Source organism: Coenobita brevimanus, chromosome 104, assembly GCF_032717465.1.
Source record: "Coenobita brevimanus isolate Jiangsu-jjx chromosome 104, ASM3271746v2, whole genome shotgun sequence".
Lineage (NCBI taxonomy): Eukaryota > Metazoa > Arthropoda > Malacostraca > Decapoda > Coenobitidae > Coenobita > Coenobita brevimanus.
The window spans coordinates 44,585,853-44,730,031 of record NC_137057.1 but is presented as its reverse complement, the minus strand read 5'-3'; the positions used below and the strand labels follow the sequence as shown (position 1 = coordinate 44,730,031).

The following is a 144,179-nucleotide window of genomic DNA, read 5'->3' as shown; positions in this document are numbered from 1 at the left end:
CATGTGATATCGGGCTTATATCCCCCTCTGGCTTCCTGTTAAAGTGTGTGGGCGTACGTGTGCGTACGTATGCTCGTGTGTGTGTGTGTGTGTGTGTGTGTGTGTGTGTGTGTGTGTGTGTGTGTGTGTGTGTAAGTCATGTTTCCTGCACCTGATCAGAGGTGTTTGGCATTCATGAGTAGTCTAGGCAAGGGGATGTGTAGTTGTCTCTTCCTGGAGAACTTTAGACATAACTGCCTGTCTTACATATTGTTACCTATGGCTATATAGTTACATACCCTAGTTACATATAATATTGTCATGCTATGCCTACATCGACAATAAATATTGTCATAACATATTTATGCATATCATATACACATTACAGTCAACTTGTAAGCTACTTAAGCGAAATACATAATATTGCAAAAGTAACATAAATGAAGGAATATTGTATCATAACTGCAGTTATATCGTGTTAATGCAATTGTAGTTACATCGTGTTAATGCAACTGTTACACAATTGTGGTTGCAATACAATTGTAGTTACATCATCTTAATGCAACTGTTATATAATTGTGGTTGCAAAAAAATTGTAATTACATAGTGTTCATGCAACTGTCGCAAAATGTGATTGTAACATTTTCTCTCTCTCTCTCTCTCTTCCAACTTGGTAGTCGAGTGAATGGTTCTGTCCTAAAGGGTTTTGTGTTGTACATCAAAGGAGAGAGTATGCAATGTGTCAGTGGTTTTGCCCGTGTGGTGGGGTTATAATTCCGAATATCTGAATGACGAGTCAGTAACTGTGTGGCACATTTTACTGGTGTTGTGTTGATGGCTCTGCTTTACTGTTTCAGTTCTTCAGTACTGGATCCCATCCATCCACTAATTTGTCTAGGTAACAGAGTAAGTAGGCCATGTAACATTATGTGTATGCACACACACACACACACACACACACACACACACACACACACACACACACACACACACACACACACACACACACACACACACACACACACACACACATCTATGCATCTATAATATATATGTGTGTAAATAAATATTTTATATCTATCTATCTATCTATGTATCTATCCATGCAAATATATGTATATATAAAGTGTGTGTGTGTGTGTGTGTGTGTGTGTGTGTGTGTGTGTGTGTGTGTGTGTGTACTATATGTATGGTGAATTTGTCAAGATTCTTAATCTAATTATAATGGTGTCAAAATACTGCAGATAAAACGGTATAGTTTCTGTGAAGTGAGTTGTAACCAGAAGTGGTGATGGAGGGAAGTGATTGTGTTGGGGTTCGTGTCCCTCACTGGCCCCTGACTCACTGGATTATTATATATAGTGTACGTCCCACAATGGACAGACCTGCTGCAAGAAATAACATATACTCGCAGTAATGATGATTTATATAGCAACAGAGCCTATGTAAACTGTATCAGGGAATTTACACATGGCCAAGTGCGTGACTGCACAAGTAGGTATTGCAATATTGGAATTATATATGAGCAGAAGAATGCAAAACACATGATTCTTTTACATGGCATTTAAGCGCTTGAGTGACTATATTATTGTTATTATTATTATTATTATTATTATTATTATTATTACTTTATTATTATTATTATTGCTATTCTTCTTTTTACTACTACTACTACTGCTACTATTACTACTACTACTACTTCTACTATTACTTCTTGAATTATTATTATTATTATTTTTATTATTATTATTATTATTATTATTTGCCTTGATAAACCTTCTCACTGTTACGGATATGCAGAAGAGAGACGCCTTCACGTGGTGGCACTGATGTAACCTGTATACTCAGCTGCCTGGCTACATAAACGTCCCTCAACCACTTCCCTATTCCCTGAGAGGAGGATGGTGGACTGAACGAGAAGGGCAGCGTAAGCCTGCAGTCCACTGGGTTCACGTTTCAGATGAGCCTCGGTTTGCTATTACTGCTGTTTTTTATACTAGATCCTTCACACATTAAGTAAAATTTTCTTCCTAAGTTGAATAGAATCGTCTAAGTTGAATGAAATAGTCTTGGGTTCAATAAAATCGTCTTAAGCTGAATGAAATCGTCTTAAGTTGAATGAAATCGTTTAAATGAAATCGTTTCAAGTTGAATGAAATCGTCTTAAGTTGAATAAAATCGTCTTAAGTTGAATAAAATCGTCTTAAGTTGAATGAAATCGTCTTAAGTTGAATGAAATCGTCATAAATTGAATTAAATCGTCTTAAGTTGAATGAAATCGTCTTAAGTTGACTAAAATCTTCTAAAGTTGAATGAAATCGTCTTAAGCAATATAATCGTCTTAGGTTGAGTAAAATAATCTTAAGCTGAATAAAATCGTTTTAAGTTGAATAAAATCGTCTTAGGCTTAGTAAAATAATCTTAAACTGAGTAAAATCGTCTTAAATTGTATAAAATCGTCTCCTTAAGTTGAATAAAATCGTCTTCCTAAGTTGAGTAAAATCGCCTTCAAGCTGAATATAATATTAAGTTGAATATAATTGTAAGTTGAATATAATCGTCTTAAGTTGAATATAGTCGTCCTAAGTTGAATATAATCGTCTTAAGTTGAACATAATCGTCTTAAGTTGAATATAATCGTCTTAAGTTGAATAAAAACGTCTTAAGTTGAATAAAATCGTCTTAAGCTGAATTAAACCGTCTGGAAACAGCAAAGCTACAACACACTAAGTCCCCGAGTTGGAGTTAAGCCTTTCAGACCCAGGACGTCAGCTGAACTTTATTCTACCTCCAGACGATTATATAAAGCTTTGGTGGGGCTTCCTGAACCAGACGATTACGATAAAGCCTCCATGAACCACCAAACGACGGCTGGATCACTACAGATGAGGAAAAGCGTATGGTACAAGGCAGAATAAGCTATGGTACATTCTTGGTTGAGAGAGGAAACCTTCTTTACATTATTCTTTCTACCTTCAGACGGTTTTGTGCAAGGGGAAGAGGACTGTCAAGGCGGAGATGATCATTTTGTTTCTTTCTCTAGACGTTTCAACTTTTCATTATCAGTGAATTATTAAACAAGAATAATGGAAATTGGTATTGTCATTTTTTTTTAGGCCCATAGTCTCGTAGGGTGAAAAGCCCCACTGACATCTCTTCCTAAGCGATTTATTTTGCTTATTACACCGTACCGTCCTTCTCCGTGTGCCTCAAATCCTTCTAATGCCACCATACTCTGCATTCATAACGTACAAAACAATATTAACCAGCCGTATCCAAAACAAATCGTTAAGGAAGAGGTTTTAGGGGGCTTAGGAATTCACAGATCCACAAAACGTCTGCACAACTAAATACAGTCCTCCCCATCCTCCTCTTATCTTCCTTATCCACTTTCTCTAAAACTTCCGGCTCACAAGGAACAAACCACTAGCGATTTTATGCAGTTTAGGAGAGACCTTTAATAGTGAAGGGGGTAAAGGAAGGCTTCATCTAACCCCTCTTGCCCGAAAAACCTCCTTTGAGCAAAACTATTAAGTGTTAGCTAATATAAACGCCTCGCAATGCTGGCCAGTTCTGAGACTTATTTTCTCCTTCGACAAACAAGCTCCCTGACACCTTTTTCTTACCAGTTTATTTCCACATGTGCCATTTTAAGAACTGTTTTAACCTTATTTATACCGCCTATGTAGATAATACAGAGGAATAAATGTGCTACAAGAGTCAGGTAAGGTGTATCAGGTAAAATGAATTGGTAAGGAAGAGAATACGGGACAGGTGTGTGACTGTGTAGGTTGGGGCAGAGCTTGGCATAACATACCATTTTACAGGGTCACGGTCTTGGCGAAAGCGCTTCTTACTGTCCCCTTCATCACGTCTGACACACACACACACACACACACACACACACACACACACACACACACACACACACACACACACACACCTACCTCCAACAAGTCAAATACTGCACACACACACACACACACACACACACACACACACACACACACAGTAACCACCCATTTCGTCAGTTTCACTGACGAAGTGGGTGGTTATTGTCCCCCTTGAGCAAGGGGACGGGTGTGTGCGTGTGTGAAGGTCACAGCCTTGCCATTAGATCGGACTATATGAGCTCTCAGCTCCCTTACGGGAGGGTAAAAGCTGACGATCACGACCATCAAGTGATCTTGACCGACCCGGTGAATTACACACACACACACACACACACACACACACCAAAATATCCAAAGCACAGTACAGTGAGGTGGGATGTTCTTATTGCACTTTTCCCTCCTACTTAAAATGGGAGACAATTTTCGTCAAAGTTCAGTATGAGTCATTTATTTTTTATTTATATATTTATTTATTATTATTATTATTTTTTGACACGGAAGCCAACGTACCATCCGTTTTCTTTGTGATTCAATGACAGACTGATATTTTCTTCCATGTTTCTCAATCATTTTTAGTATTGTAATGGTTTGCCTCACTAACAACAGGATGAAAATGCGCACTATGTAAAATAAATCGCTAATGGAAAGGTACTAACATCGCCCAGTGTCTGATTCAGGACTCAACGTGACATGACAATAAAACAAAAAATATATGATCGTATAGGAAGCCTGATTCTGAATTTTCTCTCTTTTCTGACTTTGCGTGGTACAGAAAGGGGGCTTGAGACGAGGTGTGAATATTTGATGTGACCGCAATACGCCACGACAATGCTGTATTTGCCTGGCTGGAAGTATGTACGAATTATTAGAATATTGTGAATTGCTCGGTGTGTGTGTGTGTGTGTGTGTGTGTGTGTGTGTGTGTGTGTATTCATATCTGCCCACTAGCTCTTCGCGTGTTTAGTTGACTGCAAAAGAAATCCATAAAATACCTAGGAAGAACTCAGTACATGGAATTGTATAGTGTTTTTTGCTTTATTCATACTTAGTCTGGCCCCTGTTAAGCTAAACGTTGCAGTGCCTTAACTCTCTCCCATTCAACGTTATGATTAATGTGTGAGGAAAATTTTCACATATGCATTCACGGCCTGCTGGAAATTTTTGTTTTTAGATGATATTCCTTTCCAAAATATGTTTAAGTGGCATTTGGCATACATCACTGGCATCTGAAATGTGGCTCTGTGTTTGAAACTGAAAAAAAAAACACACACACACACACATACAGAGAGAGAGAGAGAGAGAGAGAGAGAGAGAGAGAGAGAATGAATGAGAAAATGGCAAAGAATGGCAAAATATTTTCTTGCATGTCGCCTGTGAGTTCTGGAAGCATTTTTGTCAACAGTTTCAATTTGTGTCACTTAAACTTCACTAAATCTCAATATGATTAGGTCGTTACAAAATACTTTAAAATGCGTGTCCCTAAAATAATATATATAATTTTGAGAAGTACACGGAACATTGATGGACCTTAAGAATATATGACGTTTTGGCGTGTGAATACCAGGGTCAAGGTGGAGAAAAACTATTAACATATAATCTTTTGATAAACTCAGAATTTGTTTTCGGTAAGGAAGGCACGAATATCTGACTTTTAATGAGCTGTACCAAGCTGAACGTAATCGATTGCATCTCCATGTTTCAGTGTTTCTCGTAATTTTGAACAACTTAAATTTTGAATGATTCCTAACTGTATATTAATAAACAGGATAAAAGAATATATTACATAGTGGGACAGGACCTAAGTACAGAATTTGAAAGCTCAATGTCCAGTCTTCCAAAATTATGCGACAATTAGAAGTCTCTACTTCTTTTCTTGATTTTATATATGTTTGCTCTGTAATTTCAAAAGTTCTGTCCCTCCCCCCCCCCTTTTTTAGATGGACGAGCCGCCAGTTAAAAAAACAAAACAAAACAAAATAAGGTCTGTTTTTAAAAGTTCGAAAATCGCTCCCGCGCCAAATATAACTGTGTGGAGTAGTAAAAATGTAATTAAAAGAGATCTCTGGACTCAAGGACATAAGTGAGTGAACGGAGGGTGACTCAGTATTACTAGGTAGTCTGCTGATTGCTTTCCTTTTTCCTCGTCTAGAATCCTGTCCATTTCCAGTATATCTGAGGGAACGAGATAAGGATGGGTGACTGATGGATATGACTTGATGGGTGACAGATGATGGTGTCGATGTTGAAGACTGGCTATGGACGTCGTTAGGATGATGGTAATGACAAGTAACGGTGACAGTGATGATGAGGATGAGGGACGTGAAGGTGATGGTGGTGGCTGTGGTGGTATTGCTGCAACTAATGGTAACGATGATAGTAATGTCGAAGATGATATTGGCGATGATGATGTTGACTTTGACTGTAATGATGATGACGACGACGACGATAACGAAGACAATGGTCGTCACAATAACAGCAAAGACAAGGACGATGACTGATAACTAGAAGACTGAAATTCACCCCTCCAATACGTTATTGTCCTATGCTTCATTCTTATCATATTCGTTTTACTGTAACTTGGCCTAAAATTGCCATCTCTCCGTCTTGAATGCTGAGTGGTAACATTAGATTAACACTAGAATATGATGCTAGTCACGAAGATGTGCTATGGGAAAGATTTGGAGCCGTATAATTACCTTTTCTTTAACTAGATGGGTTTGATGAAGGCCCGAATTCTCTTAGGTTAAGGAAGCTCCTAATACCTTTTTCCAAGTGATTTATTTTGCTTATTACACCTCACTGACTTCTTGTGCGTTACATAAATCCTTCCGATATTGCCATCCTCTTCATAAACAACGTACAAAAGGATATTAAACCACCCTTGTGCAAAAATAAATCGCTAAAGAAGAGGGGTTAGGGAGTTTTCTTGACCGACAAGGGTACGAGCCATAGACTTAAAACAAATCACTCCAAATTTTCCTTTAACCCCTTGATTCCGACGACGCATTTTTGTATTTTTCTTGTTATTACTGATGGTGGAGAGGGACGCCTTCACGTGGTGGCACTGATGGGAGTGTGGGGGGAATCTGCCTGGTTATACGAACGCCCCTCACTGTCCGTCGAAAGGAGTGCTGGACTGCAAGACAGGGTTCACGTCTGGGTAAGCTTGAGGCTGCAGCTACTACTACTACTACTACTATTACTACTACTGGTGCTGCTGCTACTACTACTACTACTACTACTACTACTATTACTGCTACTGGTGCTGCTACTACTACTACTACTACTGCGACGGCTACTAGTACTATTACTGATGCTACTACTACTACTACTACAACTACTATAACTACTACTGCTGCTGCTACTACTACTACTACTACTATTACTACTGCTACAACTACCAATACTACTATTACTACTACTGTTGTTGCTGCAACTACTACTACTACACCTACTACTACAACTGTTACTACTACTGTCACTACTACTACTACTACTACTACAACTACTATTACTACTACAACAACAACAACTACTACTACTACTACTGCTACTACAACACACATTTTTCCACTGTTATTGATATTACTAGACGATTTTCTTCGACACTGGTCAGACCTCTGGTAGTGAAGGAGTTAATGAAGGCAGTATCCAACCCCTCCAGTTCGGAAAGTCTGCCCTCAGCTGAATAAAATCGTCTGGAGATAAGAATAAAATGTAATGTATGGCGCGGGACTGAAGGGATGAATGTGAATAATAGTGCATGCATGATATTGGCATGAATGGAATGAAAAATACGTCCCTGGATGAAGGAATTAGAAGGGATGATTAAAATAGATGATGATGTGGAAGGTGAGAAGTGTGGACGTCGGGGGAATGGCTGAGAAAGGCAGACCAAAAAAGACCCGGGACTCAATAGGGAGGCTGTCAGAGATCGTGCAGCGTGGAGAGCCGCCATTAGTTGACCAAGGCCGATTTATGTAAGCGTTCTGAAGCCTTTATAAACGATGCGATACAATATACATGATACGATACGATAATGATCATAAGGATAATGACAAAAGTGACGTTAACGAAGATGATGATGATGATGATGATGATGATGAGGAGGAGGAGGAGGAAAAGGAAGAGGAAGAGGAGGAGGAGGAGGAAAAGGAAGAGGAAGAGGAGGAGGAGGAGGGAAGGAGGAGGAGGAGGAGGAGGAAAAGGAAGAGGAAGAGGAGGAGGAGGAGGGAAGGAGGAGGAGGAGGAGGAGGGTAGGAGGAGGAGGAGGAGGAGAAAGGGGAGGGGGTGTGGGAAGAGGAAGAGGAGACTATGATGATGATGATGATGACGACGACGACGACGACGACGAAGAAGAAGAAGAAGAAGAAGAGGAAGAGAAAGAAGAAGAAGGAGAAGGAGACGAAGAAAAAGAGAAACAAGAAGACCAATAAGAAGAACAAGAAGAAGATGAGGAAGAAAAGGATGAGGTTTGGGATGAATGTCTATGAAGTACACGAGAGCCATTTAAAACAGGCCATTTTTGCTAAATTCCAATATTCCCCTAGAACACACGACCTGTTGTTTCTGTGGCACTAGACGTGAACCCGGTGGACTGTAGGCTGTGGTCGTCCTTCTGTATTCCGTCTACCTCCTTTCTGTGGGTTAGGGAGGAAACTAGGGACTGTATCACCGGGTAGTGGTGTCGCCGACTTACATTAGTGCCAACATGTGAAGGCGTCTCACTCCAGCACTTAACAACCGGCAATAGGCGATAAAAATAAACAATAATGATAAAAAGGGGATGACAAAGGGGACGAAGAAGTACGTGTCTTGAACGCGTATAGCTGACCTGCCCACCCATGACAAGCGTGAACAAGTCGGCCGCTGCAATACATACGTGCATACATACAGACAGACAGACATGCATACATAGATGCGTGAACAAAAGTTCGCCAACTCATCCACTGCGTCCATATTTCATTATAGGGCATGTTCGTCACTCATCCATTGACGCATTATATCACAGCGAATCATTTATGGGCTAAGATGCACACTAAACTCCTCTCAGCTTATGATTTTTAGCAGAGGAACGTAAGAGGTGGAAGTGCTGGAATTATAGGCAAACTAGTGTTCCCGACTGCACACGTATAGAAAAAAGAAAATTAGAGAAAGAAACGAAAGGAAATGTATCATGCAAAGTGTCACGAACGGAGGAGAGAGTGATGATATCCTGAAAGATGTTGTGGTGTTCTAAACTAGAATACTAACACATCTTCAGGTATAATAACAATACTTCCCAAGGATTGTATAGAAACTTGATTTATTACATCTTCAAAATAAGCAAAGGGTCTGACGGGATTGGAGCAGCGGGCATTACACAGCATGAAAGTGGTAGGCCAACATACTTAAGGTCGATTCTCTGTACTGATGTGTTGTTTGCAAGATGAAGAACGAGAAAACGAGAGTGCAAAGTATTCCCATGTCTCCTGTTCCCCCTAAAAAAAAAAAAAAATCACAGTCCTCCTAAAGAGACTTTAGTTACGAGAGAAAGATTATCGTTGGTTATAATATTTCTGGAGGAAGAACAAGGGAAGCAGAGGGCAAAAATCTATCCGTGTCTCTAGTTCTTGCAAAACAAATATTAAGATACGAGTGAGCACCGAATAATAAACAAGCCTGTGAATTCCACCCAAAAGATCCATTGTCTGTGGTGTAAAGTTGTCTGTCGCAGAACTGTACACCGATACTTTTTCGATCAAGTGTACAATTAAAAAAAAATATATATATATATGGCACACCTGAAGTACGATGAATGTGAAAATGAGCTAGTTTTGTAGGATACACATGAACCTATCAACCTGGTGGGCCTTGGAAAACACAGCATCCTGAATGTGAACTTTTATGTGGTTTCGAGTCCTAATATTTACTAAGGATTACAATTGCACTTACAATCACAGCGTGCTCCATATATCCCAATGCTTCTTCCATGTTTCGGGATGAGACTTGTGGTAAGGTGTGCAATACTTTCGTTTGTTGACTATACACATACGACAATTGTAAAGGTGATACTTTGCTGGTAAGACATGTGTAGTAACTCACCCGTATATCCTGCCAAAGCCATGAGCAGTGAAGGAACCAGCGAACTCAGCCACCGTCCCCTTCAGAGTCTCGTCTTCCCCTACTCCCATCGTGGACCTGAGAAGATAAGGTAACAAGTTAAAAAAAAAAGAAAAAAAAAGGAATAGGTAAAAATATAGTTATAAGGTTAAAAAAAAAGAAACAGGTTAATATAAAGTTTAACGTAAATATGAAGGTAAGGCAGAAGTTAACCCATTTGCTTCCAGGGTCTTCAAAATAGGACGGAACTGGGCATTTTCAAAATTTGGTAAAGAAGGGAACCCCGATTTAGGGACCCATGGGCTTCGCGACTATGAGCTGATAGGCGGAGGGCGGTGCACTTAGTACCTTTCCAGCAAAACTCTGGGAGCTAATGGGTTAAAGTGCAAATTAGTACTAAATATAAGTACAGTTAAAATAGCGATTAAATAGATCACCGCCGTTAAAGCTAAAGTTGAAATATCGCAGTCAATTGTAAGAAAAGGTAACACTGAATTATTCTTTAAGATTGCTTATCTATTTATTTATTTATTATGCCTCCGCCCTCCTGTGGTGGAGGAGGTATTAAGTAACTGGTCTGTCCGTCTGTGCGTGTATGGGTGCGTGTGTTCATGCATTCACAACACTTTTGTGGATGCGATATCTCCTGAACCAATTGATGGAGTTCCACCAAACTTTTGCGATTGAAGCAGTATGAGGAGATGATGAACTGATTAGGTCAGCTAGGTCAAGGAGTCAAAGGTGAAGGTCATATGGGGTTGACTTAGTTTATCCTTGTGGGCGCGATATCTCCTGAACCCCTAGATGGATTTCGACCAAAGTTTTGTCAGTGATACTCCTTTATTTTCAGGGGCCGATGAACTGGTTAGACTCTGGTGGAGGAGGCATTAAGTGATAAGTCTGTCCGCCCGTGCATGCGTTGGTGTGTGCGTCCGTTACACTAATGTGGGTGCAATAATATCTGAACCCACTGATAGATTTCAACCTATCTAATGTCAGTGATGTAGTATGAGGAGATGAACTGAATAGGCCAGCTAGGTCATGGGGTCATAGATCAAGGACATATGAGGTCGATTTAGCTTTTTTTTTTTTTTTCTTTCCCCAAGGAAAAAGAGCTTAGCCTTTTGGGACCGATATTTCCTGAACCCCTTGACGGATAACGACAAAACTTTTGTCAGTGATAAAGTATGAAGGATCGATGAACTGATCAGGTCAGAAGATCATGGAGGTTGTGTGGCTAGTCTCTGCGCAAGGCTACCAAGCGTCGCTTTGGGTTGACAGCTCGGGGCCCGAGTTATTTCACTTATTTATTTAGTTTTGCTGCTACGAGAGGAATATATTCAGCTAGTGAGAGGGTATTCAGAATAAGAAGTCAGACACACAGCCTTCGCTGAACCGTTTGCTTGTTAAAAAAGGAGGTTTGAGTGGGCAGCTCTCAGGACGAACACTCGCAAATACTGCTCCGGAAACAGTTTTCGTCCAATCCCTAACATGAAACCTGCGTAGTATGATTGTAGGTGACTAGTATAGCCCCAGTGACCACTGGGATAAACAAGCTTGTTCTCCACGGTAGTGGAAAGGATTATGTCCGGTATGAGATTAAAATAAAAAAAATCCAGAAAAAAAACTACCTGAATAAGGAAACACAAGAAAATAGACAATATTATCACCAGAACCAAACAGCAAAAATGGTTGTGAAAAGATGACATCCTTCGTAGAACAAGTAACAGATGGACAGCCAGGTACCTCAGTGGCAACCCTGGGTTGGAATGAGGGGAAGAGACAGACCTAAAAACAGATGAGACGAAATTCGATGATTTGCTTGGATTAGACTGAACAGGTAAACAGTCGATACGTCAGAGTGGAGACTGATTGGAGAGGCTTTATCCTGCAGTGGACTGGCCCAGGTAGATCATGATGATGATGATGATGACGAACCTTTTTGCTGAGGGAATAAATTCTTCTGTTGGTGTCCTGATAACCCAATTAATGGCGTATTTATATATATTTTTTATTTTTATATGTTTTAGGACAGATTTTTCGAACTGTTAGGGTTAGACATTTCATTAGGCTCTTCAGAAGCAGTTGCTCGTCCTTCCTACATAAAATAGTCTGATGAGAGCAAAGATAAAACCAAAATACCTCAAGGGACTGCATGGCTCAGTGTGAGAAGGACGTGCTAAAATAAAGTGATTTGTGTACACCGCCGAGTTCATGAAGGGTACGTGTGTTCACTGCATCTGGGAATGTGTCTTGTGTGTGACGCCGCTGCCACCTGACCAGTACCAAATTGGGCTCTGCTTGCACTCCATCGGAAATAATGAGGAAGGTGGAAGCGACGAATTTCGCTTGTTACAGCTTTATTGCAACAGATCTTTAAAAAATTGTTGCAGTTATTATAATTCTATACCACTTTTTTTTTTTTTTTTTTTTTTTAGCTGAAAGTCAATAAAAACATTGTACCAGACATACCATACTTTATGTTCATGGTATGTGTTTCCTTAATACTTGACACATGTTGAATTCGTTTCGTTCGAAAACGTGACTCCAGTTGAGATATCGAATTCCAATGAAACATATATAATTGCGTGAAATATGTCCGATACAATGTTGGTATCATTATTTCGGCTTTAAATGGGAATTTCATGAATCTCTGTCAGTGTTACGACAACAAACTATACTTTCATTAAAACTGCCATTTCGCGAGATGAGTAGTTACTGTGGCAGAGCAGCACCTCCAGACGTTGGTGACAGACTCTGGGATATACAGTTCACGCTGTTCTAATGTTAATTCTGTTATGAATGACACACACACACACACACACACACACACACACACACACACACACACACACACACACACACACACACACACACACACACACACACACACACGCCATACAGTACATCTATCTATCTGTGTCCATCTATCTATCTACTGTAGAGAGCACTCTTTTGATAAACCAAAGAATATGAGTTCCAACAACGGAGCACTCTTCCAGCACTGAGTAGAGTGCGTAGGAACCATCACCCACACAGACTCTATACAGCTGGCCTAACACAACTGACAGAGGAGACCAAGAGCCGCTGACTTTTCCCTGATCTCGTCACGTTACAGGTAATCACTGCTGGCACAGGCTTCACGGACGGATATATGGGTTCTGCCAGAAGTGAGACAGAGGAAGGTGGATCAGCAGGTGTACAGTACTTATCCTGGGTGTTCAAGTTAGATGAGGTTACGGTTAGGATAGTGTGCAGGTGATATGGTTCCGTATGGCACAAGGTGGATCAACAAGTGTGCTTACCTTGACTGCTCAGGCTGCTCTGTATTGACCACCACCACTCAACCCTCACTGCTCCCATCACCTTAACTACCAACAACAACACATCCTCTTTCTGATAAACTGCCATAGACTTTTTTATTATTAATCTTTCCTCTATTTTGTCCTTGTGACCAAAGTCAACGAAGTTGGAAGAGGTTATGTATCCATACGTGTCTTTGTTTGTGTACACGATATCCCCAAAAGTTGTTATCAGGTTTCAGTGCAATCTGAGGTTTAGGTGGGCGGTGGGTCAAGGAACAATTAATTAAATTTTGAGGTGGATCCCTGATCCGTATGCAGGAACAAATAGTTTTTCATGGTGCTGGGGGAGTTAAGCGCTTCTGAGACTGTGTAACAGGTCAGTCTAAGATTGTAGTTTTTAACTGGCTACGTAATTCGTCTGGTAGGAATGAGGAATTACAGAGGTAAATCTTTTGGCAAAGATTTGCTCTCTCTGCGTGCTTTCTAGTATCCATAATGAATTACAATTGATTTCTTCTTGCGTATCATATCCATACTGTTTTCTCTTCTTGTATCACATCCTTCTATTTCTCCTTCTTATCCACATCTTTCCTCAGACTGTGTTTCTGTTGCTTCTCCATTAACATCATCTCTCTTCATCATGTCCCTTTCTTTCTATAAGCTCCTCTTCCTTTATTTATTTTTTTTTAATCCTCGATAGTTGCCAAGTGTCGCAACATTTAATGATTTATTTCTATATCCACGTCTTCCTTCGTACCTTCTTGTTCTTCTGTTGCGTCTGTGTTGATCTCTTCCCATTATCATATCTTTATCTTTCACTTGGCTTACCTCGTTTATGATTTCTACGGTCGATAGCTGAAAAGTACCACAGCTTTCATGAAACGTATTATTCTTCATCCATCTCTTTTCTCATATCACATTTTTACCTGTCAGTTTCTCGTCTTTAAACTTCTTCCCCTACCATATCCTTATCTTTCAGTTATCTTTCCTGTATGATTTGTACACTCATCACCTGAACGGGGTGGGTGTGGGAGGGCTGCAACATAGGTCTGCATGGACACTGTTTACTACCCAGGAATGCGAAATTTTACACACTGGTAGACCTCCACCCGCACCAGATTTTAGCCAAGGTAGGGCTCTTGGGGACCCGCTCTCCAGCAAATAATTGTTTATTTCCCCTTAGAATGTTAGAAGTAAATGAATGGAAGGTCGAACAATGGCCACCTTAGTACACAATCATTTTTTGTTCGACTGGATATCTGCACCGCTATAAGAAAATGATCAAACTTAATTCGCATCGTAAAATCCTATTCTCTCCCCTGCATTTTGTACATTACTGCTGGGAACGTGCTATTACAATGTGTGTATGTGCAATTAGCAGGAAGTCGTCTAAATATACTCTTGTTTACATATCCCTACCAGACTGACACATTAGTCGATAGGAATAATTGCAGGAAACACTTTTAAAAACTCAAACAGCTCAATTGCCTCTAAATCCTCACCTCAAACCTCTTACCCAGCTCTCCGGCCCTAGTGTGTCTTTAAAAATTCTCTCAACAGTATAATTATCTCTTAAAGCTGGCTCTTATAGCAAGCTGTACAGGACTACATAGTACGCCAATCCTTCTCATACCCCAGTGTTACTGTACGTGGCATGCATGTTGACTTCTGCCTGCTAACACATTGCAGGCGTTTCTCAGTATCTCGATGGGTATGGCAAGATGCATTCATGACACGTCCGTTTCATCATCGAAGAATATTAAGTCATCAGTGACAGCCATATATACTCACAACAGGATATCTAGTCAAGGATGTCAGATATCAAATTTGGAGTAAATCGAGTGAAAACTGACGCTTTTATGCCCATTGGAAATTTTAGGCCCGACCCACCTGACGTTTGTTTTGCATTTTTTTTGGCCTGCTGCCTCGGCCATTGCCCAATTTGGCCCAAAATTTAATAAGGTGATCAGAAAGTCATAGCCCATCATCCCTGTAATTTTAGTTAAAATCGCACCAATAGTTTTCGTGTAAATAAAGTTGTTAACAGACAGACAGACAGACAGACTGAGACAAAATGAATGAAAATACCCGTCCCCGTGCGCCTCCGGGGCGGGGGCGGGAAACAGGTAGAAAGTTATAAATACTTAGGGAGTCTAAGATCAGAGGATGCTGATTGTGAAAAGGAAGTAAAAAGAACTGCAACGGCAAAAACAACTTTTGGAAAAGTAAAGAAGATTTTAACCAATATAAGTATAAGCATGGAGGTAAGAATAAGGATGTTGAACTGTTACATGTGGTCAACTTTGATGTATTGATGCGAAACATGGACTATAAAGGACATGAAAAGAAGGATAGAAGCTGCGGAACTGTGGTTGTTACGAATAATGTTATGAATTCCTTAGACAGCTCCAGTGACCAATGAGGAAGTATTGAGAAGGCCTGGAATGTGAGGCGAAATTATGAAATGCATAAGGAGGAGGCAGCTGAAGTTTGTTGCCCACATACTTAGAGCTATGGGGCTTGAGAACATCTGTTGGCAGGGAAGAATGGAGAGAACAAGAGCAAGGGGAAGGCAGAGAATGAAGTTCATGGACACTTTCTTGGATTAAATTGGCGGAGGATGGAGAGTGGCGGACTTTGTCAGGATGGTGGAGGAAAGGGATAGGTGGCGCTCCATGGTCGACGATGTAACTTGACTGGCATTCCGATAGGGTAATGTTTCAGCAGCAAAATAATTTAAAAACAATTAAAAACATACAAACATCACCAATTGTATGTAAATTTGCATGTAAGCCTAATGAATATTATGAATAATAATAAGGAATCATTAGAACATCTTCCAGAAAAAGCTCTTTCATTGTCGTATAATCGTAGTTGCCTCTTATGTATGTACAGTATACAGTGCTGGGCAACGTGTCGTTCAGTCTTTATGTCGCCGCAGATACACAGACGTTCCTCGACAGGGGGACGACCTCTCCTCCTCCTCCTGTTCCAGGTTTAACTGCAGGCATTAATGGGTCATCAGGAAGGTTGTTCCTTTAGTCTCTCATCTTGGCAAAACACCTGTGTTGGTTCAAATTGACCAAATCGTGTAAAGACGTCAGCCCAGCTCTACAAACCAAACCAAACTGGTTGTTCTCACTCCTAACATTTAATTAACTGCCCACTTATAACGTTTCGATACAGGCTTCAGATCACAACATAACCATGATTCCCACCCATATAATAACGATCAGTGACTATATACACGATGACAGGAGAGCTCTGAAAGAACATTTACTCCTAACCTGAACCTCAGAGTACAATTAGTGTTGCGTAACGAATATAGGTGGCGCTGGCGACGAAGTTTGTCCTCTGCACGTAAACAAAGTACACGTTTGAGGAATAGACGTTTCACCACGACCTCGGTTGTCGCTATTTTAGCCTTTTTATGTCTGAAAAATAATTGCTCATAGCTCGTGAAACCACATCAGATACATACTGTACATATAAATATATACGTTTCAGCCAGAGTATATAGTAATTAACTGATCAGTGTAAAGGAATTATGGTTATATTATTTTCAATAAATGGTGTGGGAAGAAGTGGCTTTTCCTCGTGTGCAATTGATATTTTAAGGAGGAAAACATGGTCGGGTATTCACACTGTCGAGTGGAGTAAAGCCACACACACACACACACACACACACACACACACACACACACACACACACACACACACACACACACACACACACACACACACACACACACACACACACACACACACACACACACCCTATGTGTATCGCCGATTCCCAGACAAAAAGATCAGTACGTATTGTTATGTGCTCTGTATGGTAATTGACCACTAGACCCGGAATGACATAACCTTGAGTAGGCCTACCTGGTCTATGAGAGGATAACATGCTGATTATACAGAAGTTCTCATTTATATATTTGCTTAGGCACTGCTGGTCTGTTGCCTTTGTGTGTGTTCGTGTATGGTGTGCTCTATTTTATTTTGCTGCTTAGGTATTACCACTTTGTAGGATTTTGTGCTTTCAGTAGGCATTTGCACTATGTTAAGTACTGACTGTATATATGTGGTTTTGAGGTGCATGTTTTTGTGCCTACCTTGTACACCTATATGCCTGTAGTGCCTAATCAGAATGCTATATTAGACACCAAAGCCAAAGTTAATTATGCATTATTAATGTAGTATGTAGGTGGTTATAAAAAATCCCAATTATATATATATATATATATATATATATATATATATATATATTTATATATATATATATATATATATATATATATATATATGTATACTGGTGATTGAATGGGTCTGCGTGCTTCATATACTATTAACTGCAGTACATTAAATAAACATGTGCCTGTTACTGTTGGTTTCATTATTCATGATAAATAAAGTAATTCAGAAATATTTACAGGAGAAAGAAGTTGAGATAATATATAGGAGTGAAAAATATCCATTCCGCAGCATGAGGATGAGATAAACAATAAATTTACTCCTGTTACTGACCAACTACGTAAAAGATAAGAAAGGCAATACAAAAGCAATACAGATACTGATGTTAATAAATAAATAAATGATATAGCAGAAATGAAGAAAATTAAGAATATGAGGTTAAACTCCCGAAACATTATCATCACAACGAGGGAACAATAAAAGCCTATATTCCTGTTACTGACCATATAAACTGCAAGAAACACATTAAGGAAGAGAGATAAAACATAGACATTCCTTGTCTATCCATCCTGTCATATGCTTTCTCCAGATCTATAAAGGCTGCATACAACTTCTTTCCTTTCTCTGACAAAAGACTTAAGGATGGATATCTGATCTACACAACCTCTTCACTTCTTAAAACCTCCCTGTTCTTCCTCTGTTGTTTCCCTAACTCTGTCAATAAGTATCCTACAATATACTTTTCTTATTACACTAAGAAGACAAATGCCCCCATGATTACCACACACTTCTTTTTCCCCTTTTCCTTTGTACAAGGGAATAATTATGACTTCGAATTCTCCGGGACTCTACCTTCCTCTCAGGCCAGTCTGCACATTATCCATATCCATTCTACTACTGTCTCTCCCCGATGTTTCAGCATATCACCACACACTCCATCAATTCCTGGGGCTTTCTCCATTTTGACTTTCTTCATTGTTTCCACTACTTCTATGCTATTGACCTCTTCCTCCCTTCTCACCTTCCTCCTTCTCCCAGCCAATCCCCAGCCACTTATACTCGCATTACTTCCATCCTCTGTGTTTAACACTTCCTTGCTTTTCTGCCCGAGGCTATAATTCAGCGAGTCTCTTGTTGAAGACACTATCTAGGGATGTTACTAACCTTTTAAATTCAGCTATCTCCTTTATCACAATATGTAACTCATTCTCGTTTGCCTGCAAAGCATGTTCTTCCTCCGTTGTTGTCAAGATATAACTAATTAGTTCTTGCATCGTCACTTTATTTAACTGGCGGCGTTGTAGCCTCCGCAATTCTGCGAGCGATTTGACCATAATTACAGTTAACAGCAGCTAGGTGCTTTCAGGAAAAAAAAGTTAACCAGTTCTTCAAGGTTCAGGTGATTCGAACCGTTTTGGTCATGAGTATGCCACGTGGAGCAGCCCAATCTTGGCTTGATATGGGGCCGGACTAATTATCACTTATTATATTTCCAGGTTTCTCTAGTTAACTTCTTGTCTCTGGAACCACACGGCATCTTGCAAGGGGACAAATATGTCTACTCTTAGAACAGAGATGTTTAGACCATAATACCACTATGTAAGCTGAAAAGAACAGAGAAACACAGAGTTCCTATGAGACACGCTATCTCGCTGCCACGTCCAGTGACACACACACACACACACACACACACACACACACATATATATATATATATATATATATATATATATATATATATATATATATATATATATTAGTCTTAGTTTCCTCTGTTTGTGCACCCTAAGATTAAGTTGGCAGCTGCTTATACCGGTAGTTGTTTTGTTTGCTTTGACAAACAGTATTGTAACCATTATCTCTTCTTTAGACTCATTTTACTAAAATCGTTGTCGTCTCTGTTCTACTCTTTATAATGGCGAACAAAGACTTGGGATGATGCAAATATATGTAAGGAAAAGCTAATAAATAAGAATGTGCTAATAAAAATATCAGAGTAGAATAAGAACAATACCTGCATGAGATGCATCCTGTACAATGATCTTGCCTAATGACAAGATTTTAAAGAATCAGATGCGACCTATATCCTTCTCATTTTACCTTGGCCTAAAGCTGCCATCTCTCCATCCTAAAAGCTGAGTTGTTACAATAGATGAATACTAGAATATGATGCTAGTCACGAAGAAAAGCTATGAAATGGATGTAGGGCCACAGTGTTGTCCTATTCTTTCATGGAGGTGAGAGAAATAAGCTGCAAAAGGACGGAAATATGGGCAACGTTAATGTAAAAAAAAGAAAAATATGCAGACTGAAAAATAGATATATAATGCTAATATCACTAATCTTGAAGGAGGTCCTAAGACTAGAGGGGCTAAAGAATTTTTATACAGGGTGTCCACAAATTATCTGTACAACTTTAAAAAAAAAAAAAAAAAGATGAACTAAGACAATTTCATGTGGTTTAGTTAGCTGACGAATTTCCAGCGTTGATACCATTAATTCATTAAAGATATCAGTATAAATATTTACCATAAGATTGCATAGATAATTTGTCGACACCATGTATAAGTGTTTCCATGTTCAGAAAAATGTCAAGCTCTCATATTCGTCCTTATAAGTTCCTTAAATAAACAGACAGCTGCGTTATGTAAGCTTGTGTTAGCTGTAAAGACTACTGTAATCGGGCAAATAATTAACTGCAAACTGCAATATAGAGAAGACTTAAGGCGTTGAAATATGAAAACTCTTAGGTACTGAACAGAGACCCATGTGTGGCAAACCTACACCGATATCATGACTAACTTGTTGACAAACCATGGTATACTCGTATGAATTACAGTATAAATGAGCTATCTGAGAGAAGCATGTGGAGTTACATAGAAACACACTGGGAAATGAAAAAGTAAAGGCGCGTTGTAGTGTTGATGTGTATGTGATTGAAAGTATGAAGAGAAATACGCTGATGGTTTGGCCATGTGAAGAGGATGGAGACTGAGAGACTGACTAGAAGAGTGTATGTGAGTGAAGTGGAGGGAGAGATGACAAAGGAGAGACCAAGGATGATATGGAGGGATGGAGTGGAGTGATATGAGAGAGGATGTGAGTTGGAGGCAGAGCAACCAAATGGAAGAAGACAAGGAGACGTGGAGACGATTTGTTTGTGACCACCACTTGCATTAGGGGTCGGAAACCTTGGATGGACTGCGGGCCGGAACTGCTGTTACTCAACTGGCGAGTCAAATGCTTTGGACTTGTTAATGACTACATCCCCTCCTCCAATAATAATAATAATAATAATAATAATAATATACCTGCTGACGGACAAAACTCTCCTATCCTCACTGGCGACAGGTGGTCTGATGGGAGGGCGCCAGTAATGTCTTGGTGAGGGGAGGCAACATTATTAAATTATCGTTTTTTGAGCAGAATTATCGCAGCAGCTTAAAGACATTTCTTTTAAATAACCATTGGGTACTAATTATATCGCATGCATGTTATCGTTTATCGCACAGGCCAAGTTATCGCACTGGACAATAGTTTTTGCACATCTGGCAGTGCTGGATCACTGAGCGTATACGTCATAGCCTTCTACTCTGAGCTCAAGTTCGAATACACATTTTTTCGAACAAAAGCTCTAATGTTTGCCGTAGTGATTAACAGCCAGTATGATTAAATGGGAATAGTTTTGTGAATTTGTGGAGCATACTGGTGGGTCGGTCAGATTAGGTTTACTGACCGCGAGCCGTAGGTTGCCGATCCCTACCATACATGATCAAAGCGTTTGGCAAGAAAGATTGACAGATAAATACATAAATGGAAAAGTAGACACATATATATATATATAGACAGATAAATAAAACGCTATAACTGTTACTGTGCTCAATACTTTTTTTTGTCGAAATATTTACATCAATACCAATAGGGGGTGTAATAAAAACTAAATAATAAAAAGAAATGTATTGGTTATGGCAGCAACACTCGACATCTGTGTTAATGGTGTGGGATAATGAACGCTAACCATTGTATGCTCTTTGGCTTATTATTTCCAACATCTCCTTCCAGTTATGAGACACTAAAGAATACGCAGGTGTAATACAAATAAAAGATTGCCAACGTTAAAAAGGGAATGCAGGATGGTCCACATACTGTATAACACACTGACATACATCTGTGCAATTTGCCATCATGATTATTGGACATACAAGAACTCAGGCATCCAATACGTGTCTGTGTGATTTGCCCTTTGATCCTAAGAATTGTTTTAAAAGGTCCCCTCACCCCCATAAAAAGAAAAAAGAAAAATAAGAAAGGCGTCTAAGGACATATAAACAAGGAACACATGTACCAAGTTTAAAGCAAATTGGTGAAGAAATACCAGTGTAGAACAAAACTGAAAAGCGTTTAATAGAATGGAAGATAAATATATGAAAAGAAGGAGGAGGAGGAGGAGGAGGAAGAAAAAGAAGGCGAAGAAAAACAATAAGAACAAGAAGAAGACAAAGAAAAATTGAGTAAATACAGTAGGTCTCCACGCCATAATAGGGAGACCCAAAAGAACATCATTATATCAGTACTAACCACATAAACTACGAACGGTAGAGTATCAGCGTGCCATGCTAGTGAATAAAGTGGTAGGGAAACTATGCAAGATCGCCCCCAACGCCTGTATGCCCTTCCCATCTAAAGGACGCTTGTAGCACCTCTACCTTCGCTATTTATTTTGCCTATTTATCCTGCATCTTCGCTAGTATGCCATCTCTCTCTCTCTCTCTCTCTCTCTCTCTCGACGCCCTTGTTTCGTTTGGGGTGGCCACAAGCAAATCGCTTCCACGTCGCCCTGTATTCTTCCATTTATGTAATTTAAACACTGACAATTTCGCATAAATACCATACTAGAAACTTTCAAACCCTTTATGAACGGAAGAACTCTAGTACTGTGATATAGCCAGGGTCAGATGAAAGCAAGCAGGAGAGAGAGAGAGAGAGAGAGAGAGAGAGAGAGAGAGAGAGAGAGAGAGAGAGAGAGAAACCAATATTCTAATACAGATTATGCCAAACTGTTTTATTAAGCTGATAATGATTCTTGAGAGAGAGAGAATGGTGCTACCAGTAACCCCCTAAAGATTGGGACAACTTTAGCACTCTATCCCAGCTAATGCCACACGATTTTATTAATGCAAGTGAATCATACCAGCCTGAGATTTAAGGGAATCATACCAGCCTGAGAGTTAACGGAATCATACCAGCCTGAGAGTTGACGGAATCATACCAGCCTGAGAGTTAATGCGTGAATCATACCAGCCTGAGATTTAAGGGAATCATACCAGCCTGAGAGCGGAATCATACCAGCCTGAGATTTAACGGAATCATACCAGCCTGAGAGATAACGTGTGAATCATACCAGTCGTCGAGTTAGCGGAATCATACCAGCCTGAGAGTTAGCGTAATCATACCAGCCTGAGTTAAGGGAATCATACCAGCCTGAGAGTTAACGTGTCATATATAAGTACTAAAAATACGTATTAGGAAGCCCACTAAGTAGAGATAAATACAAGCCCAGCACATCTATTCCCAGTACAGTATCGTGTGCTTATTTATGTATGTGTTCACAACAATCATGTTCGCTAATCGGGAGATCTGCGTCTGACCATGAAACCGTCACGGAGTAGATAAGTAATGGGTGTGGTGAGTAAAGGAGTGGGTAGGAATGGGCGGGAGTGTTGGTGGGACTGGGGCAAGAAAGCATAACCTGAGATGTGAAACTGGGATTTGTAAGGACAGTGGCTGAGAACAGTGACGTTCATTTCAATGTATCCTCTTACACTGACGGCCGAGGGTAAAGAAAAGGACAAATGAATGGGTAGGATGACCTGGAATTTGTGAAGGGGTAGGGAAGGACTGTGAGGTCATATCCTCTGAAAACAATGTTGGATTAATATATTGAGTGTCGTTTCAAAGTGTTCCTCAACGATAACAAAAAACAAGATCAGCTCACCTTGTTCTTGTTAGCCTTGCCACTTGCGACACAGGCAATAAAATTTGATGCACTAGTCGACCAAGCTGAGAAGATATATTGCAGCAAAAAAAAAAAAAAAAAAAAAAAAAATGTAGACTAATGTTTTGAAGTGTGTAATCAGCTGCTGTCTGAACTAACACGATGAAAAGGACGGTGACACTTTGCTGCTGATTGTAGTGATGAAATGCTACATGAGGTATCTATATGCGAAAGCAGTAAGAAGCACACAGATAAGAAAACAGAACGGAAAGTATACTCTCTGACGTTTGGGAAGGAATAAGATATATGTAAGGCAGACGTGGACATAATGACAGCAGGGAATCGTCGGCGGACCTTTGCTCGTGACGGTACATATTAAATATTTAAATCATGACTCCTTATATCGACCACATAATTGCAGCAACTTTCCCGACGAAATGATCGTGTTATAACTTTCATGTTGTTAGCCTTTTGGCTTCCACACTGACATGTCATAAGGAGAACAGGAAAATTATTCAGTCCCACTCCACAGCAGGACACTATGAAACCCAGAGGATCACAACACAAATAATAGCATAGTTAACCCTAAAAAGGTTTTTGTAAGACTACCATAGTGAACCCTGAAGTATTTTTCTGTAATGATTGCTAAGCAACACTTTCGATTCAAACCTCTTCTTCATCATTCTCATTTTCATCTGTCTTGAAAATGTACTGTACATCTAAAGCTTACCAAAACTGGTAAAATTTTGTCCCATTAAATGTAAAGTGTACTCCAGCATATGTACTATTTACCTTAGTGTATGAAAAGCTTACCCCAGCATGAATATAATTTACCAGTACAACATAATATTATGTAACGTTTTACTCCAAGATAAAGTTTACCCAGGTAAAGCACCAAGTTTATCCCTGTATGTGCAAAATTCAGCACAATATATGTAAAGTTTACCCTCCCATATGCAAATTTTTATCCCAGTATATGTAAAATTTACCTCCGTTATATATATATATATATATATAAAACCTTAGAATTTGCAGTGTTAGGTGGTAGCCCGACCGGGGGGGGGGGTCACTTACCTCAATGTTTGTTTTTGAGTTGGTCCAAAAATTACTGACGATGAAAAATGGAGAGTAGAAACTTTTTTTTTTTTTTTTTACATAAAAGGAGAGGTCTCTGAGAGGACAAAATATGTTTTTACATAAGTTTTCATTTATATATATATATATATATATATATATATATATATATATATATAGAGAGAGAGAGAGAGAGAGAGAGAGAGAGAGAGAGAGAGAGAATACAAAATTCCCTAGTTTCCCTCCTATCAGGAGAATATATTCAGCCAATATCAAGTAGCATAGGAATCAAGGTGCCTGGACCTGGACCCCCATCACCCATGGAACGGTGGCGAGGGGGAGGGGGGGGAGGGGGGCAAATTTGTATGCATTCCTGCTTAGGGTTGCCATACGTCAGGATTTTCCCGGAAGTTTCCTGCACTTAGGTGTCAAAATCTTCGTCCAGGAGGAATTTTAAAAATTCTCCAAAAGTCCGGAATTTCAGCTTCTATCACTTTTTCTCGAAAAATTTAATATATCATTAAACTCTAATGACGAGAGAGAGAGAGAGAGAGAGAGAGAGAGAGAGAGAGAGAGAGAGCTTCGTTGTTTTCGTCAGCTATAAAGTGTTGCCAACTTTGCTGGTTTAGTGCTAGCAGGTAGATAATCTGTCCTGCCTTTCCCTGTTGTAAAGCAACGAGCTCATATTTTTTTTTCTTCCAGAGTGCTGTTATAGCCATAATATAAATGGTAATTGTACACAGTTATTGGCTTGGTTTTCATTGTTACACTGCAGTATGTGTTATTCCTATGATCTTACCCTGCATCTAGTTTTAGCATTTTTCATTCATAATCTAACCATTTCTGTACTCTGCCTGTTTTCCTTTATATTGTACAAAGATTAAAGATTGTAATACAGTACAGCAGTACTGGTGTGTGTGTGTGTGTGTGTGTATAATCAAGGTTTCATAAAGTCAAAGGTCCAGAGTGTGTTGGGGGGGCTGGGGGGAGCATGGCTGTAAGCGCAGGCGGCCGGTATTTCGACTGTTCAGATATGGCAACCGTACTCCCGCTGCTGGTCTGGTCATAATTAACACCAAATGTCATGACTAGGTGAATTAGTTTAATCAGACTACTAAATAATTCACACGGTGTCTATTTTCTTGTCAACAATAATTCAGGCTTGGGTTCAAGTTCAGGTGGCTCAGAAGCAGAGACGGCCTGAGGAAAGGGGGAGTCACCCCCCAGTACTTGGGGCTCAGAGTTGGTCAAACGTTCACACAGTTGGTCAAAAAGAGAGACAGGCTGCTTTTCCAACAAGTGGAATAGGGTATATTGTGAAATGCAGTGATTATCCACAGTTGTCATATATATATATATATATATATATATATATATATATATATATATATATATATATATATATATATATATATGGAGCTACTGTGGTCCAGTCGCGAGCTAAAGGACAGAGACACGAGGACACACACCTTGGGGTCGCTTCTACCCGTCGAGATATGCGGGGGGGGGGTCAGAGAGGGGAAGGGAGGGGGGAGGTTGTGGAGGGGCCGATGGAGGGAGGAAGGGCAGGAGGAGGAGGGGAGGAGAGGCGCAAACGAGCATGGCTGGTTAGGTGGTTATCAGGTATTACGTTGTCTTACGGAGTTAGGTTTAATACTGGGTGAGGTGTATGAATCATGATGTCAATGATATCATTGATATGGGTTTTTCATTTGAATTTACTCTCAATTTAAGGATACAACACAACGGTGCCTCATTAGATTCGAGCATAAAGCCACGACCGTGAACCTAAGGGCTCATACTAGCTAAACCAAAATGAAGAGGGCTATAACAGCACTATAGGTATCATGATACGACCGTGAACCTAAGGGCTCATGCTGGCTAAACCAAAGTGAAGAGGGCTATAGCAGCAGTATGGGTATCATGATACCTATAGTGCTGCTATAGCCCTCTTCACTTTGGTTTAGCCAGTATGAACCCTTAGATTCACGGTCGTGGCTTTATGCTCGAATCTAATGAGGCACCGTTGTGCTGTATCGTTAAATTGAGGGTAAATTTAAATGAAAAGCCCATATCAATGATATCATAGATGTCATGATTCATAAACCTCACCCAATATTAAACCTAACTCCGTAAGACAACGTAATACCTGATAACCACCTACCACCTTTCAACTCAGCCAGCCATGCTTGTTTGCGCCTCTCCTCACCTCCCCTTCCTGCCCTTCCTCCCTCCACCGGCCCCTCCACGACCTCCTCCCTCCCTTCCTCTCTATCGCCCCCGTAACTCGATGGGTAGAAGCGACCCCAAGGTGTGTGTGCTAGTGTCTCTGTCCCATTAGCTCGCGACTGTACATTGGTAAAGTGTGCGTTTTCGTACACTGAAGACGCGCCCCTCCAGGGTAATAAACTTTGGGAACGTTCTTCAGGCCACGTACTGCATTGGCGGACACAAAGGGTGCAGTGGTTGAACCAGTGTCTCATTCTTGCGCGGGCCAATTACACTTGATTCACAAGACTACACACACATCCAAAGCCACTCCAACACTATAATCACACTTACAAGCATTTCTTACCCTACATACAATCTCTACTAGACAGCCTAAGCCACTTGGTAGAGATACATTGGCTGTATCGTTCCCACTTCGGTCGGGATAGGCCTGTCCTGCAGTGGACACTCAAACGGCTGATATATATATATATATATATATATATATATATATATATATATATATATATATATATATATATATATATATATATATCCCATTGGAGCCCAGTGTCCCGAGTATTGGACGGAACGGATTTTTCAAGTCTTTATAAAGTAGGGAACCCCCGGGTAGGGACCTATGAGCTTCGCGACTAAGAACCGATAGGCGGAGGGCGGTACGCTTAGTGCCCTCCCAGTGCAATGCCTCGCCCAGCACCCCTGGGATCCAATGGGATATATATATATATATATATATATATATATATATATATATATATATATATATATATATATGCAGGAAAAGCAATACCAGTGTTCCAACGAACAGTGAATTTTATTACGATCAGACGTTTCGACATATTCATCTATGTCATCTTCAGTGGATCTATAAAGATTAAAAAAATAAAAAGTAAGGTATTTAAAATCCTAAAACAACTATTTGAGCTTGAGCTCATCGTACTTAAATAAAAGAAAACGTAGAGTTAAATTATAGGGGGGACATAGCTGCACAATCCAAAGCAACCTGTATGTACAGTGCAGTGAGTAAGAAGGAAATGTATTCTTTCTCTACCTTTTCTTGGTACTGTATCAGAAAAGATAGAGTGGACACTGGAATATAACTTTTCTATTTTCTATCCTCAAATAAAGTTCCGATTTGTTCATAAGAATGATCTTAAGATTCATTTTTTCATTACAAAGACCGACTCGTCAGTCGGTTATGAATACAAGTGCCCTATTTGCCATACAGGGTATATTGGAAGCACAATTCGAGCTTTCAAGCTAAGGGTTGACGAGCATAGAGGTCAGTCGAGCAGGTCAGGTCTCCCTGTGAGCGATCCTCCTCACTCAGCGGTAAGGGAACATTCTTATATTTGTAATACTTCTGTTGATCCAAAGAATTTCTGTATAATTGACACATGTACCAGTAAGAATCTAAGAAGACTAGAATCCATTCATATTTATAAACGAAAACCGGCTCTAAACAATTACCTGTCTGGTGTCCCTCGGAATAAAAAAAAAAAAAAAAAAATAATAATAATAAAGCGCAGCTATGTCCCTCCTGTAATTTAACATTACGTTTTCTCTTTTTTATGTAAGTACGATGAGCTCATGCTCACACAGTTCTTTTAGGATTTTAAATACCTTACAGGTCTTTTTTTTTTTTTTTTTTTTATAGATCCACTGAAGATGACATAGATGAATATGTCGAAACGACCGACATAATAAATATGCTGTTCGTTGCAACACTGCGTTGCTTTTCCTGTAGGCCTATAAGTTGCGGTTCCCTCAGAACAAGCCTCTCTCTCTCTCTCTCTCTCTCTCTCTCTCTCTCTTTATGTACATGTATATATGTATATTATCATAGGGCAATTTTTAGTCCTTAAAATAATAGAGAGCCACATCTAGTTTGCTGGTCAAATAAAAGGCTAGTTGGTCACGACTAAGGTTACCCCTCTCAATCCCAAACTCCTCGGGCCATCCCTGGTGGTGGCGACCGCCATCCACTCACTTGATGTAACGCTGTCTACTTCTTCCTCCACCTTTGTCATTCTATTTCTTTGTCTGTCCTCCTTTCTTCCCATTTCTCCCATTCCTTCCTGTCAATTTTTATTTCTCTTCTTTCCAATTCAGCTGGTTCTGCTTTGTGTAACAAATCTAATGGTTTTTGTAACTCAGGAAGCTATTTACAACGCTGGGTGGCAACCATACAGCCAAATCAGGACTTAAGTGGACTCTTGTGGTACCCCTGTTAACTGGGTGGAGATGCAAACGTGACATCCACCCAGGAATATAACCTTCACACTTTTCCCCGTTCCTTGCTGTGGCGAGACGCCGTCAACTGCAAAAAAAATCGGTCCACTTGACAGGATGGCCCTGCAGGGGCGGTTGCTTGCCTGAGAACGATGTGTGTGCTCGGGCAGACAGACTGAGTGTTACAACAACAATAACCATAAAATTTTTAAATGTAACCCAGTAAGGAAGAGATGGGCAGAGTATTTTGAAAGATTGTTAAATGTAGAGGAGGAAAGGGTGGCTGAGATTGTGGCGGATGGAAGGGTGCAAGGAATAAATGTGTTGGGAGAGTTGAATGATTCTTTGATCACGAAGGAAGAAGTGGAGAAGGCAGTAAAGGAGATGAAAACAGGGAAAGCTGCAGGTATGGATGGGTGTGCTGTGGAATGCCTGAAGGGTGGTGGAGTGACTATTGTTGACTGGTTAGTAAGATTGTTGAATGTGTGCTTTGAGAAAGGTATGGTGCCAATTGACTGGGCAAGTGCTTGTGTGGTCCCGTTGTATAAAGGCAAGGGTGATAAGTATGAATGTACTAGCTTTAGGGGTATAAGTCTGTTGAGTGTTGTAGGTAAGGTGTATGGTAGAGTGTTAATTATGAGAGTTAGAGAGGGTACAGAGGGAGTGATTAGTGATGAGCAGTGTGGCTTTAGGAGAGGGAGGGGATGCGTTGATCAGGTGTTTGCTGTGAGACAAGTGTGTGAAAAGTATTTAGCGAAAGGCAAGGATGTGTTTTGGGCATTTATGGATTTAGAGAAAGCATATGATAGAATTGATAGGGAGGCTTTGTGGACTGTTTTAAGATTGTATGGACTTGATGGTAGGTTACTAAAAGGGGTGAAAAGTTTTTATGTAAATAGTAGAGCGTGTGTAAGAGTGGGAAATGCTGTGAGTGATTGGTTTCCCGTGAGAGTGGGGCTGCGACAGGGATGTGTGATGTCGCCTTGGTTGTTTAATATTTACATGGATGGTGTTGTAAGGGAGGTGAATGCAAGAGTTTTAGGTGGTCTGAGTCTGGTAAATGTTGATGGAGGAGAGTGGAATCTGAAGCAGCTGCTGTTTGCAGATGATACTGCACTGGTGACTGATTCAGAGGAGAGATTGAGACAGTTGGTAGAGGAGTTTGGAAGGGTGTGTGAAAGGAGGAAATTGAAAGTAAATGAGAATAAGAGTAAAGTGATGAAGTGTACGAGGTTGATAGATGGTAGGGGGATGAATATAGTTTTGAATGGTGAGTTGCTTGAGGAGGTAGATTGTTTTAAATATCTAGGGTCACATGTTGCTGTGGATGGAAGAATAGATGCAGAAGTGAAGTTTAGAATAAATGAAGTAGGAAAGGTGCTGGGAGGAATGAAAAAAGTGTTTAAATGTCGTTCGCTTAGAATGGATGTAAAGAGAAGGCTGTATGAGGGTGTTGTGGTACCGACTGCATTGTATGGGGCTGAAACATGGAATATGGGTGTAGCAGAGAGGAAAAGTTTGAATGTAATGGAGATGAGATGTCTGAGGAGTATGTGTGGAGTGACGCGTATGGATCGGGTGCGAAATGATGAAGTGCGAAGGAGAACTGGAGTTGTTCGGGAGATGGCTGGTAGAGTTGAGCAGAGGGTGTTGCAATGGTTTGGACATATGGAGAGAATGGATAATGAGCGATTGGTGAAAAGATAACTAGATCTGATGTGAGAGGTGTAAGGCTGAGAGGAAGACCACGAATAGGATGGATGGACAGTGTGAAGAGAGCGCTGGATGCGAGAGGGATGTCTGTTGAGCAAGGAAGAGTGGCTGTGCGTGACAGAAATAAATGGAGAGAAATTGTGAATAAATAGGTGATGACGCAGCCCTGAGGGGATATTCTCCCGCATTTGGTCTGATCAGCTAGTCAGGTCAGGTGCGGGTAAGGGGATGGGTCTGTTATGATGTGGCAGGGGTAAACCAGTTCTGCTGTCGGGCCCTGCTGCGGATGTCACTGATTGCATTGCCCAGTTGACCCTTGTGCAGTGTGGTACGGTGAGGATCTGTCCGTTCTCCCCTTTGGGGCTAAGATGCAAATGAATGTGTTTGAATGGATGAGTAAATGGAGAGTGAGTCGTCCTGTCTCGGCTACCTCCCTTTCCTTGGGGGAAGCAGCCTAGGTATATAGATAGATAGATAGATAGTAAACGTAAACTATACTCTAACACTTGCCAAGCTTATCCCAGTATATATAAGGCTTACCTAGTATTAAATATGTAAAGTTTCCCCCAGTATATGGAAAGTTTACCTTCGTGTATGTGAGTTTACCATCACACAAATCAGTTTTATACCACCGAATGTTAAATTTACCGTAGGATATGTAAAGTTTACCCCAACAAATGTATAGTTTACCCATATATATGTAAAACTTACCCAGTATATGTTGAGTTTACCCCAGAATAAATAAAGTTTGCCCCATTAAATGTAAACTTTACCCAGTATGCAATGTGTAAAATTTACCCCAGTATCTGTAATATTCACTCGTGTATATATAGAATGTTCAATACAGTGTACATAAAGTTTACCCCAGGATATTATAGCGTTTACCTTGTTCTATGTAAAATTTACCGCATTATACAATTCAACTTACCCGATTATATGCAAAGTTTATCCTGACGCCTATAAAGTTTACTCGAGGAAATGTAAACTTTACCCCAGCACATGATGAAGTTTACCCCTTTATATGTAAAGCTGACCAGGGTATATTTATTCCACAATATGTAAAGTTTGCCTTAGTGTATGTTAATTGTTTCCTAGTACATATAAGGTTTACCACCGTATAAGAAAAAAAATTATCGTTAAAGTTTAAATCAGTGTATGTAAAGTTTATTCCATTTCATATAAAGTTTACCCCAATATATGTATAATTTACCTATGTATGTATAAAGTTTACCCCAGCATATGTAAAGTTTACTGCAATATACATAAAGTTTCCTTCAGAGTATGTAAATTTTATTCAGTATATGGAGATTTCTCGCAGTACGAATAAGGTTACCCCAGAATATGGTAAGCATACCTTGTGTAAAAAAACTTATCCCAGTAGCTTATATGTCAAGTTGAACCCAGCGTATGTAATGGGTTACTCTAAGATTTCAGGCTACACAGAACCCATCTTCAGGGAGTTAGAACAAGAACTGATACATCTGAGACATTTATTCTCTGGAAATTCCCTTCCCCTTTTCGTGTCGCAGCCTTACTGACTACCTCTAAGAAAGTTCCGTCGTCCTACCCCACCCCTGCTTGCGACGTTTGTGCTGTCCTTGCTGTACAGTATACCTGCATAGGTTGAAAAATCACTCCCGATGGTTGATTTGATTTTTTACACAGATGTGAGCTGCTTCCAACATTTTTCTCATTTGTCTATATAGATCTTTCTCAACGATTGCAGCTTCTTCCCACTTGGGCAAAAGACTGTGCTGATCTATGTGTAACACTAGGGAATTAGATATTTTGTAACACCGTAACTCTGCCTTGTATTCTACTATCCTTGTATCCGTTCCTCGTCCTGTTCTCCCTATGTACGTTTTAGAGTATCCACTGCATGGTATGTTGTAGACAACACTGTTCTCATTTTTATTTCCTTTCTCTATTGTTTTGATTATTTCTCCTGTATTACGTTCTGAGGATGCTGTGATCCAAAGGCCTGCTTTCTATAAGTACTTGTTGATAGCCGAAGCTTTGGCTGAGTTGGAGACAGATACATATACCGTCATTGTTTGACTGAACACTGGCATTATCTCTTTTCTTTGAATGATATCAATTGCTTCAGTAAGACTAAAAATATTTACAGTATTCCTTCCCGACTGAAAGCTCTTCCCTCAGGTTAGTGAAATCAACTGGGGAGAACAAGAGAATACGGTCCTCGATGGAACGGAGGTTAATTACTGTGTTGTAAATTTGATCCAGCCAAGAGCCACAGAGCTATTTACCACACCGTGTTGGTAATTTGGGTTGCCACATCCCTACCACCGTAAATCTTTGAATCTCGTGATGTCCATACGGTATATTCTTGTTACTATCACATGATTTTATTCGGATTAAGGGAGACTCCTTGAACTAAAGAGGTAAAAATATGCTAAATCCAACAGCCAGAGCTATAAAAATATCTTCACAATTGATAAAATCGTCTGTTGTTGGCAAGATTAAGCTAAAAAGGTAATCGGATTGAAAGAAATAAGTTGGCGGAGATTTCCATACTTTTGCAGCCTGCATCTCGTAGCTTATCTTGATTTAGAGTGAAAGCAGTAGTTGTAGGGAAAAGGAGTGATCTCAATGGAAATGAAGGTATTTGGAGAAGTATTAGTATTAGACTGCACAGGATTAGTTTACGTCAATCCACTACAAAGTCTACAATTATTTTTCCCTGTGATCAGAGTCATCAGAAGACGAAGTATCAGAAAACACAGCGGGAACAGGAAGGAGTATTCACGCGACAAATGCGGAAAGTAAGAAAAAAAAGAAAAAGAAAAAAAAAAAGAGGGTATTAAGCACACGTCAAGTATTTACAGCTCCGGGTATAAAAAAAAAGGGGGGGAAATATGTACGCGCTGAACAAATAAAATAAATCATTACACACACACACACACACACACACACACACACACACACACACACACACACACACACACACACACGCGCCATAAAACAACCAACGTCAAGGAATAAAACAGAACAAAGGAAACGAACTAAGAACAAGAGGTGAACATCCAGCAGATATGTAAGGCTAGAGATAAAAGCAGGAGTGGGGCACAGGCAGGCTGGTGGGGCGGGGCAGGGCAGGTACACCCCTACATACAGTCCATCAAAAAGTATCGTAACACAGCCGGTGTGAAAGAACCTTACACTAAGACGATGGTTCTTGAAAACTGCCTTATGATTTTTTCCCTGATGTTGATAAACCTACTTTTACAAGGGTTCCATAATTATATCCATAGCTTGTGATATTTTCTGGTGGTGCTGTTACTATAAGAATATGCAGAAGATAATACAGGAAACTTCATGGGACTTAACACTCGATATTGATAATTACCGATATCACTGTACCTCTTCGTGGTCTCTCTCTCTCTCTCTCTCTCTCTCTCTCTATCCATCCATCCACCCATCCATCCATCATCCAATCCTACATTACCCCATGAGGAGCGTAGGAGCCCCGGGGCTAGGCAGTTGGTCCCGACATTTAAGATGAGAGTGACCAGCCTCACTCATCCCTGAGTGGCATTACATGAGCAATCAACCCCAACCAACCCTTGGATATAAACCTTCACTGGCTCAATCCGATTGGAGCGCAATAATTACCCACTAAACCACCAGGCGCCAATATTTGGTTATATGGTTACCACCCAGCGTAGTAAATGGTTTCCTGGTGTACAGGAAACGATTTGGCTTGTCACACACTGTAGAGTCACCCACAGGCAGAAGGAAGAGGAAAGAATGAAGGAAAGAAAGACAGAAGAGGAAGTGTAATAAATAAATAAATATATACTGTATATATATATATATATATATATATATATATATATATATATATATATATATATATATATATATATATATATATATGTATATATATATATATATATATATATATATATATATATATATATATATATATATATATATATATATATAAAATCTCATCGGCTGTTTGAGTGTCCACTACAGGACCGGCCTATCCCTACTGAAGTGGGGACGATACAGCCAATGTATCTCTGCCAAGTGGCTTAGGCTGTCTAGCAGAGATTGTATGTAGGGTGAGAAGTGCTTGTAAGTGTAATTGTTGTGTTGGAGTGGCTTTGGATGTGTGTGTAGTCTGTGAACCAAGTGTAATCGACCCGCGCAAGCCGACTGGGAGCAACCATACTTTATAGTAAGCAACAATGGTTCAACCACAGCACCCCTTGTGTCCGCCAATGCAGTACGTGGCCGGGTGAACACTCTCAAAGTTTATTATCCTGGCGGGGCGCGAACCCTGGTTCACCCGTGTACGAAACGCACACTCTACCACTATACTACAGAGGCTCCTAATATATATATATATATATATATATATATATATATATATATATATATATATATATATATATATATATATATATATATATATATATATATATATAATTAACTGTACAGAGGATTGAGCAGTGAAGTAGCAGAGTCACGTCCAACAGGTCGCACACACACGAGAACACATGCAGAGGAGAAGCAGTGCTACGACTAAGAACCCTCAGGAAACCAGTCACCACAGAAACCAACGAGGCGTAGGAGAAACCATGGGCATCCCAGAGATAACAGACAGGAACTGCATGGGACAGGAACAGCAGAAGAAGAACGACTAAGGGAAGAGGCAGCGGGCACAAGGACGACTCGGCAGCAGGCAAGAACAGAACAAACCCACGAGGGCAAAGAAATGGTCACAGAGAGAAAACAGACGTCACCATAAATAGCTTTGAATATAGCTACTGGATTCTTTGACGTAGATAGTAGCTGTAGATATTAAGATTCTTGTTATGTTCTTCGGTAATCTGTGGGTAAGAAACAGAAGACTGATTCACGTTTCTGTCTTTATTGGGGAACACACGTACAATTTACAAGTGTCTTAAGCACTACAACTTCCCCCTCACGTTCCCTCTCGTATAATGGCTCACTTGGCAGTCACAAAGGGGTAATTGTGAAAGGCGATGTGCTGATCTATGCTGAACACAAGCAAAGCAAGGCCATTACCCTATCATGGTCTGGGAATGGTGTATATGGAGGGAAAAAAGGGAGAACACAAAAACAAGAGAACAAAGAACTGCTTGATGCCAACATTATCACACAGGGTCATAGATTACCAGTACAGCTAAATCATGCACTCTTTTATTCACATTTATTTATATTACTTTACTGGCCTCAACAATCATAGTATTTATTTAAACCGAATCCTTAATACGGGTAATTCTACTGTCAGTACAATTATCTTAACACATACTACGATTAAAACCTTGATACAGTAACTTATGATGAACCTAATACATTGTCAAAATACCAACATACGGGAGTAGGCAGACAAGCTTAAATGGGAAATACAAAGTAACCGCGTGTAGGTGTACTGTATTCTACGGTGTCACCATGTGTTAATGTACTATTCTGTAATGGTATCCGGTGAATTGATCTTAATACTACTTGAGCAATGCTGTTTACAAAATGCTCTGCTAACCATCAACTCATTTTATTTGCAACAGTTAAGACATTACACTGTTATGGAGACTTATTATTTTGAAATTTGTAAAGGTACACTCTGCCGCCATCGACCCAATGTAGATTATCGTTTATTATTATGGAGATCATAAACCCACGAATAAGAACATTTACGTCACTAGGTGCCGGCCTCCTTGATCACTGTCCTGTTTTGTGTTTTGAGAGTATGGTCAGCCTGATAGTGAAAACAGAAATCCTTAATACAAACTTTGTGTTTTCATTTCAAGGGTACAAGTTAGTACATACATTTTTTTTTTTCCGGTAATGTGGATCTGTAAATTGTATGCTGTTATTTCCCCAGCTTATAACACTTGTGAACTACACACACAACAAATGCTCCCAGATCAGACGCAACGCTCCAACGTGTCTGTCAACTGGAGCCTGATAGGTGTAAATAACGTCACCGAGAGCCAGTTCAAATGATCATAAACTTTCAGTAAGTAAATCATCCAGTGATGCAGGAGGCCTAGTATGACCTGGTTTACAAAGAGTGGGCAATACAGACCCTTAGTACACTAACGGTTCAACTACAATATATATGATAATCAATCAGTCAGTGATCATTGTGCTGAATCAGTGAACACTCGTGCTGAACTCCTCCAGGTGGCCTCACCACCCAGTACTGTACTAAGTATCCGCCCAGGGATTCCGCAGCACTGGACTCAAGTGGCTGATGATGGTGTGGTTCACTGCATCTATGGTTCATTGCTCCATGTGTTTTATCAATCTATCTATCTATCTATATAAAGTTATAGAAAATGAATAATTTCAGATGTGATAAGCCTGCCCAACCATACAGAAGGTAGTCAGGAACAATACCAGCAAATTAGACAAGGTATATTATCATTACATGCTTCAGATTGTGGTAAATATTGAGATTGTAATAACTTTCGCGTTCTCAGTTTTCATAATGTGGCCTTGTAACTTCTGCTCCTGATCTTACATTAATATTACAACATCTGCAGACAGAAAGGCAGGCAGTCGTTCCCATTCATTATTTCCTCTTTTCTGAATTCCTCCTCCCCCTCGTCAAGTGTACATGCTTTCACGCCATTCAGTGCTCATACATAGAACTGGTAATGTATTTGTAGACTTTATTCTTCTTATGTCCAGACGATTTTATTCAGTTAAGAAGAGTCCCCTAAGATAAACGAGGAAGGCTATTTCTGATCTCTGTATTTCGAAAAGTCTACGTGAAGTTGAATAAAACTGTCTGGAAACATTGAAAACGAAAGATAAACTGTCATCAGATATATCAAGTGATATGATGCAACCATGTTTTATTTTAGCAGTCAAGCTGAATACATAACTCAATACGTTATCAATTCTCACCGATATTTGTGCAGCATCATAAATATTTGGGACAACTTCCATAAAGCCTAATATTACACCGATTCTGATCTACACTTTCGGAATGTTCGTCACTTTTTTCCCTGATGCAGCATAACAAAGAGAATCATCTATAATCAGAGAAACAAACTCACCAAGCCTCATTCGTCCTGGGACATCAGAGAAGAGTGAGAGTTCATAAGAGGACTGAAATTTAGCAAGCTGTCTACCACGTGCTTTCTTCGTACCTATAAATGCTAGAAACATCTCTCCGCTTACAAGCATTTCTTTACATAATATTTTAGTATATATAATTACTCTTCCACTTCATTTCACTGGCATTGGCCTTATTTCTGAGACTTTTAGAGGCTTTCATTCAGAGAGGTATTTTTCATTTTGGTCGTGACTTTCTCTCTCTCTCTCTCTCTCTCTTTTAAGTAGAGGGGTCAGATATAGCCTTAATTAATACGTCAACACCAAAAATCTCCCTTTAGGTGAAATAAATCTCCTGGAAGTAACAAGAACAAAGATAAACCAGCTGGGAATGTTAATGGAATGCAACAAAATTTACGTTATGACCACTTTATGTATCACTAAAACTATTGTGCCATCGAGGATTACATTTATTATCTCCCGTCTTTAGCAAGGAAAGGCGATATAATTTGTGTGTGTGTGTGTGTGTGTGTGTGTGTGTGTGTGTGTGTGTGTGTGTGTGTGTGTGTGTGTGTGTGTGTGTGTCTGTTTCCAAAATATCTTGAAAACTTGTGGACAAATTATCACAACACCTTCAGGAAATAGCAACTATGAGGATGTGCAGAAGCCTATCGTATTACTTTTGGTGGCTATTTGATCAAAGACGACCGAATGCCAGCTGCCATATATTTTTTTAATATGGATTGGCTTTTTGTGAAACGCGGCGACTGACTTCCGTAGTGTTTTGCGAATTTTCTTCAAATTGGTTTGTTGGTAACTTGTACCTTAGCCAAAAACATATTTTCGCGGGCGATTAGCATTCGGCCCCTGAAGGCTTTTGTTTCATTACATTAAGGAAAGCATGCTGAAATACCTCACAAAAACTAATATATCTTGGTGGGTGGAGTGAGGGAAAATACAATGGTCTGGTGTTCCTTTTGGCGCCTTCGCCGGGACAGCAGCAGCAGTACGATGTCCACCAGGAACTCTGTCAGCTCCACCATGGTCACGATGGACATGCCCAGAAACAGGCCCAGGTTTCCCCCAACGTTGCTGAGCAGCGTGCTGAACTGCTGATAAATATGTACAGTTGTGGTCAAAGGTGTTAAACTGTTGACAGAAAGTAATTTTCGTAAACAGGTCTCCTACACTGTCTCAAAACTGTGTCAGAGCCCTACCCCTTCACCAAAATGACATATTTTCACTAAGATGTTTCCATGTTGCCTCCAGATGATAAATCAGCTTAGGCGAGATCTTCTGTAGTGAAAAGGTGATTGAGAGTTATGTATATTCTGCTGTTTGGAAAGTCTTCCATAATTAAAAATATCATCTGGTTGTAGCAAGACTAGAATAAAGCAAAATATGCCATCAGAAAAGTTTATAGCCTACTGTACTGCTGAACTAACCAGTAACAATTAAGTAGTTTAACCCCTTCATTCAGACAAGGTCCTTTTTTCTGTTCTTACTATTTCCTGACGATTTTACTCAGTTTGGGGAAACTTTTCTTAAACTGGAGGGGTTAACTGGACTTCACCACTTCATTAACCTCTCCACTAGAATCATCTGAATGAAAAAAAAGAATAAAATCAAAAGCACAAAAAACAGGGTGAAGCTGCTACAGAGAAAATATTCCTCCTCATTTGTTCCAATATAAAAACATTATATCGAACCGGTGTCAAAACATAATGATATTTAGGTGGAGAGGCTGGGGAATGAGACTAACTGTCGTGTACGTAAGTCAGATGGAGGGGGGGAGGGGAATGAGTAGGAGAAGATGGAGGATGAGAGAGAGGAATGAGATGGAGAAGCATATTACAGGAGAGCGGGGTGTGAGTGTGGGCAGCCAGATGGCATCAGACAGACTGAAGTGGAGGCGATTCGTCTGTGGTCATCCTTTACGAGATAAAGGCATGTGGCAAAAGTTAAACAGGCATATAGAGAAAACATTTACGTTGCGAAATTCCAGCTCACCAGAATATTTCCGAGTTATTCAGAGAATTTTAATCAAGTGTTGTTTGCTTCTAGATGGTGTGATAAAATGTTCATCCAGAGTTATACAGTAGATTCATCCTTCAGTTATTACCGTACACATATCCCTTCACTGAGTCATTTGCACCAGCTAAGCATCATCAAGTGCAGTGGCTGTCAAACACCTTTTGTTTCATTTATCCTTTTTTATTTACGTTCTCATCTATGGACATCCTACCCTACCCTACCGTACCTTCACCTACAGCAATATTGACTGAGCTATCAACACTGATTAGTGATTACAGCCACTGTGTTAGGGACAGTAAGGGAATTACAATTTTTTCCAAGGTCTGACGATTAGTCTATATCGCTGAAAAGTCGAACCATCCAAGACCTATTAGTTCCATCAAGATTCTCGTGAGACCGGCATTTGTACAATTAAGATTCTAGTTAAGTTTCGTTACATTTCGGACAAAACTGGAAAGTTAGGTGATTTCATCCGTCGTCATTCTTATGTCACAAATCTTGCATTGTTATTCCTTGTTGGTACTATATGGAAATGAAACCCTCAGGACGTAATCAGCTGGCACTGTTTATGTGTGGATTTACGAGGGGCGTTCAAAAAATTTTGGCAACAGGGTAATAAAAGCAAAATTAATAGAGATACACATTTATTGAAGTTCACACTCCTTCAACATACTCTCCTTTAAGGTTTACATACTTCTGGAGCCGTGTCATCCACTTAACAAAGCACTCCGAGTACTCAGAAACAGTTATACTCTTCAGTTCTGAATTTATCCTCCTGGCAAGGTCCTGTTCCCTTCGAAAACTGATTCCAGCAAGGTTCTCTGGCAACTTAGGGAATAGCCAAAAGTCACACTGTGCCGTCCTGACCTGGCACCGTGTGACTTTTGGCTATTCCCTAAATTGTCAGAAAAACTTGCTGGAACCAATTTTCGAAGGGAACAGGACCTTGTCAGGAGGATAAATTCAGAACTGAAGAGTATACCTGTTTCTGAGTACTTGGAGTGCTTTGTTATGTGGATGACACGGCTCCAGAAGCGTGTAAACCTTAGAGGAGAGTATGTTGAAGGAGTGTGAACTTCAATAAATGTGTATCTCTATTAATTTTGCTTTTATTACCCTGTTGCCAAAACTTTTTGAACGCCCCTCGTATATCTGGGAAAATAGGAGGGAGGCATTTATGTCAAAGCTACCTCAACTGAAATTATACAGTTATTGTGACAAGTAAATCAGCCACATCCGAACTTTGTTTCACTTCTAATGGATTGTAAATGCTTTGCACTTTAATTGCTTTAGCAGTAACATAAATGTAATTGTAAAAATAGCATACGTTAATGTTAAACATCACATCAGTAAGATTTTCTGTAAAACAATCAACTTCATTTTTTTTTATGCATGGATGAAGGAACCAAAGGCCAGAAACCCATAAGACTGTTCCCCCCACGAAAAAAACAAAAACAATATTACAGAGTCAAAATCAAGATCTGTTCATTTCGAGATGCATGGACACACTGAGTTTGAAAGACTGAAGGTCATAGACAGTAGGAAATGAAAACAAAGGAAGACAGTTCCAGAGTTGACCTGTTGCATATATGAAGGACTGGGAGTAAAAGTTAACTCTTGCATTAGTAAGCTGGACAGAAAAGGGATGAGAGTTTGTTGCTAGACGGGTGAGCAACAAACTCTCATGTATATAACTCGTGTGTGTGTGTGTGTGTGTGTGTGTGTGTGTGTGTGTGTGTGTGTGTGTGTGTGTGTGTGTGTGTGTGTGTGTGTGTGTGTATCTATCTATCTATCCATATATATATATATATATATATATATATATATATATATATATATATATATCACAGAACTCATCAGATTCTCTACCGTATATGTTTTGTTGCCTAACAATTCACAAAAGTGGATGAATCTGTGTTCTTGCTGCAGAAATTAGCAAACACAAATTACAGTATATGCTTAGCGTAAACTGAAGTTTTATGGTTGTTCCCCAATTTGAATTAAATCAAATTAAAAATAATGTAAATGGAATTCCCATAGACACCTTGACATTCTTGTCTGAGCTTCCGGTTAGGAAGTAGCGTTTATCAGTTATATAGTTTCTATTTACGTGTAGGTCAAGGCTAGCGTAGGCTCAGGAAGCAATACAAACACAAATATGGCACCGAATGTACTTAGATTAGTTGGTTATGTTTGTTTTATGCCTGTCGACTGTACACGCATCAATCAGGCGGAGAACCACAGGCCTGAGATTTCAGAAAGGGGGGATTCTGTGACCTTCACGATTCCATGTTTCCATCTGCTCTGAATCTACGACCACTAGCATCTTCATTAACATGGTTCGTACACAGTGGGTCGGATTGGTGAACCCAAATCTTGGTCAAATTGCAAACAGGTTCATTATTCTGAAGCAGTTTTAGTCAGTAAGAGTTTTATACATCTGGAGTTCTGCAGTAATAAATAGACATGTCGACTTTCCAATCCGAGTAAACATACCTTGATTTGCTTCGTAAGATCTCGCTGAGTTTTGATACATTTAAGTCACCCCTTGGTAAGAGTAGTTCTATCATGATCAAACCTTCACCGATACTTCCCCTCAGGCTGTGGCCATGGAAGATGCTGCAGGAAGTATTTTCATGTGCTAGTAATAAGCATCACAGAAGGAAAAGAGGAATGTTAGGAAGCACAGAAGAAAAGTCTGCGATTAAGAAGAATGCTCTGTGATATTTGGGGAGGACTGAGAAGTATGGAAGACAGAACACCGTGTTGGTAGGGCATTACCGGAGGACTTAAGCTGCTGACAGTACCTCATCCCATATATTAAGGTGGGAGTAAGGTTTAGGATGGTATTATAAAGACAGTACTGAGAGAAACTTAATAACCAGTCTCTTGCGCAGTAATCTCATTGGTTAAGTAATCACTCTAATACCTCTTCCTTAGTGAAATATTTTCCACATTACACTTTACTATAATCTTTTATGTTATGTATGACCTCTCGCTATCGTCAGACGCTTTAATCGAGTGAGGGGTGGCCACAGTTGAATCGCCTCCATGTCACCCTGTCTTGTCATCTGGCTGCCCTGGCTCCAACTCAGCCAGATGACAGAGGACAGGGTGATAAATACCTCTCCACTCCATACCTTAATCTCATCCTCAACATCCTCTTCGTCCTCCACTTCCACTTCACTCAGATACTCTCTCCTAATCAGTCTCTCACTATCCATCCTCTACACATTGGCTTGAAAATACATACAAACGATTATTAACGAAACCACTCCGATGATTTTTTTTCTTTATATGATGCTTGCTATATTTAGATGTTTGCTTTCAGCTTAAGAGAGATCCTTGGAATCTGGTTAGATAAAGCTTGCATTAACCCCTACGGTACCAGACACCTTTAAGCTGAAGAAAATCGTCTAGAGGCAGCAAGAATGTACTATAAAAAGACGTCGCCGTACTGAAGGAGTGCCATATGCTGCTAGAAAATAGTAAGGAAGAAGTGCCAGAGATCCTCCAGTACAAACGCGAATACAGGATAAGGACTGACCGTGTAGGCTGGAGTCTCCACTATCTCCTCGTATGCCAGAGTATCCATGTAGATGTGCACCCGAACCGTCCCATTGTCTGACCTGGAAACAAAAAAAAAGAAGTTACGATCACCCTGGAGGAATCATCATCATCATCATCATCATCATCATCATCATCAATCATCATCACTTAAACTAACCAAAATAAAGTGGTGGTAGACTGCGTTAACTGAAAGAAGACAAATGACGCCTCTGATGGGCACATCCACCTTAATCATATCCACCACACCAACACATCCAATAGGTGTCCTTTCTTTTGACACACCCCTCAGATACACCCGAAATGCACACCACAAGCACCTCACACATCCCAGACACACTAGACTCACGCAGGACACACCAGCCGCCTGTAAGTGTGATGCTCATAACACTCTGCAGCTGAAACCTGTTATAATCCTTCAAAATGGTACAGTGACTCAGTGAATAAGTGACAGGGACTAAAAATTTAACTGTCCGCCCTTATGGTTAATGCAAAAATACATCATTATGGTGAAGCAGGTGATGCCTTCGTTGCACTGGCCAATTAGCTTAGTTTACTTTTGTAACTTCCAGCTGATCTAATTCTACTTCTGAAAGACCTCGCGTATGTAAGAGGCTACTGAACAAACAATCTAACATCTCCAGTTAGAAAAATCTCTTCTATATAGAATAAAATCGCCTGGAGCCAGCAAGATTATTGTCATGGCACCACCCTTACTATAAACATTACTGACAACTGAACTAACGACCCTCTCACTGTTTGGCTGGTGTTACTTGTTCCTTACAATAGTTTTCAGTGCATAAATACACACATATTTATACATCAAACACTCAGAAGAAATAAATCGTAAGAAATGAATAATAAATCGCACATTCTACTACGTCAGGAAAATTAGTGTACATATACACAAACAAACAGTGAGTGTACAGTAGTTTTATTTGTCCAAAACTGTACATCATTTGCAAGTTGCAAGTCTGTCCTCCTCTCTTCCTATTTCTCCCATCTTTCCTGTCATTTCTCATTGCGTTTCTTTCCTTCACAGGTGGCTTTACATTGAGTGACAAGCCAAATGGTTTCCTGTAAGCCAAGAAACCATTTACAACGCTGGGTGGTTACCATATAACCAACCCATACGTGCTCCCTACGTGTCAACAAGTGGGTTGGTGGAGGGTTAGTGCCCCTCCCCCGTAAAACAGGTAACTCAAAGTCAAGTGGCCACCCCTTACGGGATTATGGCGTCTGGCAATAGATAGATAGATAAAGAAGAAGGAAATAACTCTCTCTGACTGAGAGAATTAATACCATGACTTGAACAAACAGTAGAACACAAATTTTCTGCGGGTAGAATGGTGGTAGAAAGGGTCAATGTAGAGCTGCGGACATAAGTATTGATCCATTTTATGATGATTACCGAGACAGCAAGAGACGACTATCGAACCCAAGTGATGTAATCCTCGGAGCCCAGACAAACCATTCAGAGTATTATGTAAGTGTTTCATATTAATTGGAGCGATATCCCTGACCGCAGTAACAGTACACAACAACACAGAACACACATCGTCTGGACGTGACAAGAGAAAAACGTAGAATTCATGCACAGTTTTTTTTTTTTTTTTTTTTTTTTATGCCAGGAAGAAGGAACCAAAGGCCACGAGCCCGCAATAACTGTTCCTTCCACGAGGAAAAACAAAATACAAGAGAGCCAAATTCAAGATCCGGTAATTTCGAGATGCCTGGACACACTGCGTTTGAAAGACTGGAAATCATAATTAGCAGGAAATACAGACAGAGAGAGACAGTTCCAGAGCTGACCTGTTGCATAAATGAAGGACTGGGAGTAACGGTTAACTCTGGCATTAGTGAGTTGGACAGAAAATGGATGAGAGTTTGCTGATAGACGGGTGCTACGCGCCCATTGAAGAGGTAGAGGAATGCAAGCAGACAGTTCAGAGGAGCAGTGGCCATTGAAGCAGCGATAGAAAAGAGATAAAGATGCAACAGTACGGCAAAGAGACAGTGGTTGAAGGGAACCAGTAAGGGGAGGAGAGTTTATGAGACGAAAAGCCTTTGACTCCACCCTATTGAGAAGAGCTGTATGTGGGGAACCTCCCCACACATGAGAGTTGTACTCTACACAGGGGCGGGTAAAACCCGTGTATAGAGTCATCAACTGTGCAGGGGTAAAGAAAGAACGGAGTCGGCTTAGCACACCTAATCTCTTGGAAGCAGATTTTACAAGAGACGTAATATGATCTTTCCAAGATAAGTCCCGAGTGAATGAAACCCCAAGCATGTTCAAGGATGATGCAGGATCAAGCTGAATATTATTAAACATTAGTGGGTATACCTGTGGAAGATTTTGTCGGGTTGATAGGAATAAGAACTGAGTCTTTGATACATTAAAAACAACCAGATTATTTTTACCCCAGTCAGAGATACGAGCCAAGTCAGACATTAGGTGTGCCATAGCCTCATCCCTTGTTTGTTGAAGTAACTGCTGAGATGGACGTTGCGGGAACCGAATGGAAAGGTGAAGGGTGGAATCATCAGCGTATGAGTGGATAGGGTTAGATGTACAGCTTAGAAAGTCATTGATGAATAAAAAGAAGAGAGCTTGTGATAGGACAGAGCTCTGAGGAACACCACTGTTGACAGATCTAGGAGAAGAACGATGGCCGTCTACAACAGCAGCTATAGAACGACCATAAAGGAAGCTATAAATGAAGCTACAGACAGAAGGAGAGATACCGTAAGAGGGCAGCTTGGAAATTAAAGATTTATGCCAGATTCGACCAAGTGCGGACGTGACGGAGGAACAGCACTGGAATCGTCTAAGGTGGAACTGGAGGAGAAAGTCTGAGCGAAGAGATCTGCTTTATCAATAGAAGAAATAGCTACAGAACCATCAGAGTAGAAAAGAGAAGGGGAGGATGATGAGGTAAAGTTGTTAGAAAAGTTTTTGGCAAGGTGCCAGAAGTAGCGGGAAGAATTCAAGCTTGAAGGTAGAGAGCATTTAGTACGGATGATATTATTTTTTGAGTGATGAACAGACTTAGCACGATTCCGGGCAGAAACGTAAAAAAAGATGTGATTCAGGGGTGGGTTGGCTCCGGTACCTTTTATAGGCCTTCTCCTTGTTGCGGACAGCATTAGAACAAGGGTGATTAAACCAAGGCTTTCGTGCATTAGTCAAAGGATGTAAGAAAAAAATGTATGCTTCCATGCCTAGGAGAATAACCTCTGTAATGTGCAAGGAACACTCAGATGGCTCCCGGCCATGGAAGTAATTATCATTCCAGGGAAAATCAAAGAAGTACTGCCTGAGGGCCTCCCAGTCCACAGCTCCAAAGTGCCACAGACGACGTTTTTTTGGAGGGTCCACAGGCTGTACCGGAGCGATAGGACAGGTTAAGGTAATAAGGTTGTGATCGGAGGAGCCCAATGGAGAGGAAAGATTAACAGTGTAAGCAGAATGATTAGTTGTAAGGAAGAGGTCAAGTATGCTGGAGCTCTCTCCAAGGCAGTCAGGGATACGGGCAGGGTGCTGTACAAGCTGCTCTAGGTCATTAAGGATAGAAAAGATGTAGGCTTGTTCACCAGGTGAATCAGTGAAAGAAGAGGAGAGCCAAAGGTGGTGGTGAACATTGAAATCTAGAATGGAGATTTCAGAGAAAGGAGAAATGGACAGAATGTGTTCCATTGTAGAAGTAAGATAGTCGAAGAATTTTTGATAGTCAGTAGAATTAGGGGATACGTAAACAGCGCAGATATATTTAGTCAGAGAATGACAGGAAAGCCGAAGTCAGAGTGTAGAGAATTCAGAAGAATCGAGTTCAGGAACACGAGAGCAAGATATGTCGTTGCATATATATACACAACAGCCACCTTTGGCTTTGAAATGAGCATAGAGAAAGTAGGAGGATACAGAAATGGGTTTGCTGTCAGTTTCCTCAGACAGCTGAGTCTCAGTTAGGAAAAGGTGAGGTTTAGAGGAAGAGAGATGGTGCTCAACAGACCGGAAGTTAGAGGAAAGGCCGCGAGTGTTGCAGAAATGAAGAAGAAGTGAGTTAGACAGTGGTTCCGGGCAGCTCGAGTCGTCCATAGCTTCTAACCCACTCAGCTTGTAAGGTCAGTTAAATCCAGGTGTGTTTATGTACCCCTTCAGCTCGAGGATATAACTTTTATTTTACACCTGCTGCCTCCAGATGACTGAATTAGGGGATGGACATCTACATCCTTTTTACTCTAACTTGGGCTAAAACTGCCATTTTTCAATCTTGAATGGTTTGTTGTAATAATATATTAACGCTAGAATAAGATGATAGTCAAGAAGAGGTGCTGTGGACACAGTCCAGAGCTGTAGTATTGTCTTTTTCTGCCAATAAGCTATGTGAAATAAGCAGTAAAAGGACGAAAATCTGGGCCAAAGAGAGTATAGTAATAACCCTTTCACTGGCGGGTACTTAGGTATCAGATTCAAGCAAGTTCAAAAGGATTTTGTTCAACAGAGAGAAACCTCAGCAGTCCAAGGTTTCAGAACATATCTCGCATAACCCATTACCTGCTGCTGGTATAGCTAGGAGATAATGCAAATGCAGACACACACTAATACCGCCGCCAGGCAACTTGTCTATTTAGCCTCGCTCCTTCTTATAGTCTTGGCCTCGCCCCTCTTCACCAACCCTCCAGGTGGTGGTTGAGGAGGAGCAGAGCTTAAGTGAACAATTTACCTGGCGATGGGTGCAGAAGGTGTTTACTCACGAGATAGCACTCAAGACCTTAAAAAGAGTTAATGCAGGCTATAACTAACCATTCCGGTTCCATGTCTCCCATCAGTGGAGTTAAATCGCCTGGAGCAAACACAAATACCATGGACAGCATTATCGTAGTGAATGGACAATAACATGACTACACATTCTGAACGCAAACCATCTGGAGGCAGAGGAAAAAAAAGTATGAACACACTGAATGAAATGTACTTGCACCGCGTACAAGACGTATGGGTATAGCAGGTATTTATATATCACGGTATTGAAAGGGTAATTTTATTTACTTTAAACACAGGGAGAGACTAACAAGGAGAGTGTATGCAAGTGAGGTGGAGGGGGGGAGAGGGAGAGGGAGGCCGAGGATGAGGTGGAGGGATAGAGTGGAGAGGTGAATGAGAGATGGGGGTGTGAGCTGGGAGCAGGGCAGTGAAATGGCGTTGGAGAGGGCGACATGGAGGTGATTCGTTTGTGGCCACCTCTTACGGGATTGAGGCGTCTGGCAAAAGATAGATAGATAAATACAGTCATCTGGAGGTAGTAAGAATGAATAAAATATGATATAATTGTACTGAAAGGGTTAATTACCTTCTGTGCACACTGGTCCAGTATGTGATCCAGAAAACACACACACACACACACACACACACACACACACACACACACACACACACACACACACACACACACACACACACACACACACACACACACACACACACACACACACACACACACACACACTTACCCGGAACACAAGTCATCTGCGATCCTTGTGTTCTTCATGTTCTGTACGATGGTGTAGAAAAGCCGGTTCGTCTCACTCGCTGTTACTTGAGTTTTGTACTGTGTCTCTCTGAAAACCAAGGTAGAGGAGCTATTAGGGGCATTTTGAGTGGTGTTTTAAGTAGCTTTGAATTAGTCGAATAAACAACTTTGTGATTTTCTCTGCTCGTTACACCTTAATATCTTCTCTTAGTAGGGGAGTGAAAGATAGGAATATTAGATTGTTGGTGGAGAAGAGAGAGAAATTGAGGAGATGGAGGGAGCACTTTGAGGTTGTGTGAGGGTGAGAGCAGTGCGAGTATAAGTGGTTGGGGAATGGCTGGGAGAAGAAGAGATGAGAGGAGGGAGGAAGAGATCAGCAGGGCGGAAGTAGTGGAAGCAATGAAGATTAAGCTGGGAAAGGCCCCATGAATTGATGGAGTGTGTGGTGAAATGCTGAGGTATGGGGGTGAGATTGTAGTGGAGTGGATATGGAAGTTATGTAGATTGGTCTGGGAAGAGGGAAGGGTTCAAGAGGACTGGAAATCAGGTATAACTGTTCCTTTATACAAAGGAAAAGGAGAGAGAGAAGTATATGGTAACCATAGGGGTATTTGCCTACTTAGTGTGACTGGTAAAATATATGGTAGAATACTCATTGATAGGGTTAGGCATATGACAGAGGAGCTAGTTGGAGAAGAACAAGGGGGATTTAGGAAGGGAAAAGGGTGTGTAGATCAGATATTTGTTCTAAGATGTTTAGTGGAGAAGTAGCTAGAGAAGGGAAAGAAAGTGTATGCTGCCTTCATGGACTTGGAGAAAGCTTATGACAGAATAAATAGGCAAGGTATGTGGAAAGTATTAAGAATATATGGAGTGGAGGGGAAATTGTTGAGTGCTGTGAAGAGTATGTACGAAGGGGCTAGGGCTACGGTGCGAGTGGATGGTGAGCTGAGTGAGTTCTTTGATCTCAGTGTGGGACTGAAGCTGAGTTGTGTGATGTCTCCATGGCTGTTTAACATATACATGGATGGGGTTGTAAAGGAGGTGCAAGGTAGGGCAGTGGATGTGGGGGTGGCTCTAATGAATGAGGGTGAAATTTGGAAGATTCCGGTATTTCTGTTTGCTGATGATACAGTATTGTTGAGTGAAGATGAATGGGAGTTGCAATGTTTGGTGAATGAATTTGGGACAGTGTGTAGGAAGAGGAATCTGAAAGTTAATGTAAACAAAAGTAAAGTTATGGTGTTTGAGAGGAATGAAGTCACAGAATGCACAGTGAGGTTGGATGGTGAGGATATGGAGAATGTGAGTGCATTCAAGTACTTGGGTTGTGTGATGAGTAAGGATGGAACTTTTGGGGATGAAGTGCTTGAAAGGGTACAGCAGGGAAGGAAGGTTGTTGGTTCACTGAAAGCAGTGATGAGAAATACGGAGGTGAGTATGGAAGTTAAGAAGTCACTGCATGATAGTATTGTGATCCCTACCCTGACGTATGGAAGCGAGGCATGGACCTTGCAAGAGGGGAACAAGTCAAGAGTGAGAGCAGTGGAAATGAGTTACTTGAGAGGAGCATGTGGAGTGACATGGAGGGACAGGTTGACGAATGAAGAAGTGAAGGAACGCTGTGGGGTGGATGTGGATGTGGTTGAAAAGATTAGGAGAAATACACTGAGGTGGTTTGGACATGTGGAGAGAATGGAGAATGAAAGACTGACTAAAAGGGTGTATGTAGGTGAGGTGGAGGGAGGGAGAGGGAGGGGTAGACTGAGGATGAGGTGAAGCGATGGAGTTGAGAGGTATATGAGGGAGGGGGGAGTGAGTTGGGGGAGGGTAGTCAAATGGTGGGTGACAGAGCGACTTGGAGACGTTTTGTCTGCGGCCACCCTTTGCGGGATTAGGGCGTCGGGCTATAGATAGACGGATAGATAGATGTTTCTGATGTAATGTGACGGTATTTTGTTCTGCTTTTTACATAGCCTGGGTTAGATTGTCGCCCATTTGCAGCTTACTCACCTAACTCGCTTTCAAAGAGAGACATCCTTTACCGAGAACTTGCTGGTGTTCAGCATCATATTCTAGTGTTAATCTACTATCACAACTCAACATTCAAGATGAAGAAATGTCAGTTCTAAGAGTAGGCAGACATACTGTACATAGCATACAAGAGAAAGTAAGGCGGAACACCCAAAAATACAGGGCGTTCCTTGTATAACTTTCCTTTTCCACTTTCCTGGACGATTTTTTTGTGCGTTATAGGGACGGCTTGGCTATCAGTATGTATTCTGCATCACTTACTGACTTCCTATCCCCGCTGCACGAACTCACACTCACACCAGCAGACTGACTCGTCCCTAAAACAGAGAAGATACCAACAGGCGAGTAGCCAGCGGAGCGCTCTCTACGGGCCGCCCTGTGTATTGGTATGGAAGAGTTGCTGCAAAACCTCCCATGTCACCTGCAGTGCGATCCTCTTTAGTTTTGAGGCCAGGGTGGTGTGCCATAGAGTCTGTTCTGCTCTGTTCCATTGTCATACAGTCCTTCAGTGACCCATCAGAAGTGTAGGGGCCTGGGGCGAGGGTTAGTGTTATATGTAATCATTAACTCTTAGTTGTATGACATCTTTATTGTTTTATTCTTGCTGCTACCAGAGGAGTATATTCAACTTAGGAGGGCACACAAACAGTGAAGCATTTCATCATCATCATCATCATCGCGCTAATGATAATGTTCATGAATATAAATATCATCATCAACAGCAGCTGCCTGAGTCAGTCCACTGCAGGGCAAAGGACTCTCCCATCTTTTTAAAACTCTGACCTATTGGCCGTTAGCCTGTTCCATCCATTCCCGATGAAACTCCGAATCTCATCTCGCCATATCGTCCTCTGGTTGCCTTCTTCTTTCCCTCGATCTCGGGGTTGCCACGCAGTTACTCTTGTTGTTAGTCCGTCAGCTGTTCTACGAAGGACGTCGCCTCTCCACATCCAGTTTTGTTTCCTGACTCTTTGTGATTACATTCCCTTCTAATGTCTGTTGACATACCAAGGAAGCTCCTCTTTTCTCTCTCCACGCGACACCTAATACAATCTTTGCCATCCCTCACTTGGCGCTCCTAAGTTTAGGTTGTAATCACTTTGCTAACTCAACGTTTCCAATCCATAAGCTAGAACAGCAGTGACACACTGATGATATAATTGTATCTTCTGGCATAATGGTAACAGTGATTGCTTATTATTTACGTGATTACCTTATTTACCAAAAGCCCTCCATTTCAGTCCTGATCTTCGTTGAATTTCACTGTCATGTACTGGTTTTGCCTGAACTGCCTGCCCTAGGTTTGCCATCCCCAAAATAGTCTCATCTTCTTATCTTATTTGCTGGACGTGGATGAACAGGCTCAAAACAAACGCAGGTATGACCAAAATTAGTCCCAACCCAATACAGGTATACGTATCATTGCTCAAGTTACCCCTAAATGCGTTTTCTATAATGCGTTGAATTAGAACTACTTTCGGCTCCTTCCCTCCTCCTCCCTGGAGAAAAGTGACGCCCTACTCACAGTGTGGAGTGGAAAAAAACATTGAGATTATAGTTTCTAAGAATGCAGAAATACAGTTCATTACAAAGTTCTCCCCAAAGGTTAATAGAAACAGTTATATTGTAGTGAGAATAAAAGGTAAGAATGCATGGCAGGGTATATTTTAGAACAGGGGAAGTGCATCTACTCACAAACAAGCCGGTGGACACTGGCACGAGAGACGTCCTCGGTGGAAGGAGTAGGCAGTCATCTTCATGCACATCTCTGGTGAGGGCAGAGCAGGTGGTTATGGCGTATGGGGGAAATTTTATGGTACTGGTGAAAATGACTAAACTGAAATGAATAAATAGTGGTAATAATCTATCTATATCTATATACCTAGGCTGCTTCCCCCAAAGAAAGGGAGGCAGCCGAGAGAGGACGACACACTCCCGATTTACTCATCCAAACACACACATTTATTCACATCTTAGCCCCAAGGGAAGAAAGGACAGATCCTCATTGCACCACACGAGGGTCAAGTGCACAGTGCAATCGGCGACATCTGGAGCAGGGTGCGACAGCAGAGCTGGTTTACCCCTGCCACATCATAATGGATCCATCCCCTTACCCGCACCTGACCTGATCAGCTGATCAGACCAAATGCAGGAGAATATCCTCTTAGGGCCGTGCCATCATATATTCATTCACAATTTCTCTCCAGTCATTCCTATCATGTGCAGCCACTCTTCCTTACTCAACAGACATCCCTCTTGCATCCAATGCTCTCTTCACACTGTCCATCCATCCCATTCGTGGTCTACCTCTCAGCCTTACACCTCTCACGTCTGATCCAGTTATTTTTTTCACCAATCGCTCATCATCCACTCTCTCCATATGCCCAAACCATTGCAACACCCTCTGCTCAACTCGATCAACCACCTCCCGCATAACTCCAGTTCTCCTTCGCACTTCATTTCTCACTTGATCCATATGTCTCACTCCACACATACTCCTCAGACACCTCATCTCCATTACATTCAAACTTTTCCTCTCTGCTACACCCATATTCCATGTTTCAGCCCCATATAACGGAGTAGGTACTGTACCACTACGCCTTCATACAGCCTTCTCTTTACATCCATTCTAAGCGAATGACATCTAAACACTTTTTTCATTCCTCCCAGCACCTTCCCTACTTCATTCATTCTAAACTTCACTTCTGCATCTATTCTTCCATCCACAGCAACATGTGACCCTAAATACTTAAAACACTCTACCTCCTCAAGCAACTCACCATTCAGCACTATATTCATCCCCCTACCATCTACCAACCTCGTACGCTTCATCACTTTACTCTTATTCTCATTTACTCTCAATTTCCTCCTTTCACACCCTTCCAAACTCCTCTACCAATTGTCTGAATCTCTCCTCCGAATCAGCCACCAGTGCAGTATCATCTACAAACAGCAGCTGTTTCAGATTCCACTCTCTACCATCAATATTCACCAGACTCAGACCTCCACCTAAAACTCTTGCATTCACGTCCCTTACAACACCATCCATATAAATATTAAACAATCAAGGCGACATCACACATCCATGTCGCAGCCCCACTCTCACGGGAAACCAGTCACTCACTGTATTTCTCACTCTTGCACACTCTAACACAAACTCCATTCTTTGCATAAAATCTCCTTTTAGCAACCTACTGTCAAGTCCATACAATCTCAAAACAGTCCACAAAGCCTCCCTATCAGTTCTATCATACGCATTCTCTATATCCATGAACACCCAAAAAACATCCTTACCTTTCGCTATAAATACTTTTCACACACCTGTCTCACAGCAAACACTTGATCCACGCATCCCCTCCCTCTCCTAAAGCCACACTGCTCATCACCGATCACTCCCTCTTTACCCTCTCTAACTCTCTTAATTAACACTCTGCCATACACCTTACCTACAACACTCAACAGACTTATTACCCTAAAGCTAGTACTTTCATACTTATCACCCTTACTTTTATACAACAGGACCACACAAGCACTTGCCCAGTCAACTGGCACCATACCTTTCACAAAACACATAGTCAACAATCTTACTAACCAGTCAACAGTAGTCGCTCCACCACCTTTCAGGCATTCCACAGCACACCCATCCATACCTGCAGCTTTCCCTGTTTTCATCTCCTTTACTGCCTCCTGCACATCCTCCATCGTGATATAAGAATCATTCAACTCTCCCAACACATTTATTCCTTGCACCCTTCCATCTGCCAGAATAATAATAATAGTAGTTGTAATAGTAATAATAATAATAATAATAATAATAATAATAATTATTATTATTATTAGTCGTATTTTATCATCGTCTGGCCCTGTTCCTTACAGAACCACAAATCTCACCCTCTACTGAAATATCCCCATTATGTTTTCCCGGTTACCATCTCCTCACAAACTTCCGTAACAAGGGCGGCACCTGTTGTTATATCAAATCTCAATATGCAGTTGACACCATTTTAACTTTCCAGTTTTGATTACTGGTTGTATAAACTAAATTGTCAAAACATTACCAAATAATATCTGTGTAGTCTACCGCTCCCCCAGTGCTTCTTCTGAACCCAGTGTATTTGATTCCATTTCCTCACAGTTGAGAAACCTTAATCTTGCCCTTAGCACCGAAATTACCATTTTGGGTGATTTTAACATACATAATGTTGAATGGTTATTGCACTCTGCCAGGACTGACGATGCTGGTCTAGAGTGCGAGCTGTTTGTGGAATCGTTTAATCTCACGCAACTGGTAAAGCAACCAACCAGAATACCAGATAATCCTGACCATAATGCCCATCTTTTGGATCTGTTCCTGACAAATAAACCAGATCAGTACTTGGATCCTCTGACCACAATCTCATCAAAGCCTCATTAGTTAGCCCCCCCAAACCTCCCCATTTTGAACCTGTCAGGGTGACCCAATGGTACTTTGATGGGCAAACAGGGATGGATTTAGAAATTATCTTGCTGACATTCCATGGTAGCCTTTCTTCTCTAGTGATCCCAATTCTACCCAGTCCCACATTTGCGACTTAATACTAGCTGGTATGGATTTATTCGTACCAAGTCAACAGTTCACTAAAAGATCAAACTCTCCAAAATGGTTTGATAGCAATTGTGCCAGAGCAACAGCCCAAAAATCAGTAGCATATAGCTTTTACTTAAAATAAAAAACATCTGAAGCACTCTCTCAATTTAAAATTCCCAGAAACCATGCAAAAACTGTAAGCATCAAAACGACTTAATAACCCTGATGACAATAGAATACTCTGGTCAGCTCTCGATTCTTTCAATAATAACTTTAACAAGTCATCATCCATTCCCCCACTAAAATCTTCAGAGGGACAAATGACCCACGTGGCAAAGCAGATATCTTTGCTAGTACATTTGCAAGAAATTCTGCCATAGAGGAAGCCAGCCAGAAAGTCCCAGTACTAGAACTTGACTCTCCCGAAATTGTCCCACTTAAAATACAGACAAGATACGTAAAATCCATCCTAGACAATTTACCCACCAACAAAGCTCCAGGCCCAGATGGAATTCCGCCAATTGTCTTGAAAAAGTGTTCCCCAGAACTTGCCTCTGTTCTAGCTAAATTATTCAGACTATGCATACGTACTTCTTCATTCCCTAATTCATGGGAAGAAGGCAATATTCTACCAATTACGAAGAAAGGAAGTTCCTTTGACCCCTCTGATTATAGACCAATAGATGTCACATCTTCTCTTGGTAAGGTATTTGAAATTTTAATTAATAAGCACATAGTCAAACATCTCGAATCCAACAACTTAACTAGTGACAGACAATATGGTTTTCGTCAAGAATGATCCACCATCGACATACTCAATCTCCTGACTCATGCCATCCATCAAGCAATCGACCTACATGGAGAAACTCATGCAGTAGCCCTTGTTATTTCTAAAGCTTTCGACAGAGTATGGCACTGTTCCCTGATGTCCAAACTCCCTTGCTATGGACTAACGTCTTTTGTTCCTTTGATTTCCTCATATCTCAGTGACATGAAAATAAGAGTAAAAGTAGATGATAATATCCACTCAGTTAATGCCGGCATGCCACAGGGATCAGTTCTGGCTCCAACCCTGTTCCTAGTTCATATTAATGATCTCTTATCTGTCACCCACAATGCCATCCATTCATATGCAGATGACTCAACACTTCATAGTTCATTCACCCTCAGACACACATTCACAAAGTCTGATATCTCTAACTCTTAACTCAGTACAGCCATCTCCATAAATCAAGGCTTAGCTACAATCAGTGAATGGGGAGTGAACAACATTGTCTCATTTAATGCTAGTAAAACTAAATATATACAATTTACTAATAGACAGATATTGCCAGATTCGTATATTACCTTCAGTGCTATATTCCCATCTCTAAAAGTATTGAAATTCTCGGGGTCTCACTTACGAGTAACAATGCCCTCAGCTGGACCTCTCATGTCAGATCACTTGCTAAAACCGCCTCTAAGAAACTTGGATTATTGTTCAGGGTCCGTAACTTCTTCACTGACGAGCAGTTAGCTATAATTTATAAGAGTCATGTGCGCTCTCAGCTTGAATATTGCTCACCCTTGTGGAATGGCTGTGGAGAGGTTGCATTAAGACAACTAGACAAAATTCAGAACAAAGCTGTTGGAATTATTAACAACCCTGCCATTACAAATAAACTACCTCCCCTGCAAGTAAGAAGGAATGCTGCCTCCCTTGCATTATTTTACAGATATTTTTATAGGAAATGTTTAGACGAAGTTGCGTCCATGGTGCCACCTCTCCATGCCTTCCCTCGTGCTACACGGGCATCTGGTAGCGCCCATGATTGGAATGTCACTCAGCCATATTGCAGAACTTATGCCTATCAGAATTCTTTCATTCCCCGAACTGCATCTCTGTGGAACTCGCTTCGCTAGAGTTGTTTCCATCCAAACTCAACCTACAGCTGTTCAAGTCTAACTGTTACAGATATTTTATGAACAAAGGACACCAGTAATCTGGTGTATGGGTTAGTTTTTTTATTCATTTATTTTTCCTTCCTCTGTTCTGTTATTAAAAAAAAAATCATTATCATAATCAAAATCAATATTCGTATCAGCATCGTGCCCTCCTTATCCCACACAAGGATGGGGTCAGGTAGGGTCCAGAGAGCAAGGAAAGGGAAGGACACACAGAACTATCAGCAGCAGGCCCAGTGAAACGAAACACACAGATTCACACACCATTCAAACCACCGGAATCCAGACTGTACCTCATGTACCCACCTGCGCGCGCGCGTGCGTGCGTGTGTGTGTGTGTGTGTGTGTGTGTGTGTGTGTGTGTGTGTGTGTGTGTGTGTGTGTGTGTGTGTGTGTGTGTGTGTGTGTGTGTGTGTGTGTGTGTGTGTGTGTGTGTGTGTGTAAAGCGTCTCACAATGCCTGGCAGATAGAGTCACACCATCGACAGTAATATTTAAGAGGTCACAAACTCTCGTCATGTGCCTCTCCTTACATAATTCATCTATCAGCTCGATTCCCTGTCAACTTCCATACCTCGTTTTCATACTCATTCATATACCACATCCCTCTGCTTTTTTCTTGGCCTACCACTCCTCCTTTAACCTTCACATTTTCTCACATAATTCCTTTTAACTCTCTCATTGACACCCACTCTCACCATATGCCCAAACCATCTTAGCACACTCTCTTCAGCCCTAATGTCAACAGATTTCATTCCCGCACATCATTCACAAATCAGTTTACTCCTTTTCCTATTCACACTACGCACTTCATTCACACTTTTTAGTAACCCCTTTTCCACTCTCTTACTATTGATTTTTTTTTTTCATGACACATCGCAGTCTCACACGCATCCATAAATGTGAGCACTAACACCTTCATGCAGTCCTTTTCCATTCTCCACACTCAAACCTCTGTTCAGTATCAAGACCTTCACAGCAACCAGCCACTGCCGTTTCCCCAGCCACATTACTTTCCACTTCCTTTATACATGGAATAAAGTAGCAGACATCCACATATAAGTGAGTGGAAAATAATAAAAATAATAATAATAAAAAAATGTATTATCCAATCCTTTCATTTCGCCTTATTAGGAGTCTAGTGGCCAGGGATAAACAAGTAAGTCCTGACAATACATCGACGGTGACCAGTTTCATTTGTCCGTGAGTGGCGTTCTGTGATCAACCAAGCCCAGTCACCCTTCAGATATAAACCCTTACTGGCCCTTTCCATTTACAGAGCCAGGTGATAATGGAAGAAATTATACCTTTATACTAAGTTATTGTGTTTACTGTGAAGACCTAAGAGTTTTGATCTGCTTAGAGTCAAATGAGGCCGAATTGATTAAGTATTTAATGTAAACACAATTGCTGCATGTGGGTATAGTTTCGTCCAACTGACCAGTTCATGGGACTGTGAAGTTAAGACCCTGTAATAATAATAATAATAATAATAATAATAATAATAATAATAATAATAATAATAATAATCTGCAAGGTTACCGCCAATCCCATATTACCAGCTTTGAGGTGTAGGGTCTTTACGTGGGTGCAAAAAAATCAGCGATACTAGGACGTGTTTTTAAATATATGACAGTTCAAGTTTTTTCAGGTCCATTTAGATACTTTTAAGCCCAGCATATAGATTCAAATCAGTACACATATTTCATGTATACAGTACAGTATGTCGGCGCCTTCCACAAATAAGTCTAATTGGTGGAGAGGTCTTATAAAGGTATGTCAGTCTAAATATAATAAGTTCGAATAAAACTGCTTAATATAAGCAAGGCCAAACTAAAAGGGAAGTACTTTGAGCGATGTTGAAGGTGGAGTAGTGCTCGCCAGATCTATCTCATTACTTCAGTATCGTCAGCATGGTTCATGGGAAGGATTAGATGCTTTCCAAAGCCAAATACAGTCGTGTGGAGGCAGCAGTAACGAAGCAAAGGAGAGAAATACTTACTCTGTGTAGTGTTGAAGATGGAGCAGTGTCGTTCAGGTTTGTCATCAGCGTCAATATCATCATCGTGATTCATGGACACACGACACCCACACTTCCTCCAGTACTCTCTCTCCAGACACTGCTTCTTGCATCGCTGCAATGTGTATATATAAACGGTAGATTTATGTCTTCAGCAGGCCTACGACAGAGTGCCACGTCAGGAGGTCTGGAGGTCTATTAGGGAGAAGGGGGTGCTGGAGATGTATGTACAGGTTATGCTGAGGGGGCGAAAGCCCAGATCAAAAGCAGTGTAGGACTGACAAAACATATCTTTAAATCTGATTATGGATGTGCTGGTTTGTGGGATAAGAGATGAGTGCCCCTTGTGCATGCTCTTTGTTCATGACATCATGCTATGCAGCACCAGAAGAGAGAAGGTGGAGAGAAAATTAGAAGAATGGAGAAGGGCTAAGGAAGACAGAGGAATGAAGATCAGTAGGAAGAAAACGAAATAACCGAGGTTCAACGAAGTTCAAAAATCAGAGATTAGTTTGCAGGGAGAGAAACTGAAATGAGTGGAGATGTTTACATGTTTATGGTCGATGCTGGCCGAAGATGGTGACCTGGATGCGGAAATAGTCAACAGTGTGCAGGTGGAATGAAGATATTGGATGAAGGTATCGGGAGTGCTGTGTGACGGAAGAATCACCATGAGGCTTAAGGTAAGGTATATAAAACTTTAGTGAATCCGGCTTTGATGTATGGGGCAGAGACGTGGGCAGTGAAGAAAGCACAGAGAGAATAATTCGATATAACGGATATGAAAGTATTAGAAAGGTGGGTGAGTTATCCAAGAAGCTGCAGGAAAGAAGACTCAACTGATATGGAGAAGAGATAAGAGGGGATGAAGATTATGTGGGAAGGAGACTAATGGAAATGGAGGTACGAGGAAGGAGGAAGAGGGGAAGGCCGAAGAGGAGATGGATGGATTGCGTGACTGAAGATTTGAGAGAGAGAGAGAGAGAGAGAGAGAGAGAGAGAGAGAGAGAGAGAGAGAGAGAGAGAGAGAGAGAGAGAGAGAGAGAGAGAGAGAGAGAGAGAGAGAGAGAGAGAGAGAGAGAGAGAGAGAGAGAGAGAGAGAGAGAGCTGACGAGGGAAGAGGCGTAGGACCCAGGTGTATGGCGAAGATTGGCCAAACACATCGACCCCAAATAAAGTGGGAAAAGATGCAAGATAAAGAAGATTAATGACTTCAGCCTCCAAGTTATATATAAATATTCGTACAGCCCTGCACGCTGGGTGCTCAGTTTGTGTGTGTGTGTTTGTGTGTGTGTGTGTGTGTGTGTGTGCAGTAATCTAATTAGGACCAAACGTGTCTGAATACTGATCCAGTTAGGACCAGACAGTTGAGAGTCAGCCAAAGAGGACACTGATTCTGGGAACAGTAGGTCGAAGGTCAAGGTGACAGGGCAAGGTTAACTAAGAAAAGGCTTGATCTGACTCGGACCAAACTGATGGGTTGACAGTCATACAGTGAAGAAGTAAATCAGTTTTGAGAACAAATAATTGGTAAAGGTTACAGGACAAGAAGAAAGGCTTGGTCCCTTGACTTGAACTGGGTGTGAGTGTTGCATTCTCTGAGTCCATCATCTTGTTTAGATTTAATTCTTGCTGCCATCTTACAGTGTGACTGGGTTTGGGAGACATTTAAAACCTTCTGTATGATGATGACGCTTATAAATTACTATGTGCATATGGCTGTATTCAGATTAGGAGAAACTTTTCGAACTGGAGGAGGTAGACAGAACCCTCATTAATACCTCGGTGCCCCGGAGGCCTCTCAGTGCTTTTCACGTCACTCGTTGCCCTTCTGACTCTAGAGCTAATTATCCAAACTCCCTGCATGTTCTCCAGTACTATCCATTACTGCTTCTTGTAATGATAGGCTCAGATGAGGTGTTAAATTTGATTATTCTTGGTACTTCCACATTATTTTCTTCAGCTTAGCAAAAGCCTCTATTTAAACAGCAGGAACGTCGTAATTCATAAACCTTAAACAACAGGTGTGTCATGTGAAGTGAACATTCCATCCCTCTTCCCCCCAGGAAATAAAAAATGTCCCCTTCTATGTCGTTCCAGTCAGCCACTGAACGGTTAGGTTGGCCTGTGCTGCCTGTTAGATCTCATAAAGTATCTCATCCCCAAAAATACCATTTCTTGCCACAAAACTGTCGAAAGTTACTATAGTCCCAGTTCACTACCTCAGCATGATAACGAAATATAGAAGTGTTCTTGTTGCCTATCTGCAGATGAAAGAATATAGGATTCGATCATGGTCTGAGGTTTGTACAAAATCACTTTTACTAATACTGTGCGAGCAGCCTTTCTGCCAAAATGAGATTTTTCGAAATCCATAAAAAAAACAGGTTAGTGTTATGAAATCGTAGAAAACATCTCACTTATAAGAAAAGGCACTCACCTACGGTGTACAGTATATTTCCCCCTCTCATATTTGGCACACTTAATGTTTTATAATAAGTTAGCTGAAACTGCTCATGATAGCAACATGCACAAATTTCCTTTATAACTATTAAAAGCATGAGTGTGGAATTGAGTAATACTATTAAAAGCATCACAAACATCAGCAATGAATAATCCAAAGTGGCATTAATTCAAGTAAAACATGTAAATATATAATAATATGGATTATGTTTTTTGCTGCATCAGATTTTCAATCATTTCAAGACACTTCTATGTGGTCAGAAGATACCATGAAAATCATAAAATCCTCCCAATATTCTCACAAAGTTCAATAAATACTTTTACTTTATTCATTCCTCATGTATTTCTTACGTCACTGTTCCCTTACTACTGATAACACAACAACGGGAGGTGCCACAACCATAGTACGGTCAGTACCTTCACATGTACATCAAGTAAATGCGTTTGTAACTACTTGTAAGAGGAGTAACATGATCTTACAAGACGAGATGCATAACTTACGATAGAGGAATAACGGATAAATCTTTTGGACGATGTAGTGTTGCTGCAGTTCCCATAAGGCTCTCCCACCCTCCTGATCACTTTCTGGAGTCAAACAGAGGGACCTGAGTTAATACAATATTAAAACTCTCTTACGACATGTGTTACGGCGCAAGTGTCCCATGTTACGACATAAATTAGGCTACTACCTATCTAATATCTAGAGATTCAAGTTTCTGTAAATGAAAGGTAAGGTTGTGTAATAAGATGCACTGCAGAGAAGGACTTGTGAGGGAACAACAGCTGTTTGAACATTACAGTCCTTACCGTGCTGTATTGCCTATCCAAAAGACTCATAATTCCCACACTACTCAAAGTCTCAAATGTTGCTTTTATCCCACCTTACCTTTGTGACACTGACAGATACGCTCACACCAGGCAAGACATTGAAGCCCTGGTCCTCTGGGAAGGGTATCTGGTGGGGGCTGTGGACGATGACCCGTGCACCCACCTCAGACGACAGCAGGGCCAAGTACTGATCAGCGTGGATGTTCAAAGTCAGACGAAGACCATTCTGTTTAAGTAGTCACAAAGCATCTTGACCAGTATTAGGGACAAACAAGTATCCATGAAATTCCTTCACTAATTTCAGTGATAAACACGTATTCATGTAACATCTTTACCAATTCTGATAACCAAGTATCTTCGTCAGATTTATCGACGTCCCCAAAGCAGTGATTAACATAGACCCTTTTCTGTGTGGTGTAATTTTCTCCCTAACACATTCAGTCTCCTAACACTCTGTAGAACGAAATCGTCTGACATTCAGCGGGACAGAATACTTGAGTTGTACCGACCATGAGACGGTTAATGGATGTGAGGATCGTATGATTTACTCTTAGCTGAATAAAATCGCATGACTTTAGCTGTAACAAAATGCTAAAAAAAAAAAAAAAAAAAATGCAACCATAAGAAATTCAGCTAAAGAAATGTCTCCATGGTATTCAATTAATATTAAATAGTAAAACACGGCTTGGACGCGTGCATGGTTGAACTGGCCACTACTGTGCAGTCCAGTCGCTACAACAGGGCCATACCCAGCACTCTCAAAAGGTGGGGGGGGGGGCAATTCCTAGCGAAATTAACATGTTTGAATTCATACTGACTCATTCCCCAAATCATCAATTTTATCACCAAATTCCTCCCACCTCCTGGTTCTCCACTGGAATAAGCCTGAGAACATTTATATAATATAATTATTGTATATATTATAGTATTTTTTTTTACAAGTAACCACTGGTCTGACAAAAAAAGGAGAGGGGGACGGGGCGGCATACGTCTTACACGATCGCCTCGCCGCCGTCCAATTCGCGCCTGCAACAATATACCATGCATACGTGAATTATTTTATGTTTATATTATCCACCTGAACACTTTCAACCAGAGTATGCAATTCTTTGTATTAATTTTTGCTATTTCTAAGCAATTTCGTTTAGTTCAGGAGAGACTTTTCGAAATGGAGTGGATACACATAACCTTCATAGCACTTCTGCCATTAGGGGACTCTCTCAAGGTGAATAGCGTTGGTTGATTGTACCGAAAATACATTTAAGATATAGGTTCCTGGACTCGAAAGGTTGGCGACAAACAAGCCTTCATAACAGTTGATTTATTACTATCATGAACCCTATTGTTCCGCCGTATTTTTCAATGTAACAATTTCAACTCCAGGACGTAATATTGATTTTATTTTTCTGACATCAATTTTTGAAGGCCCTCTAGCAGTAAGGGGGTTGATAAAGGCTAAACCAAACCACCCAAGCTCGAAAAATCTCTCTTTTTCTATATAAAATCTTCAGAAGGCTGAATGGATACATCAGTGCCATCTGGTTTAAGGGGATGACGATTTTATGAATACTTCATTCAGCTCAGTGAAAAGTTTGCTAACTGCATGGGTTAGGAATTGATTTCATTAACCGGCTCAGTACGAATGGTTTTCCCTAAGACGAATGAAATTGTCACTGAGTGTTCATATTAGAACAGAAATATCGTCCTCGGTCTGTATTAGTTAAAGATATTGCTCACTGAAGGGCTGCCTCTCACTTGATGGCAGTGTTACCAATCTTTTTAGACACAGATTCTTTCTGCCATATCGTCATTTTGCGTGCCTTATCAACTCCTTTTGGCGTATGAATAGCTTAAAGACAGTAATGTTATCACACTTGTCTTGGAATCATATTTCAGAAAAAAATAATGCACTATACTGTACGCAACAAATTGTTCACGACAATGAGTGAGTGTAAACAGCATCAACCAAATATTTACAAACGTCCAGACCATAAATATTCTCCTCCCAATGTTCTAGAGCTGGACTGGGTTCATTATAGGGCTATAAAACACCTTCTACAATGTTCCCTTTAGTTCTGCTGTGCGAGTGAGTGTATTGCACGATATTGTACTCAGGATGGACAGGAGACTTTTTTAAATTTTTTTTTAAACCTAATATTTATGTTCTGTCCCAGTGCTTCCCAAACTGGTGGGCGCAACTCAATGGAAGCGTGAACTGGATATAGAGGAGGCGAGACGTCATGTATTGGAGAGAGAGAGAGAGAGAGAGAGAGAGAGAGAGAGAGAGAGAGAGAGAGAGAGAGAGAGAGAGAGAGAGAGAGAGAGAGAGAGAGAGAGAGAGAGAGAGAGAGAGAGAGAGAGAGAGAGAGCCATGAGGAAACTCGAGTTTATGTCATGCGAGGGAAACGATCTTGATTAAATTTCCACACATCCTTACAAAACCAAAGCATAACTGTCGTCCTCATCCATTCTTCGCTACAACTTTTCTTCTCAATTGCCTTTAACATTTCACTGATACCACACCGTCTCACAACTCACCAGAAATCCTTCACTCTCAGGTGTGTGGCTGCTCGATTGATGTCTTTCTAGATACATGAATAACCTTTTCTCAACAACCTGAATCTCAACGACAGTGGAAATGTAAAGGGTGTTTCGTAAATAGCGCACCACCAGAAACTCGCCCGATGTTATATGAGTTGCGGTTACGGCTCAGTCTGCTGATATGGGCGTGCATGTGGCAGTGAGAGTACGAAATGACCAAAATAATACAAGTTAGACATTGGTAACTAACTAAACCGTCCCCACAACACGAGGCAGCACCTGATGGAGTGGAAAAGGAGAGTTCTATATGGGCCGCCCTGGATTACAAAACATCAAAACTTAACAGATTCTGGTTGGGAAGGAGACGTGAGAATCTTGAGAAAATTAAAAGAGAGGAATCAGTCTAAAGAAAAAAGGGAATTACTATTTAATACAATGGTAGTTGACAGAAAACATAACGCCCCCCACACAATATGTTATCTTAGAGCGTAAAATGCCACTCATGAAAAAAGAAAAAGATGAAGACAGTGATGATGGCAGTGATAATGTATAATACCTAAATTTAGCAGTAACGGCGACAACGAAGATGGCAATAGTGAAAGTGGTCATAACGATAGCGAGGATGAAAGAAAAAAAAAACAACGATGACAGTGACTATAACAATGACTAGGGTAATGCCGATGACAACACCAACGATAATGATGACGACGATAATGAAGGTGACAATGAAAATGGTGCTGACAATGGCGTTTAGAATCTCATCAGAATCTAGAGGAAAGTGAGGATGAAAGTGAAGATGGCAATGACAATGGAGATTAAAATATGACCAAGATCTAGATGAAAGTAAGGACGAAGATGACACTGGCAACGACAAATGTGATAGTGACAGTTCCTCACCATCGACCCGGGGGAGGTAGTGGTAGCCAGTCCAGGATAATTTGTATTCTTGGACCCCCTGATCCTCACTTTGCGGTAGGCAGAGTTGTACGTGTAGCATTTGCCGTAGCTGTCACTGGTCCAGCCGTAGAACTGTCTGCGGAGGAGAGGATAATAACATCAGTAATGGTAATAACGAAAGAGTCATCCATCCTTAGAATCAGAACGAGTGAATCGCCGCTTCATTCGCTTGAATTCGCTCCACTTGGCACAGATCCACTCGTATAATATCGTCCTGGCCTCCACTGCCTACAGCCAAACATTAGAATGATTGGTGAACTCTATGTGTTTGAAAAAATAATGCTGGAAATTTTGCCTTATCCTGTATGTAATATAAACGGAAATTTCACTATACTCTGATGGGATTCGCCCCTAAACTACTACTACTACTACTACTGCTACTACCACCGTGAATAACAACAGCAACACTACTACTACTACTACTACTACTACTAAAGCTAATAATAATAAACACCGAAAGAGCACAACACCCGCAATCACCGACAGTCTAAGTGCCGAATATTTGCCTTGGCCATGTGACCTTGACCTTGGACAGATTACTCTAAATCGAATTACTTTAGTCTTGCCTGACCCTGAACCCTTCCACCATCTTCGGTTCAGATAAAATAAAATCCGTTTGAGTTGACTTTGTGCAACGACCTTGACTTTTGATCTTTCCCTGTGACCTTGACCTCTGTTATCAAAATCTATCTACAATATTTATCTATCTATCTATTTTCAGACGCCTTAATCCCGTAAGGGGTAGCCACAAACATATCGCCTCCATGTCGCCCTATCCTCGGCCTTTTCACTGCCCTGCTCCCAGCTCACCCCCCCCCCTCTTTCACATACCTCTCCACTCCATCCCTCCATCTCATCCTTGGCCTCCCTCTCCCTCAAAATCGAGCCTTGTTATCTTCCTTTTAACATGGACCCTTCCACAATGTTTGGTCTAGGCTACACCTTCCGGGTAATTTCAACTCATCCACCAAGCTGAGTGCAGATCAGATCAACACTCCTTTAGTTATTTTCTCTACACAGACAAACGGGTTGGACTCTGACCTTGCTTTCTGACACTGACCTTGACTGAGTGTTGTCAATCTTAAATCTCTTCGTTCTTGCCTGACCTTTACTTTTCCATCAATTTTGGGTCAAATCAGATTAAAACTAGGTTGACCTTGCCCAGTGACCTTAGCATTTGACTCTCCTGTGGCCTTAACCTTTGATGTATGTTCAAAATAATATACCTTCACTTCTGCCTTATCCTCAACCGTTCCACAAAGTTTGATGTAATGTACAATTCCGAACAAAAGTCTCTCGACTCGATTGGCAGCGTTTGGCATCCCATATGGGGGGCTGGGGTTTGGGGCTGGGGGACTCTCCACTGCATCTTTAAGGTATGAAAGAGTGATGGTGATTGGCTGGTGTAAGACATTGATAGTTTCGTATTAATGGTGCCGAAATCTAGTATTTTATCAGTACTGCGAGGACAAGTATATCAATGTAGTTACCTAAATAATTATATTATGACCAAATGTAATCAATCATTATATACCAGTAGACCATTGGGAAGGATATACGTCGACAACGACGCATCTTCGCGAAATTTTGTCGCAGATTTCCATAGTCAGTGGTCAGAGTTATTAATGCTAGGACTATGAAGTATGATAACACATACTACCCAGTAATATCTGTCAAACCTGTAGTGAATTCTTATGAAAGTAATAATGCTAGTGAAACAAGAGGTGCTGAAAGAAAGTGAAGCACACTGTTCACTTCACGGTATTGAAAACATTTCGACCCTTAACCCGGACAGCGAACTTGTGTTGCATTAGCATTATTCTTTGAAAGAAGCAAATGTATCATATTCATATCACACTGTTATATACGTCAGATTCATTTTAAATACTCATTACAACACCTACTATTGTAAGGTTACTCGAAGATGAAGGACACTACAGTTAGTGAGGTGGGGAGGAAGTGTCCATGGTTGTATAAGGAGGAAGGGACGTAATTATAAGGCCACAATTCGTAATATTTCAGTTAATATCCTATCCTAATAAAACCTGATACTCAATTACTTATCAACATACCTGTCATCTGTCTTGCAGTACCAGAATCAATTAGAAATTACAAAAACGTGTCCTAGTTGCAATTAGAGTAACGATCATTTGCTTATTAATAAATGGTTGCATTTTCTTGAGCTAAAGCGGGTAGTGAGTTACTTGTTCTTTAGTGACTTAATATGCAGGCTACAGGTTTTATTATCTTCGGTGTCCTTTCTGTCATTACATAATGTCATAGCTTCGCCTACACAAATAACATGTAAAAATGCTATAGCAGGCAACTATAAAAAATGTATATATTGTAGTCTGCTGCAGAACTTATAACACTGAATATAATTCAAAGATATATGGCTGAATTTCATTTGTTATACTGAATTTAAAGTTGTACAAATAAATTCAATTTTCCAAACATATTCTAAAGTTGTGCAATTGAATTCAGTTTCTCAAACATGATTCATAGCTATAAAACTTTACTTCAAATTGTTTAATTTGATTCCAAGCCATGGAACTATAGTGGTTCCAAAGTAAGGAAACATGAAACCATGTAAAATAAAAGAACAATTCAATATAACATCAAACATTTATATTTAAAACCTTTTAAACACATATCGTGATGTATAATATTGAATGAATCATGTTTAACACATACTAGAACTATAATCAAACTCTCAGATTTATAATTCGTTTTGTTTTTTTTAAGACACTGTAGACTAATGTTTACATGTAAATATAACTTTACAGAGCAACCAGATCTCGGGGTGACGTGGAGTCTACTATGGTGCCCTAGTTACCCAGCAAACATGATTGTGTTGGATCAGAACTGTACCGATGTTGGCTTGTGATGGCACGTGGTGCTGGAATGGTACAGGCAAGCCAGGTGACCTGAATCATCCCAGTGCAAGTGCCGACAACCATTTGCACATAGTTTCAGATTCTGTTATGTTCTGGCCCAACATCATGTCTGTATCGGAAGCCAGTAATCAAATCTGAATCGGGTGTAAGTATTCGGGCTAATTTACAAGCAAGTGTGTCTGGATGGCTCGAAATTAACATATCTTGAAATTTACTTTTTCTTCCTTTGAGGGAATAATATTGTGAACTTTTATCCTTTAAATGCTGGTAAAAAAAAAAAAAAAAAAAAAAAAAAAAAAACAGGATTAGAACTTTTGTCCTCTGAATGCCTACCGTACAGTCCACAACACCTACTGTACACCTGATTTACTGGATGGACTCTACCTTTCCCAAGTTACATACATCTATGAATACACACTATGTTGCCAGCTCAGTATCTCCGTCTGTCCCGAATTTGCTGTCAAGTGATGGAATGTCTGAACTGATGCAAATTAAATTAGCTGCCTGGTGTGGGACTCGAACCCTCGCCTCCAACACATCAGATAGGCCTATGTGCATCTTACCACTGAACCGCGGATGACCGTCACAGTTAACAATGCAAGTCTAACCTTTTTATTGACCATATTGCATATATTTTGTGCGATTACCAATGCTCCTTTAACATTAATATTATCAATTATGATCTAGTAAGCTGAAAACAAGTTCAGTTCCACAAAAACATTACCAAAAATAAGACTTTCTTTTTATAACAAAACACTTGCCTGTGGAAAACTTCCGTCTCTGTCGAAATTTCTCTCTTATATAAAATATATTTCAATTATCCAATATATGAAAATGATCTGTGATGGATGATGTATAATGATATCACTCAGTTGATAGCTGCTTTATTGGCGTGATCAGCAATACATAGATTGAGCCAACATTTTATTACCATTCTTGACCCTGTATTCGAAAAAAGTTATATTTATATATCTGTCCAATACATGTTTTACACCAATAGGCCCATTATATATATATATATATATATATATATATATATATATATATAGATAGATAGATATATATATATATATATATTTATATATATATATATATATATATATATATATATATATATATATATATATATATATATATATATATATATATATATATATATATATATATATATATATATAGAGAGAGAGAGAGAGAGAGAGAGAGAGAGAGAGAGAGAGAGAGAGAGAGAGAGAGATAAAACCATTACTGCCACGAATCGGTCCAATGTATGGTTGCCGTTTCACCCAAGTGTCGAGAAAAAGTTTTATTTATATATCGGGCCAACACATTAACACCAGCTGGCCCGATACAAACAGAATATTATGGCCAGGAATCGGTCCAGTGCATGGTTGCCGTTTTCCCTTAGTTCCGTTACATACCAGTGCTGGCCCGTCATTTCAGTGTTTGCTGGGTACGTGTCGATTCATGTAAATATGTACTGCTGTATCAGACCTATTCATAACCATTACAGAGCCATCTGTTAGCCAGCACTGGTTATGTATCAGACCATTAAAGGCAAAACTGCATATCCGGGTTTCTTCTCTCTATACAAGTTGAGAGACCACCTTTGAATTACCTTGAACTGAGCTGAACATCATTCATGTCTTTGTTGATTAGTGATATTCAGCACAATACAAGCTGATTGAAAGGTGGTTTTGCAGGTTGGAAAAAGTTTGTGATAAGTCTGTTTACGTCTTGCGGCTCTCAAACATCTGCAGTTTATAACTTTTGGTTCTTTGTTATAGCATGTCTGGTATATATTGCACACATAATTCTACTGGACAGCCTGCAAGACCTGTATAGGAACCAAATTGTTTAAAGTATTAATAATAATAATAATAATAATAATAAAAACAGGTTTAGCATAAGAAGGGGCAAAAATGTACAAACTACACAAAATCAATATTTACAGTACTTCACCACAGTAATAACGAAGCATCTGTTGAACTACTAAGAAAACATGGAGTTTTGCCAAGTCAGATTTAGTGTAAAGAGTGTAATTTGCCCTGCAAATATCGGGAAGATAGACATCAGTGGCACTGCGGGCAGTGGAAGAAAAGTAAGAAAAATAAGGGGAAAATCCAGTGCAAATTCACTGTTTCGGATAATAATAATAATAATAATAATAATAATAATAATAATAATAATAATACATACTCAATTGTTATTTAGAAAAGATATAATACAAGGCATAATTTTCTAATTTTCAAGTAACAATAGAATCTGTAAGATCATCGATCGACTAGCCCTTTTTTGTTTCAATTTCTCTACCTAAAATTAACTTAAAAATTGTAAAATTTATACATAGGCAAACATTAAACAGCTGGAAATAGTGCGATAAGGGTTTGACTATACAGATCCAGTTCAGGTATGTGCTAGCATTGGCAACAATATTCTGCTTCAATTCTGGTTTCCAGAATTGGACTGGAAGAGCACTGTGTGTATTAAGCCACTGCAGGTCACATGCAATTTGCCGCAACCCGGCGGTACTGACACTAATCCGGAATGAGCCGATATTGGCCCAGTAACCCCATGTTATCAGAGTGATTGGGTGGACAGATGCAAGGTGGCGTTCACCCAGGAACCAGACTCCACTTTCCCTCGCGCCTCAGTGTAGTGAGATGCTGTCCAGTGCAAGGGAGCACTGGTTCTGTGCACTGAACGGCCATACAGCCAATATCAGGTAAAACACATGGGGTTATGTCAAGTGAAAAATCGCATGACGATATATTGTATACCAAGGTTGATATACCATGGGTTCAGTGGGGATAGGGAGGACCATGTAACCTAAAACCACAAAAACTCTTACCCTTCTAGGCTTGTCCTTGGCGCCCCTCAGCAGCACCACACTTTCCACTAGGGGTAGCATCCTTGCCAGACATGATTTCCAAGTCAGGTTCACTATTTAACACTAAAAAGTTATCACTTCACTTAACATCGGACACTGCACTATTTGTTGCGCACTTAACTGTTATCTGGCGATAACAGCGGTGATTCAATGGACTTTCAAGCACGAAACAGAAAGAAAGGGAGGCGATCACAGTGGATGTAAACACTGGGTGGCCATCTTGGCTCAAACGTCTGACTGTCAGCATGAGCGGGAGGCACCGTGAACGCACAGGATTGTTGTATGCAATCACCACAAATATCATATACGTGAATTTCGACTTCGTTTTTGCCAAACTGGGTTTAACTTTCTTTTCATCGCTCTATCGCTTTATCGTATACCACACTGTTGTATACCGAGGTCTGACTGTACTTAACCAAACATGTTTATATTTTAGTAAGACAAATTTTAATCTTTCCACTAACCTTTGAGAGAAATTCGAGGTCCGTTGGTGGTCTAAGGACAGAGGGAGAGCATGCTGAAGAGGTGTATTTGCCACCCAAGTCGGTGAAATACAGCGTTACCTGTGTCTGCCACACCACGTGCGGGAAATAGAGGAGGTGACTCCCAGATTTTGTAACAGGAAGGCACAAGTTATTCACTAAATTTCAGTGCTATGGTCCCTTGTAATTCTGTACTGTGGTATGGACATTGGCAAAAATCACAAGGGCTACACTTTGAGCTACAGTACATATGCCACGTAAACTTAACAGTAAATGAGGTGACCACTACACTTTCCTTATAATTATTAACGTTTTTCACTAAATTTATCACTTATTATTATCGCTTATTACGAGGTCACTTATGAGGTATGGATGTAACTTATGTTTAAGCAGAGTTGCCACATGCAGGAAAAAGAGAAGCACTTGACTTCTTCGAAATTAGTCGCATATTCACTTATTATTTTATCACTTATTACTAGTTATTATCTTTCAAGGTAATTTTCTGTTTTTGTCAGTATTTTTCTTTGTTCTTATAACTAAAACTAACCACAATAACTTTGTAGCAAGCGTCATCCACTTTCTCTAATGTATCACACTGAACCGTCACACATTTTCTCCATACTCACCGTTACAGTAATTATACAATAACTTACACAATAAATACCCTGTAATACTATGTATACATATTGGCAGTATTTCCTGACACTCAGATGCGTTCGGAGGTGTGGTGGGCCCGGAAGCACTCTCGCATACACAGGCCAACCTCGCACTGGGCATCTGGTTGGGAGCATTGGGAAGGGGGGTGGGGGTGATTCAGGAGAAAAGGGGCAATGTCGTGACCCCATGGCTGTTGGTGAATGAATGAGGGATGTGGCACGTGCGGACAGACTGGGGTGGACCCACGCAGCCCATTAATAGAGCATGAAAAAAAAAGAACCACTGCATCAGAGATCATCAGTTACCTAAAGTTACTCATGTAAGCAGGATAGCAGAAGTATCAGAACTAACTTCTAATATGGGAAAATAATAGTATGGCACTGTAACCCTATTCACGGTCGCAACGAAAGAAATCTACACTTTTATTTCTACCGTTACCATACGAGTAGGTTGACTATATGAACATACAAAAGAGTAAATACCTACTGGTGTGGACAAGCATTCAGGTAATATACGATTACTTACTGATGCCAAATGAATAAACACTGGTATGAACATGCTTTCTGGTCGTAACTAAAGATTTACTAGCGTGAACATGCTTTCTGGTTTTAACTAAATGCTCATACGTCTGTCTATCTATCTATCTATATACCGAGGCTGCTTCCCCCAAGGAAAGGGAGGTAGCCGAGACAGGACGACACACTCCCCATTTACTCATCCATTCAAACACATTCATTCGCATCTTAGCCCCAAAGGGGAGAACGGACAGATCCTCACCGCACCACACCGCACAAGGGTCAACTGCGCAATGCAATCAGTGACATCAGCAGCAGGGCCCGACAGCAGAACTGCTCATACGTACTGGTGCGAATAAGCTTTCTGATCAAAATTAATACTTACTGGTATGAACATGCTTTCTGGTCATAACAAAAAGCTTACTGGTGAGAACATACTTTCTGGTCATAACAAAAAGCTTACTGGTGTGAACGTGCTATCTGGTAACTTACTCGTGTGAACATGCGCTCTGGTCATAACTGCAGGCCCTGATAAAATACTTGGCAGGTACACCGTAGTCGTCCAGGTCCAGTGGGGAGGGTGAGAAGGTGCCCATGATGTCTGAGAAGTCTGGGGTACGACTTTTGGAGAATAATTCCACCACCTGATCTGGGCTTAACTTCCCCTTCGCCCAGGAATCGAACCCTGGCGAGTTTTGGATAGAAGAAGAATTAAGATTAAGTGCTGTATTCTAGGAGTCACTGGAGGCTTCGTAGTAGTGATTTATTATGCATATTACACTCGGATATTCCCTTCCATGCGTTTTATATGTTTCTTGAATTAACATATTTCCCGTCAGTGATGTCCAGGATTATGGGAAAATATGAACCAGGCAAAATAAATAACTAAGAAATGATGCTACGAAGCCACCAGTAACAGTTTAAATAGGGATCGAATTCCAATCAACAGCGCGAGGTTCATCACAATAGAGACTCAGTATTTACCTAATCACAATCATCCCTTATTGTATGATACACAGCAAGCGATTTATATTAAGGTCCTTATTTGTACTGCTATGTGACTTGAGACAGAAAAGCGCTAGGTTTGAGATGGAGTTTATTGACGGTAGTAGTAGTAGTAGTTGTACTAGTAGTAGTAGTAGTAAAGGTAGTGGTAAAAGTAGTAGTAATAGTAGTAGTTAAGGTAGTAGTAAAAGTAGCAGTAATAGTAGTATATAGTAGTAATAGTGGTAGAAGTAGTAGTAGTAGTAGTAGTAGTAGTAGTAGTAATTATAGAAGTGGCAGTAGTTGCAAGGCCAGGCTCACTTGAACATGAACCCAGTGGACTGCAGGATGAATCTGACATTCTAAAGTCCACCATTCTCTTACGGGACAGAGATGGGAGTAAGGGACGTTTTGTATACCCAGGCAGCTCCACAGCCCAGTCATATCAGTGCCACCGCAGGAAGGCGTTAGGTAGGTACTGCGTATGAGGTCAGCTAGTAAACGTTATCGCGCCCACACGTGTCCTACATACTCCTCTTCCACCAGGCTAGACAATGGGAGGTGCCAAACCATGTGACGTCACTCCTCTAAGCTCCGCCCAGTATCATAACAAACCAATGGGATGTATCATTACCCACGGCGTCATATTCCGTGGCTCCTCCCAGTTCATGATCAGCCAATGGGAGGCACTGAAACTCGTGGCGTTACTCAATAAGGTCTGCCCACTTCTTCTCCTCCCCTCCTTCCCACATACACACACAGGGATAGAAACGTTTACTACTTCCCCTACTCACAAGGAGGCACAGCAGCTTTTATTAACCGCCTCCACACACACACACACACACACACACAGTGGTAACGTTCTCGCTTGCCAACTGGTGGACGGGAGTTCGAGCCTCGCTCAGGTTGCGAAAAGTTTCACTGACGAAGTGGGTGGTTACTGTCCACCTTGAGCAAGGGGACGGGTGTGTGCGTGTGTGAAGGTCACAGCCTTGCCCTTAGATCGGACTATATGAGCTCTCAGCTCCTTTCCGAGAGGGTAAAAGCTGACGATCACGACCATCAAGTGATCCTGACCGACCCGGTGAATTACACACATCTTTACCCCCTCCACACACACACACACACACACACACACACACACACAATTTACAGGTTTTCCTCAATCTCCCCCCACACACACAGGCACAGCAACTTTTATTACCCCCCCACACACACACAGAGGCCCAACAACTTTACAACCCCATCACCACACACACGCAGAGGCACAGCAACTTTTACTACCCCTCCCCCCCACACAAACAGGCACAACAACTTTTACTACCCCCCCCCACACACACAAAGGCACAACAACTTCCCCCCCTCCCACACACACACAAACAGAGGCACACCAACTTCCCCCCCTCCCACACACACACAAACAGAGGCACACCAACTTCCCCCCCTCCCACACACACACAAACAGAGGCACACCAACTTCCCCCCCTCCCACACACACACAAACAGAGGCACAACAACTTCCCCCCCTCCCACACACACACACACGCGCAGGCACAACAACTTTACTAACTGCAGTCCCTTTAGTAACAGAAGGAATTTCCGAGCTGCATAAATCATCTAGAGGTAGCCAGAATAACCTAAGCTAAATTTATTCCCATTACGAAAGATCATCCCACAGCCAAATAAATTTTTTTAGTGGAAGTAGGAATAAAACAAAAAATATGTCCTAAGACTGAAAGGGTTGGTCCCTTCACTACTACTATGTTATTATTATGATTCACTCTTCCTGTCTGCAGATGGTTTTACTCTGTTTTACTCATTTTTCGAATTCAGTAAGTTAAATAATAAAGCCTACATTACACTTAATTAATAGAAGTCCTTCCTAACTTGCATATAATCCTTTGAAAGTAGCAAGAGTAGAGAGAAACTAGATACCTATTCTTATTAGGTCGTCACAGTAAGGAAGCTTCGGCATAACCATCTAATCAGGATCCATGGACCTATTTCTCTTCATGCATCAATGTTCCTATGGTTCCATTTTAACCATGAACATATTTCCCACCATCAGCCTAAATCGATGGACCAATTTTACCTCTATGGACCTACGTTATCCTTTGGCTCATTTTCATCGAATTTCCACATTTTTTTTTTAAATTTAACTCATTGGAACTAATCGCATGTTTCCACTTGGGCCCATTTCCCCCAAGAACGTATTCCCTCACGGACCTGTTTTTCCATGTGGACCTGATTACCCCATGGATTTACTCTCCAGTGAATCTATTTACCCCCACCCACCAACCCATACACCTACCCATTCACCCAGTGTGGTTCACTTAGAAGCAACATGACGACTCTGCTACTTTGACAGAGAGAGAGAGAGAGAGAGAGAGAGAGAGAGAGAGAGAGAGAGAGAGAGAGAGAGAGATTTAATATTATGCGTTCTCGGGCTGAAGTGGTTAATGTTAGAAAAATGAAATAAGATGTATACAAAGACAAAAGTCGTATCCTGAAATTTGGTGAACACATTTGCTGAAAGGCTAAAATTTTGGTGCGTTCTGCTTTGTGTCATACAGGCGATTGGTAGCACTGACGTGATTGCCATCTGCCCCAGGTGACGAGCCTGTGTATGTGAGCATATTTTTGGTGGCTAAGCGAAATAAATACATACAGCTGTGTTTGTCCGACTGCTAGTTTTACAGTTTTTGTCTGTTCTCTTTTTTAATACCACGTTAGGAACACTGCAATTCAATTAGTTTTCTTGTCCGGATTTTGGTTATACCTCTTTATTAATTTAACTTTGCTTTGCTTAAGCTGGTAGTTAACTAATTATAAGCTTTGACTGTCATTATCTGTCATCAGACAACGTTGTTACATATGAGGACAGTTAGAGTATAATGATAATCGAATGTTTTGTTATGAGTGGCGAAATGAATCCCACAGCCTGGAGTTCGAACACATAACCCAGAAGACCGAAGTCAACGCACAATTATGCGTGTGCTTCATTCTTTGTTCAGTTCGTCTCCTACTGAATAAGCGCTGCTCACAGGTGTTACCTTCCATCGTCGTGATTATTGCTTGGTCCCGGTAACACTAGGGTGGCCTGAACGATGAATGCTGTCCGTTGTGCTTTCCTCCCGAAAGCGCCTAATCCACCTTTCCGCAGTTCTGCATACACCGAATGTTTGCACCATCTGTTTTCCTAAATAAAGGTATCTCATGTCCTCTCTCATCTTCCCAGTAGTTGAAGGCATGTTGTTTTGCCGTCTCTCCCTCACCTCCTGCTTCAGTAAAGTACTGGAACGCATCCTCCTCACAAGACTCTTGTTTAGGCTGCAGGACAAGCTCTCGCCCCGACTGTACGGCTTCTTACCACAGCGAGGGACACATCACTGCCTCATGGAGCTATGCACCCTCCTATCCCCCACCAGTGTAGTGGCCTTCATTGATTTAAAGAGCACATTTGATGGCGCCAACAAGGACATCATTCTTGACCAGCTAGTGGATTTTGGAGTCAAGGGAAACCTTCTGTGATGGATATGTGGTTACCTGTCTAATAGGTCCTCTTGTGTTCTTTTTAAGGGTGCATACAGCACTGCTAAGGATTTTGAACTTGGTACTCCAAAAGGTTGGGTCCTTATCACTCAAATTCCCCTGCAGATCTGCAACGTTTCCTTCACTTGTTTCACGAGTCGGCTACCAAATGCGGACTCATTATCTCTCCAGAAAAGAGTAGAATCATCACTTCCCGTCCAGCAAGAACACTGCCTGTATTCTCTGTCGGGGATTGTGTTATCCCTCTGTGCACACAGTACCTTTATCTGAGGGCATCTGTACGGATTTCTCCCTCCATTCCTGCAAGAACACGCATGCATCTGATTGTTCAGGATCTGCTGACCTGGCTACAGCAGCGCCTAAAACCTCTAAAGTGGCTCACTAATTATGCTACTTAGGTGTCTATTCCTGTAGCACGAACCATATACATAGCGTTCATTTGATCAGTTGTTGATTATCTCTCCCCTGCTCTTTGTCAACTTTCCAGAACAGCCTTACAACCTCTTGAGAAGGTCCAAAACACAGTAATGAGACTCATCCTGGGCTGCCCTGGCTCTACCAGAATTGTCAACATGCAACTTGAACTGAACCTTCCACCACTTGTTGAGAGAATATACTCCATGGTTACATACTTCAGTGTTAAGTGCCTGCATTATCCTCACCTTTCTCCCCACTACTCTCACATCATTCGGACTTCCCTTGATCCCACTGCACCAAGGCCTCTGCTTTGCAGTGGTAGCCACACACTAGTTAATACTGTTTGTTCAAACGTCCGACGGCTTAACATCAAAGTACTGGTGCTTGCTGAGGAGGTGGACTATGGCGTTCCATCTTGACAGACCCCTGTGCCTGCTATCTCACACTCTGGCCTCCAAGACTGACCTGCCTCAGCTTCAGGAACAGCTAGCTTTGGAGACCATCGCCAGGCTGTCATCTTTCCTCCCTTCGGCCCACCATATCTACACTGATGGCTCCCTGCAGGAGGATGGCAGTGCTGGCTGTGCTGTATTTTCCCCAAGTCTGGTCCCATCTCAAGGGGGCTGGTTGGGCCGTCGACTGCCAACCTCGTCGGGCTCTACATATTGTGAACTACATGGACTGCTGGATGCAGTTATTTTATTAATACGGACGAACAACAGCGGCTTGATCATCTGTGACTCATAGCCGGCCCTCCATGCCCTCTCCTCTCACAGGCCTGCATATCAACACCTCGTTACACAGATACTCCGTCAATTGGCCACTGCCAGCGTTCGTACACTGGTGGTGCACTTTCTGTGGATTCCCTCTCATATTGGTCTCACAGCCAACAACACCGCTGACCTCCTTGCAAGGACTGCTTGTGGACTGGATCTGCCGCTATGGATGCAACTAATGCCTCCCCCATTTGCTACAAGCGGATATTAGCAGAGCAGCCCGCTCCCCTATTCTTCACCGTAGAAATGCTGAGAGGGCTCACAGTGCGTCCATCCAACATTATGACCACTATCTCATCCCCAAAGATATCGTTGCAGTGGTCTTATGGTTCGTCGACATAACGTGGTGTGTGCCAGCCTCAGACTGTGCTACCAACCTGTGTGGCAGGCGGCTGGGGTGGGCAACGCACCTCATCTCTCCTCCTGTAAGCTGTGTGATGCACCCATTGCCAACATCCTTGACCATTATTGCCTGCAGTGTCCACTTGTCTCTGATTTAATACCACACGGACTCACATTAGTGGACACTTGTAAACATTTGTTGGAAGATGATAACCTAGATGTTATTCTCATGCGTCATCCACACATTGGTGGGTGTTAATTTGTTATACCTCGTCAGCGGCTGTCGGTGACACCACTATCACTTGCTACGCAGATGATATATGTATTCACTCACGTTCTCCGGACCATTTGCAACGCTTTCTTCACTCCTTTCATGTTTCAGCTTCCTCGTGTGGCCTCATCATCTCCTCGGATAAGAGTAGAATCTTCTCCTCCCGTCCTGCATGGAATCTGCCAGAATTCACTATGGGGAATGATGTCATACCTCTCTGCACGCAGTATCTCTATTTGGGAGCACCAGTGCGGATTACACCTTCCATCCCAGCACGACAGCGGGTGCATCCCGTTGTTCAAGATCTGTTGGTCCGACTGCAGCGGCGCCTGACTCCTTTAAAGTGGCTGACCAATTATTCTACTGGAGTATCTATCCCAGTCGCCAGGACCATATACATTGCATTCCTCCGCTCGGTGGTAGATTATCTTTCCCCAGCATTATGTCAGCTCTCCAGAACAGCTTTAAGACCTCTTGAAATCTTCCAGAATCAAGCAATGAGACTCATCCTGGGCTGCCCTGACTCCACCAGAATTGTCAATATGCAGCACGAGCTCAATCTCCCACCACTCGTTGATAGAATATATTCCAATGTCACCTATTTTAGCATTAAATGTCTGTACTCTCCTCATCTTTCTCCCCACTACTCTCACACTATTAGGACTTCCCTGGATCCAGCGGCGCCTCGACCTCTGCTACGCCAAGGTGGACGCAATCTGGTCAGTACCATAAGTTCCAATATTCAGAGTCTTAATGTTGACATCGTAGAAGAGGACGTGGACACTGGCCTTGCACCCTGGAGGATTCCTGTGCCAGCAGTCTCCTACACCCCAGCCTCTAAGACTGATCTGCCTCAGCTTCAACAACAACGTGCACTGGAAACCATAGCCAGCCTATCATCATCCCTCAGTTTGGCCCACCATCTCTATACTGACGGCTCCCTGCAGAGAGATGGCAGGGCAGGATGTGCTGTTTTCTCCCCCAGCTTAGAGCCCCCGCAAGAGGGCTGGTCGGGTCGCCGCCTCCCAAATTCATCAAGTTCTACATATTGTGAACTACATGGACTTCTGGATGCTGTCACTTTGCTTACACAGACCAGGAATAACGGCTTGATCATTTGTGACTCACAGCCAGCTCTCCGGGCCCTCACGTCTCACAAGCCAGCATATCAACGTCTAGTCACACAAATCCTTCGGCTACTAGCCATGGCTGATGCCAGCTCACTAATGGTGCACTTTTTATGGATTCCCTCTCACATCCATCTCCTGGCCAATGACACTGCTGACCGACTTGCGAAGGCTGCTTGCGATCTACATCTGCCAGATGCTGCTACTTCCACTGCATCCCTTCTGTGCTGCAAGAAGATGGTACAGCAGGCTGCCCGCTCCCCCACCCGCCATCGTAGCAATGCTGAGAGGGCCACGAGTGTATCAATACAGCATTATGATCACTTTCTCACTCATCCACACAGGTATCGTCGCAGTGGTCTTATGGTTCGCCGCTGTAATGTGGTATGTGCACGTCTCCGACTGGGCTGGCGACCAGTTTGGCAGGTGGCAGGGCAGGAAGACGCACCTCACTTCACCTCCTGTAGGCTGTGTGACGCACCCAATGCCAACACCCTGGACCATTATTGCCTGCACTGTCCACATGTTGTTAACTTCTTACCACAAAGACTCACATTGATTGACACTTGTAAACTGCTGTTAACAGATAATGACTTGCTAGATGTTATTCTTATGTGTCATCCTCACTTTGGTGGATTTTGATTCCATGATGACTACAGTACATAGCGTGTCCTACGTGGCACGAGTCCCATGTACTATCATTGTTAACTAATTGTACTTTATGTCTGCCACCTTCGGGTGTAATAAATTAATCAAAACAATCAAAACCTCGTCAGCGTGTCCTGCGTGGCACGAGTTCCTCTGTACTCAGCTCACGTATGGCCACATGGCACTGTACTAGATTTGTTGCCTTCGGGCGTAACAAATTAATCAATTCAAATAATTTTGCCCTCTCCGTAGCAAGGTTTGCTTTACGTTTTGTAATATTTAACAGCGTGGTAGTCATCACCAGATCGAATATGGTTCACAGTTCGTCTCTCGGACGCAGTAATTTTCGCAAGTGGATGTTAAGGCTTCGGTACTTCCTGGGTTCGTTTATACTGTCATCTCATAAGCAGCAGATACGAAGCTTGAGGACGTCAGGCTAGCCAACCACGAATATGTAATTGTGGTAGAGCTCTTATAATGATTTAAAAGTTACACTTGATCTTCAGACAAAACCGGGACACGACTTTTGTCTTTTACTGTACACGCCACAGTAATACTCACATTTCTTCCTCCAGCATTTCTTAGAACAAGAAGGGCACACCATCGTTGTATTTGTATTAGAGTTAAATTTTGTCGTTTCCATGAAAACTGAAAAGGAATACATATCATTATCATTATCATCATGATTATCATAATCATCCCCCACGAATCGACGGGGTGATGTAGATCCCAGAAAAAAAAAAAAAAGGAATGCAAAAGCACAAGAAGAAGAAAATCATCATCATCACCATCATCATCATCATCATCATCTCTTTTCTCGCATCTAAGAATGAAGTGAGCTAGGGTCCAGAAAACAAAGAATATTCGCATGAGGAAGAATAACCATCATCATTATCATCGTCATTATCATTATGGCATTTTTCCTACCTAAGAATGTGATGGGGTACGGTCCACAAAACGAGAGGAAACGCACGAAGGAGGGAAAAATACAATGCACAAAGGTGGAATATTTCTTGTTTAATCTCTCTCCTTCTCTTAACTACTGCAGCCAGAGAACGTAATTTTCGTTTTATGTTCAGTCTCATCGGACAATTCTCTGAAACATAAGATTTTTCGCACCGTAGGGGTTACATAGAGGTGGGTATTCTCGCTGGTTAAGGAAGCTCCCTAACACCTCATCCTAAGCGAATGATTTTGCTTAGTACACCTTGCTGTCCCCTTGTGGGTTATTTAGATCACCATATTCTGCATAAATCACTTACAAAACGATAATAGGCAACCGTGTCCAAAAATAAACCTTCCCTACTCCCTGCAGTGCCAAAAGTCTCCTCTAAGCTGAAAGACGTCGGCTGACCTTAGCAGAGATGATATGAAAAACGATGCCATGGACTGAAGGGGTTGATAATATTTAGCACAGTGCCCCCTTCCCTTCCCCTTTGAAAAAAAAAAAGAAAAAAAAAAAGAAAAGAAAACTTATACCTTTTTTCTCGTCCTTGTGTGTGACAATAAATTTAAGTAGATCTAGTTTACATAATTATCACTTATTGAAAGTTATTAGCAAATTCGTTTCTGGCTTTCCTGGTGCCATTTGGACCCGAAAGTTCTTATTTTGGGGAGAGGCGGTGACAGAATCGGTAGAGAGGCGGCCTGCAGTCCTAATGGACCCAGATTTGAATCAAGGCTGGGGTATGGAACAGTTTAAGGAATTGAATTTCACAAAAAACAGACTTTTCTGATCTACCAGATGACACGCCGACATGTCATAAAAGTCCCCCCGCTAATACCAACACCAGTCCTGTGTGAGACAGCCCTAGCATGTATTCAATATGGATGGTGGGTGTTAGCGCCGAAGTGGTGACATGTGGAGATGTAGGAGGACTACTTGGCCCATAGGAGGACTACTGGGACTTGGGAATAGGCCCTGAAGCCTTTGCCCAGAGTCGGACAAGTAAAAAAAAAAAAAAAAAAAAAAAATCCCCTCTGACGGGCCGTGTTCCCTGCCATATCTGTACAGTTACATGAGCAATACAGTACAGATGAATCAGGATATATAGGTCCAGTTACTGTAGTTTATAAGAGTTAGTTTGGATCAGGATGAGCCAGTGTAATTACAGGATCAGGGCCTATCAGTTCCTTTAGGTTTAGAAAATTATCAGTTCGTTTAGGTTTAGAAAATTATCAGTTCATTTAGGTTTAGAAAACTGTCAGTTCCTTTAGGTTTAGAAAATTATCAGTTCCTTTAGGTTTAGAAAATTAGGTTAGATGTGGACATAACAATCATATTAGGTTGGGTTAGGACAGACGTCATATCTAATCGAGATAATAGCATGTAAGCCTAGTTAGATAACTAGGTTAGATGAGAACATATCAGTTATATTAGGCTGGATCAGGATGTTATAATAAATCTGGTAAAAAATATAAAAAAATCATGGAAGATTATTAGGTCTGATCAAGACATGGTAGTTATATTAAATATAATCGGAGAATATCAACCTACTTAAGATGATATAGTTAGGTTAAGCCAATATACCAGTCTAGTTACGTTTGTAGTTAGAACAGATGAATATATATTAGTTAGATTTACAGTTTAGATTAGGATGTGTAAGTATAGCTAGTTTTATAATTCAGTTAGGTTTAGTAATATAAGTCAGATTAGGCTGGATAAGGGTTTACCATCGTAGTTAGGGCTTTCAGTTAGATTGGATGAGGACACACCAGTAAAACGCCTTTGTCGGCGAGGTACGAGCGAGGGCATTTAAATCCAAAAGCATGAAATTTCTCCTTACACCCCAAGGATGCCTAGAGCATATTGGTGGCTATCTGCCTACGAAGTTTCATGCCTTTACGACAAACTGTCTGGCCTGTGGCCCTCTTTTGAAGATTTTCGATGTGCTGCACTTGGCGCGTGTCACGTATCACGTGCACCGCCTGGGTGTGATGCAACAAAAACAAGTCTTAAAGAATTGGGCTATCGTATGGTGCAAACCACGCAGTGATCGGCCCTGTGGTTGCTGAGATATAAGTTTCTGAAATGCGTTACGGTCGGGCTGGGCCGGGCCGGGTCGGGCCGCTCATATGTGACAAAATGCCACTACTTAAAGAGAGACTCGCGAGGGCTTCGTCCTAGCTCGTAATAACTTCAGATTGGAGTCGAAATAATCAAAGTGAAACTGCATGGGGGTTGTAAGGACAAAATATGTCATTGGATTGTTGGGGTTGTCTGAATTGTTAGCACGAGGAGGTTTAGGATAATTGCCATTCGACTGCACGTGGATCAATAAGGCAGGCAGACAATATTTTGCCATGTTACAGCCTTCCCTTAGAATACATGACACAGGCAGATTTACATCTAGTTCCCCAGTTGTCCTGGTGGATGAACAGTCACAGCGGAAACAATCTTTTTCCAAGAGACTAACCAGCCTGGGAATCCAACTCGAGTTTGTCCAGTTGGAGGCTATATGTGCTAACCAATACACCACTGGTTACCCTTTATTGTTAAGCACGTTTGTGTTAATTTGATCAAGATCCCTAACCCTTTTCATCTCATTTCATGGCCAAGTTTCGCTACGTGGACGGGCGATTTGATCAATAACTGAAGAGAGTCATCACTCACAGAACATGGGGTTATGGAATTTCATGCAACCACGACTTAGTCAACTGTTGTCAGTAGAGAATGGAGAGTGAAAGACTGACTAGAAGAGTATATATGAGTGAGGTGGGGGTAGGGGAGGGAGAGACTGAGGATGAGTTCGAGGGATGGGGTGCAGAGGTGAATGAGAAAGGAGTGTGTGATTTGGAGAGTCAAACCTGATGGCACAGGACAGGGTGACATGGTGACATGGGGACAATTTATTTGTGACCACCCCTTCCAAGATGATGGCCTTGGGTACAGACAGACGACTTAGCATTGGGTTTGTGGCAGTGGCTCAGTTTCGTCATGTGAAAACAGACTCACTATAGACTATGACACATACCATTAAGATGGGCATCAAAGCAGCCGAAGTTGTCACAGACGACTTCCACTCCACACAGCGGGTTGAATCGCAGCTTCTCCTTGTAGTCATCTGTAGAGGAAGACACACATACAGGTAACAGGTAATGGTGGGGGCATACGCCATGTGAAGTTTACCCGTGGTGCTCATCTCCGTAACATACGCTTTTGAGCCTGTAGTGGGTTATTCACTCACTATCTTGGGATACAAGGCCACTACATCAAGATCACCACAGCTGTCTCCCCTAGGTAACTCATTAAACCTGACCAACCCACAATGGATGGATGGACACCTGAGCTGAGTGAAGCCAGCTGCCCACACCAGGATTCAACCCCCTCCCTCTCCCTCTGGGGTTATAAAGAGAGGGATAAGGAACGTTTGCATAGCCAGACACCAGGATTCGCACCCCCCTCCCCCTCCTTCTGGGGTTATAAGGAAGTGAAGTCGTCTGGTTATATCAGTGCCGCCACATGAAGGCGTCCCTCTTCACCTATTACGGTAAAGAAGTTAACCCCTTGAATCCGATGACGTAATTTTAGTATATTATTTTTACCTGCAGATTACAAGTCACGAGTGAGAGCAGTGGACATGAGCTACTTGAGAGGAGCATGTGGAGTGACGTGGAGGGACAGGTTGACGAATGAAGAAGTGAAGGAACGTTGTGAGGTGGATGTGGATGTGGTTGAGAAGATTAGGAGAAATACACTGAGGTGGTTTGGACATGTGGAGAGAATGAAGAATGAAAGACTGACTAAGAGGGTGTATGTAGGTGAGGTGGAGGGAGGGAGAGGGAGGGGTAGACCGAGGATGAGGTGGAGGGATGGAGTTGAGAGGTATATGAGGGAGGGGGGGGTGAGTTGGGGGGAGGGTAGTCAAATGGTGGGTGACAGAGCGACTTAGAGGCGTGTTGTCTGCGGCCACCCTTTGCGGGATTAGGGCGTCGGGCTATAGATAGATAGACAGATAGATGATTAATTTCACTTTAGGAGAGTCCCCTGGTAAAGAAGGTTCTAATGAAAGCTATTTATGTCCCATCAGAATAAGAAAGAAGTTTGGAAATATATAAATAAGCAAATAGATTTTAAAAAATGCATCACCACTAAAGAGATTTATGGAGATTGTTTTAAGTTCCGTTACTAAGTTGAATACAATTGCGTGATGATAGGAAAAAAAATAAGGAGCATCTGCAAATTGTTTAAGGGCTGAAAATTTGACTTTGATCTTGACATCCAACCTGATGCATCTGAAACAAAATTATTTCATCTTTGGCTCTCAACCTTCCCACCAAGTTTCGTTCACAATGGATCAATACTGTCTGAACCCACCGTACTGTGACCTTGCCTATGATGCTTTATACTCAGATCTTTTCATCCTTTACTGATCTTCAACCCTTCCACCAAGTTTGGTCCTCATATAAACTGACTTAATGATCGACCCGTTGACCCAGCCGTACAGCCTTTTCCTTTGGCAGATTGTTTTCAGAATCGAATAACCTCCTTCCCTTAACACCGACCAATACAGCGCTTAGTTTTCATCGATAAAATTTGTTCGAGCTGACCTTGCCATATGACCTTAATCTTTCATTTATTGTTCTATAAAAGCAATAGGTCACACACACACACACACACACACACACACACACACACACACACACACACACACACACACACACACACACACACACACACACAAAGTATTTCTCCCACATGTGCCCTACCTTTAGAGCAGGACTCGGTGGACTGCTTAGCAATGGATGGGCCTTGCTTGCTCTCTTGCATTTTGAGGAAGTATTTGTAGTACACACCGCACGCCAGTCTTGTGGTCTGCGCCTCATCCTTCGCTGCAGGAAGAATGAAATATTAAACAGTGAACTATGATGGCGTCTTTTATGATGCATTTTTACCTATCACCAAATGTTGAGACCTTTCGGCAGTAACAAGAACATATTTGAACAAGACGCCATCTTTTTCACAGGACCAGCTAATTTAGTACGAATTACGTTTCAGATACTTTTATTACCAGCGTGCAATGTTTACTCTCAGTTAAGTTTGGTAATGAGCGGCCCGGCCCGACCCGGCCCGGCCAGACCATCACACTAAGCAAAAACTAATAACTTTACTCCTGTGTGAAGTAGAGTTGAAATATTTTACGCATGTGATACAATCATCCAAAAAGTTTCATCAGTTAAAAACTCATCCATTACGGCATAGGAATCCTTTGGAATCTCGTGTGTGTGTGTGTGTGTGTGTGTGTGTGTGTGTGTGTGTGTGTGTGAATGTCTTTCGTTCCAGTACATTTTTCATTGCCCAGTTACCATCATGAAGAAATAATACATCAGTGGGAAACTGTGATAACATGGCGCTCGCTCGCTCGTCACGCGCTCATTAAGCGCACTTTACTGGTTTTATGCACTAGTGCTACGTTCAGAGAGTTTTCTTTGCAGTTAGAGATATTGAGCTTAGATTTCTCTTCATCCTGTTGGATTATTTGATCACATTTTATTCCTGGTACCTGCAGATAATAAAAACTAATACTGTATACTGTATACTGTATATCGTTTACATCAGGGGTTCCCAACCTGGGGTAAATTACCCCAAGTGGGGTAATTTGGTCTTTTGTGAAGGGTAATGGGGGAGGTAACAAAAAAAAAAATCTAAAAATCATACTCAAAGTTATGCGATAGACTTTCAGACCTATACTAAAATTCAGAGATGAATGTTTAAAGTCATGTTTATTTGGTATCAGTGTTAATAATAAAAATAAATTACTCCTTGCAATAACTCTCTTGGTTTTAGCCTAACCTTTAATTAAGTCCTACATTCAAACTAAAATCTAGGCATCAAAATGTTAAGCAGCTAAAATGCAATTGTGGAAACATAAGCAATGAGGGGTAATGAGTGAAGGGAGGTGTGGAAAATGGGGTAATGGGTAAATAAAGGTTGGGAACCCCTGGTTTTTATCGTCTCATCGTGAAAATTTTAGACGAGGCGAGCCGAAGTTATGCGTATACGCTATGTAAACTTTGTTACTCAATGACCTTTTGGAAATGAGATTATTTTAGATTTTGTGCTATTCATAAATACATATATATACAAAATATACATACACACACACACACACACACACACACACACACACACACACACACACACATATATATAAAGGTTTGTGGTAGGTGGGGGCGCTCACCATCCACTCACTCGATGTAGTGCTGCTCTCGGATGTCTGCCCTTTCCTCTCCTCTCTCCATTTCTCCTTCCTCTTCTGTCTTTCTTTACTTCATTCTTTCCTCGTCCTTCTGTCTACGGGTAACTTTATACTCCCTCGTTTGTCTTTCATTCTTTCGTCTTCCTTCTGCCTATGGGTGACTCTACACTGAGTGACAAGGCTAATGGTTTCCTGTACACCAGGAAACCTTTTACTACGCTGGATGGTAACCGTATAACCAAATTATGGCACCTGGTTTTTTAGTGGGTAATTACATCACTCCAACCGGATTGAGCCGGTGAAGGGTTATATCCATGGGGTGGTTGGGGTTATTGCTCATGTAATACCACTCACGGATGAGTGAGGCAGGTCACTCTCATCTTAAATGTCAGGACCAAATTGCCTAGCCCCGGGCTTCTACGCTCCTCATGGGACAACGTAGAATTGGATGATGGATATATATATATATATATATATATATATATATATATATATATATATATATATACACACACACACACACACACACACATGAAATCATTTAATAAGTGCTTTGGTTGTTTGATAAATGGCTCGGGTCGGACTAGCGAGGGCGCTAACCTGGCAGGACCTAATGCAAGAGATGGTTGGAGGTTGTTGTCATGTAAACTGGCAGGGATACAGGTGGTGTCCAGCGGCTTAAGTCCAATCATTGGGTGACGCAGTTTTCTATCTTAGTATTTCTATTTTCTGTTTAGCTTAGTAGAGCGACATAGTAGTGTAAGGGTTAAGGCTACATATAATCCCTCATGATGGACCAGTCTCCTCTAAGCAGAATAAAAGACTCTGGTGGTATCAAGAATGAAAGTTAAAATAAATCGTCAGACTGAAGGGGTCATATGAACTGGAGAGTGTCAGCTTAACCTTGGGCGTCCCCTACCCCATATGTCATCCCAGGCCTTTAGATGGATATTAAAGAAATGAATGTATCTTTTAAAAATTCCCTTCAGTATGATTACGTGTTATTTTTGTATATTTTTGCTTTCTCCAGATGCCTTTATCCAGTTTAGGGAAGATTTTTAGTAGTGAAGGGGTTAATGAAGGATATAGCTGATACCTCATGTTTAAAATCTTTCCTGTGTCGAATAATAACACCTGCAGACAGCAAGACTAAATATAAAAGTGTTCATTGGACTGAAGGTGTAAAAAAATAAATGCTCCTGTGTTCTGTGTATGAATTAACTACACCTTATCATTCTCTCTCTCTCTCTCTCTCTCTCTCTCTCTCTCACTTACCTTGTCGTCTTGCCCTCTTTCTTTTGGTCTCCAGCTCATCGTTCTGAAATACAAAGCAGTACACATTTACAGTCACTTCCAGGAATAAACCATTTCATAAGCTTTAAACATAATAAAAAAATTCCTATAATCCTCTGGCCAACAAACACAACATACACGGTGTCCTAAAACGTGATTGCTGAGGACAGTCCAATACGTACATTTTCTATACTCATTTTACCCTAACTTGGCTTAAAATTGCCAGCTCAGGATCATGAATGCTGTGTTAAAGCAATACGGTAACACTAGAATATGGTACTAATCACGAAGAAGTGCTATGGAAAGGATTAGATGCCGTAGCTCATTTTTTTTTTTCCTACAACGTCTATCATCCTGTATGTCTCTATCTATCTGAGATGGGTTAAGCTTGAGAAAATGAGAGAGAGAGAGAGAGAGAGAGAGAGAGAGAGAGAGAGAGAGAGAGAGAGAGAGAGAGAGAGAGAGAGAGAGAGAGAGAGAGAGAGAGAGAAACGTTCATTGCCTCAGATCTGCTTCCCAGTATCTTCTACCTATTTGCCCCACACTCCTTTTCGTCTTAGCCTCGCTCACAGTGTAAGGCAACTATTTTACCACCACCTGTTAATGTAGGGGTTACCAGGACCATGTAGCACAACGTATGCATTTGGGTGTATACGTTGTACTGATCAGTAATTTCTTCAACAGTTCTGCAGCTAGAACTAATCAAGCGAGACTGCAACCCATTCAGATTTTACTTATTATTCACTAAGTTATGATTATGGTAAGCTGATGTACTCAGGCAGTTGCAAGCGCTGGTTCGAATCCTCGCAATATTTAGTGCCTCCCTGGGGGTAGGGGGGTTTCAAGAATACTCCCCCAGTATCCCTGCTTGTCGTACGAGGCGACTAAAAGGGTTGGTGGTGGGTTAGTGCCCCACCCCGTAAAAAGAACTAACTAAAAAAGCAAATAAAGCGCCTCGGACCCGGACGGACCATACATTGACGACTAAGGAACGGACAAAGGACATTCTGAGAGTAGGAACGTGGAATGTGAGAGGAGTGAATGATGAAGTGAAAGAGAGAGAGATTGTCCAGGTGCTTGAGGATGCAAAAGTGGATATATGTGGATTGACTGAAACTAAATGGAAAGGTGAAAGGATGAGAGAATGGGAATACGGTGTAGGTATATGTGCGGGAGTCAGTGAGAATGAGAGGGCAAGAGAGGGAGTATGTCTGATGATAAGCAAGAAGTGGAAGGAGAATATAAGAGAGTATGGAACAGTGGGTGCAAGGATTGTATGGGTGAGGATGAAAGTAGGTATACAAGCATGGGCGATTGTATGTGTATATGCTCCAACAGAGGATCGAGTGGCAAGAGTGAAAGATGAGTTTTGGGCGAGAGTAGAAGCATGTATGGACAAGTTTGAGAGGAGCGAGAGAGTGCTGTTGATTGGAGACATGAATGGCAAAGTCGGGAATGTACGAGTGGATGGAGTGGTTGGTCAGTGGGGTGTGCCAGCGGAAGTAGATGGGAATGGTAGTGCTTTGGTGGACATCTGTGCTGGTAAGGGGTTGGCAATAGCCAACACCTACTTTCGTCATAAGATGATCCACCGGTATACATGGAGAGTAATGAGGAGGATGGATGGTGAACTTGTTGAACGAAAGGCAATGATAGACTACGTGTGTGTGGATGAGCGAATGAGAAGACAAGTGTTGGATGCAAGGGTGTGGAGAGGGTGGGGAATGGAGTCTCGGACCATCACTTAGTGATGGCCAAGGTAGAGCTGCAAAGAAAGTGGTTGAGGAGACGAAGGGGAAGACAGGAGGAAGCAGCTCCTGTGAGAAGAGTGGAGAAATTGCAAGATAGTGAGAAAAGGACAGAGTATAAGAGCATAGTGGAAGAAAGATTGGGAAGGTATGAGCTAGAGCAGATGGAAGGGGTGGAAGACGTATGTAAGATATTCACGGAAGAGATAAGCACAGCGTGTGAGGTGGTTTGTGGAGTGAGGAGGAGATGCAAGGGTGTGCAAGGGACAGCATGGTGGAATGATGAGGTGAAACGAGCTGTGGAACAAAAGAAGAAGGCATATGGTGAATGGTTGGCGAGTAGAGGTAGGGGAGAAGATGAGAGAGAGAAGAGAGAGGTATATGTGAGCAGGAGAAGGGAGGTTAAGAGACTGGTGAAGGAGAGTAAGAAGAAAGTGGATGAAGAGTTTGGGAGGAATCTGAGTGTGAAATGGAGGGAGAGTAAGAAATTGTTTTGGAAGGAGGTAAAGAAAGTAAGGCAGTGTGAAAGGGAAATTAGTAGGGGAGTGAAAGATAGGAATAATAGATTGTTGGTGGAGAAGAGAGAGAAATTGAGGAGATGGAAGGAGCACTTTCAGGATTTGTTGAATGTAGAGAGTGAGAGCAGTGTGAGTATAAGTGGTTGGGGAATGGCTGGGAGAAGAAGAGATGAGAGGAGGGAGGAAGAGATCAGTAGGTCGGAAGTAGTGGAAGCGATGAAGAAGATTAAGCTGGGAAAGGCCCCAGGAATTGATGGAGTGTGTGGTGAAATGCTTAGGTATGGGGGTGAGATTGTTGTGGAGTGGATATGGAAGTTGTGTAGATTGGCTTGGGAAGAGGGAAGGGTTCCAGAGGACTGGAAATCAGGTATAATTGTTCCTCTGTACAAAGGAAAAGGGGAGAGAGAAGTATGTGGTAACCATAGGGGTATTTGCCTTCTTAGTGTGACTGGTAAAATATATGGTAGAATACTCATTGATAGGGTTAGGCATATGACAGAGGAGCTAGTTGGAGAAGAACAAGGGGGATTTAGGAAGGGAAAAGGGTGTGTAGATCAGATATTTGTTCTAAGATGTTTAGTGGAGAAGTATCTAGAGAAGGGAAGGAAAGTGTACGCTGCCTTCATGGACTTGGAGAAAGCTTATGACAGAATAGATAGGAAAGGTATGTGGAAGGTATTAAGAATATATGGAGTGGAGGGGAAATTGTTGAGTGCTGTGAAGAGTATGTACGAGGGAGCTAGGGCTACGGTGCGAGTGGATGGTGAGCTGAGTGAGTTCTTTGATCTCAATGTGGGACTGAAACAGGGGTGTGTAATGTCTCCTTGGCTGTTTAATATATATATGGATGGGGTCGTAAAGGAGGTACAAGGTAGGGCAGTGGATGTGGGGGTGGCCTTAATGAATGAGGGTGAGATTTGGAAGCTTCCGGTGTTGCTGTTTGCTGATGATACAGTATTGTTGAGTGAAGATGAATGGGAGTTGCAATGTTTGGTGAATGAATTTGGGACAGTGTGTAGGAGGAGGAAGCTGAAAGTTAATGTAAACAAAAGTAAAGTTATGGTGTTTGAGAGGAATGAAGTCACAGAGTGTGCAGTGAGGTTGGATGGTGAGGATATGGAGAATGTGAGTGCATTCAAGTACTTGGGTAGTGTGATGAGTAAGGATGGAACTTTGGGGGATGAAGTACGTGAAAGGGTACAGCAGGGAAGGAAGGTTGTTGGCACACTGAAAGCAGTGATGAGAAATAGGGAGGTGAGTATGGAAGTTAAGAAGTCACTGCATGATGGTATTGTGATCCCTACCCTGACGTATGGAAGCGAGGCGTGGACCTTGCAAGAGGGGAACAAGTCAAGAGTGAGAGCAGTGGAAATGAGTTACTTGAGAGGAGCATGTGGAGTGACATGGAGGGACAGGTTGACGAATGAAGAAGTGAAGGAACGTTGTGGGGTAGATGTGGATGTGGTTGAAAAGATTAGGAGAAATACACTGAGGTGGTTTGGACATGTGGAGAGGATGGAGAATGAAAGACTGACTAAGAGGGTGTATGTAGGTGAGGTGGAGGGAGGGAGAGGGAGGGGTAGACCGAGGATGAGGTGGAGGGATGGAGTTGAGAGGTATATGAGGGAGGGGGGTGAGTTGGGGGAGGGGAGTCAAATGGTGGGTGACAGAGTGACTTGGAGGCGTTTTGTCTGCGGCCACCCTTTGCGGGATTAGGGCGTCGGGCTATAGATAGATAGATAGATTTCTGTCACAGAAATAAATCACAGAATTAAGAGCAATCGGAGATTGCAAACCTCCGCCAAGGCGCAGTGTGTGGTAGATCTTATGGAGATGTTATCTTATAATTTTTGTGCAAACATTGGAGGCATTATTTATCGAGGTAGAAGCAAAAGTGTTGAAACTGCAACTATATCGCAATGGTAGAGAAACCTTTACGAAATTCCTGGATCCGGATGATGTTCCGGATCACCACCAAAATCTAATGGATTGTTCCTTGGGCCATACCCTACCCCTACAATAAGGTTTAGCAAAATCCGTTCATATCTTTTTGAGCAATCCTGCTAACAGACAAACATACTAACAGACCAACTTCAGCAAAAACATAACCTCCTTTGCGGAAGTAAAGGTGTAATAAAAACCTGATCCTATTACCCCCCTCATGAAATCTGTATATTCAGATATTTTCTAGGTTTGAATATCAGTGACGGGTGTCACGTCAAACCCATATGAATTGCTCCAGAGGGAGATGTTTATAAGTGACTCGTATCATATTCTAATGCGTTGTAATAGGATAGTAATGCCGTAAAACGAAATAACTGGCAACTCCACTCATTCACGTGGTCTAGAGAGACATACAGTACAGTGCTTACTCATTTCCTATGTTTTGCCAGGTTTGCATAATGTTTCACATTTTTCATGAGACCTGTGTTGAAAAAATAATATCAGAAGGAAGGAAGGAATAATTAAGAACTAGCAACAAGCCATAATGTGGCTATATGACACTAATGCTGGCCTGACGTGGCCTTTGAGTGAAAAGTTGTGTAAAGGAGAAAAGGTCAACGTCAGTGGGAAGTGCTTAAACTATTCATGTCATGGAACCAAATGTCTAACCTGATAGGAGAAGAGGGAAAATAAAGGCCAGAAGAAACACGGAATAGCAAGAAAAGAGGTACTGCAGAAGAAAAGAGGAAGACAGTAAGAAGAGAAAGATGGGAGACGAAGAGGCCCCTTCTAGTTGCCTCCTTCTACGAGCAGGGATACTGGAGAAGTATCCCCCCCCCTCTCCAAGCCACCACCAGAAAAATCATGAACTTCTGTGTTTAGACATGCTTTTAGAAAAACACTGCCTGAGTGTAAAATGATGATCTAAATGGCTGAACATATATTTACACAATGTTTGCCTTCGCAGTATTCACAGTTCAGAAAGACAATCTCGTCTCTTCATAATTGTTAATTTATAGCACAAGCAAATATTTAGGAAGCCAGCTATGAATGGTGTTTGTATCTACCTATCTATCCATCCATATAGAAATATATTCTATCTGTCTATGCATACACAAATATCTATATCTATCTATCAATATACAAATATCTATATATCTATCTATCTTTACTTATATGTCTATCATTGTCTATATATAAATATTAAAATAAATTGAGACATAATTAAGTAATAAATAAATAAATAAATATATACTGTACATATCCATATACTGCATATAAAAGAGCCGCGTTGTTTGTTTGTTTGTTTGTCCTTCAATGACGCCCAAACCAAGGGCCAGAGACCCCCACACCCATATATATATATTCTGAATTAGGGTGACCCAAGGATGGTTTTTAGGGGGTCAAAATTCAGAGCTGGATCACTTGAAGTCACCGGTAGAGTGTTCGCCTTTATGGTCCGGGCAACGCCGGGTACCTCTGCAGCCCAATTTTTAGCATGGAGACTCACATGACCTCCACTTTGGACATAGGCTATGTGAGGTTGACCCCCGAGGTCATTTGAGCTCACTGGTTGGATGTCATTTGAAGTCACCGGTAACAGTAAACAAGTGTGCACAAATACTGTGCGTTAGTCTTTCAATGCTAAAATAGAAAGCTCCTGGACCTCTTACAATCCCTTTTCAAAAGCATAAGAGGTACATGGTATTTTTGGAGTAGAAAGAAAGACTGAACTAGAACAAACAGGATTGGAGCGTTTGCCTTTTTGGCCCAGCAATGCCTGTGTCATATGCACGGAGTGACTTTATGCTGGGAGTTACCGTTCCCTTCTCTATTAAGCCTAAAATAACCAAACCTAACCAAACCTAACCTAACCTTAACCTAACCTTATCCTAGATAAACCTAACCTAAATAAACCTAAACTAAATTAATCTTAATTCACGAAATGACTCATTTCACAATCTGCCTGTAACATACATATATATCTTTATTTATGTATACCCATATATCGACCTACAGTTACCTACAGGTCAATAAGACATCCAGCTATCTTCCTAACACATGTATTCATACAATGTTGTTGATAAATGGCACAAAATTTGAGATAACATGCGGATACTTTCAAACCAGAAGCTAAACGGCCACTCGGCGCATGCGCACTGAGCGGAACGGTAACTTTCAGCATAAGTCACTCCGTGCATACGACACCGAGTACCCCTGGTGGCTCAATCGGTAGAGAGGTGGCCTGCGGTCCTGCCGGACCCAGGTTCAAATCCTCGCTGGGGCAGGGAACAGATTGATTTGAATTTCATGTAAAGCTGACTTTACCGATCTACCAGAAGACCCGCCGACATGCAAAAATACCCCCGCTAATACTAATACACCAGTCCTGTATGAGACAGCCCTAGCATGTATTCAATATGGATGGTGGGCGTTAGCGCCGAAGTGGTGACATGTGGAGGTGTATGGTATGTAGGAGGACAACTGGGCCTTGGGAGCAGGCTGTGAAGCCTATGCCCAGAGTCAAGCACATAATATATATATATATATATATATATATATATATATATATATATATATATATATATATATAATGTGTACTTTATATGGGGGAGCTGGCAATCGGCCATGAATGACGGTATTCATCTGGCAGTGTAAGTATTTATGTGCATCTCACTCTGAGAATAATTACAGTGGTAAAAGGTTAATATTAACCATAATACTTCTGAACTACAGCAGCTAGATGGAACTTTAACCCATAAAGCCGCTCACTGTATGCTGGTGTTTTTCCTATATCATTTATTTTTAGACTATCATATTTCAGTAACTATACCACCTAGAGTATTTTATAAAAGATCAAATACTCGTCAATCCTTCATCTCTCCACTGTGAGCATCTATGGGTCTGTAGGTGGCGAGAAGGTGAAGAAGAAATGTAACTTTCGGTGTCGTACAAAGGCTGCACCCGGAGGAGCACAGGCGTTGGTGGCCAATGCAGGCTGGCCACACAGGCTGTGGCGGTCTGGGCAGGACGGGGCTGCCCTGCTCTCACACCACCCTTGCACCACCAGACTTTTCCACTCCTCTTCCCCGCTACTGCAGCAGAATCATTATCCTGTACGTTCGGCTCATTTAATCTGCGCAGTTTTTCTGGCTGTTTCAGAATGGCACTGTGCTTTACGGTGTGTGGGAGAGGGGAATAGTAATGGTTATGTACAATATAGAACCACTGTACACTACTTGCCTCGAGAGATCACTCTCAGTTTCGCTCCAATACTTGTTTTGTATTCCTTACAATACAAAACCACTGTACAGTACTTGCCCTAAAAGACCACTTTAACTTCCATTACATCACTTGTCTTCTATGCCGTATTTTTTTTTACTTTGTAATAATTCATTTCTAGGTAGTTATTTTGATCATAACACTTATTTTCAATACTGTAATTTTCTTTTTCTTCTAAAACGTTTGTATGTTGGACATTTTACTTCTACTGTTTTACTTCACTAAATAAATGTCAATTCTTAACATGGTAAAACATTTATTCTTTACATTTTTCTTATTTTTCCATACAACTTATTTTTTCTACTTTCATTTACAAAGAAACAACTATTTTTCCAATTCCATCTGAAGAAAATTTATAACTGGCAAAATGCAATGAAACCCCTATCTCTACTAGTGCATGTGTCAGATGGTTCGACTTTTTCATTCTGTATTCGTCAAACGTTGGGAAGGTACTTCCGTCTGTGTCTGCACAGATTTACAGTAAATACACTTCCCCACACACCTGCAAAGTATCAGGCTGGGACGATGTGGGTGTTGGCTAGATGATGGTGATGTGTAAATGCTGCGAGGGCACTGCAAAGGAGACTGGGGGTTCGTAATGCAGCATTTGTGTCGCAGATGGCTTCTGGCTGCCCGACCTATATCCTTAGAGCACAACACCTCAGAGGACTCTCCAAAGGTATTGGAAGGGTAGGAGAAATCCGTGACCTCTTGTGGGTCATCAGGGTCACTTGAGTTGTGGCAAGGAGTTGTGAGAGGAGGCATGGGAGGGCAGTTAAGGCACATCACTCTACGTGGTAGCTACCGTCTTCAGGCATTGTCTCCCCACCCAACAAACACAGTACTATCACCTCCAATCCTCTGCCAACCGCACTTTGACTTAATCCCTGCATTGCATGGGTGTGACATTTGGCAGGGGTGGAGGTAACAGGGATAGGGCGGTCAATGGCAATGGCAAGTGTATCAGACGATGTGGAACTGGAACTCATTGTTTCAAGCGCTTCCATTTCCTGAGGTAGACTGGCATTTTTACTCACCCGCCTCCCATATGCGTGTCACATACTGGTCAGCATACAAAATGGGCACAGCTTCAAATTGTACTGAGAAATGCAAAATGGTCATCCTGTCCTAGGCACCCCAAACGCCTGTTTTTGAATGGCCTTTGCCGTCAGCTGAGCTTTAGGGGTTAAGCATGCATGCTGCAGTGACCTGGACACACGAAAATGTTTCTGGATGAGGGACAGCATCCAAACATGACGATGTTGCTGGAAATGGGACCACATCCGTACGACAGTGTGAGTGAGGAGCGGTCATTAAAACTAAGTAGTTGGCAGATGCTACAATATTATATTCATTTTACTTCATTTTTTTCACGCACAATCTACAGTACAGTCAGAATTGTTTACAGCAGTGGAAGAAACCATGTGAGATTGTTTTGTACAAAATACATTGAGTGTCATTGAATGGGTAACATTAGGCAGACTAAAAATGAGTTCAAGATAATTTTTATAACTGGAAAATTTTTCATAGTAACAACCCTTGATCTTATGCTTACCGAGAGATCAGCGGTGGTCAGGTCCTTAGGGATGCTGTACTTGGTATCCTCGGCAAATCTCTTTCTCCGGTTCAAGTCATCTGTAAATCGCACAAGCTGTTAATTTTTATTAATCGTACCAGGAGCTTAGAGACTTCATGCATAATAATATATATATATATATATATAATCAAGAGTGATAAGTGATCTGGGAAAGCCCCAGGAATTGATGGAGTGTGTGGTGAAATGCTGAAGCATGGGGGAGAGATAGTAGTAGAATGGATGTGGAAGATGTGCAGATTGGCCTGGGAGGAAGGTAGAGTCCCGGAGGATTGGAAGTCAGGTATAATTATTCCCTTGTACAAAGGAAAAGGGGAAAAAGAAGTGTGTGGTAATCATAGGGGCATTTGTCTTCTTAGTATAATAGGAAAAGTGTATGGTAGGATACTTATTGACAGAGTTAGAGAAAGAGAAATTAGTTGGAGAAGAACAGGGAGGCTTTAGGAAGGGAAGAGGTTGTGTAGATCAGATATTCATTCTCAGATCTTTAGTGGAAAAGTTTCTAGAGAAGGGAAAGAAGTTGTATGCGGCATTCATGGATTTGGAGAAAGCATATGACAGGGTGGATAGACAAGGATTGTGGAAAGTGTTAAGAATATATGGAGTAGATGGGAAGTTGTTGAATGCTGTGAAGAGTATGTACGATGGTGCGAAGGCTGCAGTGCGTGTGGATGGTGAACTAAGTGAATTTTTCTCTTTGAAGGTTGGGTTGAAACAGGGATGTGTCATGTCTCCATGGTTGTTCAATCTGTACATGGATGGGGGTAATAAAAGAGGTACAAGGTAGGGTAGTGGATGTTGGAGTGGCCCTGGTGAGAGAGGATAGTGTTTGGAAACTCCCTGTACTGTTGTTTGCAGATGATACTGTGTTGTTGCGTGAAGACGAAGGAGAGCTGCAAGGCTTGGTGGATGAGTTTGGGAGAGTGTGTAAGAAACGGAATCTAAAGGTGAATGTAGGGAAGAGTAAAGTGATGGTCTTTGAGAGAGGTGAAGTCAGTGAATGTACAGCGAGGTTGGATGGTGAGGAATTGGAAAATGTGAGTACGTTTAAGTACTTGAGTAGTGTGATGAGTAAGGATGGAGGTTTGGAGGGTGAAGTGCTTGAAAGGGTACAGCAGGGAAGAAAGGTTGCTGGTTCCTTGAAAGCAGTGATAAGAAACAGGGAAGTGAGCATGGAAGTGAAAAAGTTACTACATGACAGTATTGTGATACCAACTCTAACTTACGGAAGTGAAGCTTGGACGTTGTTGGAAGGACACAAGTCACGAGTGAGAGCAGTGGAAATGAGTTATTTAAGAGGAGCCTGTGGAGTCACATGGAGAGACAGGCTGACGAATGAGGATATAAAGGAGCGTTGTGGTGTTGATGTGGATGTGATAGGAAGCGTTATGAGGAACACACTGAGGTGGTTTGGCCATGTGGAGAGGATGGAGGGTGAAAGACTGACGAAGAGAGTGTATGTGAGTGAGGTGGAGGGGGAAAGAGGGAGGGGGAGGCCGAGGATGAGATGGAGGGATGGGGTGGAGAGGTATATGAGAGAGGGGGGTGTGAGCTGGGAGCAGGGGAGTGAAATGGCGGGGGACAGGGCGACTTGGAGGCGATTTGTTTGTGGCCACCCCAAACGGGATTGAGGCGTCTGGCAATAGATAGATAGATAGAAGAGTGATAAGTTACTCACTCATGATTGTCATTATATGAACAACAAAACCTCATTCAATCCTCGCATGTAAGGCTTTATGGGTCACATTCAGTTGGAGTGTCTAAACTCACTAATACACCAAGCGTCCATATATTGAGAAATCAGTAAGAAATAACTGAAGTGGATCTTTAGTTTCTCCCCGTTCACTATCATGGCGTCATAACCTGATGACCTTTAACTTACAAAGAATCTTTAGCAGTGAAGAGGTTAATGATGACTAAATGTAACCCCCTGCAAATAAAAAATTCTCCCCTAAACTAAACATAGTTACCTGACACTAGCAGCACAGAAGTGTAAAGCACAGGGCTGGATTCAAGGGATTAACCCGTTTAACTCTATGGCTTCTTCACTTTCATCAAACAAGCACCAAATGATTTTTAAATTAGGAAAGATGCTTAAATTAGGAAGGGCATCTGTTACTGAAATGGTTAAGATAGGTCAGCTCTTACTCCTCTGTTTTGGAAAATCTCAGCAAAGCCAAATGAATTCACCGACAAACAAAAAAAAAAAAAAAAAAATGAAAACATTGGAAATTAGTTTTCTGAAAGGAGCATGTGGAGTCACATGGAGAGACAGACAAACAAATGAGGAAGTAAAGGAGCATTGTCGCATTGGTGTGGATGTGATTTAAAATGTTAAGAGAAATATTCTAAGTTGGTTTAGTCATGTAGAGGGGATGGAGAATGAGAGACTGTGCTAGCAACAGATAATTCGACAGATAAATGTTATACTGTACATGTCTTGAATCCCAGTAGGTGTATTATATGGTAGCATTTGAATGTAATGATACTAGACAATTTCACGGTTATATTAGGAAATAATACAAGACGAACGAATAGGATGCACAGCCAATTTATTAACCGTTCGCCCATTTCACTGACGAAATAAATATTACCATGTGACATTGCCAGGTCTCACTAGATCCCTGCTACCCAAATTCTCTTTGCATGGCCAGTCACCCTCGGTTCCACTGATTTCCTCATATCTCGGCGACAGAAAGATAAAAGTAGATGATGTATATTCCAATTTTCACTTGATAAATGTTGGCGTGCCACAAAGATCAGTCCTGGCTCCAACCCCACTCCTAATTCATATTAATGATCTCTTGTCTATCACCCATTATCCCATTCACTCTTATGCAAACGACTCAACGCTTCACAGTTCCTTCACACTTAACCACTCATTCACATAATTTAGTTCTCTAATCCCCAGCTCAGTACAGCAACCTTTATATATCAAGACTTACATAAGATCACAAAATGGGAACAAAATTACATTGTCTCGTTTAGTGATAGTAAATCCAAATATATACAATTTGCTAAGAGACAGATATTGCCTGGCTCTTATATTACCTTCAGTGCAACGAATATTCTAACCCCTAAAATAACTTAAATTCTCGGTGTTTCACTAAACAAAACCCTCAAATGGACCTCCAGAGAAATTTGGATTATTGTCTAGAATCCATAACTTCTTCACTGATGAGCAGTTATCTATAATTTATAACTGTGATGTACGCTCTCAGCTCGAATATTGCTCACACTTGTGGAGCGAATGTGGAGAGGCTGCACTAAAACAACTGGACAAAATGTAGAACAAAACTGTTGGAATTATTAATAACCCTGCTATTAAAATGAACTACCTTCCCTACAAGTAAGAAGGAATGTTGCTGCTCTTGCATTATTTTACAGATACTTTTATGGGAAATACTCTGACAAAGTTGCATCCATTGTGTCACCTGTCCATGCCTTCCCCTTCGCCACACAGGTATCCGGTAGCGCTTATGATTGGACTGTCACACTACCATACTGCAGAACTTCTGCCTATCAGAAGTCTTTTATTCTCCGAACTGAGTCTCTTTGGAACTCGCTTCCACCCAAACTTCAACCTACAGCAGTTCAGATCCAGTTGTTACAGATTTATTGTGAATGAAGGACATCTCTAATCTGGTGTATGAATTATTATTTTTTTTAAATTGTTTTCCTTTTCTTTGTTCGTGTAATGTAAAAAAAAAAAAATGTTGTCAGCCCACTGGAGCAAACAGCTTGTGCCACGGTTTATCAACACCAGAACTGTGCATTTTTTTAGAAGTCATATATGGATCTTAGACCGCCGAAATGAAACAAAGTTGTCGAAATGTTTGACGTCAGTGTGAGGTCGTTTTTCCAAATTACTCCGATTCACCCCCCCCCCTCAAATTAGCTCATTTCCGCAACAGTAGTAAACTATCCTAGAAATGATTCTTTAAATGTGCAATGGAGATGGGCGTCTGTTTCAAGGCCGACAGTCATATCCAGGAATTATATTGTCATCAAAAAGTAGTCAGTATTTTATCGTGTGTGTGTGTGTGTGTGTGTGTGTGTGTGTGTGTGTGTGTGTGTGTTTGTAGTCATTTGTTAAGTAATTAATAATGATAGTCAGTGGTAGGTTTTGGTGATAACCATCATCCACTTACTTGATGCAGTGCTCCCTACTTCTTCCTTCAAGTTTCCCGTTGTATTTCTGTGTCTGCCCTCCTCTCTCCCTTCTTCCTTCTTTACTTCCTGTCATTTTTAATAAATTTTTTCCACTTTAGGTGACTCCACACTGACTGACAGGCTTAATGATTTCCTGTAACTTAGGAAATAATTTACAACGCTGTGTCTTGACCTTATAATCAGATAACGGGGTGATGTGGAGCCTGCTATGGTGTCCCTGTCACCTAGGAGGAAAAGCGGCGTCCATTTAGGAACCAAACCTCCACACTATTGCCTACACCTCACAACAGCGATGCGCTGTCAGCGACAAGGAAACACCAGTGAACTGCATGGGAAGGCCCTGCATGGGCTGTTACTTGCATGCAGTTGATGGGTCTGCTTGGCCAGACACGCTGGAGTTGATCAACAACAAGAATAACAACAATTACTACTACTACTACTACAACTACTATTAACTTACCAGTAGCATCTCCAACATTGGCATCACCTCCACCATAGGTAGTACCAGCACCATAGGCAGGATCTGCACTCTCCTTGCCGTACTGTTCTGTGAGGTTTTCACATTCTGGAGGAGGAGTGCATTAAGTCAGACGAGCTGGCTATTGTAAGATACAATCGTGAGTCACATTTTCCTCTCATGTTCTGTCCCTGTCCCTCTCTGAAACAAAGTAATAGGCTAATAGGCATAGTTTCACAACAAGCGAAGATCTGTTGCTAATAGTTCGAGGCTCTTACGGACAAGTAACAAACCTCATAACAAATTCTTCGTGCAGTATAACAAACCTTTGAATTATCACTTTCAAGGGATAATCTACTTTTTTGAGGAAATTATCTTTAAATTTTTGGTATCGTCTTGAAACTGATATCAAATAATGTAATATGACGTAAAGAATGAGTTCTGGTTTTCAGTTAGGAAGTCTCGCACGCTGGTGGGCGGGGGTTCGCCACCCCGCCAGAGTTGTAAAAACTTTGGGAAGCGTTCACCAAGCCACTGACCACTTTGGCGGACACAAGGGGTGCTGTGGTTGAACCAGTGTCGCATACTAGTATGCTTGCACCCAGTCGGCTTAAGGAGGGCAGATATATATATATATATATATATATATATATATATATATATATATCAACAATCACTTCTCACACTTCTACCCATACAGTCTCTACCAGACAGCCTACGCCACTTGGTAGAGATACATTAGCTGTATTGTCCCTGCTTCGGTAGGGATAGGCAGGTCCTGCAATGGACCTCAACGGCTGATAACGACGATGACGATATATATATATATATATATATATATATATATATATATATATATATATATATATATATACATATATATTCAACAAATTGTCGTAATGTTTTCATCATATTCATTTGAGGCAGCATGTTGAACAAACCAAGTGAATGGTATGGATGTTATTTTTCTGTCAAATTATGTAGACATTGTACTTGAGTTGGATCCATGGATATTTCTCCACTGCCAGAGTTAACACAAGTCAAAAGTGAGAGCAGTGGAAATGAGCTATTTAAGAGGAGCCTGTGGAGTCACATGGAGAGACAGGCTGACAAATGAGGATATAAAGGAGCGTTGTGGTGTGGATGTGGATGTGATAGGAAGCGTTAGGAGGAATACACTGAGGTGGTTTGGCCATGTGGAGAGGATGGAGGGTGAAAGACTGACGAAGAGTGTATGTGAGTGAGGTTGAGGGGGGGAGAGGGAGGGGGAGGCCGAGGATGAGATGAAGGGATGGGGTGGAGAGGTATATGAGAGAGGGGGTGTGAGTTGGGAGCAGGGCAGTGAAAAGGCGGGGAACAGGGCGACGTGGAGGCGATTTGTTTGTGGCCACCCCGAACGGGATTGAGGCCTCTGGCAATAGATAGATAGCTAGATAGAATATTTCCCTTGCTTCATTTATCCGTTGCAGATATGAAAACTAAACAGCATTGTGCAAAATCTGGACAACTTCAGAAGATTTTCATGGATCACTCACTTGATGTAGTGCTGCCTACTTCTTCCTTAGCCTTTATCATTCTTTTTCTGTGCCTGATCTCCTCTCGTCCTATTACTCCCATCTTTTCTGTCACTTCTTATTGCTTTTCTTTCCTTTACAGGTGGCTTTACATTGAGTGGCAAGCCAAATGGTTTCCTGTAACCCAAGAAACCATTTACAACGCTGGGTGGTAACCATATAACCAAACCATACGTGCTCCCTACTTGTCAACAAGTGGGTTGGTGGAGGGTTAGTGCCTCTCCCCGTAAAACAAATAACTCAGTCATATGGCCACCCCTTACGGGATTATGGTGTCTGGCAATAGATAGGTAGATAGACTTTGTTCTCTCAAGTATCTCCTTTACAGTAAGACTTCATCAGCTAAATGTGGTTCATCATTAAATGAGAGAAATTCATGTAAAGTACAAAAAACTATATTTTGAGAAAATGAGCATACCTTGTCTTTTGTGAGGTTTTTAAATGTGCAAAATGTCTTCTCCCAGATTAAACAGAAAATCTATGGTTGTGCATACCAGCATTGTTCTGGACCCCAGGATCGCCCTCCCTTGCTTTATGGTGGGTGGCCACTGCGGGTTCCATCTTGCCTAATGATTGCTTGGGTGGAAGTCTACCACTGCAAAATTTCTTTTTTGTTTGTTAAATATTATAGACGTTCATAACAGCATTGCCTTTGACACAAGAGGGCCGGCTCCTTCCACTGGGAACCGCCCCCAGGAGTCCCACCCAGTCTAAAACCTGGTTTAGGTGTAAGTGTAACACTGCTTTATTTTTTTTTTAATAGGTAAAAAACTGTGGTTCTGCACTGAGGTAAGAAATCACAAAGAAGGAGCTCTCATGTGTAGTTACATTTGGAAAATAATCAGGAAAAATAGTTTTTGTTGACAGATGGTTAAAAAAAAAAAGGCTTGTTTGTTACCCAATGACTAACGTATCTCAGGATTAATTACCTCAGTTGTACTCAGTGGTCCATTTCTGGCCCCAAAGGTAATCTGTCCCCTTAATACTAGTCATTCGGTATTCGTTGCTGTGAACACATGGCTACAACTTCCCTCTGGCCTGGGGTAGGATAAGAGGGTGAGCAGAAACCTTGCCACACGAGTGAAGGGTTGCTGACACAAATATCTGTTATTATTATGATGATGAATAACGAGATAATGAAGAATGATTTTAAAAACCCTATAATGTGATCCTCGCAGTACAAATCTTTTAAACACCGTCTCTCTCTCTCTCTCTCTCTCTCTCTCTCTCTCACACACACACACACACACACACACACACACACACACACACATCTTACTGGGGTTTAAGTTCTCCTCTTCAATCTTTACAAAGGCGCCCCACACGGGATGGCCTCTCAGTCTCTCCCTGTTTGGCAGTGGGTTCAGGTTGCACACGGTCACTGCTGGGAACTCTGTTGACATATCCTCGCCCACCTGACGCCAAGGGGAAAGATGAATTAGGATCAGGTTACATTAGGCTGGGTTAGGTTAGATTAGGTTAGATAAGATTAGATTAGACTTGTTTAGGAGTTCGTCATGCTGAGACTGAAATGAGGTGTAAGGTTGTATTCTAAACGACACAGGAAGCTTCGTGGCCCCTCTTCTTTTGGTAATTATTTTGCGTGTCACACCTTAACATTCACTTATGTTATTATTAATGCTTTTATAGTGTCGTCATTTTCACTGTAACACATATAATATGCAGATTAAATCACCAGGGAAGGGGTGCCAAGAAATCTCAAAGGCCATTCGATTCGACCCATATTTTTACGCAAATTGTCGGACGGTATATGTCTGGGTAAAGGCCTGAAGAAGGTTACCTCATTTCCTTACGTCACCTTCTGAGCATTTAGTTTTTCAGTACCAAACATGACGCTGGTGAATGTGAGAATCAGTACGCCCAGAACGTGGATCAGTGAAATATTTATCTTTAGCTTGTACCACGTCCCGGGTGTTGGAGAGGGACGCATGCACGTGGAGGCAGCAGTATAACTAGGCGGATCCACTGCCCGGTTATATTAGCCCCTCATCTCTCTCTCCTTGTTCCCCAGAAGGAGAAGGATGGTGGACTGCTGAAAAAAGGCGACTTCAGGCTGCAGTCCACCAGGGTCGTGTTTCACTTGACTCTGGGGCTATACCTACTGCTGCTGCTTCTACTACTACTAATACGACCTCCATAAACAGGCAAAGTGCGTTACGGTATGTCTGAATCGAAACTGAGTGGGAAGAGGCCCTAAGACTTGATCAGATTGGGTTAGGTTAGGTTAGGATAGGATAAGCTGGGACAAAAGTTCGCCTCACTCTCTTTTATTTAGAGAGACTTCATGCATTTCTCTTCCCATGCACGATTCTCTGCTGTAGTGCATCAGGGAAGAAAGTGATGGATCTGCCTCACGTGTGAAGTAGATGGAGTGGATAAATCAGGGAAAACTTTGTCCTTGACTCTACAATACATACTAATGATAAAAGTGAAATTTAACCATTCAGTCCAGTGACGTAGTTATTTTCATCTCACTCTCACCATCTACAGAGGATTTATTGAACTTGGGAATGAACTCTGTTAGAGAAAAGGGTAATTAAGGCAGTACCCAACCTCCGCAGTTTGATAAATCCCTCTGAACCTAAATAAAAACGCCTGGAAATAACAAGAATAAACCAAGATATATGTTTTTATACTGAGGGAGTTAAAACATAAGAAAAGCATTGACACAGGGACTTCACCCCAATAATGACCTTTTTGGAGTAACTGAGCAGTGCTGCAGTTACGATATCACATAATGAATAATGCATGTTCATACTAAGGATAATAGTGATTTTTAAAACATAAATACAGCAGAGGCACGTGGACTTACCCCAATAGTGACCTTCTTAGGGTAGGTGAGATAATCGGTCACGACCCTGTGGCACTGAAGACTGCCATAGCCCAGCATCGCCAGACACACCACCAACCACATCACACGACGGTACCACCGACGGTTACTGACAAAATAAAAATAAAAGAGATATAACACAATGAAACAGGGTGATGTGACGCTGTATGCTCCGTAACACTGAAGACTGCCGTAGTCTAGCATCACCAGACACACAGCCACATCACGCGGCAGATTAAAGGGATAGTATACAATCAAACAGATTAATATGATGCAGATTGTAATACTGAAAATCTATGACACTGAAGAGTGCAATAGCCTCGTATCACCAGATACACCAGCAGTCAGATCTCACGTTGGAATCAACTACAACTTCTGAAAATACACAGATAACAGCAATATTATGCAATGAAGCAGACTCATGTACTATTAAGTATTCTTTAACCGTGAAAACTGCCGCAACCAACACACACCACGGGCCACATCACACGAAGAAGCCAGCGACGGCTCCTGACAGTATGAAAATTAAACAGTAATTATATATTAATAATATATAAATTTTGGTGTGTCTGGCCGAGCAGATCCATAAGCCGCAGGCATGCAACCTCCACTGCAGGATTGACCCGTGCAGTGAACCGTTGTTCCCTTGTGGCTGACGGTGTCTCGTTGTGGCAAGGCATGGGAGAGTGTGTGGAGGTTTCGTTCCTAGATGGATACAGAATTAAAACCACCCAGTTAACAGGGGAACCGTAGTAGGCTCCACATCACCCCGCTGTTTGGCTATATGAGTATCACCCAACGTTGTAAATGGTTTCCTGGGTTAAAGGAAATTTTAGGTTTGTCACTCGGTGCAGAGTCACCTTAAGGAAGAAATAAGTAATATAATGTCAGTAAGTGGATGATGATCGTCATCACCTACCACCAACTATTTATAAGAATAAAAAAAAAAACATTTATCTAAATGCATGAATATCTAGGGATGCCGGTGCGTAAACATAATGGTGAGTACTGAAATAAAAGAAAAAATAAATGTAGGGATGGGCTTACATGTTTGTCTTACTGCTCCGACCTTTGTCCCGTGGTTCCGAGCGCAGTGCCACACCTTCATCTTCAAACATTTTGTTAAATGTTTTTATACTTGTTTTACTAAATTTTAATCGTCTCTGTGTAAGAAAGCTCCGAAGGTTTTTGTATTTTTTCGACTGAAGAGCCTCGTTACAGCGAAGGGAATAAGAAAGGCTCTGATTAATGCGCTCCAGTTCGAAAAGTCTCTCGAGTTGAAAAAAAAATTTGTGGAGAAAATAACACGAAGTCTATAACCGAACTTTTGACCTAGCTCTGTGACCTTGACATTTGACCGATTGTTTTCAAACTTGAAATACCTTATCCTTGCCTGACCATGAACCCCTCCATTAAGTTTGGTTCAAATTTGATCAAAGCGTTTAAGCTGACCTTGACATGTGACCTAGACCCTTGCCCCATTGTTCTCAAAATTAAATTATTTAATATATGGTTGATCCCAAATCGCTCTACTAAGTTTCACTCAAACGGAAGAGCAATTTTCTGAGTTAAAGGACCGAAAGTTTGACACAATCCTGCCACCGTAAATTTTGAACGATTGTCCTCAAAATTTAAACACTTTACCAACTCCTTACTCTTTACCCTTCCACCAAGTTTTGTCTAAATCGGATCAAAACTGTAAAAGCTGACCTATACCAAACCTATTTCCATTGTTTTTTTTTCGGGGGGGGGAGGGGGTAATGTCTACCGTGCCTCCGACCCAGTGGAGAATGAAACCCCTCTTTGGAAAAAAAAATAATATGACTGGTATTGTCATTTTAGAGCTAAAGAAGAAGAAGAAGAAGAAGAAGAAGAAAAAGAAGAAGAAGAAGAAAGAAAGGAAGAATGAAAAAGAATATTGTATGGAGATATCTGGATTTTTGTTGCCTGTGTTTTATCGTGTTAGCATTATGCTTTAGCTAGTTTAGATGTTTTAGGAATAGAAAAGCTTATGGATTAAGGGTAGATGCTTAAAAAAAATACCCCCGTGTTTGGGAGTTACGAACAATGATATCTTTTAAGGCTTATGGGTGCGTCGGTTCCATCTCTACATACTGTCTGCCGATACTTGGTTACAGTGATGCAGATTAAACCATTTGTTCCCAGCATCCTCAGCGAAGGACGGAACTAGGCATATTCAAAAGTTAAGACTTCGTGACTATGATCCGATAGGTAGAGTGTGATACTTTTAGTACCCTTCTAGTAAAATCTCTTACACAGGAACCATGGGCATTAATAGGTTAATATGATACGGCAGACTCTGCAGTGCTGAAGCCAATGTAATGCTGAAAACTGTCATAGTGCAACATCACCAGCCACACCACCAGCCACATCAGACTACGGAATCACCGATGGCCCCTGACATTACGAGTACACATATCACAGATATATAATGCAGTTTTGTAGATTTACTTAACAAAAATTTATCACATGAAAATCTGGAAAATCCAGAATCAATAAGTACGTCATCACTCGCTTCAAACACGAACGCACAAACACAGATAATGGAAGTATAACACTGCTGCAGACTCCTGTAGGAATAAAACACTGTACCAGACTCCTATAACACCGAAGACTGTAACATCTGCTAATAAGAACACCTTATGATGAACCTATTGCAGCCTCCTGAAAGTACACAGATAACAGGAATATTATGCACTGTGCCAATGTAACTTCATACTGAAGCCTCATGTGCACTGAATTGCAACTTGGACCACACTGAACTTCAACAAAATCCTTCAGTATTAGACTAGTGCTACTGGATTATGAACGATCATGAGCCTATTACAATATTTTCTTGGAGAATCGTTATTTTTACTTATCTGCCTGCATTTGCCGTTATGTTCTTCATTTCTGCAACATTCGTGGCCTTTCCTCTAACTTTCGCTCTGTTGAGCACCACCTCTCCTTCTCTAAACCTCATCTTCTTTTTCTAACTGAGACTCAGCTGTCTGAGGCAAATGATAGCAAACCCTTCTCTGTATCCTCCTACTTTCTCTATACTCATTTCACACCCAAAGGTGGCTGTTATGTATATATACGCAACGACTTATCTTGCTCTCGTGTTCCTGAACTTGATTCTTCTGAATTCTCCACACTCTGGCTTCGGCTTTCCTGTCATTCTTTGACTAAAATATATCTGTGCTGTTTACTTATCCCCTAATTCTACTGACTATCAAAAATTCTTCGAGTATCTTACATCTACGATAAAACACATTCTATCCATTTCTCCTTTCTCTGAAATCTCCATTCAAGGAGATTTCAATGTTCACCACCACCTTTGGCTCTCCTCTCCTTTCACTGATGCACCTGGTGAACAAGCCTACATCTTTTCTATCATTAATGACCTAGAGCAGCTTGTACAGCATCCTACCCGTATCCCTGACCGCCTTGGAGAGAGCTCCAACATACTTGCCCTCTTCCTTACAACTAATCATTCTGCTTACATTGTTAATCTTTTCTCTCCGTTGGGCTCCTCCGATCACAACCCTATCACATTAATCTGTCCTATCGCTCCATTACGGCCTGTGGACCCTCCAAAATGATTGGGAGGGCCTCAGGCAGTACTTCTTTGATTTTTCCTGGAATGATTATTGTTTCCATGGCCGGGAGCCATCTGAGTGTGCCTTGTGCATTAAGGAGGTTATGCTCTCGGGCATGGAAGCATACATTCATTTCTCATATCCTTTGACTAATGCAAGAAAGCCTTGGCTTAATCAGCCTTGCTCTAATGCTGTCCGCAACAAGAAGAGGGCCTATAAAAGGTACCAGAGCCAACCCACCCCTGAATCACATAATTTTTACGTTTCTGCCCGGAATCGTGCTAAGTCTGTTCTTTGCTCTGGTAAAAATAATTTCATCCGTACTAAATGCTCTCAACTCTCCAACTCGAATTCTTCCCGCTCCTTCTGGCACCTTGCCAAAACCTTTCTAACAACTTTACCTCATCATCCTTCCCTCCTCTTTTCTACTCTGATGGTTCTATAGTTATTTCCTCTACTGATAAAGCAGATCTCTTCGTTCAGACTTTCTCCTCCAACTCCACCTTAGACGATTCCGGTGCTGTTCTCCATCACTCCCCCCCTCTGACTTCCTCATGGTTGACATTAAAATTTCTTCAGCTGATGTATTTTCTGCCATCACTGGCCTCAGTACTAACAAGGCATATGGGCCTGATGGAGTCCCTCCTGTTGTCCTCAAGAACTGTGCTTCTGTGCTTACACCCTGCCTATGTAAACTCTTTCGCCTTAGTCTGTCAACTTGTACCTTTCCTTCTTGCTGGAAGTTTGCTCTCATTCAGCCAGTCCTAAAGAAGGGTGGCCATTCCCAACCCTCTAAGTATCGTCCAGTTGCTTTAACATCCTGTATCTCAAAAGTTTTCGAGTCAATTCATAATCGAAAAATTTTAAAGCAACTTTCCTATCACAACTTTCTTTCTGATCGTCAGTATGGGTTCCATCAGGGACGCTCCAATAGCGATCTTCTCACCTACCTTTCAGACACCTGGTCATCCTGCTTTCGGGAATTTGGCGAAAGCTTTGCCATTGCACTTGACATCTCAAAGGCTTTCAATCGAGTCTGGCATAAATCTTTAATTTCCAAACTGCCCTCTTACGGTTTCTATCCTTCTATCTGTGCCTTCATCTTTAGCTTCCTTTTTGGCCGTTCTATAGCCGCTGTTGTAGACGGCCATCGTTCTTCTCCTAGATCTATCAACAGTGGTGTTCCTCAGGGCTCTGTCCAATCACCAACTCTCTTCCTTTTATTCATCAGTGACCTTCTAAGCTGTACATCTAACCTTATCCACTCGTACGCTGATGACTCCTTTCTTCACCTTTCCATTCGGTTCACGCAACGTTCATCTCAGCAGTTACTTCAACAAATAAGGGATGAGGCTATGGCACACCTAATGTCTGACTTGGCTCGTATCTCTGAGTGGGATAAAAATAAACTTGTTTTTAATGCATCAAAGACTCAGTTCTTACACCCATCAACCTGACAAAATCTTCCATAGGTGTATGCACTAATGTTTAATAATATTCAGCTTCATCTTGCATCATCCCTGAACAAAAAGATCATATTACATCTCTTGTTAAATCTGGATCCAAGAGATTAGGTGTGCTAAGCCGACTCCGTTCCTTCTTTACCCCTGCACAATTGTTGACTCTATACACGGGTTTTATCTGCCCTGTGTGGAGTACAACTCTCATGTGTGGGGAGGCTCCCCACATACAGCTCTTCTCAATAGGGTGGAGTCAAAGGCTTTTCGTCTCATTAACTCCCCTCCTCTTACTGACTCCCTTCAACCTCTGTCTCTTCGCCGCACTGTTGCATCTTTATCTCTTTTCTATCGCTACTTCAATGGTCACTACTCCTCTGAACTGTCTGCTTGCATTCCTCCACCTCTACGACGGGCGCGTAGCACCCGTCTAGCAGCAAACTCTCATCCCTTTTCTGTCCAACTGTCCAATGCAAGATGTAATCGTTACTCCCAGTCCTTCATTTATGGAACAGGTCAACTTTGGAACTGTCTCCCTCTGTCTGTATTTCCTGCTTCTTACGATCTCCAGTCTTTCAAACGCAGTGTGTCCAGACATCTCGAAATGATCGGATCTTGAATCTGGCTCTCTCTTGTATTTTGTTTTTCTCTTGGAGGGAACAGTTATTGCGGGCTCATGGCCTTTGGTTCCCTCTTTCTAACATAAAAAAAAAGTCTGCTGTATTATAATCCTGTGTGTGTGTGTGTGTGTGTGTGTGTGTGTGTGTGTGATGTAGCCAAAACAGGAAATGGAATGTTGATGAAACTTGGCTGGATGGTTGGTATTCGGTCCCAGATGGTCCAGTTTCAATTCCATGTCGATTGAAACTTTCTGAAGGAGTGTTTTCGCCCCTAATAGGTATCCCCATTGGTGCAACAAACTGCATACACAGAAGAATACGACGGAGCAATTCCATGGAGTTTCATGTATCCCAGCAAAGAGAGAGAGAGAGAGAGAGAGAGAGAGAAGAGGGGTGGTTGCACATCTACAGTTCAATGTCTGTTACTTCACTGATGCAACGAACAAATGATTTTATTCAGCAGAAAATGGTGGTAGCTGTGGTGGTGGTGGTGGTAGTAACTGTGATGGTGGTGGTGGTAGCTGTGGTGGCGGTGGCTGTGCTTGTAGCAGTTGTGGTGGTGGTGGTGGTGGTGGTAGCTGCGATGATGGAGGTAGGGGTGGTTGTAGTGGAGGTGGTGGTAGCTGTAATGATGATGGTGATGTTGGTGGTAGCTGTGATGATGGTGGTTGCAATAGTAATGGCAGTGCTGGTGGAGGCGATAACTATGATGATGGTGATGATGGTAGCTATGGTGGTGGTAGCTGTGATGATGATGGTGGTGATGGTAGCTGTTTAGAAATGGCTTTCATTTGGGAAAGCGTTTTGCTGCCCTACTGGGCCACAAAGCACTTACTCCAAGCTAAGCATGATTCAGAGGCGGGTCCGTCATTACTGTTAAAAGTACGTACTAATCTTAAACAATAACAGTAACCACAAATTGCTGTTAAGCATTAAAAAGTCCTTACTATAAGTCTGAAGTATTAATAATTACTGTAAAATAAGGTTAAGTGTTGAAAAGTACTGGTGTTAAGAAATAATAATTACCATAAAGCATAACAACTTCTATTACTGCTATTAGTTGATGTATCTTAGCTATTACTGTGTGTGTGTGTGTGTGTGTGTGTGGTGTGTGTGTGTGTGTGTGTGTGTGTGTGTGTGTGTGTGTGTGTGTGTGTGTGTGTGTGTGTGTGTGTGTGTGTGTGTGTGTGTGTGTGTGTGTGTGTGTGTGTGTGTGTGTGTGTGTGTGTGTGTGTGTGTGTGTGTTCTTACCTAATTGTATCTTTACAGGAATGAGTCAAGCTCGTGCTGTCCAGTGTCTTAAACCATATTTATCGAACATATCCTTAAATTTGTGAATTGTTTTGGCACCCACTATTTCATTCGGTAGTGCATTCCACTGATCAATTGCTCTATTTGGGAAACTAAATTTCCTTACGTCTTTATCACCTCTCTTCTTATGCATTTTTTTGCAGTGTCCTCTTGCTGATGCTTCCCTATAGGTTAAGTAATCATTTATGTCTATTTTCTCCTTCCCTGATATGCATTTATATAGCATAATCATGTCATCTCTTTTCCTTCTCTCCTGTAGTGTTGGTAGATTCAGTTTATTTAGTCTTTCTTTGTAGCTTAGATCCCTTAACCCGCGCCGTCCCGAGGACGTACTTCCACGTCCTCACGTTTTGTCACAGCTAATCCCGAGGACGTACTTCAACGTCCTGCAATTGCAAGGTTCATAATTTCCACAATTTTTAATTTTCGCGAGTCATTTTTGGTACGTATACACGGGACACCTTCCTCAACAAGATGCCAGGCAGAGACAATGCCTTACCCAGCATGACCTCCTCCCCCCCCCTGCATGCCCTTTTCTCAGCAATTCACCTGTTATCAGTGACCTGGCCAGTATAGCCATGTCATGCCACGGTACGAAATTCAGGGCCAGAGTGATTCCCCAATCAATGACAATGTGGAGGACAAACTTTACATAGCATTAGAGGAAGAAACAGTTAGAAATGATGATCAGGTAATGTGGCAAAAAAAAGGTCAGGTATTAGTGAGTGAAACAATGCTTATAATGCCTATATTACTGCTTGAAAACCAATATACTCTTGTACTACATATAAATTCGTAACAGTAAATAAATAAATACCGTTTATGAGTGGTGTGAAATAGTTATCCTCCCACAGAACTCGTTTTCTTTGATGCCAGCCTGATAGAAAACCCAGTAAGGTAAGGAGGCTCTCCTACCTGTAATGAGTATTTTAAACCTCAGGTGAGTGATTTCTCTATGAATTTTCGATGTTTCTCACCAAAAGCGAAAGTTTTAGCAAAAAAAAAAAAAGGGTCAAAAAATGGTCGGGATTGGGGGGTACCAGTGGTCAAAAAGCGGTCGGGACGGGGCGGGTTAAGCTTGGTACCCATCTTGTAGCGGCCCTTTGAACTATTTCAATCTTGTCTATGTGTTTTTTGAGATGACTCCAGACTACTGATGCATACTCCAGGGTTGGTCTGATGAATGATGTTATTATCTTTCTTAGCATGTCTTCATTTATGTATGTGAACGCTATTCTCATATTGGCAAGCAGTGTATACATGTTCCGTACCTTCTCACTAATGTGGTCAGCCAGAGATAGTCTGTTATTGATAATCACACCTAGGTGCTTCTCTCTTTCTGATGTGTGTAGGGTTTTATTTCCTAACGTATAATCCCAATCAGGTCTTTTTCCACTTTTACCAAACTTGATTACATGACGCTCGTCCACATTGAATTCCATTTGCCATGTATTACTCCATTTATGAAGTTTATTTAATTCTTCTTGTAGCTCTTTACAAGTGTCTGTTTAGTAATTCTCCTTTGTATTTTTATTTTTGCATCATCTGCAAACATATTTAGATAGCTCTCATTTCCAGTGCTACTGTCTATATCATTTATATACACTAAAAACATAATTGGTGCCAGCACTGAGCCCTGTGGTACTCCACTAGTCACTTCTTTCCATGATGAGTAGTTTCCTCTTAGTACTGTTCTCATTTATCTTTTCATGAGAAAATCTTGCATCCAACAATACAGTTTGCCTCGAATTCCTCCTTGATGGTACAGTTTCCATAAAAGTCTTTGGTGTGGTACTGTGTCAAATGCTTTCTTGAAATCTAAATAGATACTGTCCACCCATCCTTCTCTTTCCTGTAATGTGTCTGTTACTCTGTCATAGTAGCTCAACAGATTAGTAACACATGATATTCCTTTTCTGAAACCAAACTTTCTGTTATCATATTGTGTTCTAGGTGATTTACCCAAGCTTTTCTTATAAGCTTTTCTAATACCTTGCTTACAACACTGGTTAGTGATACTGGTCTGCAGTTAGGTGGATTTTGTCTATTCCCTTTCTTGAATAAAGAAACAATGTTTGCTTTCTCCCAAATATCAGGTAGTTTACCTTGACTCAAGGATTTCTTGAAAATTATAAATAATGGTTTACTTAACTCCTTTGCACATTCACGTAGCACCCAACATGAAATTTCATCGGGACCATTTGTTTTTCCTTTGTCTGATTTACTTAGCTCCTCCTGTATTTCCTTTTCTGATGTTTGTATATCTTGTAGTATGTGTGGCATGCATGTTCCACATAATCCCTCTCATATTTTATTTCCTCGGTAAAAACTTATTGGAAATTCTTGTTTAGTGCTACACAAATATCCTTCTCTTGTGTATAGGTGATTCTCTCGTCCGTGATGGATTGTTTTATATCTTTTACTTTGGTTTTGCTTCTGATATAGCTGTAAAACAGCTTTGGTTGATCACTACTTTTATTTATGATATCCTCCTCAAACTGTTTTTGGGCTTCCCTCCCTATTCTTGTATAATCGTTTCTTGCCTGTTTGTAATTATTATTTGCCCTTTCACTTTTGTGTCTTCTGTATCTATTCCACAACAAATCTGTCTTTTTTTTTTTTTTTAATTTTTTACATTCTGTATTGAACCATTTCTTTATTTTCTTTTCTGCTTCTTTGTGCTGTGGGATGTACTTCTGGACTCCTATTTCATAAAGTTCACAAAATTTTTCATATATAGCATTTAAATCTTGTCCTCCTAGCTCCTTTTCCCAAGCAATTTCTAAGAAATACTTCTTTAGGTCATGATACTTTCCCTTTTTATAGTTTAGGCTCTTTTTGTAACTTTCATTGCAGTTAACTATGTCATATGCAATCCTGAAGTTGTAATTTAGTACTGCATGGTCGCTTTTGCCGAATGGAGGGTGATATATTAAATTGTTAATATCGTTTTCTTGCCTAGTAAATATGAGATCTAGTATTAAGGGTACATCGAGTCCTCTTTTTCTGGTGCTTTCCCTTACATGTTGCGTTAGGAAAAACTCTTGCACAAGATCCAGGAGCTTTTGGTCCCAACAGCTTTCTTGGCTTATTATACAGTATCTAGAGTATTCCAATTTATATTTGTATTAAAATCTCCAGTTAGTATAATTCTTTCCGATTTTTCTTCCATTTTATGTAGTAATGCTCTTAAACTCTGAATTGTACTCTCTGCCAGGTCCTCATATTCGTCTCTTTCCCATGTGTTTGATCTGGGTGGCATGTACAAATTGGCTACAATTACTTTCCCTTCAAATGTATTTATCTCTACTGCAATCAGTTCTACTTGTGAGGGTAAATCTAGTTCTATTTCTTTGACTTTTAGATTTTTCTTAGTTAATATTATAATTGTCACGGAGTTTTTGAGAAGTAAGTAACATTAAAAAATATTTATTCAATAATACTTAAGAACAGGACAATGAATTGTCTTGTGAAAATCAAGCAATGATTACTTTATGCCAGCTTACTTCGCCGATTCTCTAAGGACGAGAATTTATGAACTTTCTCAACAGTACACAGCAGAGACTAATTCCTCACAATTGCTGTTTGTTAGTACTATTAGCCTCTGGAGAAAGTGACTTCACCCTTGACAATCAATAACTAATGCTATGAATGATAACAGGTTCTTGCTGATGCATTAACTCCCGGTTGCACAACGGATTTTAAGCTTAATACAAAAGGACTCGCCTAAGTACCAGTTATGAATAGCAAAGCGTTTATGCAAACTAGGAGCTATAAGTGAAATAAGCTTGATATGGAAAATAAAACGAGTTTACATTACATTAAGCTCAAGAAAAAGAACTGTTAAATTTATTGATTACAAAGAAATGAATTTACGTTACATTTCAAAATGAATTCAAAATAAGGAGATCGCACTAACTCGCTCACTCAAAAGCTAACTCTTAAACCTAGGAAAAAACGAAAAGAAAATACTGGTCAGAAAAGTGGACAAAGCGGATGACTGGGCGTCGTTACTGGAAGGACACTGCACACGCTAAGTCTCTCGCCAATCACACTAGGTGGGAATACAGCGGTGATGGGAACTAGACGTCGTTGAGGAAGAACATTGCCCCACACACACTACCTACTTCCGCGGCATACAAATCTTGACTGACTTCAAATCGTGAGAAAGAGGCGAGTGTCGTGGCCACATTGCTAATGGCTAGAATGAGCGAAACACGCCCATAATAAATCGCTCAGCGGAAGTGCTAATGTCTCGCACAAAGACGATCATTTATGACACATCGAAAAATTGCCTGAAAAACACTCCCGGTCAGGCGAATACGTAGCGGTTAAACTGAGTGATAAATACTGGGATTCCACTAGAATTCGCGGTTTCCCACCAAAGTTGATGTCACGAGTTTATTCAATTACATAATAGCGCCGACTCGTGACATTAATTCCTCCTCCTTTTTTTAAGTTCCTATCTCTTCTCCATATATTATATTCCTCTAAGTTTAGGATGTCATTTGATATCCTTGGTGTTAATTTTGTTTCAGTTAGTCATATTATATGTGGTTCATTTTCTCTGACATAATCATTCATCTCTAATAATTTAGATAACATTCCATCCACATTTGAGTACATCAACTTAATCATCTTGTTTATATACTTGTCATGACTTGGTTCTACTACCTTCCTCCTTTTTATTCCCTCCTATTTATGTACCACTTTCGTACTTGCAATCCAATTACTTTTTGAAAAAAAATTTATTCTTCTCCTCCTCTGATTTTCCCTCATTTTTTGTTTTTACTTCCTCTCTCTTTCAGTAATTCCAGTTCCTCTTGTTTTAGGCATCTTTTCATCCATACATTTTTTAACTCCTCTTTTTCCATAAGATTCTTTGCATTATTTAGCATCTCCTCCACGGTGTTTACACACTGGAAGGTTACCTTTAGGGGTCTTGACTTGCTTCTCTCGTATTTCCCTAACCTTTTGTGTTTCTCCATGTCTTTACTACAGATTTCCTCTGATACTTCTTTCAATATGCCCATTACATTTGCCATCTCCTTTTTGTCTCTTGAGATCTTGTTTTGTACTTCTTCCTCTTCTATACCGGTGATTACTATAGATTTGTTGATATCTACTGAATCTCTGACTAACTTAGGAATGTTTTGGATTATTCATTTCACTTCCTTTTTAATGCTTTTTTCTTCCACCCTTGTTTCTAGGTCTTTCTTTACTTTCACCATTTCAGCATAAGTGGTTTCCACATCATTTTTGTAGCTTTTCACAGCTTCATTCACCTGTATTATCTTCTCAGTATCACTGTTCTGGCCTATCAGACTGCTTGCTTGCCTAATTATCTCCGTATCATTTTTGAACTCTTCCATAATACTCTCGTGGTTGACTACTGTACTTGTCATTTCACTAATTATCCTCCTAAGTGTACCCACTTCTACTGTTAACTCATCTATGGTTGTGTCTTTCTTGTTGACTTCCTTTCCTAATTGTTCTATTTCTTCCTTTTGCAAGTGTATCTGTTTCTTAATTTCATCAATCTCATTCTGAAAAGTCATCTCTAGTCTATGTACTCGTTCCACCAGTTTATTGTGTGTGTGTGTGTGTGTGTGTGTGTGTGTGTGTGTGTGTGTGTGTGTGTGTGTGTGTGTGTGTGTAGCACAGCTGAAACTGTAAAATGGATTTTGGTGAAACTTGGCAGGATGGTTGGAACTGGGTCCCAGATGGGCCATTTCTAATTTCTTGTCGATTGACATTCTTGAAGGGATGTTTTGACCCCTAAAAACTGTCCCCATTGCTGTTATATTAGGCATATCAGGAAAATGTCGCAGGGTATGGCCATGAAGTAGTATGGCTATGGAGTTTCATGCATCTCCACAGGAGCAAAGACGGTTCAGAAACGTCTCTCATTTAATCAAGTGCTGAGTGCTCCAGTAGGGACACATTACCAAAATACAACAAATTAGCCTCCATTGCTGATAAAACCGAAACGTGATCAGAACGGGTCTTTGGAACAACTAAGTATCGGATCACCAGAACCGGACTATAGCCAATTTTTGCTGCCAGACACCAGCTTTGTAATGAGGGCTCTAACAATGAAAACCTCCATACGCTGGCATCGCCAGGTAGGCCTACACCACCAGCTACATCACACAAAGGATCCAGTGCCAACTTTTGAGAGTGTATAGAAAACGCAAAATATTATCACTGTAACTGACACAATATGAAGAAGCCAAAGAAGTTCATGTCTAATAACTTTGTTTCGAAAATCTCGTAAGTTGGATAAAATCGTCCAGAGACAGCAAGAATCATATATACAAAAGACCTCCTCCTACTGAACGGGTCAACAGGAATGTTATATACTGTAGCAGACTCACGTAATACTGGAGACTCATGTACTGTACATCACTGACAGAATTTCGTTTACTGTATCGTTGCACATACTTCACACTTATGACATGTCCGTCACTTTCCTCCTTGACACATTATATCAACGAGAATCATCGATGCCAAGAGAAGCATACTAAGCTGGTCTCATCTTAGGAATATTAACCAGCAGAGGAAAGTGACAGGTTAAGGAGGTGAAACAGAAGGTGAACATTTGCTCTCAGTCCACTTCTGTACCCACTTATACACCCCGAACCATACGAAACTGTCCAGAACTTGCTCACATAAGCCAGATTATCGACAACTTGCTCACGAAAGGCAATGTAACGATGAAAACGCTCTAAAGGGGATCCTGCACTGCTGTCGTGTACTGTTACGATAAAAAATATGCCTACACTTCCCTGTCAGCGTGGCAATCGAAGGGCATTACTGTATTTGTAGATGAAATAATAAGTGATAGCGTTACGAGAGTACACAACAAAAGAGCATGAGAAGAAAAGATACCGCCAAACGTTCAGCGGAGAATGAGAAATGTGGCAGGCAGGACAAAATTGCTGGTAGGGGGTGGTCTGTGAACCTCTGATCGTGATAATAATTGATGTGTTAAGATTCAGGTAGTAGTAGTTCTAGTAGTAGTAGTAGTGGTAGTAGTAGTAGTAGTAAATGTTGTTGTTAAAGCCCCACGTTCATCTGAAACGTGAACCCACTGGACTGCAGAATAGGGTTACTCGTCTGTAGCCCACCGTCATCTTTTCGCGATACAGAGAGGGAGTTGAGGGACGTTTGTATAACAGAGCAGTGGAGTCGACCTGTTATATCAGTGACACACACACACACACACACACACACACACACACACACACACACACACACACACACACACACACACACACACACACACACACACACAGGTAACAAATAGGAAATAACTAGCAGAGGTGACCACTGATGGAGAACGCTACGTGGGAAGAATGGTCAGTAGATTATTCAGTGTAAGAAAAATGTTCAGATGTGGTCAGCGTAGATGATGAACGTAAAGTGTAGTAAGGACATTCAAAACAGCAAGAACATTAATTGTAGTGAGTACAATCAATGTTGAAAGAACATTTAGTATGAAAAGAACATTATGTGTAGTAAGATCATTCACTGAAGTAAAGGTAGTTGGTGAAGAGAGAGCATTCAGTATAGCAAAAACAGTCAGTGTAGTAAGAACACTCAGTGGAGTTAAAACGTTTACTGAAGAAGTCAAGGAGAATGTTTAATATATGAGTAATATTCAAGAAGGGTCAGTATAGGAAAAACGTTGAGTGCAAGAAGAATAAACTACATGTCACAGTAAGAACACTCAATACAGGAATAAAGGTGAACATAGTACTGTATTACAATTAGCAGTACGGTAGTTCATAGAGAAACAATTTATTCATAATCATCTGTAATATACTCGAATACTTTCCGTTTTCCTCCTAGAGCTGAAGAGGTTAAGCCCACGAAAACAGGTTCCAGGATAGATACGATGTGTGTGTGTGTGTGTGTGTGTGTGTGTGTGTGTGTGTGTGTGTGTGTGTGTGTGTGTGTGTGTGTGTTCCCGGTGTTTTGTTTCTCATACTAACATTCAGGGCCGCATCGTTTTGACTTTACTTCTGGGCCGGTTGGCTTGAAAGTAGAAGCATACCTAGTGGGTGGCAGAAGGGGCAGCCACCATAGGCGCCAAGGTAAGGGAGGCGCTAATTTACCTACAGTTGTTTTTTTAAAAAGAAATCTTGCAGAGATTAGCAGAAAATCCTGTACCACTGCTTGCAGGATAAGATAATTCATAATTCAGTTTATAAATACTGGGTATTATTATTATTATTATTATTACCACTTTCAGGTATCAGTTCGTATGGACTGTCAATCATCTGGCGCATCATGTGTGTGTTTGCTGGCCAGCGGCACCAGCGTCAGTAACTTTCTTATTACTTGCTCCTCATGTGTTCAAACTGGACAGTGGACAGGAACAGTCCGTTCTGTCATATTTAATTCAATCATTAGATGTCTGTCATTTTACAAATAATTTTTTCTAACTTGATTTCTTTCTTATTTGTTTACCAATCTTTCTTACTGGAGTAGTCGGATAAATTATAGTCGGCCTGCAAACACGGTTTTGATTGACATTATTCCTAATATTGTGCAGTCCACAGACAACCTGATCCGTCCCTCCGGTGAATACAAAATGTTAATTTTAGTGCTTTCTTTACGCGTGGTAGTACCCACCCTCCACTCACACGATGGAGTGCTACACTCAGGAGACGCTACAGTGAGTGACAAATAATATGGTTCCTTGCAGTCCAGAAAAACTATTCTTCACTCTTGAGGTAACCATTTAATCAAATGACGCCTGGTGGTCCAACCGGAGGAGGCCCAACGGGGTTCATATCCTGTGGGTGGTTGGGGTTTATTGCCTACATAATGTCACTCAAGGAAAAGCGAGGCTGATTATCCTCATCTTATACCGGGATTACGTAGCCTAGTCCCGGGCCCCTACGCTCCTGATGAAACAAAGTAGGCCCTACTAGATTATAGTGAATATGATGACGTTATATTTGTGCGTGTGAAACAGTGATTTGTCAGTTATCCTAGGACTCTAGCTAAACTAAAATTTCACAGACATTTTGGATGGTGACCCTTTAATAAAATATGATACCACAGGTGGTTTTAATTACCAGCTTTGTGTAAAATCACATAATTAAAATGCATTTAAAATATTGCATTGTAACCAAATCCGACAGGTGATAAGCACATGCTTACACAAACAAACAAGCACACACAAGCAGACTCACACACACACACACACACACACACACACACACACACACACACACACACACACACACACACACACACACACACACACACACACACACACACACACACACACACACACACACACACACACACACACACACACACACACACACACACACACACACACACACACACACACACACACACTTCTTAAAGCTGTCTTTCTGCTACAGAAGACGACGCTTACTATATCCACAAGGGTGGTGTGTTGCTCATTGTCTTGGATGCCAGTGTGACCGTGCAGACCAATCCTGGATCCGCAAACTTTGCCACACAGTCGGCATGTAAAGTCCGGGTTTGCTGGGAGAATTCTGTTTTGGTTGTGCCTCCACTGTTCACGCTGACCAGGTTCCAGAGCTTCTTCAAGATGAATGATTCCTTCACCGCAAATGGTTCACCGTTCTGCTCAAGGTATTTGCTTCAAGATTGTTTGGTAGGACGTAACATTTCTTCTGGACTGTCCTTGTATGATTTTTATATCTCATCTGTCGCCCTGGGTTGCGACATACTACAGGGAGTTGGCCATATAGAAGCTGGCAGTGAAGGCGGTGCACAGGTATGTGGAACACGTGTCCAATTCATTTCAGACACTTTCTAGCCAGCATGGTTTCTATGGTGGTGGATTTCGTTTGCTGGAGAATTTATGAATGAGGGATTTTAGCTTCCCATGTGAGTCCTAGGATGTGCTGTAAGCATCGGATGTCAAACGACTCAAAGAAATGAGAGGTGAGTATAGAAGCGGGCTTGTGCAATGACTGGATTTGGTGTGATGGTGAGGTGTGCGGTTTTTACCACCACATGACTTGGTCCTTCTCAGCCTGTGATGATGACATAAGATTCACGACAATCATCTACTGATCAGTGTTGCAGGAGTCTGCTGGGAGCTCTGTGTGCCAAACCCCGCCTTCCATGGGACTTCTCAAAGATTTTTCGTTCAGGACTTATTCCCGTAGTTTTAGCCCATCCAAGGGCAACCCACAAGCCTAGGAACATTTAGTCCGACTCCTCACTGATGGCCCCTCTAGCGTGAGTAACACTGTCCTTCTGATGAGTCCAGGGGAAATTTCTCTCCCCTGGTGTGGCCTACCAGATTTACAGGGTATGCAAGCCCCTACCATGACAAGGTGATTCCCGTGGGGACAAACACACACACACACACACACACACACACACACACACACACACACACACACACACACACACACACACACACACACACACACACACACACACATTTACTCATGATGTGAATTTTTTGGTGTTTTTTATTTTTCCAATGGACAGGCACAATGTGATGAGAAATTACTTTGTTCATTTCTTTGGTCGCCATCGTCTTTACATATGAAAATCCCTGTTGACAGAGGAGAGGAGGCTCTCAACACAGTATTTCTGCATCTGACTTCCCTGGTGATCCACAAGCGCTTCTTGAACTGTGAGAACAGAAGAGCTGTTTTTTCTCCTATTGTGTAATAAATATCAGGAGTCTGTCGCCTCTCCTGCATTATTCTCAGTGCACAGTAAAAATCAACAGCCGACACCGATGACTTCATATGGCCGCAGATCAGTGTTGTGTCATTTTGCTGCCGAAACACCAAAATGATTTTCAAAGTCAATGGAGAAGGGCAGGAGAGGAGAGTATTTTTGATGCCAACTGTACTTATTTAGGGGCTGATTCTGAAATATTTTCTGAGGTGTTGGCCACATCACTTTCCAGGGCAGCGAAGGTTGGTATCCCTTTTTCTCTCAGCCAATGATGTAACGTTTGTCAACCAAGGCCGGTTTTTATCACATCTGAATCTCAGAAATAAACACGATAACAAGTAAAAGATGCCGTCTGTATGTAAGGTACTGTATACCAATCATGCAGTCTTTGTATGTACGTAAAGTACTGTTACTAATTTTGCAGTCCATGCATATATACAAATGCAGTTTAAGTATGTAAGGTATGTAGAACTCTGTATACTAATCATGCAGTCTTTGTATGTACAGTATACTAATGCAGTTTAAGTATGTATGTAAAGTACTGTATACCAATCATGCAGTCTTTGTATGTACGTAAAGTGCTGTTCACTAAACATGCAGTCTATGTATGTATAATCATGCAGTTTAAGATTTTTTTTTTTTATGTGAAGAACAAGGAACCAAAGGCCACGAGCCCCTCAATAACTGTTCCCTCCAAGAGAAAAAGAAAATACAAGAGAAAGTCAGATTCAAGATCCGATCATTTTGAGATGCCTGGACACACTGCGTTTGAAAGACTGGAGATAATAGCTAACAGGAAATACAGACAGAGGGAGACAGTTCCACAGCTGACCTGTTGCATAAATGAAGGACTGGGAGTAACGGTTAACTCTTGCATTAGAAAGTTGGACAGAAAAGGGATGAGAGTTTGCTGCTAGACGGGTGCTACGCGTCCGTCGTAGAGGTGGAGGAATGCAAGCAGACAGTTCAGAGGAGCAGTGACCATTGAAGCAGCGATAGAAAAGAGATAAAGATGCAACAATGCGGCGAAGAGACAGAGGTTGAAGGAAGTCAGTAAGAGGAGGAGAGTTAATAAGACGAAAAGCCTTTGACTCCACCCTATTGAGAAGAGCTGCATATGGGGAACCTCCCCACACATGAGAGTTGTACTCCACACAGGGGCGGATAAAACCCGTGTATAGAGCCAACAATTGTGCAGGGATAAAGAAGGAACGGAGTCGTCTTAACACACCTAATCTCTTGGAAGCAGGTTTTACAAGAGATGTAATATGATCTCTCCAAGACAAGTCCCGAATCACTGAAACCCCAAGCATGTTCAAGGATGATGCAGGATCGAGCTGAATATTATTAAACATTAGTGGGTATACTTGTGGAAGATTTTGTCGGGTTGATAGGTGTAAGAACTGAGTCTTTGATGCATTAAAAACAACAAGATTATTTTTACCCCAGTCAGAGATACGAGCCAAGTCAGACATTAGGTGTGCCATAGCCTCATCCCTTGTTTGTTGAAGTAACTGTTGAGATGGGCGTTGCGGGAACCAAATGGAAAGGTGAAGGGTGGAGTCACCAGTGTATGAGTGGATAGGGTTAGATGTACAGCTTAGAAGGTATTTGATGAATAAAAGGAAGAGAGTTGGTGATAGGACAGAGCCCTGAGAAACACCACTGTTGATAGATCTAGGAGAAGAACGATGGCCGTCTACAACAGCAGCTATAGAATGACCAGAAAGGAAGCTAGCGATGAAGGAACAGATCGAAGGATAGAAACCGTAAGAGGGCAGTTTGGAAATTAAAGATTTATGCCAGATTCGATCGAAAGCCATTGAGATGTCAGGTGCAATGGCAAAGCTTCCACCAAATTCCCGAAAGGAGGATGATCAGGAGTCTGAAAGAAAGGTGAGAAGATCGCCAGTGGAGCGTCCCTGACGGAACCCATACTGACGATCAGAAGGAAGGTTGTGATAGGAAAGATGCTTTAAAATTTTTCTATTACGAATTGACTCGAAAACTTTTGAAATACAGGATGTTGAAGCAATTGGACGATAGTTAGAGGGTTGGGAATGGTCACTCTTTTTTGGGACTGGCTGAATGAGAGCAAACTTCCGGCAAGAAGGAAAGGTACAAGTTGGTAGACAAAGGTGAAAGAGTTTGCTTAGGCAGGGTGTAAGCACAGAAGCACAGTTCTTGAGAACAACAGGAGGGACACCATGAGGCCCATATGCCTTGTTAGTATTGAGGCCTGTGATGGCAGAAAATACATCAGCTGAAGAAATTTTAATGTCAGCCATGAGGAAGTCAGGGGGGGGGGGAAGTGATGGAGGAACAGCACCGGAATCATCTAAGGTGGAATTGGAGGAGAAAGTCTGAGCAAAGAGATCTGTTTTATCAGTAGAAGAAATAACTGCAGAGCCATCAGAGTAGAAAAGAGGAAGGAAGGATGATGAGGTAAAGTTGTTAGAAAGGTTTTTGGCAAGGTGCCAGAAGGAGCGGGAAGAATCCGAGTTGGAGAGTTGAGAGCATTTAGTGCGGATGAAATTATTTTTAGCAGAGTGAAGAACAGACTTAGCACGATTCCGGGCAGAAACGTATAGAAGATGTGATTCAGGGGTGGGTTGGCTTCGGTATCCTCTATAGGTCCTCTCCTTGTTGCGGACAGCATTAGAACATGCGTGATTAAACCAAGGCTTTCGTGCATTAGTCAAAGGATATGAGAAAAGAATGTATGCCTCCATGCCCGAGAGAATAACCTCCGTAATGCGCAAGGCACACTCAGATGGCTCCCGGCCATGGAAGCAAATAATCATTCCAGGGAAAATCAAAGAAGTACTGCCTGAGGGCCTCCCAGTCCGCTGCTCCAAAGTGCCACAGACGACGTTTCCCTGGAGGGTCCAAAGGCCGTACCGGAGTGATAGGACAGGTTAAGGTAATAAGGTTGTGATCAGAGGAGCCCAACGGAGAGAAAAGATTAACAGAGTAAGCAGAAGGATTAGTTGTAAGGAAGAGGTCAAGTATGGTGGAGCTCTCTCCAAGGCGGTCAGGGATACGGGTAGGGTGCTGTACAAGCTGCTCTAGGTCATTAAAGATAACAAAGGTGTAGGCTTGTTCACCAGGTGAATCAGTGAAAGGAGAGGAGAGCCAAAGGTGGTGGTGAACATTGAAATCTAATAGAATGGAGATTTCAGTAACAGGAGAAATGGATAGAATGTGTTCCATCGTAGAAGTAAGATAGTCAAAGAATTTTTGATAGTCAGTAGAATCAAGGGATAAGTAAACAGCGCAGATATATTTAGTCAGAGAATGACAGGAAAGCTGAAGCCAGAGTGTAGAGACTTTAGAAGAATCGAGTTCAGGAACACGAGAGCAAGATAAGTCGTTGTGTATATATACACAACAGCCACGTTTGGCTTTGAAATGAGTATAGAGAAAGTAGGAGGATACAGAAAAGGGTTTGCTGTCAGTTGCCTCAGACAGCTGCGTCTCAGTCAGAAAAAGAAGGTGAGGTTTAGAGAAGGAGAGGTGGTGCTAAACAGAGCGAAAGTTGAAGGAAAGGCCACGAATGTTGCAGAAATGAAGAAGAAGTGAGTCAGACAGTTGTTCCAGGCAGCTCGAGTCGTCACCGGGAGAGGGGCAGAAGGCGGGGGCATTTATGGTCCCCCCCCTGGGGACTCCGAGGCTGTGTTGTGACGCCATGATTTTTGATTTTTGGAAAAGGAAGTGTAGTGTGTACTGTGCATGTAGTTTGGTGTTGATAGTTAGAGAAACTTGTATTGGAGGGCATGCTGGTCTACTCTCTGTGTTACTGAGACACTGAAAAAGTTCAGCACAGGGGGATGGTCGGAACCTAGTCCCGAAGGCTGATGAAACGGGAGCTCCAGCTCTCCATGTCATCAGCTTTCCATCCACCATGGAAGTACTGCCTTGCTCGACTGGTGCTACAGTCTACTCCTACCATGTACTAAGTATGTACGTAAAGGACTGTATACCAATCCTGCAGTCCATATATGTATTTATAGTACTGTGTATAATCTTCAGTGTGGTAAAGGGGTATTGGCCGGGCACAGATTTTCATTCTGTAAACCATTTTTGCTCTACGCGCAAAGTTTGATTTTCCCAGGATGATAATTCTTCCTTATTTTCCTTATTTTTTTTTCTATTTTTCACTCTAACTTAACCTCTGCTAACCTAAAAGATTAACCTGACAAACTAAACTAACCTGATACTAAGACATCAAACCTAACCTAACCTAACCTAACCTATACTTGTCTGGATGAGAAAGTGTGCAAAAATGGTACACAGAACGGAAGTAGCGACCCAGGCAGGATGAAAAACACCTCTGGAACCGCCTATGGTAGTGTATTTTCTGTTAATATGACAGCCTGGTGGATAAAATAATAATAATAATAATAATAATAATAAATAAATAAATAATAATAATAATAATAATAATAAGTGAATGTACAGCGAGGTTGGATGGTGAGGAATTGGAAAATGTGGGTACGTTTAAGTACTTGGGTAGTGTGATGAGTAAGGATGGAGGTTTGGAGGGTGAAGTGCTTGAAAGGGTACAGCAGGGAAGAAAGGTTGCTGGTTCTTTGAAAGCAGTGATAAGAAACAGGGAAGTGAGCATGGAAGTGAAAAAGTTACTACATGACAGTATTGTGATACCAACTCTAACGTACGGAAGTGAAGCTTGGACGTTGTTGGAAGGACACAAGTCAAGAGTGGGAGCAGTGGAAATGAGTTATTTAAGAGGAGCCTGTGGAGTCACGTGGAGAGATAGGCTGACGAATGAGGATATAAAGGAACGTTGTGGTGTTGATGTGGATGTGATAGGGAGTGTTATGAGGAACACACTGAGGTGGTTTGGCCATGTGGAGAGGATGGAGGGTGAAAGACTGACGAAGAGAGTGTATGTGAGTGAGGTGGAGGGGGGAAGAGGGAGGGGGAGGCCGAGGATGAGATGGAGGGATGGGGTGGAGAGGTATATGAGAGAGGGGGGTGTGAGTTGGGAGCAGGGCAGTGAAATGGCGGGGGACAGGGCGACTTGGAGGCGATTTGTTTGTGGCCACCCCAAACGGGATTGAGGCGTCTGGCAATAGATAGATAGATAGATAGAATAATAATAAAAACAATTCTCGAGATCTTCCCACCACATTCTGAAACACTCCTGGGACTCGACTCTCTCTCTCTCTCTCTCTCTCTCTCATCTGGGTCTTATAAATAATTTATAAATTGTTGTGCTATTGGTTATCAGCACTCATTATCAAAATTATACATCTTTATCAGTGTCGTAGTAATCCCTATGTTACACATTTTTATTTCTGTGGAAGTGGGGATGTACAAATGAGTGGGTTATATGCTTTTTTATCTGTCCTAAAATTCCCATCTCTCCATCTTAAATGCTGAGTCGTGACAGTGGATTAGAATGCGATGCTAGTCATGAGGAAGTGCAATGGTAAGGATGAAGGACAGTCGTATTTTTTTTTTTTCTCACTAAGGTATGAAAGAACGAAAATCCGGGACAAAATGAGGTGAAAATAGCATTGTGGTGATTGGGAGCTGTAAAGGGTGGAGGGAGGGAAATTCAGTCATTGCACTGGTTAGCACATCCAGACCGCAAGTGGAAGAGCCCTAGTTTGATTCTCGGGGTGATCAGACTCTTGGACAAAATTCGTTACCCCCTTGTCCAAGTTTACCCTCCAGTACGACTGGGGACCTGTATGTAAGTTAGACTGTTGCATCCTGTGTTGTAGGGGAAGACTGGGCTACAGACAAGCTGAATGACTACATTAATGGCTCTAGTGCAGTCGATTGAGGTTACTGTAAACTTACTTTGTTAGTTTATTAGGTTGTGACCTAATTTTTTTGTATCGGTATTTCTTAGTTTCTATCATTATTACAAAATTTTCTCAACTTTTGGTATTAGTTTCTACCGTTTGTATAAAATTTTCCTCTTACGGGTCTTCACCGCTCGTACTAAGCTTTTTTTTTTTTTTTTTATTTTTTTTATTATCTTTTAAAACTTCTCACATCCCTGTGGGAAGTTTAATTATTCTTATCAATATTATTGTTTTTACTTATTTTAAATTGCGATATTTCAAAGGCTGGCCTAGAGCCCTCAAACTTGGTCGACTTAGTCGAACAGCTGGCCCCTTCTTTTAGTCAAATATGGTGGCAGTCCGACAACCGGATCTCTGGATATTATCCACAACACAGAAAAGTGAGTCAGCCACGCTGAAATTTTACGACAATATAGCCTTAAGGTGGACGCAGTACGGAAAGGAGTATGGTTCCTATCGGTTGATTATTCTCTGATCGCCTTGGGTCAAACATTGGGCCTTTTCTGGATATTAAGGTTTTTACCCAGTTTTCAATGAAGGATTAAAGCTGGAGCCACCAAACTTGGTGAACTTATAGCCTGTGATGACCTAAGGTGACATGCACAAGATTAGTAACCTTGATCTCAACGTTCCTTTATAGCTCGGCTTCTGTTCTCTATTTGATTGACCTGTGCACCTGATATGTATGGGGCCAGTAGGGTGTGTTTGTTTCGCGGCTGCTGATTGGCCGCCGATGATGTCATTGAATTAAATGCAGGCATGTATTGTAGTGCAACATGCAGACGTAGGTGTACACCATGAGTGGATATTATAGTGCAACATGTGGACGTAGATGTACACCGTGGGAGTATGCAGTGCAACATGTGGACGTGGGTGTACGCCATGGGTAGATAATTTGCTTCAAACATCACCCATCGTTTTATAAAACTTTAAAATCAGGCTTAATTTTCTTTTATTATAGTAAACTTTTAAAGCAAATTTTGATCTCTTCAGCTTCGGAAATTGTTCCATAATTAATCTGGCAGCCTGTATTGAAGGCAATTTAAAAATATAAATATATATGTGTTAAAATAAGAAGAGGTGTAGATTTAAATCATCGGCGGCCAACCAGCAGCCGCGATTCAGACACACCCAACTCGTCCCATGCATCTCTGCTGCACAGGTCAATCAAACAGGGTATAGTAGGCAATGGCTGTGGGAAGTTTTTATCAAAATTGTCCTTGGACAATTTTATGATGTTCTAGTTTATTTCTTTCTGGGTAGGACAGAAGTACTATCAATTACACCTGTACCTGCACATACTAACAGTGGCGTGCAGACATTTTGAACGGCAAAAAAAAAAAAAAAGGCACCACACTCGTTACTGGTTAAGACCTATTCGAACTTCCAGCCGACCACATCATAATGACTTTTACCCGTTCGAACTCTAGGCCTCCTGAAACTCAAAAACATTCTTCTTATCTGTAAAAAAACCTCTGATATGCAATCACATAATGCCACTGGGTTCACCCAGTGGCATTATGTGATTGCTTCAAACAAAAACAAATACAGAAAGAAGTAGAAAAGCACAAGGGACAGCGATCAGTCTAAGAGGGTGTTTGTAACTTCAGCAAAGGGGCAGGGGCTCTAGTCTGTCTGAGCCCTACCTGTGCACACCCTTGCTTACTCATCAGCAAAGGATCAATCACTTCACGTGCAGAATATAAAAAATGAGCTTTTGCGTATCTACCCTTACATATTGACCAGATATTACTATTTGATGCGCAGTAAGACCATTATTATTATTATTATTATTTTTTTGCTCATACATAATTATTTTGCCATTATTAGTATGCTCTGGTCATGAAGGAGAGACCCCAAGGTGTTGGATCGCAAATCGTATGAACGGAAAATCACAGATATCCATGCTGAAATTGTTATTCTAATAATTCCAAATGGTTAGGTAATGTTTATTATACTCTTTCTTTACCCTAACTTGGCCCAGATGTTCGTTCTTTTGCAGTTTACTTCACGTAGCTTAGTGGTAGAGAAAGATAACTGTAAGATTCTATATCCTTCACATAGCACTTCTTCTTGACTGGCACCGTATTTTAGTGATAATTTCCTGTTACAGCTCGGCATTCAAGACCGAGAGATGGCTAGTTTAGAAAAAAAAGGAATAAAAAGTATACCAGTAATATTTTAATAAACAAGTTGCATATCCCACATTCAGCATTCCAGTTTCATGCAATTGCTAATAATTTTCAGTCAGGTGTGTGGTGTGGTGTACGGTATGATACTTGTAGTAAAGGGTTCAAAATGTTTTGTCTATCTATCTATCTGTATCTATCAATCTATCTATATCTACGTATCTATATTCATATACCTGTATATTTCTTTCATTATAATAGTATTTCCATGCGAACTCTCACTTGTGCAAGAACATTAGATTAAGAGATATGGCCAAAATTGTTGTCATCTCAATAAGCTGTCCTGAATATTTGTAATTTTTAGCACAAAATCTGCTGTTACTCGATTACTTATCAACCAATTTGATTTACTCAGAGGTATTTCATTTCATCATTATAATAATATTTCCAAGTCAAATTTCATGTGCCTAGAAAAATTACATCAGGAGATATGAGGCAAAATACTTTCTCGTCTTTCAGTGGAGTGTCTTGGGGAATAATATAACTTTCAACACTATCCTCTATAATATGGCTGTTTATTGACGACTTTTACCTGTTCAAAAACCATTTTTCTTACAATTCTCTTCCCATCAGCGAAAGACCTTGAACTTTGACAATTAAGGAAGTAGTCGTTTCACACCCCAAAACGAGCTTATAAATGAGGTTACCCTGCCATTTTTTTTTTTAAGTGACCATTAAACTATGCGTAAATTTGCCCTTAAATAAAGGAAATTGCAACATTAAGAAGTATTAGCATTTTTAGTCACAAGAGTAATTTGTACCGTGACAGATGGCCCTTAGGGTAATTCTCGTGATCACACACACACACACACACACACACACACACACACACACACACACACACTATACATCTACTATAATAGGCACCTTACACAGGTCTGACAAGTTGGGCAGCCCTACTATACACATTCAACAGGGACGTGCACAGACTTTCCGGGACGCATATGCTCAGACAATACAAGGCACAAAGTGTATACTAACAAAACAAATACAAAGTTTTACCGCCTGTTGTAATTAGCTATTTGGTTTAGACAAGATCATTTGACCTTTTTTCAACATTCATGAATACGCAAATATTCACACTTATTCCATTTAACCCATTAGCTCCCAGAGTCCCTGTGCGAGGGATTTTGCTGGAAGGGCACTAAGCGTACCGCCCTCCGCCTATCGGCTCATAGTCGCGAAGCTCATAGGTCCCTACCCCGTGGTTCCTTACCTTATTAAATTTTGAAAATGCCCAGTTCCGTCCTATGTTAAGGACGCTGGGCGCAAATGAGTTAATCTGATAATGTCGTGCAAGTGCGTTGGTGCGAACACTAACGCACGCACTCTTGCTCACAAGCGCGGGTGTAATGAGCTGAGAATTAACTGAAGGAGAGACTGGCCGAGGCTGAGAATGTGGACACGGTGGCGGAAGAGGCGAAGAAGGTGAAAGCTGTTTGGGTAAATAGGAAGAAAAGTGATATCAGACCTTAGGAAATAATAGAATAGCAGGAAGAGGGAAATGGAAAAAAAAAATGAGATGGATAAGAAAATAACTTGGAAACAGATATGATTAAGTTAATACCGAAGAAATAAATGGCATGTTAGTGATGGGTACAGTGAAATCAAGATGCATTCATTTCGAGATGCTTGGATACTGCACTAAAAAGTCAGGTTATAAGCAGAAGGAAGTACAGAGTGAGGATTTTAGGTTCAGAACTGACCAGTTGCATACACGAAGAAGTGAGAACACCGGTTAAGAGGAAAAGTGTGTTTGCTAGACATGTTTTGTATGGGTTAGTGAAAGGAGAGGAGAGCTAAAGATGGTGGTGAATAATGAAAAAGTTTATAGGGAGATTTCTGAGAAAAGCAAAACGGGAAGAATGTGTTCCGGTTTAGATAAATGATTTTAACAAATGGGTAGTGAGCAGCAACAGGGTAAATGAACTCTAGATATGTTTAGGAGAGGTTGACAAGATAGTCATAACCACAGCGTCGAGAAAAAGGAAAATTCAAGTGCAGGAACAGGAGAGCACGTTAGGTTGGCACATACAATCAACAACCATCTAAGGCTCAGAAACAAGTTTAGAGAAAGTAGAAGGATACAAAAAAAGAGTTGCTAGCTAACAGACAACTGGGACTCAGAAACGGAATGTAAGCCATAGAGGAGAGTTGGTGTTCAACAGATAGGACTATGGAGGCAAGATGTTACAGAAATTGTTAGAATGCCAGGCAGAGGCGTTATTTATGTTCTCCCCCCCCCCCCCGACAACGATGGGACTGGGCATTTTTTTTTTTTTTTTATGTGTCCGACTCTGGGCATAGGCTTCACAGCCTGCTTTCAAGGCCCAGTAGCCCTCCTACGTACCGCACACCTCTACATGTCACCATTTAACTGCCATATTGTGTTAATCTTGAACAGAAAGTATGATGTGCATGTAGTTTGGTAAAGATAGGTAGAGGAAAATGATAACTCCTTTATTCACGCGATGTAATTTTCACTTTTCTCTTGCTGTCACCAAACAAAATATATAAAAACGTAGGTCACCGGAGTGAAGTGGTTAAGCAGAGTATGCTGAACTACACACCCTGGAACTGGAAGGGAGCCCAAAGAAGGGTGACCACTCCCAACCCTTCAACTATCGTCCAGTTGCTTTAACGTCCTGTATTTCAAAAGTTTTCGAGTCAATTCTCAATAGAACAATTTTAAGGCATCTTTCCTATCACAACCTTCTTTCCGATCGTCAGTACGGGTTCCGTCAGGGACGCTCCACTGGCGATCTTCTCACCTACCTTTCAGACTCCTGGTCATCCTCCTTTCGGGACTTTGGCGAAAGCTTTGCCATTGCACTTGACATCTCAAAGGCTTTCGATCGAGTCTGGCATAAATCTTTAATTTCCATACTGCCCTCCTACGGTTTCTATCCTTCTATCTGTGCCTTCATCACTAGCTTCCTTTCTGGTCGTTCTATAGCCGCTGTTGTAGACGGCCATCGTTCTTCTCCTAGATCTATCAACAGTGGTGTTCCTCAGGGCTCTGTCCTATCACCAACTCTCTTCCTTTTATTCATCAATCATCTTCTAAGCTGTACATCTAACCCTATCCACTCATACGCCGATGACTCCTTTCTTCACCTTTCCATTCGGTTCCCGCAACGCCCATCTCAACAGTTACTTCAACAAACAAGGGATGAGGCTATGGCACACCTAATGTCTGACTTGGCTCGTATCTCTGACTGGGGTAAAAATAATATGGTTGTTTTTAATGCATCTAAGACTCAGTTCTTACACCTATCAACCCGACAAAATCTTCCACAGGTATACCCAATAATGTTTAATAATATTCAGCTTAATCCTGCATCATCCTTGAACATGCTTGGGGTTTCATTTACTCGGGACTTATCTTGGAAAGATCATATTACATCTCTTGTAAAATCTGCTACCAAGAGATTGGGTGTGCTAAGCCGACTCCGCTCTTTCTTTACCCCTGCACAATTGTTGACTCTATACAGGGGTTTTATCCGCCCCTGTGTGGAGTACAACTCTCATGTGTGGGGAGGCTCCCCACATACATCTCTTCTCAATAGGGTGGAGTCAAAGGCTTTTCGTCTCATTAACTCTCCTCCTCTTACTGACTCCCTTCAACCTCTGTCTCTTCGCCGCACTGTTGCATCTTTATCTCTTTTCTATCGCAACATTAATGGTCACTGCTCCTCTGAACTGTCTGCTTGCATTCCTCCACCTCTACGACGGGCGCGTAGCACCCGTCTGGCAGCAAACTCTCATCCCTTTTCTGTCCAACTCTCTAATGCAATAGTTAACCGTTACTCCCAGTCTTTCATTTATGCAACAGGTCAGCTTTGGAACTGTCTCCCTTTGTCTGTATTTCCTGCTGCCTATGATCTCCAGTCTTTCAAACGCAGTGTGTCCAGGCATCTCAAAATGATCGGATCTTGAATTTGGCTCTCTATTGTATTTTGTTTTTCTCTTGGAGGGAACTGTTACTGCGGGCTCATGGCCTTTGGTTCCTTCTTCCTCGCATAAAAAAAAAAAAAAAAAAAACATGTGGAGAGAGTTCATGCCTGATGGCGAGTGAAACAAAATCCGGCTCCCACTGTTCACCAGATTTCTTTCCACCTCGGAAGTACCGCCCCGTTTGGCTGGTGTTACAGTCTCCCTCTTGAGTGTATAGACCTTTCCCAAGTCCTTTACTGAGTCATCATGGGCGTAGGGACCCGGAACTAGATTGCTTAGTTCAGACATTTAGGGTAAGTGACCAGTTTGTCGCCCCTAAAAGATATTAAGGGTAAGTGACCAGTGTGTCTCCCCTAAAAGATATTAAGGGTAAGTGACCAGTGTGCCTCCCTTAAAAGATACTGTGCATGCTGTAATCCAAAACCACTCTACAAAATGTAAACCCTGAAATGCCACATCAGCTGGGGCTCCTTAACCCACTATACCACCGGATAATCTTTACATTATATGGCTTTCACCAGCGTAATAAATGGTTTTCTGAGTTTTAAGGAACCAGGTCGCTTGTCACTTAGTGTAGAGAACCTGACGGACGCAATATATCACTACATACTATAATTACAATGATATTGCTGACCTAATTAGCCATGATCAACTCACCGGTATATCCTGCCAAAGCCATGAGCAGTGAAGGAGCCAGCAAACTCAGCCACAGTCCTCTCCAGAGTACTGTCCTCCTCCATACTCATCACGGAACTGTAGAAAAGTAGTTAAAATGAAAATAAAAAAGTTTAGTTAATATTTAAAAGGGATAAAAGTAATGTTTGAGTTAAAAGTATGGCTGAAAATAAATTTCCTCTATATTTACGGATGAAGTTCAAAATGTAGTTAACAGTTATGGAAATTAGGTTCAAAGTAAAAAAATGAAAATCAATGTACATCTGAAAATAAAGTTCAAAATGTAGTTAATAAAGATTAACTGAGAGAATGTTAACCAGCCATTATTTACTTTTCAGAATGCCATTCGTGTTACGTATATTTTAATGTGCCTAGGTACTGTGTCAAAAGCTTTGGTTATGTCTACTGCTACTACTGTTGTTCTTAAGGATGGCTGCTTCTTGTTGAAGCCATCTAGGATGAGCTAACTTGAAGAGGTGGATGGTGGTTGAGTGTTGAGGTTGAAACCCATGCTGGGTGTCTGACTGACGGATGGAAGGAGGTGATGTTCTTTAATAATAATCTTTCCATGATACTGGATCGTATGCAGATCATTTATGTTGGTCTGTTTAATGTGAGAGTTTTTTTTTTTCTTTTTCTGGTTTGAGTATGGTGATAATGGTTACTTTTTTCCAGATACCGGGGCTTTGGTTGTGAGTTCAGAAACTGAAACTTTCAATGAGGAGATTTGTTGCTATACGACTAAGAGGTTTAAATGAATAATTAATATCTGATTTGGTCCTCCTGCTTTGATATTAATATGTCCTCGTCCCACACTGCCACAGGCTCCAACAACAGTAGCTCAGTACAGGAAGGACGTTGCCCAGTGAGTTGGTTTTCCTATGGTCAGCCTTAAAGTGTACAGCACACAAGATCAGCTGAGGCGAAAATAAAAACTGGCTTCTGAAAGTTCACTGTCTTTATTTTCCAAATAATTCCACTTAATGCTTTTCAACTTCACTGTTCTCACAAGCACTGGAGCTATACAAACTCTACTAACTGCTATTACACTTAATGCTTGTGAACACTTTGCTATTAGTACACTTAATGCTTTCCAACACCTCATTTATTACACAAGTACCGAAAATAATCTTCACTGACAGTAATTACACTTAATGCTTGCCAGCAACTCTTCACAAACTTCACTAACAGCAATACACTCAAACTGAACCAAAACCGACTGAACTTCACTCAAACTGACCTGAAACACGACTGAACTTGTACTAATCTCTACCCCATCTTATATAAGCTTACATTATTCGAGAAACGTCTACATTCTACAAGAACAACAGTTGCCAACTCGGATATGAAAACATGCCAAAGCTGTCTTACATTACATAACACTCTAAATCATTTACCATACGAACTTAAATTACATATTTTAACAAACAATCACTTAAATATAACATTATAAAGAAAAAGCGCAGAAAAATCAATGCATAACTTACGAAATAACTACGCTCACAAACAGCAGGAAACCTGGCAACTGACTCATACCGGAACTAGCTACCGTAGATATCAGGAAACGTCGAGAAAAATCTCGGCTACCTAACTGGCAAATCTCGCTTCTTAACACTACCTCCTCCCTTGTTCTTTGTTGTCCCGAAAAAACTACACAGTATGTACAAACACAAACCTTAATCTTAATGGAACATCTAACTATACACAAAATAATCCTTCAACTTATCAGGTCTTCTTCTATGCCGCTTCTGACGATGTCCTTGCTCCTCCACACAGTTCACTCCTCCAGGAAATCTTGGTCCTCTTCTTGATTCGCTTCTTCTCTTCAGGAACTGTCACCATCCTCTTGCACTTCATCTCCTTTGTCCTCCTCAACATCCTCAACTGCAGGTGAGCACAATTCCTCGGAGACATCCCAGCTGTACTGTCCTGGCCCATGGTACTGCCACAGATGGTTCACATGTACCACCTTTGGGCGAGACTTCCTGCCTCCCCGAATCCGATATGTTACGTCTGATAGGCGGTCCAACACAGTGTAAGGCCCGTCCCATGGGCTCTGCAGCTTTGGTGACTGTCCCTTCTTACGCTGAGGATTGTATAACCAAACTTGATCACCATCCTGGAAGCTCACCTCACTTGCCTTGGCATCATACTTGCACTGCAGTACTTTTGAAAATTTGAGGGCTCCTTGCACTTGATGATGTACCTCAGCCAGCCTTTCCTGAAGGTACTTTGCATAGCCGGTGGTGTCTGTAGGCAGCTCTTCACGAGTTGTTCCTCTCATCACCAAGTCAACTGGTAAGCACAACTCGTGGCCCAACATCAATTTTGTAGGAGTGTAGCCGGTAGACTCATGGGATGCAGACAGATCTGCCATCAGCAACGAAGGTAACTTCTGGTCCCATTCTGTTTGTCCTTCAACGCAGTACTTGGCCAGTTCTTGTCCCAGGGTCCAGTTGAATTTTTCCACCATCCCATCTGACTGTGGCCTTAGGGGGGTCGTCCTGGTCTTCTTGATCCCCAATAACTTGCAGCACTCACGGAACACAGCAGACTCGAAGTTTCTACCCTGGTCTGAATGTAGCTCTTGTGGCATCCCAAAACGACAGAAAAACTGATCAACCAACACCTGAACAACAGTCGCAGCCTCTTGATCAGGGATAGCATAGGCCTCTGGCCACTTTGTGAAGTAGTCCATGGTGACACATGTATACCGGTTTCCTCTCTCAGTGAGTGGCAAAGGTCCACCAATGTCCATCGTGACTCTTTCCATTGGTGTACTCACTTGGTATGGCTGGAGAGGGGTGCAACCACGTTTTTTGAGTCCCTTCTTGGCACAGCACACATCACAGGCCCGACACCACTCCTCAACATCCTTATGCATGCCAGTCCAGTAGAACCTCTGTCGCAGCCGGCTTAGAGTTTTCTTCACTCTCAGGTGCCCACTAGTGATCTGGTTATGGGACTCATCCAGGATCTCGGACCTCATCTTCTTCGGAACCACCAGTTGCCATTACTTGCTGAGGCCATCGGCTGTCTCCCACTGACGACTGACTCCAATAGCTCTTGGTTGCAGGGCTTAACCTGGAATCTTCTTCCCAAGATGGTCATACTATACTCCGATCCAGCCACTTTAGCACTGGTTGTAAATCTGCATCCTCTTCAGGTCTTATTCTGAAACTGGCCCTGTCATTGCAGTACGGCTGCATTTCTTACAATGAACTTCCTCTTTACTACACTGCCGGCACTCCGGATCACAAGGCCAACGACTCAGCCTGTCAGCATTGCCACGTACCCGCCCAGGACGGTGATGCACCTCATAATTGTGCTGGTCTAGCTTCCTGAGCCAGCATGCCAGCTGTCCTTCCGGATTCTTAAGGGTTTTCAGCCACTTGAGTGCTACATGGTCTGTCCTGACGATGAAGTTTGACCTGTACAGGTAGGGATGGAAGAAATCAAGGCTCTTCATCACTGCCATGAGCTCCTTACGGGTCACACAGTAGTTCCGCTCCGGTGGGCTGAGCTGCTTGCCCTAATACACAACCACATACTCCTTGTCATCCTTCTTCTGTGACAGGACTCCACCAATACCATGGCCACTAGTGTCACAGTCCAAGATAAATGACTGATTTTGGCCTGGGTATGGCAATACTGGAGAGCTTGCCAATGCATGCTTGAGTTCGTCAAAGGCTTTCTGAGTCTCTGCTGTCCATGCAAACTTCTGCCTTTTCCCCAAGAGCTTGTGAAGAGGTGCAGCTATCATTGGAAAGTCTTTGACAAAATGCCAACAGTAGGTGCACAAGCCCAGGAAACTCCGTGGCTCGCTCACACAAGTTGGAACTGGCCAGTTTTCCACAGCTGCCACCTTCTCTGGGTCAGTACGGATGCCGCTTTCACCTACAATGTGTCCCAGGTACTTTATTTCCTTCTGAAACAAGTAGCATTTCTTGGGGTTCAGCTTGAAGTGCTCTGTGCGGATTCTGTTCAACACCTCCGACAGCCTCTCCAGTTCCTGGTCGAAAGTCCGTCCAAACACAATTACATCGTCCAGATAGATCAGAGCCATCTGCCAGTTCAGGTGTTCATGTACGCAGTCCGTGAGGCATTCAAAAGTAGCTGGAGCATTGCATAGGCCAAATGGCATCACTTTAAATTGCCATAAACCCCTCCTGTATGAAAAGGCTGTCTTCCCTTTGTCCTCTGCAACCTTGACCTGGTGGTATCCTGCCTTCATGTCTAGGGTGGAGAACCACTTAGCACCTGACAGAGCCTCCAGGATGTCATCAATTCTTGACAAGGGGTATGCATCCTTCACTGTCACTTCACTCAAGGCTCAATAGTCTATACAGCAAATTACTGAGCCATCCTTTTTCCTTACCAGAACCACTGTTGATGCCAGAGGACTACTGGACTTTTCTATTACTCCTTGACCGTGGAGATTCACCATCACCTTCTCCATTTCTTGCTGTTGGCCTGGCACCATCCTCCATGCTGGCTATTTAATCAGGCGGTGATCCCCGGTGTCTATACCATGCTCTACCAGATCAGTGCATCCCAGATCTATGTCTCCCGTGGAAAAGACATCAGCATATTCCTTCAGCAGCTGCCTCAACATCAGCACTTGTGAACCATCCAGGCATTAGCAACTCCTTGAGAAAAGGTCTTGTAGGTGGTCTGGCACATACCCGTCTTCCTTGATTATGCTTCTTTTACAGGCCTTCCTCCAATGCCACTCAGGGTCCACTGCCTGCCTGGCACAGTCCCATAATTTCTCCCTCGTTGATCTTCTGTGGCTCACGGGAGAAACTGGCCACCACAACCGGAACTTCACCTGCACCTGTTTCCACCAGCGTTCTCCTCACCATCACCCTGTCCTTCGTCTTGCACCGTACATCAGGCTCCACTACCCCTATATAGCTGTCAAAAGAGCCACTCACCTTACACTGGAGCAACAGTTCTGATTTTGGGGGTATCACTGTAGAGCGGAGCGCCCTCACCTCACCACCAGAACTGGTATGTTTCACTGCTGTGACAGGAACCGACTTTCTCTCAACCTTCAGCTTCATGGAGCAGAAGACCAGCTCGCATCCCATGGACACAAGGTGGTCCAGACCCAGAAAGCAAGGATCCTCCATGTCAGCCATGTAGACTGGTAGAGTACCCTCTTGACCTGTCACTTTAGTCCGGACATCCAGGGGGTCCCTCAGTTCTGCGCAGTGCCCAGTTACGCCACACAGTTATTCTGATGATTCAGGCAGATACCGATGATGTAACACATCAGCCCTCACAGAAGTCTGCTCTAAGGCCGAATCAATCACCAGGGAACACTTCTTTCCGTCTATCCTTCCGTCTATTCGCACACTGTAG

At 41.5% G+C, this 144,179-nt stretch overlaps 1 protein-coding gene across 1 annotated transcript; it reads right to left on the bottom strand.

Annotated features, from left to right (window-relative positions):
* Window positions 1-36,408: 36,408 nt before the first annotated feature.
* On the bottom strand, window positions 36,409-109,566 carry LOC145416093 (epithelial sodium channel subunit beta-like). Its single transcript, XM_080285185.1, has 19 exons — window positions 109,496-109,566; window positions 108,431-108,557; window positions 106,877-107,012; window positions 104,027-104,131; window positions 99,355-99,434; window positions 90,290-90,332; window positions 87,525-87,647; window positions 85,790-85,879; window positions 82,377-82,463; window positions 74,191-74,383; window positions 66,201-66,336; window positions 62,821-62,988; window positions 62,436-62,519; window positions 59,454-59,586; window positions 52,637-52,709; window positions 48,888-48,995; window positions 43,354-43,435; window positions 38,732-38,881; window positions 36,409-36,465 (listed from the first exon to the last, which is right to left on the bottom strand). Exons 1-19 carry the CDS (start codon window positions 109,564-109,566, stop codon window positions 36,409-36,411), a joined length of 2,046 nt encoding a protein of 681 aa, XP_080141311.1.
* Between the last annotated feature and the right edge of the window lie 34,613 nt (window positions 109,567-144,179).

Coding starts and splice junctions, on each gene's coding strand:
- LOC145416093 (XM_080285185.1), bottom strand. CDS start 109,566: ATGTTTGAAGATGAAGGTGTGGCACTGCGCTCGGAACCACGGGACAAA. Junction 82,464..85,789: donor CTTTGATGCCCATCTTAATG/GTATGTGTCATA, acceptor ATTCCTTTTCAG/TTTTCATGGAAACGACAAAA. Junction 38,882..43,353: donor TGGAGACTCCAGCCTACACG/GTCAGTCCTTAT, acceptor ATTTATCAGCAG/TTCAGCACGCTGCTCAGCAA.